Here is a 144,179-nt window from a genome sequence, read left to right on the forward strand (position 1 = left end):
TAATCCAGTGACGGGTGGGTGCTAATCCAATGACTGGTGGCCTTATAAAAAGTGGGAAGTGTGTTGGGCTTCCCTGGTGGCGTAGTGGTTGAGAGTCCGCCTGCCAATGCAGGGGACATGGGTTCGTGCCTCGGTCTGGGAAGATCCCACATGCTGTGGAGGGGCTGGGCCCGTGAGCCATGGCCGCTGAGCCTGCACGTCTGGAGCCTGTGCTCCGCAACGGGAGAGGCCACAGCAGTGAGAGGCCCGCGTACCGCAAAAAAAAAAAAAGTGGGAAGTGTGGACACAGACACGCAGAAGGAAGCCGGCCATGTGGTGACAGAGGCAGATGGAGGCTGCCACAAGCCAAGGAACGCCAAGGATTGCTGGCAACCACCAGGAGCTGGGAGAGGTGAGGAAGCACCCTGCCCTGGAGGCTTCAGAGGGGGCGTGGCCCTGCACCCTCCCCTGGAGGCTTCAGAGGGGCGTGGCCCTGCTGACAGCGATTTCAAATGTCTGGCCGCCCGAACTGCGAGGGAATACATGTCAGTTGCTTGAAGCCATCCAGGTAATTTGTTACAGCAATCACACGAAACTAATACAGGTTCGGCCTGAGAAGGAAAATTTTCCAAGTGGTGCTGATGCTGCCTGTCCCGGGAACCCCGGCCCTTCAAGCACCATTGCTTTATGCAACCGCAGAGGGCCATCTGCCAGCTCAGGGAGAGCACGAGGGTTGCCCAAATCTCTCTAGAGTCACCTGGAGTCACCTAGAGTCCAGGACTAGGAATGTGTAGAGTTAGAGAACCACAGACTGGGGCTCAGGACGGGCCCAGCGCCTGCACAGCAGTGGGAGGGAAGGCAGGCGGGGGTGGCTTTTTCGACCCCCAACCTATGACCTTTCACCCTACAGAGGGCATCAGGCACTTCAACCAAGGGAGGCCCATTCCAATGGAGTTTGGTCAGGAAGGACATGGAGTCTGCACCTTTCAATGATCACTCAGGTTAGAAGGTAAAAGCTGGTCCCCCAACCCCCAGGGGCAGGGCGTGAAGGGGCCATGGGATGGCTAAGGGACTCCTCTGCCGGGGAGCGGGGACATTCTGTAACCCTTCTCACTGTAGGGTGACAGCTTCCCCATCACAACCCATGTGCCCGAACCCTCTCGTCTCTGACGGCCCAGAGAGGGGTCTTCCTGGTCCAGCTTCTCCACTCAGCTCTTGGCCCTGATAAAGCTTCTAAGAGCTCATGAGAAATTGGTGTCATGTCCTTGCAGCTACCTGACTTCTTGATTTTGTGTCACGCTTTTGAAATAGCAAGGTGGATCTGAGTGTCATTTATATACTTATCCAGGAAAATGTATTAACATCTTGTTAGGTTTGGGGGTTGAGTGAGAGCAGTAATGAGCTTGGGCGGGGTGACCAGGCAGATGATGTCGAGTGGGCAGGGTGGCTGCCCCATGCTTGTGATTGGCTGCCCCTGCTGCAGGGGCAGTGGCCCCCTGGCACTGGGAGCTGCGGTTGAGCTAACAATTTACCTGAGCAATCTGCACATCAAAGTTGGTTTTGTCGGCAGACTGCGGGTTTTCGGACCACTTTTCACGTCCTTGGCTGGAAACCAGCTAGGTTATCATCAAGGGAGACAGCCGGAGTGACCTGTTGGGAGCCAGTGACCACGTGAAGGGCTGCTTGCAGAAGCCCTCGAGGTCCTCAAGGGGCAACGCTCTTGACTGCACGACTGCGCAGCACAGACACACTGCTCTTGGGGCCGGGCCGCCGGACGGGAAGAGCATCCGTCCATCTGTGCTCCTCAGAGCCTCAGGGTGCTCGACGCAGGTCCAGTCGGTCCTCACTTTTCATGTCAGTTCTCAGATGTTCTTTCTTTTTTTGGCCATGCCCCTTGGACTACAGGATCATAGCTCCCCGACCAGGGATCGAACCTGGGCCCCCTGCTGTGGAAGCACGGAGTCCTAACCACTGGACCGACAGGGACGTCCCTAGTTCTCAGATTTTCTAATAAGGACAGTTCCTTGTATATTACCTTCACATTATTTGTCTTTCACAACAATAAATACAAATAATCTCCAATAATAATCTTGGCCTAGAACAAAAGCTTATTTAAAATTTGACATCCTATGTAGGTCCTTAATAATTATGATTCTGGATGAGTAGAATTTAATGACTAAAATTATGGTTTTTAACGTGTCAGACTGCAGATTTTTCAAATGCTGAATAGAACTTCCCAAATAAATAGCTGTTTGTCTTCAGTCCCATCAAAAATTACTGAAAAGATGACTTGTGTATGAATGTCTTTTTAAAAAGTAGCTACAAATCATTAGATAAAACTATAGAAGAAAAATGTTGATTTGGTTTAGGAAAGGCCTTCTTAAATAAGAAATGCAAATATAAACTAAAAAGTTTGGCAAGTTTGACTAAATCAAAATTTAAGACTTACACACGATACCTTAAAGATAAGTGATAAAATGGGAGAAAAAAAATGCAGGATGTGTCAAAGAACTGACTCAAAATTTATAGCAAACTTCTATAAATCAGCAAAAATGACACCAAAGGGTAATTTTTTTTTAAATGAGAAACAGATATAGATAACAAATTTTTAAAACAAGAAATAAAAAGACACATGAAAAGATGCTCTACTTCACCAGTAACTCAGGCAATTAAAATGAGATACAATTTCTTAACCATCAGACTGGCAAGCAGCAAGTGCGCTGCAGGGGGAAAGGGGCCTCTTTTGTCCATTGTCGACAGGTGAATATTCAGCAGGCTTTGAAAAGGGCAACACAGCAGTGACTACTGAAATAAAATTCGTCTTCCCTTCTACCGGCAAGTCCCACTTCTACACGCTTGTCTTAGAGAAACATTCACTTGTGTATACAAATAAGTAAGTCAGATGAAGGCTCTTCATTACTTCCAAGTGGTAAGAACTGAAAAGACTGTAACAGTCCATCATGAGGTCATGGTTAAATGTACCACAGTGCAGCTCTCCAGAGGAACACTACACAGCAATCAACAAGAACACTGGGTGAAGCTGTATATACCACACTGTACATCACACGAAGGGGAGAAAACATTAAAAATATATTTCATCACACGAAGGGGAGAAAACATTAAAAATATATTTCTATGTCAAACAGAGAAAAGACAAATATCATGATATCACTTATATGCGGAACCTAAAAAAAATGATACAAATGAACTTATTTACAGAACAGAAATGGACCCACAGACATGGAAGACAAACTTATGGTTACTAAAGGGGAAGGGGCAGAGGGAGAAATTAGGAGCTTGGGATTAACGGATACACACTACTACATATAAAACAGATGAACAACAAGGACCTACTGTTTAGCACAGGGAACTGTACTCAGTTATCTTGTAATAACCTATAATGGAAAAGAATCTGAAAAAGTATATATATATATATATATACTTTATACTGAAAAAGTATATCTATATCTGAATCACTTTGCTGTACACCTGAAACTAATACAACATTGTAAACCAACTAATAAAAAATAAACTAAATGAACAAAAAAATTATATTATAAATGTATATATTATATAGTATATAACTATATTATATAACATATTATATAATATATATAATAATAATAAATAACAAAACTAAACTTGTTTCTATATACACAGGTAAATAAATCCACAGAAACACAGCTGAAGGATGCCTCCCTACCAGTGGGTACTTCTGAGAAGAGGCAGAATGTAAAGAGATTATTTTAACACATGCAGAAGTATTCACAGATAGCTCATGAATTTAAAAGTCTTACTTTTGAAATGTGAAAAATAAAAGTGTGTCAGATGAAGGAAGTACACATCTATTTCGATCAAAATAAGTAACATTAAAAACACTGGTATCATTGTATCATTTTCTAATTTACACACACTTAGGTTTATCCAAGTATCACACCGTTGTACCATAAGACTTTATTTCACAAGTGATTTTAAATTCCGTAGCCAAAACTTCCCCACATTTTTACATGACCCATATCCTTTTTGCTAAAACTTCCCCACATTTTTACATGACCCATATCCTTTTTGCTATGTTTTATACTTTAGATACAGAGTTTGTTAAAAGAGAAGCTGAAAGGGAAAGACACATTCCTTCTGCTGAATAATATATCCTATTCAACTTAAAGATGATCATTAACCTTTTGGGTATCAAGAATTGAAACTGCTGGGGTCACATTTATTTGTAGATCCCCAAATAGCCCTGAGGTCTAAATAGAAAAATATCTTTTATAAACTGTAACAAAACTCTCACCTCAAAATAAAACACTATGAAATTTACACAACTATATCCTTATTCAACATTTTTACAATATCCGGAAATCTACGGGATTTTTAGAAATGACAATGAAAATAGTTTTACATTCAGAAAACAAAGCTTATACCAACATGACATAACCTGAAACCAGGCACCTGTGCAGAGTCCATACAGTTCTTAAGTCACCCTTGTTAAAAACACACATTCTCAGACACCCAATACATGTGAGTCAGAACAAGGATTTGAATGAAGAGAATTCCAAGGAGATTAGCTTTGCCTGTTTGTTTGAATGGGGTCTATTATTCAAATTCCTTAGGATGGCCGAGAGGCTCACAGGGCTGCTGGTAACACAGCCAGGTTTACAGCATCCTTTTCTGGTTTTCATCCTGTTTGACAGAGCTGTGAGGTTCCAAGCCAGCTTCTAGAACTTCTGCTCAAAAACTGGTGTTAAAGTGCTTCAATGCGACCTCCCAAAATTTCATAAAGCATCAAACCAACACAGGCCACTGCTGTGCCTGCAACCGCTGGCTTCATTTTATTTCTCGTCTTCATTTTCTTCAAAAACAATATAAAGGTGTCCCATTATGATGAAATGATTCTCTCAAAAACCAGACTGTGTTAGTGTTGATTAATTAGAGCACTGATACTCGGGCAGACTTGGGAACATCTCAGTGCCTCCGCAGGGTAAGATGCTGATTCTGTGGCTAGCCTGGTGCCATGGGGTGAATGCCTAGTGGAGCTCCCCAAGCACCCCTTCTGGATTCTGCCCCTCCACGCCAAGGACGCAGCCAAAAGCAGAGCGATGGAGGCCCGGCTACACAACCTCGCCCAGGAGCTCCCACATGAGCCGCCCAGGCCAACACCACCTTTCGACAAGAAGACCTGCGTTATGACACACTGGCTGCGTTCTGTGCCACAGGGGACACACTGGAGGGCTCCCAGTGGGGGTCTTGGGCTGTCCCATCCTCCACTACATGCCGTCAAATCAGGTCACACCAGACATTACCTGGGAGCCACAACGGCAGTCCCCTCTGTGAGCACAAAACCCGGACTCCTCCCTGTGTGTGTGTGTGTGTGTGTGTGTGTGTGTGTGTGTGCACACTCACATCACATCACATCACACACCTCCACTTGCAGCTGAGGCCATCAGAGCACTGCAGGGCCGTGCCTTTCACATGAGCCTTATTTCAGGCTGGGTCGGGGTAAGGAGAGATTTTGCACACAGCCCTGGCATTCAACTGAGTCCCTCAAGATGACCTAATCAAACCAGGCAGTGGTGGTTTTCTGTTTTTTTCCATTTCTTTAAAATAAAACGAAAAACCTCCAGAGGAATTGTTTTAGCCTCTTATTTTAAATGTTAACGAAGAAACATGTGAATTCAAGGGCACAGCCGTGAGTAGCTGATTCAAGAGTTACACGGACGTTTGAAACAAAGTCTAAATGCATGGAGAGGAGAGCAACCAGCGTCTTCAGGAAGAGCTGTTTTGTTGTAAGTTCTTCATGGCAACAGCCCTCCCTCCCGCTGCCATGATTATGTACCCAATGCCAGCTGTTTTCGCAAAGGGGACTTTGTTTTATAAAGGATCCGTCGTGATGGGTCTTCTGCCATCCCTTCCCTAGAAGACCACTGTCCAGCAGGCCCAGCTGAAAGGGGCCCAGCGCGAGCCTGGGGAAACCGAGGAAACCGAGGACCAGACGCAGACCAGGGCCCTGAGGGATCCTGTGAGCCGGCACCCACAGCCAAATGCAGAATGCAAACAGCCACCCACGTGGGACGAAAAGGCTCGCAAGGGAATACTTGGGTGGCACGTTAGGATTTCCCCAAATACTGTGAAAAAGAAAAAGTGTGTCAGCACTTCATCCTATAAAAGATAGATTGCGACTAGCAGCTTACAATAGTTCCTGATAAATCTTAGCACTGCAGGGAACACCTGCATTGTATCAGGATGGGAACTGAGCGAGCACAGGTCTCCAAGTGAACCTGGGGGTAAGCGCTGCACCTGACATCCGTCAGGGCTAGAACTCCTTTAGCGGAGCTCAAGTGAATGATGAAAAGACAGTCTTCCATCTTAATGCAGCGTGGATAAGGGGGGAATCCTGTGATCCTGCCAGAGGCCGCAAGAGTCAAATCGTCCCTACTTCTTAGTCTTAGCTCATTTATTGGCCCCTCAGGGGTGCTTTACTTCATAATAACTCGGTACCCATGATTCTTCCCTGGAGACAGCAGGCTTTGCATCCACTTCAGGATTGGGGTGTGGCCCCCCTCACGGGATGGTTTCACAGCCTCATCTCCACTCAGCGGACTTCCAGAGACCCGGTCGTCCACAGCACGGAAGGAAGCAGACAGAGGCAGCCTGGACCGGCCACGCTGCATCCACAAATCCCACTTTCCAACTGACATCACGAACTCTATCCTCCACTGCAGAATGAGTGAGTAGCAGGGGTGCCTGAAGTTGAGATGACGAACTGCTGCAATTTCCGATCCTATTTCTGAGGCATCTAGTGCGGCCAGGAGCTCGTGGGGAGGTGCTGCAGAAAAAGTCACGAAGGTCCGCAATGTCACGTGTTGCATTTCTCAAAGGTAGCCAAAGACATGCAAGGTCTCTGAACGACGCGGTCATTCCAGCTTTTCCCTCCCCACTCCCAGCGGTGAGCTTGGCGCTCGACTGACTGTAGAACACGATTCACATAAGCAGATAGAAAACACTGTCACTGTCACACCACACACCCCTGGATCAGATGGGGAGGAAACAGTTGTAGAGGTAAAAGCGATGAATGGTCCATCTGTGTTGTCACAGCCATCTCTACGTACATAAAGGCTGCAATTTTTTTTTTTAATACAAGGGTTCACACCCACAAGAGGCAACTGAGAGGCACTGAAGTGACTTCACATCCACTCCAAAGCCGTTTCAGCTGCCAGAGTCCCGAGTTTCTAATAATCAAGAAATCCCAACACGAGGGGTGATTCCCAGGCATCTCCCCAGAAAACAGCAAAACTGACATTGTCTTAGAAATATTTCTTCTATCTAGTTTAATCATAACTCACTCAGATATTAAAAAGTATTAAAATATACTCAACTCTTCCCCTAACTGTATTTATATATAAATCCCTGAGAGGGTACCTGTCAAGTTGAAATTCACTATTTACAGTTAACAGACATCAGGAGTGCAAGCAGACACCGGATCTACAGCAGGGCAGTGCTGTCACCCGCCAGGAGGGCAAACCAAGTCTCCCTCCCTAAAGAAAAAAAAGGGGGAAAGTGCGCGGTGGAGGTGGGGGAATTGTGCCAACGTTCTGCACAGAAGCAGCTGGCGGAATCTGCCGTTCATTCACTCTTGGGGGTTTGGAGGGCACGACATGATAATTCCACAGGGCACTGTTGATCCCTCAGCATTGCCTTGCTTTTCCGCCCTTTTTAGATCTCAGAGTAGTGGTGCCAGGGATGATCAAGGCATTTAGCTAAATCTGGAGCAGAAAGCAGGCAAAACAAAGAAAAAACAAATAAGGAAAAAAGGAGGCAAAGGGGTCAGCAGGGAATGTATGTGGTGACGGAGCTGGGGGGCACACTGCTCATCAGTGCCGCATCCCTGACCGATACTGGAGGGGAGGGAGGAGGGCTGACCCCTTGGTGAGAAAAATGCGGCTAACCATTCAAAGCAACGAAAATACATAAACACGAAAATGATCTCAAAGGATATGGATTGGACTGTCAGGGAAACGGGTGTTTCTCTCCACGTCGGGGACCAGCTTTCATCTCATCCAAGGGGACTTGGCCAACCTCAACTCTTAGACACGAAAGTGACCCAACAGCCAACTACATCAGTGATGCTCAAAGTGGGTCCAGACCTCTGTGCCTTTCTTCTTGTGCCCTTCTGGGATGAGGGAGGAACTCACTAAAATCTGACTTTAAGAGCTGTATTATCGTCACACCTGTCTCCCACCAGTCTGGGTGCAGCCTGATGGTCTGTTTATTGAGATTTGGGGGAAGGTGACTGTGAGATGCTCAACTCTGAAGGATGGGGCAGAAGGGGGAGAGTGGCGCTACTCCGCCCACATAAAGAGACAGACACGTGCTCATTACCGCATAGCCAGGGAGCACGATTTCCCCTGCGAATCTAGAGTTATAATAAAGAGCTTCCAAACTGGTCTGTAATATTTTAAATCTATGGCTTCTGAGCAGAATAATATTTAAATAAAGTGCTGTTGGTAGTGCATATGTGAGAGAGACTCTGCAACCCAGATGGCCAGAGATTCATTAGAATTTCTCAGTGCTTTGGAGATAACTCCCTCGGAGAGCTCAGGGCCCGGGGCAAATCACATACATGCTCTGCCGAAGTCCCAACATCTTGGAAATTCTACAAAGTCGGCATAAGGGTAAACTGAAGATCAGGGGCAGTCATCAAAGGAAAAATGAAAGTAATTCCACACCAGGGATTCCTTGGAATTGAGTCAGGAGGAGGAAGCAACCCAGCTCACTCCAGGCAAATTTGCCTAAAACATGTTTGCTTAAGTATTCAATTGTAATCCCTGTTTCTCTAAAAAATTTACGCCTGCCCCCATTTCAGCAGTCTGCAGAACACTGGGTTCCTTATGCGTTTTGCATCTTTTTGACATTTTAAGTATATCTGAATTCAATTTATCTAAGAGCACATACCTTACTTTTGTATTTCTAGTACTAATTTATTAGATTTGCTCCTATTTTCTTAAATACTTTTTTCTTATGTCAATATCTATTTTTCAATATGTTCAAGACTTTGTATACAGTTTATCTAAAATCCCTTGCTTAAAATGAGTTTAGTCCTAGCAATAAATACGTGCTTCTCTACGCAGTCTCATACTTTGACAACTGGGCTTTCATCATTTTTTAGCACTGGATGGACAAGAGACCTTAAAAAGTAAGATACAAGGAAATCTGATTCCTCTATCTTACTTGATCATTTTGCTGTAAATGTCTCCATCAAATGGAAAGAAATATTCTGCATCACTTAATCCAATTAAGAACATGCAGTGCTCATGGGCACCCACATGAGATGGAAAGGCAAAGACCCAAACAAACAGCAAAAGGGGGGAGAATGCCACAAATTCTGTGTGAAATCATAGAGATATCACAAGTAGTCATTGCTAGAAACGGTACTTTAAACAAAGGGTCTTCAGACAAATGCATTAAAACCATCCTAAGTACAAAGAGCCCCGTCTTTGTATGGGGCTGGTAAAGTGCTGCACATTTGACTGTGATTAAAAATACAGAATTATACAGAAAACGCCCTTCTGACAAACTGGTCTTAAAAATTTCTTAACTGAGGTTCTAAAGATAAACTTTTAGGTAAAACGCCCACTAAGTGTACTGACTGCTAGGGGAACTGGTTTTAGGCAAATCGATTCGTGCTATGCCCAATTCACTCTTGGGTGCAGCCTGAACAAACACAAACGCTTTCTCGGGCCGAAGGAGCCTGCGGGCACGGGGACGTGTGGTGCGTAAAAGGCAAGGGCCGGGCGGAGGTTCTGCGTCCTTCTCCCCGCCGCCCCCCGCCCCCAGACACCCGCACCCACCCACCCCGTCACGTCCTTTTCCTCCAGGACGGTGCCCGCTTCTCCTTGTGCGCCGTGGCCAGCCGCTGCTTCTCTGCCTCTTCCGCCTTCCTTCTTTCCTCCTTGGCCTCCTTGTACCGCCACTTGGGGAGCTGCAGGTGGGTGCTGTCCTTGGTGCTGCCCTTCGCGGCCCGCTCGGGCTGGAAGGCGGGCGCGGGCGCCTTGCTGATGCGCACCTTGGGGATGACCACGCCCGGCCGCACGCTGCTCCGCCGCAGCAGCTGCAGGGACAGGAGGCTGGCCTTCCGCGGGGCAGCTGGCAGCTGGGAAGAAGGCGTGGAGCTGGCTCTGGGGGCCCCCTCCCTGGAGACCCCCGCGGTCTGGGAGGTCCGGAATCGCTGCTCGGCGCCCTCCGCTTTGTCCCTCTCTTGGGCTTGCGTGTCCGGTCGCCCCCGTGCCGCCAGGATTTCCTGCACCGCCAGCCGCCTTTTCCCCACACAGGGGGGGTTCTCGGGGCACATGGTCTGGCAGACGACGGCCACGGCGGGGCTGTAGAGGCTCGTGGTCATCCTGACCATGTGGTCCAGGACGCCCCCATCCTCCAGGCCTTGGCGCAAGCGGGAGGTAAGCATGGACCGCACAAACGCGGTGAGCCTCTGCAAGCAGTTCTTGGAGCCCGCAGGCTTCGGACCCGCCTCGGGGGCCAGCGGCAGCTCTGGCTTGTACTTTTCCCCAAACTGCTCTGGGCAGGGTCGCTCCAGCAGCCTCTGGATGACGTGGACCGCTTCAAACCGTCCCGTGTAAGTAGCCCACTCCTGGGACGACATTCCGCGGTGAGGATCCCTGGCGTGGACATCTGCCCCTGAAAACCGCAAAGTAGAAACAGGAATGGGTGGATGCAATAAGACCTCCCTTCCACAGGCAGAAAACGAAAAGACAGTGAAATGGATCAAAGGCGAAACTTCCAAAACCTTCTAACAGACCCTACCCTGGAGCTGGGCCACCTGGATGAACCCACACCTGACCGTCAGCTCTTGCGTTTACTATTGTAACACAACCGACCTTTTGTTTTTGCGGTACGCGGGCCTCTCACTGTTGTGGCCTCTCCCGTTGCGGAGCACAGGCTCCGGACGCGCAGGCTCAGCGGCCATGGCTCACGGGCCCAGCCGCTCCGCGGCATGTGGGATCTTCCCGGACCGGGGCACGAACCCGTGTCCCCTGCAGCAGCAGGTGGACTCCCAACCACTGCGCCACCAGGGAAGCCCCACAACCGACCTTTAAGTGTTCCACTTAATGGTTTATCTTTCCTAAATAAAACCCCCTAAACTCAGCACCTAAATCGTGGAATTTTTTTATAGAAATAAGATTTCACGGCTTCCCAGCAATGGAGACACAATCAGACCACAAAGGTGCTTTGTAACACTTGGCAGATGATACTAGAATGTTCTAAAAATACTAACAGTAACTCACGGGCAAAGCATTCAGTGTCCTATTTATTTATCATCTCCCTTTTTCCTCCAAGATCTCTTGTGGGGACGATTATGGTTCTTATCTTACAGGAAACGTGTGGTCCTTCACTTTTCGTGCTGGTGGTTAGTTGGTCGTGGGTCGTGGGCTTCTCCAGGACAGAGGCAGTTTAAGCAAAAACTTAGTCATTTTTGCTTCTTTAACACATATAGTTCTGGCTGGTAGGAGGCATGCATTTAATAAACGTTTGTTACAGAATGGATGGTGGTCCCAGTGGCTGAGGGCACTGCTGGAGACCTCGAAGCTGGTAAGAGAGAAGTGCTCGGACCTGGGTCCTGACCCTCAGCTGCCTGCACTTCCCACCACCCTGCTGGGGGGCTCTTCCTCTGTGACACTTTTCTGTGTCAACAGGGCCAGGGTCTAGTACTCAGGGACTTAATCCAACACTAATCTAGGTGCGCTGTGAAGCTGTTTTGTAGGCGCGGTTAGCATCCACAACTGGTTGACTTTTAAGTCCAGATTACCACCCAAAATGTGGGTGAGCCTCGTCCAAGGTCTTAGGAGCAAAAGTTGAAGTTTCCTGGAGAAGAAAGAATTCAGCCTGAAGACTGCAACATCCACTCCTGCCCAGGTCTCCAGCCCACTGGCCTGTCCTACAGATTCCAGGCTTACCAACCCCCCAAATCACGTGAGCCAATTCCCTAAAATAAATCTCTTAATATATATCTGCCATCGGTTCTGTCTTTCTGCAGGACAGAGGCTGCATCTCCTACATCCTCACGGTCTCCCTTACACTGGTCACTTCCTTAATCTCCTCCATACCAGCCACTGCCCCCTCTTAATATTGCAGAGTTAAACTTCAGCTCAACTTGATGAAATGTTCGTAAGTTTCGGCTTGGTAGTAAAATAGAAATTAACCAGGGATTGCTGTTCAATTAATCTTGGTCCAACCTCAGCTGAATATACAGTTAAAAATCATTCAGGATTTCAAGTCCCATTAGTCGTATTTCCACTGGCAAAGCAATGTGGGAAGTAGGGCAATTATCTAGTCTACCCAGGGACCAGGCCCAGCAGAAGTTTCTGCATTCACATCCCACACAGACCGGGGTGTCCGACACGCGATGGCTGGTGAATACGAACGAGAGCAGCAGGGGGTCTCAGCGACTTCCCCACCCCATAGCCCTCAGTGGCCCCATGGCTGAGGCAGACGCAGCTCACCTGAGCTCGCCCGGTAATGCTCTTAATTCTGTGACACGTTAAAGAACATATCAGAAGAGTGGTAATTATTGGGAACTGGAAATCACGGTGGAACTCATTAGCTACAGTACAATTTATAAACGGACTCAAACGAAAAGGGGGCAGTAAAAATGTCATTGCAAAAAATAGATGACACATTAAACCTTAATTCGTTGCACGTCACTTAAAAAAGGAGCAAACTGAAAAATTAAAATCTTAATGAACGCTGCTTGAAAGAGACATTTTTCAAATGCTAATGGAAAACTAAAGGAACAGCTGTCAAAGGTTGAGTGCACCTCTTCATTTTCAAAATCACCTTGGAAAATACAAACACTGTAAAGAACGGAGGCCATTCTGACTGTAATGCAGCTCAAGAATCTGAGTCATGCTATAAACGAGGGATTCACTTCCTTAAGAAAGTACTATTAAGGGTAATATTAAAGGCCTGGGCACAGTCATTAAATCACGAAAGGCAAGTACTGACGATTAGCACGCTATACTTGTATCTTTTTAGAAAATACGGAGCACCTCTGAAAGGCCAAAGTACCCATCGCCTGCCCCAGAGATGCCGGCATCCTCATCCCCCCACCCCATGTTGTTTCGCCCAGGGCTCCAGCCGTGCAAAGGCTGGGCTCCTGCCAATGAGTCCATTTGCTGCCACGTTAAGTGCTGTGAGCTGTCTGTACAGAATCCTCTATTTATTCAAGGCAGCAACTACTCAGTTCTAGGCGATGCATCATGACTGGTCTATCCCTGAGGTTCAAAACTTGGCCATACTGACATTTGGGGCCAGATGACTGTTTGTTTGGGGGACTGTAGGGCTTTTAACAGCATCTCTGTTCTCTGTGCACTAGATGCCAGTAGCATTCCACCAGTTGTGACAACCGAAAATGTCCCCTGGGGGATCACACACATCCCCACCCCATTGAGGATTATGGTTCTGACCTCAATGACCTGCCTTGTTGTTCCCCATTCTCCCAGTCTCCCTTACAGCTGGTCAGTGAGCCCCAAAGAGAAGGCTGTTGCACCCTGATCGAAGGGACCGATGAATCTGAGGCCTGGAGCTCTGGTGACCATCGTGCAGTCATGAGGTGACCAGTCAGCACACTGGCAGGTGGTTGGGGGGCCGTGTGGAGCTGAGTGGACAAGAGGAAGAAACCTGGGTCTGTGATGTCCTCACGGAGTCCAGGGCCAAGCTCTGCATGGTGACTTCCAGTGAGGTGAGACAGACAGACACTTGCTTTCTTTAAGCCACCGTCAAGTCAGGATTTCTGTTACTGGAAGCAGAAAGCATTCTAAAAGGGACTAAAGGAAAACAATCTACCTTCCGTTGCTCATTCTTAGGACGCTTTCCCCCAACAGTCAAGGCCAGGTACGTGGGACCAGCAGGAGGCAGGCAGAGCCCAGGGTGTGTCACTTCCTTTCCTATTTATCTATAAGCCCCCATCGCCATGTTATCTTATCTATAAGCTCCCATCGCCATGTTATCTACCCTTCAGAGCCCCAATCTGGTCCCCCTCCTGCCGAGAGACCCTTCTGGTCATGTCAGATAGTTAGACATGAGCAGGTCCCTGCCCCATCCTGGACGGGGTCATCTTTCCCTCCCCCATCTGGACACTGGTGATTAGAACATGCCCAGAGAGCCACCCTTTTGTGGTCAAGGACCGTTAAGTCTCCAGCCTTATCAAGACCAAACAAGATAAAACCACCAGCACAGCTTGGTGCAGGCATCCCAAGACCTAAAAGGTGACTCAGAGTAACCCGGGGTCCATTATGCCTGTTTGTAATAAATTAGCATTGCGGTTTCTGCATCCATCACCCTTCTGTGGGTTTTGCCCGGGTGCCTGTGGGTAAGCGCCTGCGCAGAGGGAAGAAGTTATATAACCTAAAGCTGTCGATCAGCTTGGCAGTCAAATGATGCAGGACCTCAGGGGATTTCCACCACTCTGAAACACAACCCCAGCCCTACCGCGGGGCTGCTTCCAGTTTCCAAACAACCCCGCGCCCCTTCTCTCTCTCCGGAGTGTACTTTTGCTTTGCTTAATAAAAAACGCTTGCTACTTAAAACTGCTCTATGTCTCTGGACTGAATTCTTTCTCTTCGAGAGGACGAGAACCGAGGGAATCGCCTTTTTCCGCCGGTGACAGTCACCACAAGACCACTGTGGACCGGTCCTTACAGGCCTCCTCCTGTGCTGTCTGTGGCCTGTATCTTGGGCACTTGGGGTATACTCAGGATGCAGGGTCACAGGGAAGAGCCCTTGAAGGGGGTGGGGCGGGTGATCCCACCCTACCCTCAGGCATTTCAGTCTTTCAGAGGGTCTCAGCAGGGCTCAAGCCCACAGCCTGCAGGGTAGCCAGCTAATGAGCTCACACTGGTTCGTTTTCCAGTCTTCCCGATCTGGCTTCCTTATCCCTGACCAGCTTCCAAGGGTGACTTCCCAGAACAACCACTTGCCCCACGGTTGGCTCTCGTGGGTGCCCAGGCTAAGACGGTGCCCTTGGTGATATGAAATGCCTGACTTTTAGCCCTTTCTCTGCCTAATAACTTGACACTATTCCAACTTAGTCACAGAAAATTCATGTTTTCCTCTATAAACAGAAAGAAACCTCTCTGGTGATATCATATCCTTCGGCTTTCCAGAAACACATAGTCAGGGCTTGCCTAAGACAAGGATGAGCACACGATGTACAGCGGGAGTGCCTCTGCTCTGTTCATTAAACGAGCCTCCTACACCTTCCTTTCCGTCTGCTTTGTTGCCCAGAATCCCAGGGAGATTCAAGGCTTCTGTTTGCTTGTTTTTGCTCCCCAAGTGCCGCAGCAATGACACCAACACCTCAGGTATGAAAGCCAGCTCTCTTAAGCCAGTCTGGAACCTGCCAACCTCCACCAGGTTCTGCTTCTCTTCAGAGATAATCACGGCTTCCCTCATACGGCTTCTAAGAGCATTTATTAAATACACCTGTCACTTGGGGGCATTAATATTCCACTGAATTAACAAGGCTCTGCAGCCCTATCCCCAACCCCTGGGATCTCATCAGCAGAGCTGACGTTACTCCTCGGGATGCCAAAAACCAAAGAGCCAATATATCAGCTGTTCAGAACTTGGTTATATATATATATATATATATATATATATATATATATATATATATATATATATATATATATATTTAATTTATTTATTTAATTTATTTATTCTTGGCTGCGCTGGGTCTTCGTTGCTGCGCACGGGCTTTCTTTAGTTGCAGCGAGCGGGGGCTACTCTTCGTTGCAGTGCGCGGGCTGCTCCTTGCGATGGCTTCTCTTGTTGGGGAGCACGGGCTCTAGGCGCACGGGCTTCAGTAGCTGTGGTGCGTGGGCTCAGTAGTTGTGGCTCGTGGGCTCTAGAGCACAGGCTCAGTAGTTGTGGCCCACGGGCTTAGTTGCTCCGCGGCATGTGGGATCCTCCAGGTCCAGGGCTCGAACCCGTGTCCCCTGCATTGGCAGGTGAATTCTTAACCACTGCACCACCAGGGAAGCCCAAGAACTTGGTTATATTTCTATTAAAAGCCTGAGTTCTGGTAATTCTGACACTATTTCGTTCTGCCCAACAAGGTAAGATAAGAGCTGATATGCACCTACAGGTTATGAACTATTGGAAAATCTAAACAGTCTAGGGGGGCATTCAATTCAATGATTCATTATTTCCAAAAGGAAATAGTTCTTATTGAGTATTATGAAACTGCAACTTGGAAATTCAACCCAGGTGCAGAAAGACACTCAGGTTCAGAAGAACACGGCACTTGAAAAAATGAGAATGAGATACACAGTTTTATCCTAACTATTAATATGTAGTAATGCTCGTGCCTTTTGCTTTTAAAATGATCACAGGATGACCTGATTCTGTAAACATCAATCCAAAAGAAATACCCAGGTTTTAGGATCTTTACAGGCTTAGTTCTTCTTAATATTGATAAATTCAAACGGAAATAAGAAGACTTTAAAATACTGTTGCAAATTGTTTAACCATTTCAACAAGTACCCTATTGCTATGTACCAAACCCAGGAAAGGCATTCAATCACGTATTGTTTTTTCTTTTAAAACATACACACTCATCTGTAAGGAGAAAATGTGACCCACTTTCCTGGGAAAAAGTATAAGGTAACTTAGTGGCAATAGTAAAAAATGAAAATAGTCTGTAAGTTAAACAATAAAAGCCTTAGAGCGCAGCTCAAAAGCTCCCTGAAAAAGGCGTCAGATTTTCTTTTCACTTCATTTCCCATTTACATTAGTTATATCAGTGGTTTTCAACAAGAGGCCACTTTCCCACTAGGGGACGTTTGGCAATGTCTGGAGATATTTTTGATCATCACAACTGGGGGGTGCTAGTGTGCAGAGGCCAGGCATGCTGCTAAACATCCTACGACCCACAGGACAGCCCGACCACGAAGAATTATCTGGCCCCAAACATCAGCAGTGCCAAGATTAAGAAACCTGAGTTACCCTCCATAGAAAGTTTAAGTATCTGATCACAAGGATATTTTCAAAGGGAAAAATATACCATAGTTTTTCATTCATTTAACACGTAACAGTGAACACATAAAGTCACCAATAACAATGACAACCAACAATGACTGATGGCTTCCTCCATGCCAGGCGAGCCCCTGAGAGCTGTGAAGTGTGAACTCACTCAATACACATCATGACCTCCTGCAGTAACTACTGACATTCACCGAATTTTACAGAAGAAACAGGCCCATAGCAGGAGGCGACTGGCCCTGGGTATAGAGAGGCTGAGTGGTGGGGCTGGAATTTGAAACCAGGGGTCCTGATTTCCAAGTTGGTTCTATTGGCCATTCTGCTCTGACCAGGTACAGTTCAGGATCAGAGGCACGAGAGGTCTGCACTCATGTGGATTATTCTAGACTTTGATGGGGTTGTGCTCACGTTGACAGGAACAGGAAAGGTAGGGTATATAAAACCTAATGCCAAATTTGTTTTCCAAATAACTAAGGGAAAAGAAAAAAAAACACATTAGCATTGAACACACTGCCCTCAAGCAGGCCCATCTCTCGCGAGATCTGAAAGGTTCTATGATCTGTAAATGCCTGAAACCTCTACCAGACTCAGGGAAAAAATGACAGCAAATCCCATGCACGGTCCAGACTGATTAGAAGGCAATTCATCTGAAAACAAGAGGGTTTGTAATTCAAATTAATTCACTGGGGAAAATGCCTCGACATCGAAAGTTTTTGGTTGTAAAAGTGAATTGCTAATTTACACTCAATTATAACTAGATCCAGAAGCAGTAAAAGCAGACGAAGCTCCCCCCAAAACACAAAAGCATCCTAATCACCATTAAATTAGGAGGAACCGCCCCTCCCTGATGTCATTGATAAACCCTGTGGAAACGGCTACCTCACTTTAAAAAAATGAAACTGTCACTGAGTCAAAAGAACAACCAATGAGATTAATTTTAATTAGAATCTTTTTTAATTCCAAGAAGGTTTTCATCTTCGAAGCCTCTGTCTTCGCTTACTGAATTTATTTTTCTTACAGCATCCCCTAAAACACTTCAGCTAAAGCAGGAGAAAAAAACAATCCAAAGTAGGTTTGTAACAAATCCTGTAACCCCAATCTAATCACAAGGAAAAAGACAGATGGGCTCAGGCTGGGGGACCAGTGTTCATTGGCCGGTGTCAAGACCAAGTCATGGACAAGGCATGAAGACTGAGCAACTTCTGGGGACCAGAACAGACTGGGGACATGTGACAACTCAGTGTGGGAGCCTGGCTGGGATGCTGGAACAGAAAGGGGCCATCTGTGGAAGAACTGGTGACATCTGGATAAAGTCTGGACTTTAGTGACTTGTATTGTGCAGTTTCTGCCTCTCGGTAAGATGCTAACATGGTCGGGGGAGGGAGGGCGGTGCTGAGTCGGGGCTTTGTGGGTGCTCTCTCTACTATCTCTGTCGCTGTTCCATACACCTAAAATTATCCCCAAATGAAGGTTTATTTACAAAAAGAAGCAAGTTGTCTAAACAGAGCTACTAGCCCAGGCTGATGCCTGGAAGAATTTTAACGTGGTCCTCAAGATACTGAGACTGGAGGGGATGCCGCCTCTCTGGGGGCTCGTAGGGCCAAGCAAGACCGGCTGAACCCAGTGCCAAGAACAAAAACAAAATAAACTGAGATAATGAAATCAAATAATGGCGACAACAGCATCTCCCCCTGCTTGAGATGCTCCCTCTGCGCCTGACCCTGGGTGTGTGCTTCACACACATTTTCTCATTTTATTGCCAGAATAACCCAATGAGGTTGCGCCCTAACAATGATCATAATTCCGTTTTAGAGTGAGGGGGAAAACAACTAGAGATTAGTCGCAAGGAATTCAGCTCAGTAATTCCTTAAATATGTATAGCCCCAGAGAGTTTACAAAGTGATGTATTTCATCCTCAGGGAGGTGGGGAAGAAGTCATTACTCCCATTTCACAGATGAGGACAGAGAGGCTCAGAGGAGGGGCTTCCCTCAAGATGATGAGGCCAAAAGGGCAAAGGGGGGCCTGCCGTGCTGGCCCCGCCTGAGAACATTCCACTGTGATGCCAGGCAGAAAGAAACTGCCCCACACAGAAACCAAGACCCCTAAAACCGAGTCCCACTCCTGCAATTTATGAACCTCTCTACCCAAAACTTCAATCCCTTTCTTGTCCCACTCCTGTTCTCCTCAGGATTGATGCAAATCAAAGAAAAGGGGGGATTGAAACCGAGCAGGACCCTGTGAGGCCTTCCCGGGTGCAAAAGCCCATCTGTGTCCCCTGTTTCTTGTTTGTAGAAAAAAGGCTTTAGTCTCCTAGGCCTTCCTCGGGTTCCAAAGAGCAGACTTAAGCAGTTAATGACCAAGACAACAGAGTCACAGGACTCCGAGTTCCTCCTGAAGGGATATAGGTGACAGTCTGGTGCATATCTTTGAGTTGTTCTGCAGAAACTAAGACCCCCTCCCAGTGGAGGATGGTGACTCTCTGACCACAAGCACTAGATTCCAGACCGGCTGGAACCCAAAGGTTGATGGTTGAGACTCCTGAAGCAACACCCTGTTACCTCACCACCAGCTGATCAGAAGGTCAACAAGCTGGTCAGGCAACCTATGACCCTCTCTCCTAACACCATCTTTAAAAACCGTTGCCTAAAAGCCATCGGGAGGTTCGGGTCTTTTGAGCCTAAGCTGCCGGTACTCCTTGCTTGGTGCCCTGCAAATAAACCCTTACTTTGCTGTGAACAACCACCGTCAGAGTATGGCTTTCTGCACTGCAGGCACACGAGCCCTTGCTCAGTTACAACATCATATGACCACGTGACTCCACCCACCAGCAAGCAGACACCTGGGATGGCTCCTGGGTAGACCCTGCCATCCCTCTGCCCACCTTCAATAGGACCATCTTGCCGGCGTCAAGACCAGAGCACACGTTTGTGAAGAAAAATGCAGGCAGGATGAGGCTAGGGGGTGAGGAAACAGGAGGGCTGGCCTACGGGGTGACCAGTGCTGTGACCTCCAAACCCACCCTGAAAGCAGGAGCTTTTTTTTTTTTTCTTTTTCTTTTTTCTTTTAAAAATTAAGACTGGGGTGATTTATTAATCTTGTTAGGAACTCTGACACAAAGCACAGTAAAAGGCCACAGACCAGTAAATAAACAATGTGGCTTTTGGCTACTTTACAACTGCTGCTACGACACTAAGAGGAAAACACGCTTTTTCATCACTTAGAATGAAGGAGTAGAAATGGCAAATAAAAGTTTTAATCACGTCTCTGATTAAAAAGTTTAATAAAGCTTTAAGTGTCTGCTGGTTTAAATATTACCAACCTAAAAAAATACTTTAAAAATTTTTAGTTAACGCAAGATTTATAGAGAAAGTTACTTGGTTTTGAAGGCAATGCAGTTGGTTCCTATGCCATAAGAAACTTATCCTCTAGCTTTATGAATTAGTAAAGTAGCAGACCGTATTATAGGCCTTGAGTCACATAAATTTATATAGGTTATTAGCATTATCTTTAAATGTACAATATAAACAAAACTGTACATGTATGGCATATTAACTTTGTTTTCCAAAACAACAGGCAACTCGTTAGCTAAAGACACCATAGTCTGCAAAAAGGCACATCTGTATAAGATATATGCCCTTTTCTCCTCTATGATTGGGTTAGGTAGTCTGTTTACATTTCGACAAAACAATAAACACAGTGCATTCTATTATTTTTGTTCTATTTTCCACTTTTGTCTTCAGCAGAAAATTCTGGCTTTTAAGACATGGCATTAAAGAGTTTAAGAGCAGTGGGTGTTATTCACGATCTTCCGAAATGTAAAAACTAGACGTAAAAACTAGAAGATGGTCAAAGAGGCTTAAAAATCAGTATCACCACACACCCCCTATATGTGTATAAATTCACTGCCTTAAAAAGTCATCTGTCACTCAAATTTGAAAAATTCCACAAATGCACTATCCGCTTTCAGTGCCATCAATGTCACTTTAAACCATATTTTAGCAGAGTCTACAGTGCAAATATAAATTCTTTATACTGGCCTTTGGGCAGCACTGAGGATCCAAGACAAGGCAATGCTACTGATCACCTGAGGATAATGGTAAAGGACTTCTGTATTTTTATTTTTCCAATCTTTAAAAGCTTATTTGATCAGTAGCATTTTTGTAAGAACATTATTTTTTTAAAAGTACTAAAATACTAGGCCTTTTTTGAATTAATTAAAAAAAAACTGTACAGATACCATTCCAGTGTCAATGACTACATATAGCGAGGGTCATTGAGGAGTTTCTGCATTTTCTAGCAAAGGCAGTCTACACAATGGGGGGGGGTGCGAAAGCTCCCGTTTGTAAGTCTTTGGTGGCAGTTTTGGCAGGTGAGGGCTTGAATTCTGCCTTGGTGGAACGGGGGGCGCTTGAGGATGAGCAAGATTATTTTGACTAGAACTGAGCACATAGCATCGATGTGGTACCCTTGGAGAGGGTGTGCTAGGAGGAGTGTTTGGAGAATTGGGACATGTACTAACGTCTCTGAACCAGTCTGGGTCTCTATGAAGATGTCCCAGTGCAGGTGGCTGAAGAGTAAACGCACAGTTTATAAAGCGTTCTGGAGGCCGAATGGGAACTGGTGGAGGGGTATCGGGAAGAGGATCTCGCGGCGGCGGCGGTGGTGGACTATGCAGAGGCCCGTCAAATGCACCAGAAGGAGCAGGAACTCTGGGTTTTACCTTTGGAGGAGGAGGCTGTCTTGGCAGAATAGCAGGAGGGTCATCATCAGATTTCATAGTCCCCTTGGCATTTGAAGCATCATGATCAAATTTTTTTCGAGGAGGAAGTGGAGGAGGAATCAGTGGCCCTTCACTTCATTTATGTAAACTACCACACGAACTAAAGAAAGACTTTGAATGAGGCAAGAGGACTGGAGCAAAGATGCTATTGCTTCCACAGGAACTGTTGAGATCCACATCTAAAAACACACTAAGGTCTGAAGAAGCAGATACTGGCGGAGTAGATGGTGTATTCGGAGAGGTTGGTGCTGACACTGTTGATTCAAGCTCTGTTTCAGCAATCCGACTAAAGCTTATTTTACGTGGTTCTCCTTCTAATGGTGTTGGATGACCTCGTAAAGTACCAGAGGTAGAGCCATGTCGGCCTGTATTAGGCCTTATTCCAGGAGATTTTAAAGAGAAAGTTGATTTCCTAGGAAATCGAGGTGGCTGTTTGCAGTTTCAGGGTTCAATTTCTAGTGACTTGTTGAACAAATAACCTGTAAACTCGTTTTCAGAAGCATTTCCCATGGGGTTAAGGTTTTCAAAGAACCTCCTCATTTCTGGTTCTATCCGTAAACAGTAAGGCTGATTCTGATATTGCTGAATTTCTCCAGTAATTTCAGCTACATTTTTCCTCTTACTGAAATTGATTAAATCTTTCCCTTTCTTTTTAAAAAAATCATTATTCCCTTCTTCAGTCTTCAGAATATTTGTTAAATATATTCCAAAAAAAGACACACAAGGTGGACTGATTGACTTAAGTTTCACTAGATATTTTTAAAAATGATCTTGACTTAATTCCACAGCTTCATCCAAAATTTTCCTTTTTCTTTCCTCAAAGGTATGATCTAGTCTACAGACTGATACTGAATTTATTGCACTGATGATCTCTAATACACCACTGAAATTTTCAAATCTTGAAAAACTTGCAGAATTTCTATAATTCTACTTAGTACTGCCACCCGTTCCTCAAAATTTTCTGCTTCCACAATGCACTTTTCAAACCAGAGAGTGAGATTTGTGGTGTGGTGAATCATTTTTAATAAATTTGGAGAATTTATTTCTTTATCTTCTTTGGTCCATACACTCCCTACAAGTTCAGAAGGTTGAACTTTCCTGTAGAGATCAGATTCCAAAAGTATCAGCTGATGTGCAATTTCTATTGGATGAAGTGTCATGAGATCAAATGTTTCAAACTGTCCTGGTCTGCTGATATGCCATTCAATTGGTGGAGGTGGACTTCCAAAGGTAATATTATGGCTTATTCTATTTGCCTGAGCTTGTTTCTTCCTCTTGATGATCTTAGCAACTGACTCTACCCATTTCTTCATTGCTTTCCCTCTTACACTTGAAATGAAGGATTCTAGTCTTTCAAGCAACTCCAAGTCTCTTTCAAAGTCATAAAAATGGTGTTCAATCCTGTGCCGAAACACATTTAAGATCCTAAGTTGTACTGGCTGGACGTATTCCTTGTGAAACCTTTTAAGGTCTGCACTGATTGGCTGCTCGCCTTTCTCTACTGCCAATTTATCTGCTTCACTAGGTTCTGGCTCTGGAATTTCAAATCGTTCAATCAGTAAGCTTAGCAATTCCTGTGGTTTACAAAATGAACGATACGTAGTAAGAAAAGTGCGAACAAAATTGGGATCTGCATACATGTGATGTGTTAACCTTTCAATTAATTTCACCACAGTTCCTCCTTTAATAATGGGGATTCCACTTCTACTTTGCAAGTTGTCTTCAAAAACAATGTTTTCCTCAGAGTCTTTTACCACAAAACGATACACTTCAGGACTCGGTAATCTAAGTGGTTGCTCATTTTCTTCCTTCAATAATACTGAATCTAGGGCTTCCCTGGTGGCGCAGTGGTTGAGAGTCCTCCTGCCGATGCAGGGGACACGGGTTCGTGCCCCGGTCTGGGAAGATCCCACATGCCGCGGAGCGGCTGGGCCTGTGGGCCATGGCTGCTAAGCCTGCGCGTCCGGAGCCTGTGCTCCGCAACAGGAGAGGCCACAGCAGTGAGAGGCCCGCGTACCGCAAAAAAATAATAGTAATAATACTGAATCTAGCATTCGATGTAGAGTACTATGATAATGAAGAGAAATAAGTGCTGCCATCCAGTTATTTTTCTCTTCAGCAAACTTAGCAGCAAATATTATGCTGTTTTCATCTTTGGATACTAATTCAAAAGCATGTTTGCACTCACAAGTATCTTCTTTATCACATATTTGTATTTTCCTCATGACAAATTTTTCTTTTAATCTGTATTCTGTACTACTGTATCCTGGAAGGTGTGACTGGCTGTGACTGGGTTTGTGGCTAATCATTAAGCCATCAAAGAGAAAAATATGCCGTTCATGTTTAGCACCAATTCTTGTCAATGGGCCTTCCATACTAAATTCATTACAACACTGTCCAATATCTTTGCCTTCCCATCCATCTATGTTTTTCTGAATTTCATTCATTTTTTTAATAGCCAGGTGCTTGCTTCTTAATTGACGATTATAAAAAGGGCAAACAGGATCCCCAGGTCAGCGTCTAGGTGAATACTGCTTGTAAATTCGGTCTACACTACCTTGGAGCTTCATGAGAGCAGTATCAGCTTGGTTCAAACATTCTCTGTCTTCATACTCTTCACTACATGCTTTCAATTGCTTTAATAATTCAAAATAGTGCCAACAATGATATACTGGCACCAGCATAAGGCGTGGAAGGACATAACGAACTGCCTCTTTAAAACCATCAGCAATGGACTGAAAGTGCAGAGCCACTGCAGGTCTGGCCATCAACTTACTGAAATGTTCATTAAATTTTGGTGAAAGAATATCCTGTGATAATGTTTCATAAGGATCAAATGCTTGTTCCTCTGCCAAATCTTCAAAACAGCTTCCAGCTAAGGGATGAGGGCTGCTTTCATCAGTCATTTCAACTGTGTCTTCAATTAAACCTAAAAGTTTCACAGTCAATTCATGGATAGCTAAAATGTTACTGAAAATCTTTTCAATATCAGAAAGTTTAGACAGCTTTCTGTCAGAAATAAAAGCTTCTCAAAACACTTTTATGATCATATTTAGTTCCCGTAGATACTGTCTTTCTTCTGCAATTTCAGTTCTGACAAGGTCATAGTAGTTTAATTCACCTGAAGAACTAGGTTCATCTTCACAAAGAGAAACCAAGCCTATGTCATCCTGATCAAACATGTCCATCAAAACCTTATCTGCAGGGCTTCCCTGGTGGCGCAGTGGTTGAGAGTCCGCCTGCTGATGCAGGGGACACGGGTTCGTGCCCCGGTCCGGGAAGATCCCACATGCCGCGGAGCAGCTGGGCCCGTGAGCCATGGCCGCTGGGCCTGCGCGTCCGAAGCCTGTGCTCCGCAACGGGAGAGGCCACAACAGTGAGAGGCCCGCGTACTGCAAAAAAAACCAAAACAAAAACAAACAAACAAACAAAAAAAACCTTATCTGCATACATTGACACTTTAATGTCCTGTTGGGATATTTCATAATGTCGGATATTAAATACATAATTATCAGCCAATTTCAAAATATCAGCTGAGATATACTCTAGTACAGCCACAATATACAGGGACACATGGTAGTCCACTTCGTACCCTAAAACTTCCTTCAATGAAGGATGGATTTTGTCCACAGGCAGTAAGAGGATTTCTTCGTTTTCGTTTCTCTATGGCAGACTATGCATCAGCAATAGCCCATTTATCCACTGGATGAGGAAAGGTCTTTTGAACTCGTTCCTCCACATCTTCAACAGTCCTTGGTTGGGCCATGCATAACTTATTAAGCAGCTGAAAAATCAGCTCTTCAATATAATAGAGAGACTCTTCAGTAGCTGAGAGACTGGGATGTACTTGCTCCTGAACCTTCCGCAGGGCCGAGACCAACAGTCCCCGCCATTCCGGACTGTTCTCTTCGCTGGCGAACTCGTACGGCTGCGGCGCCTCCGTAGCGGGGGCGGCCCGCGGGCCGAAACGGGCCGGGCCGGTGGCCTGACAGGCAGGGCGTGGGCCGCCTCGCCTCGCCGGCCGCCGCCGCCTCCTGCCCGGGCCGCGGCTACGGCCGAGGTGGCTCGGAGGCGGAGACGGCGCCGGCGGGCGGGCGGGCGGGGGCTCCGGGGGCGGCTTCCTCGGCTCCGCGGCGTCGCCTAGTGCAGCGTCCGCAGAGGAGGCGCTGCGGCCCGTGAACCCGGGCGGCCTCCTTTCCCCGCGGCGCTGGCCTGCTTCTCGGGCGGCTCCTCCTCCTCTGTCTGGGTTCGCAACCCGGCAGGGGTACAGCTGGCCTCTCCCCTGCTCGAACTTCCGCTACGGCGGCGGCGGCTTGTCTCCTCATCGCCTCATCTCCGCCCTCCCAACCGGCAACGCCGCCCTGCCCGGCCCACCCGAGTCACCTCCAGAGGGCCCTGGGGACAGACCGGGCGCGCGCGTCGGGCGAGAGAGCCACACTGGCGCGCACAGTGCTGGCCACCACCACCTTCGCCGCCGCCTCTTCAGCAGCCGCGCTCAGCGCCCCAGGGCCGCCGCCAAGCCCCGGGCCCCAGCAAGCGCGGCTCGGCCAGCCCCCTCCGCCCCGCGCTCATTACCCCGTGTAGCTGGAGCAGCCCCGCACGGAGCATGCGCGCCGCGGAGCGGGCCGGAGCTTCTGTTTTTGTTTCAGCTCGGATGACAGCCATACATCTCAACAAAGAAACGTTTCTTTGCTGCATCCACTAGGCTTGGTTTCTATGGGGGGGGGGGGTTCATTCCTTCAACACATATCTTTAAAAGAGCCAACTCAGCATTTCCCGGGATCCTGGGACTGCATGGGACAGGTGGGGACGTACCTGCTAGCATCAGGGCTCGGATGCACTCCGTTCGGCCCTGCATGGCGGCTTTCATCAGGGCCGTGAACCCAAACACGTTCCTCCTTTCAAGGTCAAGACCGGGGAAATAGTTCAACAAGTAGTTGGTGATGGTGACGTGCCCTGCAAAGAGAAATGCACACATGTATGGACCACACTCCACAAAGAGCGGGCATTCCTGCGGCCTTCCTACACAGACAGAGGGAAACGTGGCATGGTCCACCACTCTGGTGTGTGTGTGTGTGTGTGTGTGTGTGTGTGTCTGTGTGTGTGTCTGTGTGTGTGTGTGTGTGTGTTTGCCTCTCAGGCCACAAAAAATAATTCTCAGGAGTCCAGGAAACGAGAAGACAGAGGGCCCTGCCCCGGCCATGCCGTTGCTGCCTCTGGTTCATTATTCCCTCCTGCCAAGCCACTTGCAAGTCCAGCTGTCCCATCAACCTGTTGAGGAGGGAATGTGGGGAGCAGGGACACTGAGGGGGTGGCGTGGGCAAACCCGAGCTGGCCTGACGCAGACGCTGGCTGGTCAGTGGGGAGGCCCTGCATGCTGTCGGCGCCCAGCAGGAGACGCCGATGCAAAACAGAAGATGAACCTCAGAGCCATTTCCCAGAACTCCAGAGCCTCAGGGAGGAGAAAGTCTTTACCTCATCATCATAACAACAGGATATGCCAGTGCACACTGCCACCCTATCACCGCTCAGAGGCTCTCTCTCTCTCTCTCTCTCTCTCTCTCTCTCTCTCCCTCTCTCTCTCTCTCTCTCACACACACACACACACACACACACACACACACACACACAGAGGCAGGGAACCCAGGGAGTATTGCTACCCAGACCCTTATCCATAAACCCAAGCTGGTAAGAATATTCATTTCAGAATATAGATTTCTCCCCTTTATCGTCTAGCACTTCCAAAAAAGGGCCTGATTTTCTGCTCACTCCCAGAGGGTTTTCAAAAAGCCCACGCACTCTTGGATAGCGGTGAATAAGGAGAACATCACGTAACAAGCAGTGTTCCCAGGATGCTCCTGGCTCACCCAGAGAAAGATCCTCAAACGACTCTTGTGCCACATAAAGAGCTCTGGGGTCAAATGCCCATGCTGCCCGAAGCCCACTGGCCACATCTATTAAGTCCTCGAGTGAAATGATACGCCCCCCCCCCCCCCCCCCGCCGACTCTTTGGTCCCTTAGAGCAGGGTGTCCACGTTGGCACTACTGACACCTGGGGCCGGATTATTCTTTGTTGTAGGGCTGTTCTGTGCAGCGTGGGGTGATTAGCACTGGGCTCTACCCACTAGATGCCAGTAGCTACCATACCCCTCCTCCCTCCCAGGTATGACAACCAAAAATGTGTCCAGGACGTTGCCAAATATCCCCTATGGGGGCAAAATCACCCCTGTTGAGAGCCACTTCCTAGAGGCTCAGATTTCAGGACCAAGGTGGGAGATGGCTTCCTCTCCTGCTTACCTTCTCCCTGACCCCTGACCCGCCAGCCTGCCTCTTGGTTGCCATTTCCATCCTGGCCCTAATCGTGACGGCTAACACACCCCGGGAGGGTGGGCAGTCTGCAGAAGCTCTCACCTGAGCCTGGATGGAGGGCCTGGGGACCCAGCCTCCATCTTTACACGCCGAGGACTGGCTCGGAAATCCCGCCGTCATCCCCACCCCATACATGTCCCCCGGAAGCCCCGCTGTCAGGGCTGCAGGTGTGACGCCTGGTGGACACTGCACTGCGACTTCTGCTGCTAACTGGGCACCACTAGCTCCTCGCAGGGAGGCCTCTGCACCACGGAGAAGCCAGGACCCCTGAGGCTCCGTCCCCGGCTGCTATCAGGAAGCACAACGGGTGAGACTAGACACATGGCAGAGGAGGTGAGGCCTCCTCCGGTGGGCGGGCAGCCATGGGACACAAGGTGCTCCCGAGATGCAGCCCCCCCCCTTGCCCTGCAGACTGGAAGGCCGAGGGAGCGGAGGGCCCCAGCACAGCAGCGTGGAGACCCCACCCCTCCCCTGCCGCAGCGACGTCTCCTGGGCCTCCATCCGGGTCCTGCCAGTGCTGTGCACGCCCACCAGTAACTCCTCCCACGGCGGGAGCTCCGTACCCCCCATCGCACGCCTACCGAGACAGACAGAGTGCAGGCGGGGACCCAGTTACCCTCCTTGAATGGCACCCAGACACTGCAGGCTGCTGGCCAAGCAACAGTGCATCCTTCTCCTCAACTTCCAACTTAAAAATGAAACAAGCAACAGAAACTAGAGTGTGGGCTCCTCCAGAAGCAGTGTTGTCCCCTCACCATGGACCTCAGCCCACCTCCTGAACTCATCGCAAAAATCATGTAGCTTTCTGACTTTCTGATTTAAGCACTGACTAATATGATCATGTCCGGGGGTTAACAAGCCAGAAGCAAATGGGTAGGACCTTCCCGCTCTGTGACTCACACGTTCCAACCAGCAGCTGACACTTTTTGAGTCATTCACACCACTTTGCTTTCTGCTCTCCTTTACAGAGGACACCCCCGCCAGGGGACGATGCTGGCTGTCAGGTGCCCAAAGCAGCTTAACTGCTCTAAACTGTTGGAGCAGGGGCGGGGAAGGGGAGTCCTTTGATCTCAGTTGGGTTTGTCGTCCAGCTAAACACTTTGCAGCACCTGTCAGTTAGATTTAGCCAGGGTCATGGTGAAACGAATTGCAATTGGAGCTGTTTCTTTAAAAACGCGAAAGAGCGTGGCCGTCGTATTTTCAGCACGATGCCCTTTGCACCGACATATCCTAAACACTCTGAACAGGCGGGGAGAGAAAAAACTGACAATCCACGAAACAAACGGCCCATTATACAGACCTGTTCTGCATGTTATGTAGAGATCAGAAAAACCAACGTGCAGTCCACTCGTTCTGACTACTGACTACAGGCTCGAGCTGCCAGTGACCCGTGAAATCACTCTCAGCTCCCCACTGGCTTTCCCAGAATGACAGCACAATACCTGTTATCACGAAACAACCTCGCTCAACTGAAATCAAGGATGGACCCAGTGCTGCTAAGAATGAATAGATATTAACCTGAATAGATATTAACCTTTCTTCTTTATTTATTTATTTTTATTTTATTATTATTATTTTTTTGGCGGTATGCAGGCCTCTCACTGTTGTGGCCTCTCCCGTTGTGGAGCACAGGCTCCGGATGCGCAGGCTCAGCGGCCGTGGCTCACGGGCCCAGCCGCTCCACGGCATGTGGGATCCTCCCGGACTGGGGCACGAACCCGTGTCCCCTGCATCGGCAGGCGGACTCTCAACCACTGCGCCACCAGGGAAGCCCAACCTTTCTTCTTTAAATCATGCCAATTAACCAAAAAGGAGTTTTTTTTCTTCAGTAAGATAGATAGATAGATGATAGGAAGAACACAGCCTTCCTTGCATAACAGAATGTGCCCCATATGGAAATCTAGTTTGAGCCTAGTCCAACTTTGACCGTATGATATAGGATTTGCTTCCTGAAGTCCTCAGAGTGGACTTAATGAGCGGGCTGACCACACAGAGCTAAAGAACGTCCTCCACCGACCCCATGAGCCTTACCCTGCCTAAGAGAAGGGCTTAAGCGGCCCAGGGAATAAGTTAATTCTTGATGACATAGCTTCAGTGGAGTAACTAAACGGCCATGCAGACAGAGAACTGAGTACTTAAGAGAGCTGGCTCTGAGAACACTCAAATTCAAGCTCCCAGACTGCCACTTAAAATCTGGGTGAGCCTGGGGAGGTAGGTCAACTTCACTGAGTCTCTGTTTCCACATCTGGAAAATGGGAGATAATATCAACCTCACAACTGTGACAATGACAGGAGATAAGGTGGTGTATGAAAAGGGCCTAACAGACAAATTTCTGGGCAGAAAAACTCCAAAAACACTTATGCACCTGCTCCACTCCCAAGGAGGTGACACATGAGCACCCACTCGTCCTCTTGTGGGCTGTGCACAGAGACTCCCCTCCAAAGAGCAGGCTGTGCTGGGGAGGGCAGTGGAGCGGTAATCTCACGAGAGAGAAGTGTGGCCAGCATGACCTCAGCCGGTGATCAGGGTCAACGGTCATGTCCAGAGCCTGTGCCGACAAAGATTCTCCGCCTGATCAAACTTCACTCAGGCTCCTGAATCTTCTCCCCAGGCCCATCTGTGCCCTTCCTTGTAAAATCTCATTTTAGCAATAACCCTGCTAATAAGTCAGTTTAACGAGAACCACCCTCATCCCCACCGTGCTATCGGGTCATTCCTCATCCTCCACCAGCCCCCAGGTGACATCCGATCACCCTGGCCTGTCTTCAGCAAGAATCTTGTGAGGTCGGTTTGGCCGCAATCTCCCTGATGTTTCCTCTTAGTCATTTCCCACCCCAGACCCCCACCCTGCTCCTTGTCTATAAACACCCACATATCCATGCTGCAGTCGGAGTTGAGCCTACCCTCTCCCCTGGTGCAAAATCCCATTGTGATGGCCCTCATACCTATGGAGATGATTTTTGAATAAAGTCTGCCTGACCATCTCTAACAGGTGTCATTGAATTTTTCTTTAACAAACCCCTTCATATGATGTCATGCAAACGGCACTTTCCTCTGTAGTCCTCCTTTGAAAAACCCGCAACTCCACTCTAATCATGCAAAAAACACCAGACCCACACAAACTGAGGGACACTCTACCTGACGAGTACCTGAGAAGCACTCCCCAGACTGAGAAAGTCACAAAGTCTGAGAAACTGTCACAACCAAGAGGAGCATGAGGGGACATGACAACAAAATGTCACATGGGATCCTAGCTGGGATCTTGGAACAGAAAAAGGACATTAGGGAAAAACTGAGGAAGTCTGAATAAAATAATGGACTTTAGTTAATAAAAAAAAATGCATTGAGGAGATTGGTTCAAGATAGCAGAGTACAAGGACGTGCGCTCACTCCCTCTGCGAGGGCACCGGAATCACAATGGCTCAACAATCATTGACAGGAAGACACTGGAACTCACCAAAAAAGATACCCCACATCCAAAGACAAAGGAGAAGCCACAATGAAACGGTAGGAGAGGCGCAATCACAATAAAATCAAATCCCGTAACCGCTGGGTGGGTGACTCACAGATTGGAGAACAATTATACCACAGAAGTCCTCCCACTGGAGTGAAGGTTCTGAGCCCCACGTCAGGCTTCCCAACCTGGGGGTCTGGAAACGGGAGGAGGAATTTCCAGAGCATCAGACTTTGAAGGCTGGTGGGATTTGATTGCAGGACTTCGACAGGACTGGGGGAAACAGAGACTCCACTCTTAGAGGGCCCACATAAAGTAATGTGTGCATCGGGACCCAGAGGAAGGAGCAGTGACCCCAGGGGAGACTGAACCAGACCTACCTGCTAGTGTTGGAGGGTCTCCTGCAGAGGCGGGGGGTGGCTGTGGCTCACCATGGGGACAAGGACACTGGCAGCAGAAGTTCTGGGGAGTACTCCTTGGCGTGAGCCCTCCCAGAGTCCACCATTAGCCCCACCAAAGAGCCGGGTAGGCTCCAGTGCTGAGTCACCTCAGGCCAAACAACCAACAGGGAGGGAACTCAGCCCCACAAATCAGCAGACAAGCAGATTAAAGTTTTACTGAGCTCTGCCCACCAGAGCAACACCCAGCTCTACCCACCACCAGTCCCTCCCATCAGGAAGCTTGCACAAGCCTCTTAGACAGCCTCATCCACCACAGGGCAAATAGCAGAAGCAAGAAGAACTACAATCCTGCAGCCTGTGGAACAAAAACCACATTCACAGAAAGAGAGACAAAATGAAAAGGCAGAGGGCTATGTACCAGATGAAGGAACAAGATATAACCCCAGAAAAACAACTAAATGAAGTGGAGATAGGCAACCTTCCAGAAAAAGAAGTCAGAATAATGATAGTGAAAATGATCCAGGACCTCAGAAAAGAAGTGGAGGCAAAGATTGAGAAGATGCAAGAAATGTTTAACAAAGACCTACAAGAATTAAAGAACAAACACCTAGAAGAATTAAAGGACAAACAAACACAGATGAATAATACAGTGACTGAAATCAAAAATACACTAGAAGGAATCAATAGCAGAATAACTGAGGCAGAAGAACGGATAACTGACCTGGAAGACAGAATGGTGGAATTCACTGTCACAGAACAGAATAAAGAAAAAAGAAAGAAAAGAAATGAAGACAGCCTAAGGGACCTCTAGGATAACATTAAACACAGCGACATTCGCATTATAGGGGTCCCAGAGGAGAAGACAGAGAGAAACGACCCGAGAAAACATTTAGAGATTATAGTAGAAAATTTCCCTAACATGGGAAAAGAAATAGCCACTCAAGTACAGGAAGTGCAGAGTCCCAGGCAGGATAAACCCAAGGAGAAACATGCTGAGACACATAGTAATCAAATTGACAAAAATTAAAGACAAAGAAAAATTATTAAAAGCAACAAGGGAAAAACAACAAATAACATGCAAGGGAACTCCCATAAGGTTAACAGCTGATTGATTTCTCAACAGAAACTCTACAAGCCAGAAGGGACTGGCACAATATATTTAAAGTGATGAAAGGGAAGAAACTACAACCAAGATCACTCTACCCAGCAAGGATCTCATTCAGATTTGACAGAGAAATCAAAAGCTTTACAGACAAGCAAAAGCTAAGAGAATTCAGCACCACCAAACTAGCTCTACAACAAATGCTAAAGGAACTTCTCTAGGCAGGAAACACAAGAAAAGAAAAAGACCTACAAAAACAAACCCAAAACAATTAAGAAAATGGTAATAGGAACATACATATCGATAATTTCCTTAAACGTAAACAGATTAAATGCTTCAACCAAAAGACACAGGCTTGCTGAATGGATATAAAAACAAAACCCATATATATGCTGTCTACAAGACACCTACTTCAAACCTAAGGACACATACAGACTGAAAGTGAGGGGATGGAAAAACATATTCCATGCAAACGGAAATCAAAAGAAAGCTGGAGTAGCAATTCGCATATCAGATAAAATAGACATTAAAATAAAGAATGTTACAAGAGACAAGGAAGGACACTATGTAATGATCAAGGGATCAATCCAAGAAGAAGATATAACAATTATAAATACATACGCACCCAACATAGGAGCACCTCAGTACATAAGGCAAATGCTAACAGCTATGAAGGAGGAAATGGACAGTAACACAATAGTGGGGAACTTTAACACCTCACTTGCACCAATGGACAGGTCATCCAGACAGAAAATTAATAAGGAAACACAAGCTTTAAATGACACAGTAGACCAGATAGATTTAATTGATATTTATAGGACATTCCATCTGAAAACAACAGATTACATTTTCTTCTCAAGTGCACATGGAACATTCTCCAGAATAGATCACATCTTGGGTCACAAATCAAGCCTCAGTAAATTTAAGAAAATTGAAATCATATCAAGCGTCTTTTCCCACCACAACGCTATGAGATTAGAAATCAATTACAGGGGGAAAAGAGTAAAAAAACCAAAAACGCATGGAGGCTAAACAATACGTTACTAAATAGCCAAGAGATCACTGAAGAAATCAAAGAGGAAATCAAAAAATACCTAGAGACAAATGACAATGAAAACACGACAATCCAAAACCTCTGGGATGCAGCAAAAGCCGTTCTAAGAAGGAAGTTTATAGCAATACAATCCTATCTCAAGAAACAAGAAAAATTTCAAATAAACAATCTAACCTTACACCTAATGGAACTAGAGAAGGTAGAACAAACAAAACCCAAAGTTAGTAGAAGGAAAGAAACCATAAAGATCAGAGCAGAAATAAATGAAATAGAAACAAAGAAAATAGCAAAGATCATAAAACTAAAACCTGGTTCCTTAAGAAGATAAACAAAATTGATAAACCATTAGCCAGACTCATCAAGAAAAAGAGGGAAAGGACTCAAATCAAAAAAATTAGAAATGAAACAGGAGAAGTTACAACAGATACCGCACAAATACAAAGCATCCTAAGAGACTACTACAAGCAACTCTATGCCAATAAAACAGACAACCTGGAAGAAATGGACAAATTCTTAGAAAGCTATAACCTGCCAAGACTGAACCAGGATGAAATAGAAAACATGAACTGACCAATCACAAGTAATGAAATTGAACCTGTGGTTAAAAACCTTCCTGCAAACAGAAGTCCAGGACCAGATGGCTTCACAGGTGAATTCTATGAAACATTTAGAGAAGAGCTAACACCCATCCTTCTCAAACTCTTCCAAAAACTTGCAGAGGAAGGAACACTCCCAAACTCATTCTACAAGGCCACCATCACCCTGATACCTAAACCAGACAAAGATGCTACAAAAGAAGAAAATTACAGACTAATATCACTGATGAATATAGACTCAAAAATCCTCAACAAAATATTAGCAAGCAGAATCCAACAACACACTAAAAGGATCATACACCATGATCAAGTGGGATTTATCCCAGGGATGCAGGGATTCTTCAATATATGCAAATCAATCAATGTGATATACCATATTAACAAATTGAAGAAGAAAAACCATATTATCATCTCAGTAGATGGAGAAAAAGCTTTTGACAAAATTCAACACTGATTTATGATAAAAACTCTCCAGAAAGTGGGCATAGAGGGAACCTAACTCAGCATAATAAAGGCTATATATGACAAACCCACAGCAAACATCATTCTCAAGGGTGAAAAACTGAAAGCATTTCCTCTAAGATCAGGAACAAGACAAGGATGTCCACCCTCACCACTATTATTTAACATAGTTTTGGAAGTCCTAGCCACGGCAATCAGAGAAGAAAAAGAAATAAAAGGAATACAAATTGGAAAAGAAGAATTAAAGCTGTCACTGTTTGACATGGTACTATACATAGAGAATCCTAAAGATGCCACCAGAAAACTACTAGAGCTAATCAATGAATTTGGTAAAGTTGCAGGATACAAAATAATGCACAGAAATCTCTTGCATTCCTATACACTAACAACAAAAGATCAGAAAGAGAAATTAGGGAAAGAATCCCATTCATTATTGCAACAAAAAGAATAAAATACCTAGGAATAAACCTACCTAAGGAGGTAAAAGACCTGTTCTCAGAAAACTTTAAGACACTGATGAAAGGAACCAGAGATGACACAAACAGATGGAGAGACAGACCATGTTCTTGGATTGGAAGAATCAATATTGTGAAAATGACTATACTACCCAAAGCAATCTACAGATTCAATACAATCCCTATCAAATTACCAATGGCATTTTTCACAGGACTAGAACAAAGAATTTTACAATTTGTGTAGAAACACAAAAGACCCCGAATAGTCAAAGCAATCTTGAGAAAGAGAAATGGAGCTTGAGAAACCAGGCTCCCAGACTTCAGACTATACTACAAAGCTACAGTCATCAAAACAGTATGGTACTGGCACAAAAACAGAAATATAGATCAATGGAACAGGATAGAAAGCCCAGAGATAAACCCACGCACCTATGGTCAACTAATCTGACAAAGGAGGCAAGAATATACAATGGAGAAAAGACAGCCTCTTCAATAAGTGGTGCTGGGAAAACTGGACAGCTACATGTAAAAGAATGAAATTATAACACTCCCTAACACTATACAAAAAAAAAAAACCTCAAAATGGATTAGAGACCTAAATTTAAGACCAGACACTATAAAACTCTTAGAGGAAAACGTAGGAAGAACACACTTTGACATAAATCACAGCAAGATCTTTTTTGACCCACCTCCTAGAATAATGGAAATAAAAACAAAAATAAACAAATGGGACCTAATGAAACTTAAAAGCTTTTGCACAGCAAAGGAAACTATAAACAAGATGAAAAGACAACCCTCAGAATGGGAGAAAATATTTGCAAACCAAGCAATGGACAAAGGATTAACCTCCAAAAAATATAAACAGCTCATGCAGCTCAATATTAAAAAAACAAACAACCCAATCCAAAAATGGGCAGAAGATCTAAATAGACATTTCTCCAAAGAAGATCTACAGATGGCCACGAGGCACATGAAAAGCTGCTCAACATCACTAATTATTAGAAAAATGCAAATCAAAACTACAATGAGGTATCACCTCACACCAGTTAGAATGGGCATCATCAGAAGATCTACAAACAACAGATGCTGGAGAAGGTGTGGAGAAAAGGGAACCGTCTTGCACTGTTGGCAGGAATGTAAATTGATACAGCCACTATGGAGAACAGTATGGAGGTTCCTCAAAACACTAAAAACAGAACTACCATATGACCCAGCAATCCCATTACTAGGCATATACCCAGAGAAAACCATAATTCCAAACAACACATGCACCCCAATGTTTGCTGCAGCACTATTTACAATAGCCAGGTCATGGAAGCCACCTAAATGCCCATTGACAGATGAATGGGTAAAGGAGATGTGGTACATATATACAATGGAATATTACTCAGCCATAAAAAGGAACGAAATTGGGTCATTTGTAGAGACGTGGATGGACCTAGAGACTGTCATACAGAATGAAGTCAGTCAGAAAGAGAAAAACAAATATCGTATATTAACACATATATGTGGAATCTAGAAAAAAGGTACAGATGAACCGGTTTGCAAGGCAGAAATAGAGACACAGATGTACAGAACAAATGTATGGATACCAAGGGGGGAAGCAGGGGTGGTGGTGGTGGTGGTGTGATGAATTGGGAGATTGGGAATAACATGTATATGCTAATATGTATAAAATAGTTAACTAATTAGAACCTGCTGTATAAAAAAAGTAAAATAAAATTCAAAAAAAATGCATCGATATGGGTTTATTTGTTTTGTGCAAGGTATCATCCTAGTGTAAGAGCCTAACGAAAGGGGAAACCAGGTGTGGGGTATATGGGAATTCTCTGCACAATCTTTGCAGTTTTTCTGTAATCAAAAGTTCATCTTCTGAAAGGGAGATCTAGGCTAGGGCCATTCGATAAGACTGCAAGGTAGGGACGATGGTTCTTGACCGGCTGCCGGGTGTGGATCCCATCCACACCGTCCACAAGCCTCACCAGCGGTGGGGGAGGCGGGGTGCTCACCAAGTGGGTGTGCAATGGACAGAGGAGATGGTGGCCAGCCCCCGGGGAGGGCCGGAGGGTAGAGAGGAGTTGTTGACTCAGAGCGAAGTGAATGGACAGGTCTTGGTGATTATTGGGCTGAGCCAAGTAACAGAAAGAGAAAAGTCAAAGATGACTCCTGGTACCACCCCAGCCCCAGGGTTCTGGCTTCGCTTTGGATGGCCAATGGCATTTTCTCTGAAAGTGTACGGGGGATAGAAGTCCATGGTAGCCAAGCTGGACTATCTTTCGAGCTATCTATGTTACCAAAGAAAAGGAAAGCTCCCTTCAGTTCATGGTCATGCTTTTAAAGAAAAAAGGTTAATATCTGTATGTTCTTAGAAGCATCATATCCACTCTTGATTTCCACTGAGCAACAAACCCCAAGGGGGGAATCTTAAACTTTCCAACTCTTAAGTCACCTACCTCACAGCAAACCCCTCTCCCAGGAGATGACACACCTCCTACTTCATAGAGGGAACTGAAACCACAAGGGAACCCCCTCAACTTTCCCCCATCACTCCCAAAACTTCCCCACATCCCTCTTAGTGAAAAGGAGGGTGTTTCTTCTCCTATTTAAAGATGCCAATCTCTCTTCCCCTTGCAGTGCTTTAAAGCCATTCCCCATCTACTTCTGGGGAATATATTTGTGCTGCAAACTACTTCCTCTTTCTCTTCAACCTCTCCCGCCTTGCGAATTCATTCCCACCAGATTGTATTAACGGCCTAAATTCCTCACCTTGCCTTCTGCCACGTGGCTTCTAAGTTCTTCTGTCAAGAAGAACATTGGCTCACAGGACATCTACAGGCATGATGCCAACAGAAGCTTGAAACACACTCACTGATGGGACTCCTTCTACACTTGTGCCTCAGCTATCTCCCTAAGAAGAACGTGCCAGGCTGATACAATGGTCCCAGGTAGAGGATGAGAAATGCACGGAGCAGAGCAGACCCAGCTGAATGGTCCAGCTCACCCACAGACACACGAGCAAAAGCAGTCTAGATCAGCCGATCCCCAGCCCATCCGCAGATGCATCAACTATAAACATATTTTAAACTAGAGTTTGGGGGTGGTCATGCAGCAGTAAGCTGGTATATATGCTCAAGGGTCTCCCATCTTAAAATATATATGACTGTCTTAGTCCATTCAAGCTGCTCTAAGAAACTGCCATTGACTGAGTGGCTTAAACAACAAACATTTATTTCTCACAGTTCTGGAGGCTGGGAAGTTCAAGATCAAGATGCCAGCAGATTCAGTGTCTGGTGAGAGCCCACTTCCTGGTTCATAGGGTATCTTCTTGCTGTGTCCTCACATGGAAAAAAGGGTGAGGGAGCTCTCTGGAGTCTCTTGTATTAAAGCACTAACTCTATTCATGAGGGCTACACCCTCATGACCTAATTACCTCCCCAAAGCCCCACCTCCTATTACTATCACTTGGGGATTAGGATTCAACATATTAATTTGGAGGGAAGACATAAACATCCAGTTCATTGCAGTGACCAACAATAATCCCCAGGACCTGTCTTTGTATTCCCGCCACCCACCACCAATCATCTGACTCCTTTTCAGGCTAACTTCCAGAGTCTTCTACTCTCACTCTTGCTACTTATACCCCCCACCAATTCTCCTGAAACCATCTTCCATCATTCCCCAATGACTGTCTTGTAGCAATATCCAACGGTTACTAGTCAGTTCCCATCTTACTAGACATCTCTGTAGCATTTACCACTTGCTTGTTCCATCCTTTTGAAACACTTTCTGCAAATGTCCTGATAGCTCACCCTTCTGCTTTTCTTCCTCTCTCTCCAGCCACTCAATTTTCTTTGTGAATTCTTCTGTTCTCTGCTTTCTGAAATGCCACTGTTCCTCAGATGTATGACTAAGCCCTCTTCTCATCCCCTACACTCTCCCTTGGTGATCCTATCCCCTCTCATGGATCAAGTTATCATCCTAAAACTTCCAGATCACTTATTGCTAGCTAATCTCTCTTTCTGAGTTTCTTACCTAAATATCTCTACTGGATATTTCATCTTGGGCATCCCACCAACAAAGCAAACTCAACACATCAAACCCAAAACATGTTTCTTCCAAACCTGCTCCTCTCACCCACATTCCTTACTCAATGAAGAATACCACCAATAACTGACAGAGGTGCCCAAGACAGAAATCTGGGCTTTCTCTTCAGCCCTCCCCTAATCCCTTCCCCATCCAAGTATCATGGAATTCTGCCAATGCCACCTCTGAAACATCTTCCAAACCTGTCCATGTTTCTCCATCCCCACTTCTAACCTAGATGAGGGCCACCACATCCTTCCTGGGGTCCACCCCTCTCCTACCTGGACTTCCTGGTCCAATTTCTGCGCCATTCTCCACACTACCAGCAAGAAACTCTTCTGACCAGCACAACAACTACTTAAAACCCGTCATGGTTTCTACTCTTTAGATGAAGTCTCAACTCTTTAACCAGCTAGCTCCTTCTTTGTCTGACCCTGCTCTCTGAAGGGCAGCAGAATATGCCACCTCAAAACATGCAACTTTGACATTTATTTTGAGCTGAAGGCAACTGAGAAGAAGCAATTACAAGAAAAGTTCCCTGTCCTCCCCCATTTGCCTAAAAGCAGGACATACATTTTCTTATTTTATTGCTTTATGTTTCCCCAGTTTTACTGAGATATAATTAACATATATCACTGTGTTAAATTAAGGTGTACAGCATAATGATTTGACTTACATATATTGTGAAACATTACCATAGTAAGTTTAGTTAACATCCATCATCTCATATAGGTACCAAAAAGGGGGGGGGGATGGTTTTTCTTCTTTGTGATGAGAACTCTTCAAAAACTGCTTTCCCTTGTCCTGTCATTTCTCCACAAATGTATTGCTCTTTATGGAAGATGACGTATAAGCCAGAGTTCTAAGCCACTTCCTTGAGTTATTCATTTTTCCCTGGGTGTCCCCCATTTACACACACGTGTTTATAGATGTCTGGTCCTCTCTTGTTAGTCTTTTATTACAGGGGTCTCAGTTGGGAACCCAGAAGGGTAGAGAGAAGGTTATTTTTCCTCCCCTATATCCCCTCTTCATCCTCAGCTCTTGCGCCAATGCCCTTCTCCTCGACTCTTTAATCATAACTCTCTTTTTAATTCAGCCGTGTACCACACTTTCTCTAATCCGGTGGCCTTCGCACCAGGCTAGTTCCCCGCCTGGTATACTCTTTCTTTGCTTTCTACCCAATTACCTGATGAGCCTTCCCTTCCACTGGAAGCTCTGCCCTGGTCCCCCAAGCCTGGATTAGGCACCTGAACCATCATGCCTCATGGTCCACATTTCCATGTGGCCGTGGATTCCCACAGCCACCACTGTTGCTCATAAGTTCAAAACTTCCAACTGACTGCAAGCTCAATAAATATTTAGTAAGTAAAAGGGCGGAAGGATTCCTACTTCTCCCTTGAAAAAATTCACTTATCAAAAAGGTTGCTAATTTTCAAGCCATAACCCACATTAACTAAGATTACATGGCCATCACAATTATTAATTCAACATGTAACTGGGTACCAATGATGGGCTAAATGTCTTGTTTATTCCTTTATTCAACGAAAGGAAACAGACAATAAACGTGTGCAGACCTAAAAATGGAATTAGAGCTGTCTAAAGACTTGATGGGTCTGACACCAGGTACTCAAAATATACTTTTCCAAACAAGGCCAGTAGAGGGAACTGTTGATTGGAAATATCAGGTCCCAGCAGCACTGAGGAAGAGAACAGATTCTTCGTCCTCATCCAGAGGAGGGGAAAATGCACAACGGGAGCAGGGGACGGGCAGCACAGACAGGCTTTCCTCTTGTCTGACCGAGGAGCAGGGCCAGCTGCTGCGAAGGAGGTGGCATTGCTGTGCTCAGTCAGAAAGGCTCCAAAAAATGGAGTTTATGGGAAAAGGCGAGGCGATGCTAGGAAACCTCAGGGACGTGCCAAGTTCTAATGTACTTAAAACAGTAGAAACCGAGTACAAGGAAAACACTTCAAAAATCCATAAAAATCACAATGAAGTCAGACTAGAAATCGTGATGGCTGTAGTGATAATAAGATAAATACAATGAAGAGGCGTTGGCCTGCCTCAGGCCAAGTCCTACATTCTCCTCTGAAGCGGGACACTCCCCAAACCCAGTTCACAATTCAGAACACACACAGGCAGCCTGAGCCTGCCAGCCACTCCTGGGAGCCTCACTGCCACCCTGTCCCCAGCAAACAAGTGACATGAATAATGCCAGGCTGGCTCTCAGTGCATTTCCTCCAAAATCTTAAAGATAATTTGAAGGAATAACAAGTTTTTAGGACGCACCAGAGGTTACTTGTACTGAACCAGCTTGATAGTATCACCAGTTCAGAAGGACCCCTGCAGTTTTCTCACTTCATCTTACTCCTGCTCTTCTGTTCAAGGGGAAGAAGAAACGGAGAAAGTAACACCTGATGCCATCCCCGGGGCGTGTAATTCATTTCTTTGGTTATATCCTACTTTATACTTTTGTTAGGGGAAGTAAGGTAGAAATTGAAATTACTGGCTGAATGAGATTTAGGGATTATTTGAGGCTTTATTTTCATATATCCTCTCCATGGTAAAGGCCTAACTTAGATTCAGCTGTATCTTTATTCTGCATAAGGACCTGAGAAGGTGAGACTTCGCAGAGAACACGGCCAGGCAGACCCAGGCATTTGCATCCTCATTTACACTCCCGACTCTCGGACGAGCTACACAGCTGCGATATCAAATAATAGAAACATGTGGTCACTTTACAGTTTTCCTTAACCACACAGATTCTGCGGGGGCCAAAGGTGACTGAGATCACTCCACGGCCCCGGCCAGCGATTCGTTTTGCCTGGGGCAGGGTGTGTGATGCAACCCTGGCAGATGTAACTGAAGCTGTGCTGGAGGCTTCTGGGGATGTTTTCCCATCTTAGAGAACAGAACACGGACAGGGATTTGTTCCTCCTTCCTGAAGCCTCCTGTGCTGTAACGTGAAGCCACGCTGCTTGGAGCTGCCAGGCCATCTTGGGACCATGAGGCAAAAGGTCAGGAGCATTTCTGAGAAGCCGGCTCCAGGTCCTGACATCAGGAAGTCATGCGGTGAAGCAACCCCCCAACTGTTGCCTTCAGACACATCATGTTGCAAGAGAAGACTGTTTCCTCATCGTTGAAGCTCGTTTTGTTGGGTATTAAGTAGACTGCGCCCAAAAGCACTGCAGCAGATCCTAGGCTCCAATAAGAATCAGGGAAACACAAAGAGCAAGCGAAGTCCATTTTGAGTTGACAAACTCTCAACCCTTGGGAACGTGGTGGGAAATATGAATTGGTACAGCTTTTCCTAAAGGCCACTCGGCAGGGGCTACGTAAATGTGCACATTTAAAAGGTGGGCGTCCTTTGATGAAGCGGTTGAGTTCTAAGAATCTATCCGTGCATTTCTTCTCTTTCCTTCTTTGCCCTGCTCTGACCACCACAGACCACACCTGCCGGGTTCCTTAGCCCTGAAGTCTCAGGTGTGACTGAGCAGGGGCCCGGTGCAAGGAGGGCGGGTATGAGCCCCTGTCCCCTACCCACCTCCCTCCTTGAGTGGCTCAGGTGTCCCAGGTCCCAGCTCCTGGGGGCAGCCTTCCCGGGCTCTCTCCCTCTCCAGGGCCTGCCCCTGAGCTCTGCTGCCACCTCTACTCACAGCCCCCTTACCCATTCCTCAGCTTAGACTCTGAGCGCACCTGCCGCTCCACCTGTTTCCGGCCGGGATGCTCACAGGTACGCCCTCCTCAGAGATGCGCCCCTCGTCCCCAGCCCATCAACACAAAGGGCTTCACTCCAGCGTGGTCTGAAACAGCCTCATTCAGAAACCCGTGCACACTAGACTTTAAATTTGGGAGATGGGGTTACGTGTGCCCTTGCCCGTCCTGTAGACCCAGCACTTAGCACAGCCCTTGGACATGAAGTGACTGCTGAATAAATATTTGTTTTAAAAGAGGATCTTGTGGGGCATCCCTGGTGGCGCAGTGGTTGGGAGTCCACCTGCTGATGCAGGGGACACGAGTTCGTGCCCCGGTCCGGAGGATCCCACATGCCGTGGAGCGGCTGGGCCCGTGAGCCATGGCCGCTGAGCCTGCACGTCCGGAGCCTGTGCTCCGCAACGGGAGAGGCCACAACAGTGAGAGGCCCGCGTACCGCAAAAAAAAAAAAAAGAGGATCTTGTATAGAATGGATGACCCATGGCTTACCGAACTGTCTCAGTTACTGGACTCGGGGCACACGGCCCCGAACACACCATCACTCGGGTGTGCCGCTGTAAGAGGCAGGGAAATCTCGTGTGCACAAGTCTACACGGAAAGATCTCCTAGATAGACTGAGTGAAAAAAGTTAAAATCACAGTCTCTACAGAATTACCCCATTCACGGAAATAAAAGGTGCGTGCACACCCTTTGTGTTTAAAAGGAGAGTGAGTTCTGGAAACGTAACCAGCTGGAACGTGGTCAGTCAATGAGAGAATTGGGGAGAGTGAAAAGGGACTTCTTTTTTTTATATAATAATACTTCTGTGGTGATTTTTCACTGTAAGCATGTATTACTAGACATCTTTTGGAATTAAGACATCATCAAATAAATAAAGCTGGTTATGGAATTGGATTAAAACGGGACATCATTTGATGCTATCAGCTGAAAGCCCAAACAGCCTCTCTTTGGTCAAACAGTACATGTAAGTCATGAGCAGATGCTCAGTTGCTTTCCTTTATTCTCCCTTTGATTTAGTGACAGCTCTGTGTCCCTCCGACATCTCACCCAGGTCCATGAACTACCCCTACCCCACCCCACCCCTGGCTCTTATACCCACTGACAGGCACCCTGGGTCATCATTCGGTATAGGAACATGGAAAGCCCCAGTTCTCAGAGTGAGGTCCCCAGACCAGTGGCATCAGCATCACCAGGGAGCTCACTGAAAGGCACAGTCTCGAGCCCCACCCCAGACCTACACAATCCAGAACTCCTGGGGTGGGGCCCAGAAATCCGTGTTTTAACCAAATCTGGGTTAAAACATAGATTACCCACCTGTGGGTGACAGCGATCCCGCTTGTAACCGAGCAGGACCCTATGAGGCCTTCACGGGACAGACCACCACCCCGTGTCCTCTGCCTTCCTCTTGTTGGTAGAAAAACTTCAGCCTCGTGGGCCTCCCCCGAGTTCCAAAGAAAAAGTTTAATCAGAGAAGTGAGAAAATGCAGAAACAAAGGAAAACAGGCAAGCCAGACAAATTAATAATGGTTTCGCCATCACACAAAGTCAAGGCCCTTGAGTTCCTCCTCAAGGGCTATAGACGATAGAATCTGAGCCATGTCCTTTAAGCTATTTTGCAGATCCCAAAGTCCCCACCAGGTGGGAGAAGTTAACCGTATGCTACCCACAGGCATGTAGACCCCCAGATGGGTCGGAACCAGAAGGTTGATGATGTTGACTCCCAGTTACTTCCCACCAGCCAATCAGAAGGGCGTCCACGAGCTGATCACACACCCTACAGCCCCTTCCCTCACCCTGTCTTTAAAAACCTCTCCCTGAAGGCCTCTGGGGAGTTCGGGCCTTTTAAACCCTAGCTGCCTGGACTCCTTGCTTGGTGCCTGCAATAAACGCTGCCCTCTCCTCCACCACACCTGGTGTCAGGACACTGGCTTTACTGCCTGCGGGCGAGTAGACCCAAGTTTGGTTCAGTAACAAGCTCAAGGCTGTGCTCTCAGAGAGGGAAGCAGCCCCGTGAGGTCATGACCTCCACCTGCGGCAATAAATTAGGGAAAAATCGCTTCCTTATATGGAGGCAATTAAGAGAAAGAAGGACATGCTTTCTAATTGGACTTCTTTTAAAGTAGCACAAGAACCATACTCCCCCTCCTTCCCCTCCCCCTAAACAATTCAATCCTAAAGCTCCGGTGGGCAGAGCCAGGAGGCCTCCCCCACCCCCGAAGCCCTGGGTGGGTGTCCCAGGGCTCAGAGCCCCCGTGGAGGGAGCAGGGACCACGCAGAGGTGAGAGTGGTTAAGAAACAGACACTACAGACAGAACCTGGACGAATCAGTCAATAGGCCGAGGATCGTGGAAGCCAGGAAAAAGAGAAAATACGTTACAATATTTTGTTTCTATAAAAGAAGATGGAAAGGAACTTATCTACGCATCCAGTCGTTAACAATGGTTATTACCTCTAGAAAGTAAAATGGGAAAGAACTAAGAGTGAGGAGCTAAGAGATCTTCACCCTTAAGTTTAATTGCTTTATGTGTTTAATTGCTTATGTGTTGTTTTTTTCCAAACATTGTGTATCGTTTTCTACGATCAGCTTATAAGAACATCAGCAAGGCTGAGTGGAGAAAGCACCCAGGATGGCCACCACGTTGCCAGCCTCCTGCACGACCCAGTCTGGGTCACATCCCCGCCCCCCTGCCACGCCCTCACCTCTGCTACCCATATACTTAAACACACCCCAGCCATGTGAGTCCTGCCAACTGCCCTCCAGTCTAACTCTGTCTGGAGGGGAGGCTCCACCGGGGACCACCAGCGCTCTTGAGGTCACAGCAGGAGGGCCATGAACACAGGAGTCTTGTCCCCTGTCCCAGTTTCCCGCCCATGACCAAAGCAATAGGGAGAAGCCTTGTCGGTACTAGAAACCACAGAAGGACACCATCCACTGGCCAGAATTCCAGAAAGGAATTTCTGTCAGAGGCAGTGGAGACAGGAGCCAGCTGTAGGGAAGGATGGGGCATTACAGGATTTTGTTTTTGTTTCTGTTTTTAACTTTTAATTTTATATTAGGGTATAGCCGATTAACTATGTTGTGATAGTTTCAGGTGACTCAGCCATTACATATACATGTATCCATTCTCTCCCAAACTCCCCTCCCACCCAAGCTACCAGATAACATTGAGCAGAGTTCCCTGTGCTGTACAGCAGGTCCTTGTTGGTTATCCATCTTAAATATAGCAGTGTGTACGTGTCAATCCCAAACTCCCTAACTATCCCTTCTCCCCACCCTTCCCCCCTGGTAGCTATAAGTTCGTTCTCAAAGCCCATGAGTCTGTGCATTACATGTGTTTGAGTAGACCTGGGGCAACTCCAGCAGTGCCCCAGGGGAAAAGGGGGGCTGCGGGGATGCACGGAGACCCACTGATGCCGTTTCCAACGCCCAGGCACACGAGCCAAGCAGGAGACCCGAGGTGCTCCTACGCCCAGCTCCTGCGGCCAGAAGAAACGACACCAGGTAGGGGTGTGTGGTGCTCAACCTTGGCCGGCCCAGACCGCTGCCCCACTGCACGCCTGCAGCCCAGGGACGGGAGCCGCCGCTGTGACTGCCCTCAGCCCCGCCTGGATTTCTCCCTCTGCACGCCAGGCCTCAGACCCAGAGCCTGGAAAGCACATGGATCCCTTTCCTTCTCCCTTTGCTGGGCCTCTCTCTAACCTTGAAAGGACCTGTGTCATCTTTGACTTAAATAAACCAGTTCAGGGAAGCACAGGCTCTGCTTAAAGATGAGCGTTATGGACTAAACGTTGTCTTCCTCCAAATTCCTATGTTGAAGCCCCGAACCCCCAACGTGACTGTACTTGGACATGGAGCCTTTGTGCGGGTAACTTAAGGTTAAATGAGGTCAGAAGAGTGGTGCCTGATCCAATAGGACTGGTGTCCTCATAAAAGGAGACACCAGAGACCTGGATCTTGCTCTCTCCACCGTACAGGGACACAGCAGGAAGATGCCACATGCATGCCAGGAACCAAATGGCCCAGCACCTTGACCTTGGACTTCCAGCCTCCAGAACTGTAAGAAATAAACTTCTGTTGTTTAAGCTCCCAATTTATGGTATTTTGGTAATAGCAGCCCAAACGGGCTAAGACGTAAGTATTCTCATGAAGAAAAAAATAAATTTAACCCAATGAATAGCGTAAAAACAAACTGATGAAGAAATATGAAGCATTTCCACAGATCCTGGAGTAAAAGATAGAAAAGAAAAAAACTGATGAGAGAAAGCTGTGACGTGAGGACCTAACCTACACCTAAGAGGGAACCCCCAGAAAGCAAAAACAAAGCAAGGCAGATGCAGTGTTCAAAGAGATAACAGAAAAGTGTTCCCTGAAGTAAAAACATGCCTAATATAAGTCAAACACAGAGAGCAGGAATGGAAATATACGATAGTGACAGTTGGGTTTTTTTTTGGTGGTGGTGGTTGGTTGGGTTCTTCTCAAGGATAGGGGGCAGGAGATCTTTATAGGCTGAGAAACAGGGTATCAACAAAGACAAAAATTAGGCTGGACTCTTAGACTATTCCTCTGCAACACGAAATTTTTTTTTAAAAAAAGCAAAAGACAAGTTGTTATTTTCTGAATGAAAACAAAATAAAAACATTTTCAAATAGGCAAGAATTCAGAAAGGGCCTCATGGGTATTAAACAACCACTAATATCCCTACACACATAAAGAGCTCTCGCGAATCAATAAGTAACCTCGCCTTCCTGTACTTTCTCATACTCCAGGATGAGACTCGTGCTCTCGTCCATGCCTTGGCCCTGCTGCTCAGGAACGCCTGGCATCCCTTCTGTATTCCGGCAGGGACTGGAGTCTGACGCTCCACACTTTCCTCCTGCCGTGAAGACCTCTTACTTAGATGGCTCAGCATTTCAAAGGCCTGGGGACCGAGTGGAGGCAACGTTTCTCCGACCATCACTCCTTTCATGTACACCCCTCTGAGCTGGCGTTCCAAAGGCTGAAAGCCAGCCCAGACCCACCTCTCCCCTACAGCCCACCATCACGACCACCAGGACCTGAGCCTTCTGCCACTCGGCTTCTGCTCCCTCTCTGCTCTCTGAAACAGCCTCTGTGCCCACCAGGATCATCTCGCCCGTCACCACACACTCAGCCTCACGCCACTCAAATGCATTCCCTCGCATTGTATCTAGATCCTTGATGACCTGGTCCCCTGCCTCCTCGTGGGGCCACCCCTCCCCCATCCTAGACACACATGGCCCTTGGCTCTTCCTAAGACATGCCTGGCTCCCTATTGGTCCTGAAGCTCTGTGGTGCATCGGCTGGCATGGCCTCCCTCTGACCTCTGCAATGCCCAGCTCCATGCCCACCCCCTCCACGACCCCTGTCCCAAACCATCAGGCTAGACGGGGTGTTCTCACGCCAAGGCTCTCAGCGCACCCGTTCATCAGAGCCCCCTCAGATGGCCATTTAGCTGGACAATTACTCAAGGGCAGAAGTGCCCTTCACTTCGCCACCCCTGGTCCCTGCCCAGGTTCTTGGCCAGTGGGGGTAATGAGTGATAAGGTCACGGTCACTGAACGCCTCTCACAATATGCTTTTACTCTTTTGCTGTTCAGGACGTTGTGCACCTGGGCTTTCAAAGTCTGGAGTGCCTCCATGCAGGGAAAGCTTCACGCCCTGACACCTGACGAGGTGGACGTGTGTGAGCACAGCCCTGACACCTGGCTAAGTTTGGGGGGTTTTCTGCCTTAGGCTTCTCGATTGAAAAGCAGGTGAGCACAGACTACTTCCCGTTATGGGGACAAAACTGCAAGATGCTGAGTCTCTGCTTCCACTGGGCTCCACAATCAGTCACCCACGCTGGATTAGACACAGGGGCCTGTGATGCAAGACAGGACAGGGAAGTCCCCCTTGGGTGGCAGCGGCAGAAATTCCCTTTCCACAATCAACACGCTGTGTGGTTTGGGGCATTTTCTGCAGCGTCCCGGCCCTGAGTCTGGTTCTCAACAACTCTCAGCAACGGTGACCCACATTCTTTCATAAACAAACGCCTTTTCTTCCTAACTCAGCCAGAAGTAGCTTCTCTGCTGGAAACTGAGAACCTGAGTGATGCAACAGACGTAATTTTGACGGCCAAGAATTTTGAAAGTGGTCTATTACAAACCCGGTTAGTACCACGGTTACAAAGGAAGCGCAGTTCTGAAGGGACAAGCACAGTTTCATGTTTGTCCCCAAAATGTCCGAGTACAATTCCAGAAGAGGAGAGCAGTGCACAAGGCACTTGGCAATGCTGGCGTAAGGACCACCTCTGGAGATGAACATCCCAGGACGAAGTTCACTTACCCTTTACAAGGCGCTGTCACTACCAGCCTCACCTTGTTACGCTGATACACTCTCCGCAAGAAGCCCCTGGTTTCCTTTACATCCCCAAGCCAAGTGCAAGGTTACCTCATAAACATGTCCACTTGTATACATTCACTGTCACTAGTGCCTCTTCCACTCATGAGTTCACCAGTACCTGCCAGATCCCGGGAGCACAGGGTGGGGTGCAGTGCTCTGGGGTAGGGGACGTGGAGCTGGCTTTCTGGGGCAGCTTCATGTTGAAAGGCTTCGGGCAGTTTCAGAGCTAGCTCTGCCCCACGCTGAGTCCTGCACTAGTGCGTAAACTGCACTCGGAACAGACAGCAGACCTGACTCCCTACTAGGTCTATTCCTTTTGCTCTCACCTTTGTACTCTGTCGCCTGTGCTTAGTCATGCTGGCTCTGCACCTTTTGTAAAAGATGTTGCCTAGAGCCTGAAATATACAGGATAGCTCGTTCTCCAGGCCCTGACCTCTAAAGGTGTAACACTTTTCCATCCACATAGAGATAAAAAGTTGCAAAACGGAAAACAACTGTCTTGTTGGAGGTTTATAGGAACATTGTGACCAGACCTGCTCAGACAGCTGCAAGAACAAAGGATTCCGGCAGGAAGAAGTTTCCAACAACCAGCCACACCCCCTCCCCTTTTAGTATAAAAGAAGCCTGAATTCTAACTCACGGAAGACAGTTCTTTGGGACACCAGTCCACCTGCACCATCCTCTTGGTCTGCTGGCTTTCTGAATAAAGTCACTGTTCCTCACCCTAACACCTCACCTCTGGGTTGACCGGCCTGTCATGCAGAGAGCAGTATGAGCTTGGACTCAGCAACACACTGTCCCAAACACACAAAGAGAATGTCACCCACCTTCAGCCCTTTCCTTGTCCCTCTTAGCAGTAAAGCACGACCTCTGATCAACTACATCCTTCTGCCGTCAATCTCAGGAGCGAGGTCAAGTGCAGCCCCCAGCACCACTGCCTGGGAGGGAAGAGAAGCTGGGTCTTACCTGCCTGTGCGGCCGTGATTAGGGCCGTGTTGCCCTCGCTGTCCTGCCAGTTGACGTCAACGTGGGGGCAGTCTGCTAAGACCACCACAGTATCCACAAAGCCGTGGTAGCAGGCAACAATGAGGCCGGTCTAGAAATGAAGAGGGAAGCAGGTCAGAGGGGAAGAGCAAGCATCACCACCCGACAGCAGCGTGCATCCCCTGCCCTGCGGGGCACGACGGGCAGGAGTGAGGTGAGAACCCACTCCGGGTTCTCAGCACCAGGTTAGAGCAGCTGGCCATGGTCCATTCGCAGGTGCGTGCTGAGCGCTGCGAAGAGCGAGGTGCTGCGCTTGGAAATTCAGGGACAAAGACCCCGCCCTCGGAGTGTTCCGTTCTAACGGGAGGAAGAGGCATCAACTACAGACCTAAGATGTGAGTGTGCTATAAAGTAGACTGGATCAGGGCAGTTGTGAGCCCCGGGGCCATGCGGCTCGGTCTGGAACAGGTGCTGGGGCGGGCTCACGGAGATGGGGCGCTGGGCACAGACCGAGGAGGTGGGGGAAGACGCCAAGGGGACCTGGAGGGGGAGGGGCAGGCAGAAGGCCACGCCTGGCTGCCCAGGGACCAGCCTGGAGGCTGGTGACCACAGGTGGCCTCAGTGGCCAGGGCAGGACTGGAGTTTGCTCTGAGCGAGATGGGGAACGTTTCGGGCAGTCCGCTGTCAATAGTTTGCATCAATTCTGGCTGCTGGGTGGAAAACAGACTCTAAGAGTGGGAGCACGGAGACCAGGTGGGGCTGTGGTGACCCCCTTGCCTGGCACACAGCCCCTAAAACCCTCAGAGTTTGCTTTTTGGATGCTAACGAGATGACTCTTGGTGGCTTCAGGATGGGGGCTGGTCTCTAGGAGAGCTTATTAGAAGGTTAGATCTTTAAGCTCCACTGCCCCTCTCACCCCTACTCCTACCTCTGGGGTGGGGAGGAGAGGGTGGAAAACTGAGTCCAAGGACTAATGGCCAATGGTTTAATAGCTAAGCAAATCATGCCTACTTAATGAAACCCCCATAACATCCTAAACAACGGGGTTCAGAAAGCTGCTGGGTTGGTGAACACACAGAGGTGCCGGGAGAGAGCATGGAAGCCCCGCACCCCTCCCCCATGCCTGGTCCCGTGCTTCTCTTCCATCTGGCTGTCCTGAGTTACAGACTTTATAATAAAGCAGCAGCAGGATGTAAAGCACTTTCCCAAGTTCTGTGAGTCGTTCTAGCAAATTACTGAACCCGAGGAGGGGCTGCAGGAAACCCCAGATTTATAGCCAGTCAGGCAGAAGGTGGCCCATGGGTCCTGCGACTAGCATCTGAGCTGGGGGCAGTCTTGGGGGACTGAGCCCTTAACCCATGGGGTCCTTGCTGACTCTAGATAGTGTCAGAATTGAATTGAATTGTTAGACGCCCTGCTGGTGTCGGAGAACTGGAGAACTGGTGTGGAAAAACGACATGGATTTGGTGTCAGAGAAAACCCCAATGTTTGACATCAGGAAAAAGAAAACACCACAGGGTGTTTTTTTCTGCAGATGCTGGACAGGTGATGACAGTGGTCATCATGCACCAGGAAGCAGGACGAGAACCCCACGTGCTGGCACCCTGACCACAGATTTCTAGCCTCCAGAACTGTGAGAAATAAATTTCTGTTTTTAAGCTACCCATTTTACGGTATTTTGTTATAGCATCCCAAGCTGATTAAGTCACCTTGTAACAAAGGATTCAGTGAGATCCTAAAATTCAACCCAGGGTAAGAATTCAAGATCCAGAGTTAATGATCACGTGACCCTGAGCCCTGCCAGCTGCACCCACCAGCGCTCGGGGACGCAAACCTTAAGTTTAGGGCAATCCCACAGTGGCCCAGCTCTATTTTTACCAGATTTTTCATAAGAATGTAATTGTTCATGGAATGAGGAGAAACCCCTCACGCTTATTCCAATAAGGCTCCTAGTTGCCCGCCCAAATATATTAAATGTCAAATATTAGAATTTTTAAAGTTTTAGAGAACACCATTCATTTTTTTAACACTGACATGCATACTACAGCAAAGTGAACTGTATAATTCTGTGACTATAGTAAAGGCTATCTAATACCTTCCTGCTTGTGCATTCTTTGAAATAGGTCATTCTATCTACAGAATGAAATGTTTCACAATAATTTAATTTTAAGGAGAAACAAGCATGGAGTCAGCCCAGGCAGGCTCTACGTCTAAGCTTTCAGTGTCTCTGATAACCAGAGGTCACTGCCACCAACACCTGCATCCTCCCAGCTAACTTGTCAACTCACTGCTGCATAAATGGTCCAGAAAACTTGGGATTCCCCGCATCGTAAATGCTGCAGTCTCACTCTGAGTTTCTTTGGATGACAGTGTTTCTCGAATATTCTACAATCATCTCCTGACTTATAAATGAGGCATGCTGCACAAAATGGAGCCACTTCCTTTTTATATAATTCCACAAGGAGCTCATAGTTGCTACAGAAAAAAAATCCAGGAACATAGATTAGAAAAAAAATTTTCAGTCCAGACACAATCTCACACAGACACACACAGAGAGAGAGAGACACACACACACACATTTTTTTTTAAAAATTTTAAACCAAAACACAGAATTATTTCCTATATGTCTGTCAGGAATATACAGCAACATCTACCAATAAAAGTAATTCTGCGTCAACATTTCCAGCGGCTGTGGGGTATCATACATATGGCAGAATCTTAGTTATTTAATGGATCCCTATTCTTGGACTCTGAGATTTTCTTCCTGTTTTTCTCTATTATGAGTCAAACCTGCAATGAAAATTCCTAGAGCTGAGGCTGTGTGCATATCATTTCTTATTTTCTCAGAGGACATTCTTAGAAGCCGTATTTCTGGATTAAAGGAAAGAGTTATTCTGAGAGTTTTTTAACACATATTTCAAAGCCACCCTACAGAAACATCTCAAAGGACATCTACTTTCACCAATCCTGCCAACCCAACCATTAGTTACGGATTCCAGGCAATTCCCTAGTGGTCCAGTGCACTTTCACTGCTGAGGGCCCAGGTTCAATGCCTGGTCAGGGAACTGAGGTCCTGCAAGCCACGTGGTATAGCCAAAAAAAAAAAAAAAGGATTCCGGTTAAAAGGAAGACTTCCCTTTGGCAGGTAATAAATAAAGGGATGCTCTCCAGGGCTCCTGAAGTTCCTGGTTCTTTTGGAATCAGCCTCACCTCCACTTCTTCCTACCCCAATCAAAAGGGGGTCTGTTCTAGAACCACAGCCCCTTCCAGCCCCTAAGGTAAGCCTTCCCTAACTGTGAAGTAAGCCCCTTCTGATGGCGGCCTTGGAAATCTTAGCATAACCTTAGGTCAGAAATGAAGATTATCAGGAAAAAAAAATAGATAATGCAATTTAAGGGCTCAGGATAAAATGGTATTGAACACAGAAGTAGTAGCTCTAGTCTCCACAGAGACTTCCATTACTACTAAAAATCATTACCTTTACCACCTATTTTCTGGGAATCTGTTCCAAACGACTGACATTTCTATTTTTAAAACTAGTGTTTAGCTACAACTTAAGCTCTGTTCTGGCTGGGTCATCTTAGTGCCCCCGACAGGAAGCTGGGAGGGGAGCTACAATCTCTAGCAACCCCTGACCACGGCCTCCCAAGACCACTCAACAAAGGACCTGTCACAAAGGAGAGTACTGTCCACCCGCCGAATTGTCAGAAGCCCACTGGCACGCGGTTCCCTGAAGCTACAGACAGCTTATCTTTTAAATTACAAACAAAGCATTCATGAGAATAAAATATTGTTATTAAGGGGAAAAAAAGTAAGCTACCTACAAGCGGAAGCCCCCATTTAGCGGTCAGCTAGAAACTCTAGGCCCTCGAAATACAGCCCTAATTTTCAAAGCCTACGTACAGTGGAAAAGTCAGAGCAATGATAACGGAATAAAGTTGAGATGTTTCTGCTTAAAAATTGTAAGCATTTGTACATGAAAAACCAAAGATAAACAAACCAAAGCCCTATTCCTTGTATGAAGAAAGGATGATATAACACTAGGATTCTAACAACATCATTTATTACATTAACAGATGAAAGGGGAGGGTGAAGAAAGAAGATCATCCTCTAAGTGTGTTAAACCTCTCAATACACACACACACAGACACACACACTAGCAAATGCACAGAAACATCTGGAAGGATTGCACCAAAATACTGAATTAGCATCCTCTGTAGAAGAAAGGGGAATAGAGGTCTGTTAGTTTTATGTGTACCCAGATATTTGGTCAAACGTTACTCCAGGTGTTTCTGTGACAGTATTTTTGGGATGATATTAACATTTAAATCAGTAATGCTGACTAAAGCAGATTACCCTCCATGGCGTGTGTGGGCCTCATCCACTCAGTTGAAGGCCTGAACTGAAAAAGAATGACACCCCCCCCCCCCGCCCCCGCAAGCAGGAAGGAATTCTCCTGGCAGACTGCCCTTGGACTCAAACTACACCTCTCCCCTGGGTCTCCAGCCTGCCAGCCACCCTACCGATTTTGGACTCGCCCAAGCTTCCACGATTGTGTGAACCAATTCCTTAAAATAAATGTCTCTATCCCCCTATATACAGAGATACAGATATAAATGGACAGCTATGGATAAATCTCACTAACTATATAGCTGTATCTCTCTAAAAATCAATACATGTATCTATCTAACCATGTATCTCTCTACATGTCTATAGATACACACACACCACACACACACTCTCTACTGGTTCTAGCTCTCTGGAGACCCCTGATTAATACAGGGTAGTTGGGGAAGGAACACTTCAGAGAACTAATTTCACTTTTCACTCCATTTTGGTACCATTAGAATTCTTTAAAACAAAGCCATGTGCGTGAGGAACTTACACGATTTTACTTCACGATGAAAAACAAGAAAGCAAACACAGTGTTTAACAACAGTCTCATGAGGAAATACAGTTTTATAACAACAACTGAAAAAAAGAACCATCTGTGAAGAGGGGAGGGGGGCAGTGGGCAAAAGAAACAGATTGTGACAAACAAGGGGGAGACTGCAGCACCAAGACGCACGTACAAACCCCACAGCCATATGGCACAGTAATAGAGTAATTCCCCTGACCATACAGAAGAAACAGCACAGTGCCCATTTCCGACTGTAAGGAAAAACTCCACCATTCATTGTATAACTTTTAGGTCCAGAACCGAGAGTACACTCAGCTACTTGAAAATTGATGTCTATGCCTTTCTCCATAATAATACCACCGACGGGGGCAGGGAAAAGTTTATGTGACTTTATGAAAGAACTTGAGAATTCTGGTCTTCTTAAGCTACACTATGTTTCTAAAAGGTGACCATGCGTCACCGCTACTGTGGGCATGATTTGTTGGGTAAAATGTGTTAGCCATTGTTTCAATAATCTCATTTATGATTAACCACCATGACAAGAAAGTAAATTCCAGGATGAAAATTTGATCTATGTTGGTTACTGCCAGGTCCCCAGCTCTGAGAACAGAGCTGAGCTGATATATACTTGTTGAATAAATGAACGAGGACTAGGGCTTCAGTAAAGTTTCTTCCTAGATGGTAAGTGGATCTGAACTTTGCACCATCGCATTCAATGGCAAGGGCATGGCCGGGACCCTCTGGGCAGCAGGCACTGCCCAACCCTGGCCTGGCACGTACACTTACGGGCATCACTCCTGCACATCTGCTGGAAGGCAAAAGAGCCCAGCAACTCTCACAGTAACAATGCCTGAACTTGTGGACTTTAAATAATTCTCATCGAAACTATCACTCTGTAAATGTGGCTCTGGTGTTATGTATCTCATAAAACATTTTGCAGGGAGTTCCCTGGTGGTCCAGTGGTTATGGACTCCGCGCTTCCACTGCAGGGGACCCGGGTTCCATCCCTGGTCAGGGAACTAAGATCCCATAGTGCCGCACAGTGCGGCCAAAAAAAAACCCAACAAACAAAACAAACAAACCAACAAAAACACTTTTGCAGATGTGTGTGACAGGACGTTTTACTCTGAGGATTGTTTCCGGGTTCCTTGAGACATGTTTACAACTGGGATAGCTGATGAGGTCAAGGGGCTGATGGGAGGTAGTCAGCAAAGCCCATAATCTCAGGAGGACTGTTGGTGAGCCTGAAAATCTGTCAGACAGACATAATAAAACAGCTACTAGGCTGGCCTTCTAGTACTAAGACTGCAGCAAAGTTTCCCTCTGTTAACTTTAAAGACGATGCAAATTAATACCGGGACTTAAGAAAAGGATATTCCACTGGGGGATGAAGATGCGAATCCAGCATGAAAATAAATTATACCATTTGATCACAGCAAATACAATGGTACAATTATACCATTTGGTCACAGTAAGAGGGATGAGGTCCCCATGAGGGACTGGATTCCTGGTTGAGCCTTGCTCTGTGATGCAGACACACAGACCAGCGCAAGACTGACTTGGATTTTCCATTCTGAAAGTCTTTTGAAAACACCTTCCGACCATCTAATTAAGCTGTTCTCCCACTGAGATTCTAAAGGGAAGGGGTATCTTATAAAAGCCTTAATAATTCTATTTTCCCATGACATCAGTTCATTATTTCAATGTATTACAGAAAAAATGGTGGGTAATGAGGCTACAAGCCCAGCTCCACAGGCGGAAATCCTTTCCATGGGCCTAACCTCGAATGATCATGAGAGAGGGCGCCCCCTGTAAGGTGGAGAATCCTAAACATGCGGCTTGTGAGGAAGCCTACCATTGCTGGTCTTCAACATTTCACTGAACTATGAAATGGTGTTGTGAAACCCTTCCCGGCTGAGTCAGGGTTGTCGAATGAACCCAACAGCAAAGCCCAAACAGCAGACTTCCCCTCTGCAGTGTCTCCCCAGGCATTCAAATTTGCATGCAATTTACATGCTATGACATCTATTTCCCTTTGAACACACACAAGACTCTTGGAGGTGTGATTTTTAGTATCTTCAGCTGGATTACTCTCTGCAATATGCCATTAGAAGTTCAGAGGGTGAAGGGCATGTCCAGGTCTGGTGAGGAGCGGTTGGGCCTGGGGGTGACCACTTGGCCAGCAGGCAGGTCCCGAGGGGTCATCACACTGCAGGGTGTGGCCAAGCACCTCTCAGCAGACAGCTCACAGTAAGGAACCCCACGGAGCATCCCATGTACACCTTGTGCAGCAAACACTTACCATGGGCGGAGCTGTGCCAGGGCCCATGTCGACACTGGGGAACCAAACAGAACCAGGCACAACGCCTAATCACGGGCTGGCACCGGATACTACCGACCCCGTGGCGCACTTCAGTAAGTGCGCAGGCGTGTTCATCGTGGGAAAAAAAAATCCAATATTGAAAAAAACTAAAACAGAAAGTAATATAACAAACACCCATGTCTCATCGGCTACAATAACAAAAGCTAATATTTTGTCATAATTTCTTCAAACTTCTGTCCGAAGTCAACATTCCAGAAGTAATTCCCTTATGTACCTTTCTCCCCAGAAGCAACCACTATTTGGTGCTGATGGCTTAACCTTCCTGATTTTGCTTTTGATTTTTTACTCTGCATGCATGCATCTATACACAATACATAAAACATAAAGTACTATTTTGTAGTTTAAGTATTTATGGAAAATAGTATTTCCACGTACATGTGAGCCTGCAACTTGATTTACTCAGTGCTGGACGGGTGATCTTTCCACATCGTGACTAGTATAGTACCTCCGCAGGTGGGTCCCTCATTAGTCATTTATCCCTTAAACTTAAGGACATTTAAGTTGTTTCCAAATTCCCCCAATTGTAAATATGGAGCCCTGGAATGAAAACTTTGATCTGTATCTCCCGATGCACCTAGGCTAGGGCAACCTTGGAATCCGTGCCTAGGTAGAGTTTCTGGACCACAGAACTATTTTCCTTTGGGGGTCTTTGATAGCTCTTGAGTTTGAGTGGCGGTCCCCTGTATTGTGAGACGTTTAGCTGCATCCCTGGCCTCTACTCACTAAAGGCCAGTAGTATCCCTCACTCTCATTTATGACAACCAAAAATGTCTCCAGACATTGCCAAATGTCCCCGGGGAGCAAAATCGCCTCTCCGGTGAGAACCCCTGTGATAAGTGGACTAGCTGTGGGTAGAACATGTACCAAAATGCTCTCCAAAGTGACTGCAACTACCTAGATGCCCCCTTCAGTGTGTGAAAGTTACAATTCTCTTCATTCTCATCAATACCCAGTACTGTGAGTAAACAGCGACTTTTCAACCTTCACCAACTGCATGCGCATACATTGTTATTGTGTTTTTGACTTGCATTCTCCTGACTAGCAGTCAGATTGCAGATCTAATCAATATGTGTATTGGCCAACCTCACTTCCTCTTCAGTGAATAATTTATGTCCTCTGCCCAATTCCTATTGGCTTCTTTTCCTTATTGATCAGCCTGAGTTCTTTATATATTCGCGGTCAGCACTAACCAACAGAAATATAACGGGAGCCACAAATGTAAGCCACATATTTACAATTTTCTGGTGGCCACGTTAAGAAAAGCAAAAAGAAATGGGTGGAATTTATTTTAATAATGTAATATTTTATTTAACCCAACATGGCCAAAATATTAGGATTTTAACATGTAATCGACATTAAAATTTTTCATGAGACATTAATGAAACAATAGGTCCTAAGAAGATGCCCTAAGACGTGCTTAAATTGCCAGGAATAGGCTTTTGTCGCCTAGAAAGGGGCAAAGGGAACTGCTGTGGAGAGCTGTTGCCTCAATAATGTCAAGCTATAAATAATAAATGAACTCAGAGTCTAGCAGCAAAATAAATAGTTGGAAGCTCACCACCTAGTGTGTTTTGCTGTCCTGAGTAAGCCTTAGGATTCTTCCAAAATGTCGTTATGGACATTCTCCATCCTCTTTCACTTATGCTATCGTTGGCATGTAGAGGGTGCATACTCACCCAAGTATGTGATGGGCCAGGAAGGAGCTGGTGAAGGCACACAACAAAAACTAGATACACAACAAAAACACAAGGACAATTGGTTGTGGTCGTTGCTAACTGTTCCCACATTATCTACTCCTCCTGCCACATGGTAGAATTGCGTTTATCACTCCTTTTTGACCTCCGACTGGACTCGGACTTGGACTTGGTGAAATGCAAGCAAAATGGCATGTGTCAGTTCCAGGCAGAAGTTTTAAGGGACAGTGCAGGACATGCCACATTCCCTTTTCTTTTTCTGCCTTGACTCTCCCTGAAGCTGAGAGCCGGAATGTCTCTCTCTGAGCCTGGGTGTGTGCAGGCATGGAGTCCAGAGCCCCACCATCACCTCCAGCCAACCCACAAGAGCGTGAATGAACAAGAAGCAGGACTTGGTCATTTTAAACGCCAGAGATTTGGGGCTGTATGTTATCACAGTTAACATACCCTATCCAAACATAACTTATTATATAATATGCATAGTAGTGTATATTTATAAATGTGTCAATAGTTACTCTTTATTTTTTCCTTGGAAAGAACTGTTCTTTAAGATTATGTCTTTGCTACTTGACTGGGCATAAAACTTACTTTCCTTTATAAAAATGACAGGGATAGGAACTTTAGGGTTATCTTTTTAATTTCTTTCTTAGCTTGAAAACTAAAAATTTGGTAACCATGTCATGCCACATATTCCAAAAACATCTTACACGAGGCCAGTCCACCCACCGGGGAACCACTGTTCCATGGGTACCATTTAGTGCCTGAGCGTGGTTGCCACCCAGGGCTTCTGAACTAAGTCCCTATGGTTGGGTTCTCCCCAGAGCCATCCCTTGTCCCTACCCCTACCTCAGTTTCCTTGCCTCCGAGCCTCTGCAGGTCGTGCAGGCACCTCTGCCTGGGGTGCCCTTCCTCCCACCCTCCAGCCCCCATCACCCAGCCTGCCTGTCGCACGTCCGATTCTCCTCCACATCTTGGTTCAGCCCTTTTCTACCCATCTTCTGATGCTCTCATTGGGCTTTCCTGCACACTCCATTCCTCACTGGGAAGTAAGCTCCAAGTGGAGAAAGACCACATCTTTTTAACTTTTCCCCAGTGCCCCATGTCTGCAAGACACTCAATAAGCATTTACTGAATGAATGAAACGCCCCTGAGATGTGTCAGAACCTCCCACCTCGAGCAAGTACTCAACTTACTCTGAACCGAGGTGCTGACACACGATGACATGAGCTCCGGGCTTTTTATCTTACTTCCACCTTCAAGTAAGGAAATGACCTGAGGTCCCAAGAAAACCTCAAAGAAGACAGTTGCCTTTAGTGTGGTAAGTATCACTCTAAGCTGGTGCTTTTGATTTGGGACTGAATAATAATAGGCATGAAAACAACAGCTACATTCAAAGAAAACGAAAGCCATCGGAAGGATTCATTTTAGGGACATCAAAAGTACGTCAAGGGATCTGTACCTGCAAAAGCCTGAAAACAACCCAAATATACTATACATGGAGATGACGGGCTAATGAAACACACACTCTATGTGGCACTATGTCACCCCCAATAGGAATGAGGCCAAAATGCGTGAGCTGATGTGGAAAGATCTTCACAGGGTAGCATTAAGTAAAAATAATAATAGCCACAGGTCAGAACAGTGTACATTCAGCCCTTCGTATCCACGGGTTCCACATCCTTGGATTCAACCAACTGCGGATGGAAAATATTTGGGAAAAAAATTCCAGAAAGTTCCAAAAGGAAAACTTGAATTGCTGTGTTCTGGTAACTATTTACATAGCATTTACGTTGAATTAGATATTATACATAATCTAGAGACGACTTACAGTATACAGGAGGGGGACTTCCCTGGTGGGGCAGTGGTTAAGAATCTGCCTGCCAATGCAGGGGACAGGGGTTCAAGCCCTGGTCCAGGAAGATCCCACATGCCGCGGAGCAACTAAGCCCATGCGCCACAATTACTGAGCCTGTGCTCTAGAGCCCGCGAGCCACAACTACTGAGCCCGTGTGCCACAACTATTGAAGCCCACGTGCCTAGAGCCCGTGCTCCACAACAAGAGAAGCCACCACAATGAGAAGCCCACGTGCCGCAATGAAGAGTAGCCCCTGCTCGCTGCAACTAGAGAAAGCCCACACTCAGCAACGATGACCCGACGCAGCCATAAGTAAATTAATTAATTAATTAATTAAAAAATAATAAAGTACATAGGAGGATTGTGTAGGTTCTATGCAAATACTACATGATTTCATATAAGGGACTTGAGCACCCATGGATTTTGGTATGGGGGGGCAGTCCTGGAACCAATGCCCCTCGGATACCAAGGGACAACTGTGTATGATATGACCTCTTTTTGTGTGAACTTCTAAAATGTGTGCATGGCTCCTGCAATGGCACTGTTCATAAAAGATCTTTTATTTTTCTGAAAGAGGATATAAGAAATTTAACTGGCCACCTTCAATCCAAACACTGTGAGAGAGGAGCCTTCAAAGTTGTATTATGTATTTGGGATCTGTTTCAATGTCCTTTCAAGGCACTCACTTTTTTTTCATTATACAAATAAAGTAATATTGGCAGTGGGGTTACAGAGGATATTTAATTGTTATTCATGCTTTCCTGCTTTAAATAAAGAGATGCCTAATAAACTGTTTTAAATAAAGAAATAACAAACATTACTAAAGATAAAACATATACAATTATATCAGCAGAATTCTTTCAGCAGCAGGGCTTATCTTTAGATTAGAAGTAGAATAAATTCAAGGTTGTCATAATTCAAAATAATTTCCCTATGGATTAAATTTTGCATAAAATGTGAATTTTACTATCACTGGATTTATAATCTTAGATTATTAGTGATTTTAGGAAACTACTTTGTTCAACTATAGTCTCTTTTCAAATCCAGTTTTTTATACACACACACACACACACACACACACACACCTCCAAATACTTCTAATTCTAATTCATTTATATACTCCTAATGCAAAGGGTATATATCTCAGAAGATTGTCTAATTTTCCCAATAATGACTGTGAGTTTCAGATAGTCCCCTTACAAGTATTCAGTGTTGGAAAACCACACCTGTTAACTAACAGCTGACCTGAAGGCAGGTCAATTGTCATCAATAATAACACGTTCCTCTCACCATTTATTTACTTAATCTTTTTGAAGTCAGCCTTGGAATTTTTACAGTGGATACACAAAGCTCAACAGAGACCTTTAAAGAGAGAGAACAGTTGGAAGAGCAAAATATAGAAAACCAAATGGAGCAGAAACCACCCTCCCCGATGAGAACGAGCTCCCACGGGGTGTGCTGCCCTAGCCCCTATCCACACACCAGGGGCCTGGTCTTCCAACCCTAGTCAAGCCTTCAGTTCATACAGCCCCAGCCAACATCTGACGGCAACCTCACGTAGAGATCTTGGGTCAAAACTGCCCAGCCAAGCTGCCCCTGAATTCCTGAGCCTCGGGAACTGTGAGTGAAAATAAATGCTAATTGTTCTTTTAAGCCACTATATTTGGGGGTGATGCCATGCCGCATTAGATAAGTTAATACAAACACCAGCAAGTCCTAAGGATAGACTATCCAAAATCCAGTCACAGTCTTCTGAAGCCCACAGGTACCGAGACAAGTTATTTATTTATTTATTTATTTATTTATTTATTTATTTATTTAACATCTTTATTGGAGTATAAATGCTTTACAATGGTGTGTTCGTTTCTGCTGTATAACAAAGTGAATCACTTATACATATACGTATGTCCCCACATCTCTTCCCTCCTGTGTCTCCCTCCCTCCCACCCCTCCAGGTGGTCACAAAGCACCGAGCTGATCTCCCTGTGCTATGCGGCTGCTTCCCACTAGCTATTTATTTTACATTTGGTAGTGTATATATGTCCATGCCACTGTCTCACTTTGTCCCAGCTTACCCTTCCCCCTCTCCGTATCCTCAAGTCCATTCTCTAGCTGGTCTGCAACAATTTATGTTAATAAATTCATCCTGAGAACTGGATCCTTGGATTCAGGTTGAATCTATGCTTATATAAAGAAATACATAATTAAATAAAATATACTAGTATTTCATTAATACTCAGCCATTGAAGAGCTACTACTAGATATTATGCTAGTTAGAAGAGAGATATAATTAATGCTACAAAGCAACTAAGGAAACTTTCCTTTTGGGCTTAAATCAAGACTCATTACATTCTCAGAAGACGTGAGAACAATGCTATTTTTTCCTTCTTTCAAAAATGTTCTCCTTTTGAAATTTAAAGAAGTTAAAGAACATGTTCTTATTATATAATCTTATATGTTATCAAACATTAGTAAAAATGAGGTATATAAAGAATTTCAGTCATGAGGAAAGGCTTAACTTAAAAAATGAAAAATATATATACTTAAACTAGCCTGCAAAATTCTGCATCAACAATGCATGAAAAAAAAAAAAAACTAGTAAGAAATGCACCAAGGTTTCAGTAGAGATTGATTCTGACTGATGACATATAGGTGACATCTTTTTCTTTATACTTTTCTGTAGTAAAAAGTCCCATTTTTCCTATCATGAACTTACTTCGATTTAATAATCAGAAAATTTTAAATTTTTAAGGAAGCAAAGTTCTGATAAAGCTTCCCAATCTCCTGCTTGCAGTAAATGGCAAGTTCACAGGCTGGGAGGAAACAGTACAAACAAGAGGAAGCTGCCGCTTATCCCCTTCCGGAAAGAAATGGGGAGGGTTGAAGTAAGTTGACCGTCCAGCAAGCAATCGATAAATGAAAAACAAACTGGACCTTTCAGGATCTGTAGATTATGATCAGTTTCATGAATTTCTTACAAAAACCCTCCATAAAGTTTCAAGAAAGAAATCCAAGTTGTCTATTCTGTTGGCCTCAAAGAATTGAAACCCTTGCTGATGTTTAACTTACTCCAAGTGCTTCTCACCCCAAAGCTCCCATCCAGCTGCTCTGCCGTAGGCTCTCAGACAACGGGACGTTCTACTCATGATAATAAAACTCTACAACTGTTTTTCAAGGCCATTTCTTCCTCAGATATTAGGTCTGTAATGCACAGGTACTGGGTTGGGTCACACAGAAGGTGGCATCCCTTAGTACAATCCAATCCAATCGATGGAGGATAAACAACCTGGGTAATTATTCCCCCAAACCCTCTACCTACTGTGTTCTGATTGGTTCGGGGTCGACCCTGGCCACTCAAAGTGGGGGTCGCTGGACCAGCAGTAAGCAGTATCGCCTGGGAGCTTGTTAGGAATGCAGACCCTTGGGCCCCAGCCCAGACCTAGTGAATCAGAGCCTACATTTTCACAAGCCCACAGCTGGTCTGTAGGACATAAAGTATGAGGGCCCCTGGGGCACAGGCTGGGGCTCTCCGGTGGACGGTGATGGTTGCTATCACTACACCTGGGATCCTAGGGTACAGACTTCTCGGTCACATCTTCCGGGATCTCAGAAACAGAGCTCAGCTTGCTTTTCCTGTTAATTTTAGTTTTGATTGGTTTTTCTTTTCATGGGGAGGTGTGTCCACTTTCTTGTCATGCCCAGTTCCTGTCATACATGTATCAGATTCTCACCTGGTCCTGGCCCAGGTGCCAACAGTACCCTCTCAAATGCCCCCTGAGTGCTCTTGTCTGCCACCTGCTCCCTGATCCCTCACCCTGAGTCACCCCTGGTCTCACCAGGGCAAATCGCATCCTCTTGTCTGGGCTGGGATGGAGAAGTCACAGAGAGAATGTGAGATAGCAAGATTTTGTGGTTTGTAATTTGCCTTATAGATTGACTCTTAGCCCTACAATGTATGTAATAGAACAAACGCAATGGAAAGCAGGGTCCCAGGGGAGGGGGGTGGCACTGCTTCCAGAACTCCCTCTCCCCCAACCGAGCATTCGGTCTCCATCCAACAAGCTGGTACAGATGGTCCACAGGTACCTGGGCTGGGTGTTGAGAAGACAAAGATGAACTTTGGAATCAGACAGTCCTACCCCTTAGGACATTCAGCCTGAGGAAAGAGACAGGAAAGTCAACAGTGGTGACAAGTCTTCCCACAGGGTACAGAGGACTGGAAACAGGTCCAGGCTGGGGGAAGGCACCCACCCAGCTAGGCCTGGTCAGCCAAACAAAGGCAGGAATCCCAGGGTGCCAGGGAGGACGGGGATGGTGGTCCAAGTGTCAGACAAGCAAAGGCTGGGAGCTGACGGCTCCTGGGGAATTGGGGAAGTTACAAGTAGATTCACCTGGCTGCCCACACAGGCGGGGAAGATAGCTCATGAAGTCCTAAGGATTGACATGGGCTAAGGAGTCTGAATTGCACCTGAAGCTAATGGAGAACCGCTCAAGGTCTTAAGCGAGATGTGTCATGAGCAGACTTTCCTTCTAAATGCTGCTTCTCAGGTGAGAGGAGAGGTGGAAGGGGGGAGCCTCCCCATTTTCTTCTTTCTATTTCCAAAATAGTCATTAAATATGTGCCCTCCCCACTCGCCTTTTTAAACTGATTTGGCAACTCCTTTGTGATTTAAGATGTAATTGAAACTGACATCTGTCTGTCTGACTCATGGCTGTCAGGGCGGACAGCTTCAACAGAACATTCTGGGCTTAGGGCTGTCTGTGCTTCAGGTGTTCCTTAATGTCTTGCAACTTGATTTTCTCTTTAATGTAAAAATTTTAATTATAACCTTTCCAAATGTGAAGGTTCTTGATATCCTTAGTCATCAGGGAGATGCAAGTTAAACCCACACTGAGATACACCCACCAAAATGACTAAAATTAAAAAGACTGACAATACCCAATGCTGGTGATGGTTCGGGGCTCCCCACAGGTGGGAGTGTACAATGGAACAACCATATTGGAAAACTGGCAGTTTCTAATAAAACATACCACACGCCTACCTTACGATCCAGCAATTCCACTCACAGGTATATTCCCAAGACAGATAAAGTCTATATCCACATAAAGGTGTGTACAAGGATGTTTAGGGAAGCTTTAAATTGCAAACAACCCAAATATTCGACATCAAGAGACCGGATAAGCAAACTCTGCTATATTCAAACTTAGAAATACCACTCAGCAACAAAAAAGAACAAAATCCTGATACAGGCAACAATACAAACAGATCTCAAACTCATTACATGGAACAAAATAAGCCAGACACAAAAAAGTACATGCTATTTGATTCCATTTAATGAAATCCAATGACGGACAAAATTGATCTATGGTGATTAAAAAAAAAAAAAACAGTGAAGGGGATTACTATAGGTGAGAAATTTCTAGGGTAATGAAAACATCATATATATTGATCTGGGTGATATTTATATGTTTATATTCACCTGTCAAAATTCATTGAGCCGTACCCTTAAGAGTCATGCATTTCTCCGTGTGTAAACTGTATCTCATAAAACACAACTTCACCAAAGATATACAAATGGCCAAAACCACCATGAGATACCACTTTACATCCTAGAAGCCTACTAGGATGGCTACAATTAAAAATAAAACAACAACAAACAGAAAATAACAAGTGTTATTTCTCCACAGGGAAACCCGTGGAGAAATTGGAACCCTTGGGCACTGCTGATAGGAATGTAAAATAGTGCAGCCACTGTGGAAAACAGTTTGGTCATTACTCAGAGAGCTAAACATAGAATTATCATATGATCCAGCAATTCCACTCCTAGGTGTACACCCAAAGGAATTTAAAGCAGGGGCTCAAACAGATATTTGTACACCTGTGTTTGCGGCAACATTATTCACAATAGCCAAAAGTCAGAAACAACCCAAGTGTCCACTAACAGATGAATGGATAAACAACATGTGGCACACCCAGATAATGGACTATTATTCCTTTAAATTAAGTAATGAAATTCTGAAACATGCTACAACACGGATGAACCTTGAAGACATTATGCTAAGCGAAAGAAGCCAGACATGAAAGGACGAATAACGTATGAGTCCATTTGTGTGAAATATCTAGATTAGGCAAATTCATAAAGACAAAAAGTAGATTAGAGGCTACCGAAACTAGGGGGAGGAGGGCATCGGGAGTTCCTGCTTAATGGTTATAGAGTTTCTGCTTGGGGTGATAACCAAGTTTCGGAAATAGATAGCAGTGACGATTGCACAAGATCATGAACGTAATTCAGGCCACTGAATTGTAAGCGGGTTACAACGGTTAAAACAGGGATTTTACGTTGTATATTTTACACATTAAACTAGTTCACGGTGATAGAAATCTGAAGGGTGGGGCCTGGGGAGAAAGACTAAGAAGAAATTTAACCATGGTGATAAAAATGCTTTTTATCTTGAGCTGGGGGATGATCGCACAAGTGCATGAATTTGTCAAAAAATCATCCAGGTGTCCATTTAGAATCTATTATGCGCTTTACTGTATGCAAATTGTACCTCACTAAACAGCTATGACCACAAAATATGGTTAAAAAGCAACAAGGCTTCGATAGCGCTGGGAAGGGTGTGGCGAAGGAAAAGCAGTGCCAGAGGTGGGAAACCAATTACAAGCGTCCTCTCAGTCCCCCAGGTAGACATGGCTCCACTGAGTAAGGTGAGGGCCTCGGGAGGCTGAGAGGGAAGCCAACCCCGAACTCATGAGGCAGAAGAGACGCATGGATGTGGGAGGGGAAGAAAGGACAGGGGAACGGCTTCTGACCTGGGGGCCTAAGAAAACGTCAGTCATCTGCCAAGCAAAGAAACACAGCAAGAAAATCCAGGACTCTTGGTAAACAAATGAAGGCCCAGAAATCTGCAGCCAACTAAAGGAAACACCCCAGGGACACACAAGAAACATTCAACTTGAATCAGAGGTTCACAGTAGAAAGTATAATTTCCAAGGGTACTGGTGCATATGAAGTCGTTTTGTTGGCGTGTTTCAATTTGTTTCTTTCTGCCCAGGAACAAGTGGCCTGACTTATGCCAAAAACAATGTGTTCCCCAGGTACATGCGAAACAGGATCACCGCAAACTCTCCCATGAGTCAGTGAACACAGTTCCTTTTGTGCCAAGGAACAGATCTCGGGACCCCCCCTCCCCTGCCCTGGCAGCCTCCACCGCCTCCGTCCTCGTTTCATACCTCATACCTGCCCGTCCGGTAAGAAGGGGGAAAAATGAACAATGGGCAGATTTCCAGCGTCATAATCATCCGGATGGTGGCAGCTAGAAAAAACGGGACAAAATATCTCCTGGGGGTACAGGGATGAGCCCAGAAAGGCGGCATCGCAGGCAGTGATGAACCTCTGAGGATCCCTTTCACCTGTGGAGGGGCCCATCAGGACAACCCCGCCCGTGGTGCATCCTGCCTCCCAGAGCCTTCTTCTGAGACATCCTTCCCCTCAGGCGTCCGAGCCATGACCTCTCTCCCTCACCTACTCACTAACCGCCTGCCCTGGGTTGAATTGTGTCCCCCCGAAAAGATATACCCAAGTATACCCAAGAGATACCCAGGATATCACAGGTCCCAAGTATATCCCCTGGGACCTGCAAATGTGACCTCATTTGGAAATAGAGTCTTTGCAGATGGAATTAGATTAAGAATCTTGAGATGAGATCATTCTGGAGATTTGAGACACAGACACACAGAAGAGAGAGGCCATGTGAAGATGGCCAGAGATAGGAGTGATGCAGCTAAAGGCCAGGAATGCCTGGGGCCATCAGAGGCTGGAAGATGTGAGGAAGGATCCTCCCCTAGAGTCTTCGGAGGGAGCACGGACCTGCTGGCACCTTGATTCTGGATTTTTAGCCTTCGGATCTGGGAGAGGATGAATTTCTGTTGTTTAAAGCACCCAATTTGTGGTAAGTTGTTACGACAGCCCTAGGAAACTGACACATCGATGCTCCAGCACCACAATCACCCTGCATCCTCAGAGCATCTCTTCCACCTGACCTTCCCCTCCTCTCCCGCTCAGGATGACACCCGTGGGTCCAGCCGCATCCACCTGCAATGGCAGCAAGAAGCCCCCATCAGATCACCTGCCTCACTCTCCTCCACCCTCTACACTCCTGTGTTCTCCCAGCTCAAAAAAGTCAATTCCTGGGCTTCCCTGGTGGCGCAGTGGTTGAGAGTCCGCCTGCCGATGCAGGGTACATGGGTTCATGTCCTGGTCCGGGAAGATCCCACATGACGCGGAGCGGCTGGGCCCGTGAGCCATGGCTGCTGAGCCTGCGCGTCCAGAGCCTGTGCTCCGCAACGGGAGAGGCCATAACAGTGAGAGGCCCGCGTACCACAAGAAAAAAAAAAAAAAAAAGTCAATTCCTGCAAATCCCTGGTTACCCTCAGGAAGAAAAGCCCAGGTTGGCCCCTGCCCCCGTCCCCAGCCTGAAAGGGCACCATGAATGTCGGAGACACCTTTGTGGTAGAAGCAAGTATTGTTTGGTGCATTTGCAAAAAATAAGATCCAACCCTGCTGCGCAGTAAAATACTCAAAATGCCTGGTAATTTGCTCAGTTTTTTTATTCCTCCGGCCACTGGTAACCTCAACTTTTAATAAAAGGGAAAATACGGCTGATTAGGGAAATGAACAGAACGAATACTCTGTAAATAGAGCCCTGTGATATGAATGCCGTCCCTTCAAAGTGGCTGAATGCAAACAAAACAAACCACCTGGGCCACTGGCACCATCAAAGCGCATCATCCGACGTCGACAGCAGGGAGACCCCAGGCCTGCCTGAGCTTACGGTTCTCTGGAACACGAGTTCTGAGCAGAGCCCGTCAGCTTTCAGCCCACTCACTACACCAAGTTCCTAATTCCCAACTAAGCAGAATTTTACATTCACAAGAATTATTTACCCACGGGAAGATGGTGCCCTGGCACGGAACACACCTGTAAGTCACAGACCAATGAACAGCGAACACTGATGCTCCCCTGACGCCTCTAATTCATTCTGGTTTCCGGTCTCTTGGTTTCCGGTCTCTTACTTAGAGTGACATGTGCCTTGGGTCCTTCCCAAATCAGCATGTGAGTTGATCAAACGCTCCAAACACACACCCTCAACATTTTGTCGCTGTTGTTGCAACAGATTTTATTTTTTAGAACAGTTTTAGGGAATTCCCTGGCGGCCCAATGGTTAGGACTCCATGCTCTCACCGCCAAGGGCCCGGGTTCCATCTCTGGTCAGGGAACTAAAATCCCACAGGCCATGCTGCACGGCCAAAAAAATAAAAATAGAGCAGTTTTAGGTTCACAGCAAAACCGGATGGAAGGTGCAAAGATTTCCCTGTCTGTAATGTTTGTTTTTTGTTTGGTTGTTTTTTTTAATAAATTTATTTATTTTATTCATTTTTAAATGTATTGGGTCTTCGCTGCTGCACGTGGGCTCCCTCCAGTTGCAGAGAGCAGGGGCTACTCTTCATTGTGGTGTGCGGGCCTCCCGTTGCGGTACCTTCTCCTGCTGCAGAGCACGGGCTCTAGGTGCGCGGGCTCAGTAGTTGTGGCTCACAGGGCCCAGCTGCTCCGAGGCATGTGGGATCCTCCCAGACCAGGGCTCGAACCGGTGTCCCCTGCATTGGCAGGCAGACTCTCAACCACTGTGCCACCAGGGAAGCGCTCCCTGGCTATAAAGCTTTGATACCTGAAATGATGTTCAGAGCAAAGGAAGTCCCATGCTACATTCAAATTGCAACAGTGCAGCTATAAAAGCTAAGACTAGCCTTTTATTTATATTATTATTATTTTTTTAAGAGCGTAACAGGTTAACACTAAAGCTTTACAAAAAAGAAATGAAAAAGAAATATAGAGTAAATACATGTCGTAGTTTAAAATGGGGGATTGCATAGAAAAGGAAAGGTGGTCTGAGCACACTCAATTCTTCAATTAACAAGAGTTTCATTGTTATAATAGTAATACAAATGTCACTTGTTTCCAACTGTTAGAATCAATCAACAGATAAAATCGAGGTGTACATAAGCTTAATTACAGATTAAAGGGAAAAAATGTTATTAATCTTGTCAGTAGAAAGATAAGGAGGGCACAACAAGAGGTGATGGGAGCAGAGGAGGTAGGGAAAGGCCAGGAATGTCCTTCCCTAAAGGAGAAATCCAGAAATACTGACTAGAGCGGATGGAAAGGAAATCAAGGGTGAAATAAAATACATGTGTAGGTGCCTGATGATTAGCTTTTGTGATCTGTAACGTAAGTGCCTGACATTAAGCTTTTGATTGCTGAGGCATCCACTTCAAAGACACCCATCTCGAATAAACACATCACCAGCTATTCGACTACAAAAAGAGGCAGCCCCCCCCCCCCACCGGCACATAATGTTCCTCTTTTTAGAAACCTCCAGGTGATCTAGATAGCTGTGGACAGCTTCCCTTCCTGCACTTTAACTCCCACTCTTTTGTTTTAAATTCACCCATAAAGAGTGAACCCTAGGCCCTCACCCTGCCAATAAAGGCAGAACCCCAGGTGTTCGTTTTCCCTCTCTCTCTCTCCCCCCCCAACCCCGACGACCCTCACCCCCTCTGCTGTGTGGCCCCAAGCATGCCGTGTGCCCTACAGGTCCTGAAAGTAATAAAACTTGTTCTTTCAAAGTTTGCTGCTGATTGTGGCTGACGTGTGTCTTGCAGTCCTACTAAGAACCACAAGGGCTGGTCCAGGCATGACCCTGGCTCTGGTGGGGAAATGTCTGTGGAGGCTGCCACAGGTAGAGTGGGCCCAGGTGAGTGCCCCAGGCGGGCCTAGCCTACAGCATCACTGTCAATAGACTGAGAACACACAAAGCAACAAGGCATTAGAACCATAAATATGAAGAATTCTGGGTGGGTGTGTCTGATTAGAGAGAGGGGGAGATAGGAGTGCAGTTCAGCAAAATCTCCATCTGTCACTGCAGGGAGTCAATGGTATTCTCCCAAATGGATAAATCAATATGCCCATTATGAGCAAGTTGTACATCAGCAGGGAGTGGCTGCCAGAAGAAATGGAAGTGGGGATGGTTATCAGTTCCGGGAAGCAGACAGGAGAGGGAACGGTCTGGGGTGAGTAGCTGCGGCTGTTCATACGAGCCCATCTGTAAGAGCCTCTTTTCTACCATGTACGTGCGTGACTTTAACTGAAAAGGAGGAAGATGTTCAAATGTACAAACGTCCGGTTATGAAATAAATGAGCTGTGAGGATGTAATGTACAGCACGGTTACTATAGTTAACAATATTGTATTTTATATTTGAAAGTTGCTAAGAGAGACGATCTTAAACATTATCATCAGAAGGAAAAAAAAATGTGCTAATGGGTGGTGATGGATGTTAACTGGACTTGTGGTGGTCATTTCACAAGACAGTCGGCCCTTGGTATCCCCAGGGAATCGGTTCCAAGACACCCACGGATACTAAAATCAGCAGACTCTCAAGTCCCTTATATAAAAATGGCATGGTATTTGCACATCACCCACACACATTGTCCTATATATTTTAAATCATCTCTAGATTCCTTATAATACCTAATACAACGTAAATGCTATGTTAACAGCTATAAATACAACGTAAATGCTATGTTAACAGCTATAAAAACAATGGAAATGTTATGGAAATAGCTATAAATACAATGGAAATGCTATGTTAATAGCTATAAATACAATGGAAATGCTATGGAAATAGTTGCCAGCTGGCAACAAGTTCAAGTTTTGCTTTTGGGAACTTTCCGGAATTTTTTTTCCAAATATTTTTGATCTATGGAGGCAGATCTGCAGGTGCTGAACCCGTGGATACAGAAGGGCGACTGTATATACAAATATTTAATCATTATCTTGTACACCTGAAATTAATATAACGTTATATGTCAATTGTACCTCAGTTTTTTAAAAATGGGACGAGGAGAGCAAAATACTAAGAAGGATAAAAAAGTATATTAAATGGGAAAAAATTAAGCAAATAAGACCCTTGTCATTAAAGGTCAAGGTGTGTTTAAAGAAGAATCTAGAAAACGGATGGGTTATTTAACCAACATTGTTGAAAAGTTGACAATTATGCAGGAAAAATACACACATACACATTCCATATATCAAAATACAGATCAAAGAAAATTAAGAGCAAAAATAAATATATACATACACATTTACATCCTAAAATAGTTAACTGATCGTGAGACAAGGAAGGGTTTCAACAGCGTAATAACAATGAATAAAAGAACAAATAAAAACTTTACTGTACATGAAAACATAATTTCCATTTATATAAAAAGTCATAAGCAAAATTAAAAGGAAATTTAAAAGCAGTAACCAAAATTAATGACATATACAGGACTAGTTAAGTAATCACAGAAATATATTAAATATCAGCGTAAATATACTAAGAGTACAATATTTTAAATGGATAAATAACAGAAAAATCACTAGTAAACAAATTAAAATAGTAATGAGACACCACATACCTAACAAAAAAGATGGTACTTCAGATATTCACAGAAGATGGATTACTCAGTTAACGGTGTTGGACAAATGCCCTAGCCATTTGGGAAACAATAAGGGTGGATCTTTACCTTACGTCTTATGCCAAAATGAATCATTAAATAACATACAACCATAAAAATGCTGCAAGAAAATTTAGATAACTATTAAATTTGCTTTAAAAAAGCATTTCAAAGCATGGTAGCAAAGCCAGAAACCATACAGAAAAGGACAGATACATCTGACTAAACAAAAATCTATTCCTTCTCAGCAAAATAGTATAAAGAAAGTAAAATGGCAAATGATAGGAACTTCCCCGTTCAGCCATGAAAAACCAGCTTTGATTGATCCATTCTCCCACTGAGAACAGTAAGACTGAGCCATTTGTTTTTAAATCTATTTGGAGGCGTCAGACTTCCCAGACAACCAGGACTTGAGGGCCCAATGTCCAAGAAAGAAGGTGAACGCCCTGAGATAAGCTTCTACTCTCATCCCTTTTCCCATCATGGTATTTGCTGATTCATAAAGGCTAAGAGACTGAGAAACCAAGCAGAGAGCAGCAGCAATGATCAGAGGCCTCAGGCAGAGTCATCACAGTCTCAAGGGTTAAGGAGACAGCCTGGGAGTTCACGCCTTGCCCAGGGTGACAGGCCTGTTGAACACCCCACGTTTTCTGTGGGAAGCCCAAAGGGCTAGGCTCACAAGTCAGGCAAGCCAGAGACAGGACAGACCTTACAAAGACCTATGTAGCCTACTATCATCTGCCCCACTCTGGCTGCCAGAAGCAAATTAAATCTTCTCTGGTGAAACACAACACTATCTAGAACTACTTCAATTTTTCATATACAGTGTCTATCATTAAAAACAACAAATTACCAGAGATATCAGGAGAAAGGACCAAGAGAAAAACAGACAGACAATAGAAAACATCTCCAAGAGACACAGATACTGAAGGTATGAGACCATAATTCACATGTAATGACAAAAGGGGACTTTTAGCAGAGAACTGAAATCTAAAGAAGAATCAAAAGTTTTAGAAATAAAGTATATAATAACTAAAACTAAGAATTTTAAAAGGAATTAAGAAGCAGATTAAGCTAAAAAGAGAATTAGTAAACTGGAAGATGAGTTGACCAAAAATGCCCAGACAGGGAAAAAAAGGATGGAAAAGATAGGGGGAAAAAAACCCCGTAAGAGATACATGGAGCATGGTAGAAAGGTCTAATATATGGGAATGTGGTGTCATAGAATGGGGGGGGGGCAGGAAAGAATGAGACAAAACAATATTTGACAAGACTGTGGCAAAGAATCTTCCCAAACTGACAAAAGATATCAAGCCAAAAATTCAAGAAATTCTACAAACCCCAAATAAGATTTAAAAAATACATGCCGGGGCTTCCCTGGTGGCGCAGTGGTTGAGAGTCCGCCTGCCGATGCAGGGGACGCGGGTTCATGCCCCGGTCCGGGAGGATCCCACATGCCGCGGAGCGGCTGGGCCCGTGAGCCATGGCCGCTGAGCCTGCATGTCCGGAGCCTGTGCTCTGCAACGGGAGAGGCCACAACAGTGAGAGGCCCGCGTACCGCAAAAAAAATAAATAAATACATGCCAACTTGAAAAACAATGTGGAACATGTGCTAGACAAAGAATAATAGCTTAAGCATATTTTTTAAGTTCTTAGAACTCAGGAAGAAAAGACAGATTAACCCAAAAAAAAAAAGAGAGAGAGCAAGGGATATGAAGAAGTAAATCAAAGAAAGAAGAAAGCTAAACGGCTAGGAAACATGTTATAGGAAACATGTTTTAACCTCACTAGTCATCAAAGACACACATGTTAAAGTGAGTTATCATTTTTTGACCATGAGTTAGAAAAGATTAAAAGAGTTAAAATAACCAGCTTTGGCAAAGTGGGAGGAAAGGCGCTCTCTTATCGTGCTGGTGAACACAAGCAGGTTCACTCTTCCTAAAGGGCAATTTGTTACCAGGTATTATAGCCAGTCAGGATAAGCAGGTCATGTGGCAGTAACAAGCAACCCCCAAATTTCAATGGCTGTGACAAAAGCCTACTTTCCCACATGACATGTCCACTGTAAGTGGGCTGCAGCTCTTTCCCATGTTGTTTTCTCTCTACCTGGAATGTCACGAGTTTCATCACTGAGGGAAAAGAGGGTATGGCAGAGCGTACGCTGGGTCTTAAAAATCATGAGCAAAGCTACTCAAGTCACTTCTCACACTGAATCTGCCAGAGCAAGAGGGCCAGCCAAACATGACGCTACAGAGAGAGAAGTCTACTGCTCCAGGGAGAGGCAGAAGTCTTTGTGAAAATAACAGGACCCACCACGTGGATCCACACTCAAGACCCAACAAGTCCTTAAAAGTAATCAGATCAGTGTGCAAAGATATATGCAAATGGCTGTCGTGCTCATAAATGACAAACTCGAAATAACCTCAATGTCCGTCAGGAAGTCAAAAGTTTAAAAAATGAAAATATCCAAAATACAGAATATATTGCAGTAATTAGAAATAATGATGTGTACGTGCAGAAATGGAAACATTGCCTCAATAAGTTGCTAAGGAAAAAAGTAGATTACATGTAGCATAAGAAACGACTCAACTGATATCGAAAAAATTTAATTATCTCTAGATCAGCGATTTTCATATTTGGCATTTTACCTATCTATGTTATCTGAATATTTACAATAAGCATGTATGATTGTTGCAAAGACCAATAAGCCATTTCAACATTTTTAATAATTAATGTGCTGCATGATGAGGATACAGCGAAACAGGCAGTTTTATTGCCTGCTGGTGGAAGGAGAAATTAGTACAATCTTCCTAGAAAGTAAAATGGCCTTTAAAAGGCTCATACTCGTAAAGCTAATATACGTTCTAAGAACTGATCTGAAAAGGAATGCTCCGAGTGCCAATAAAAGATATACTAAGACATCCATTCATCAGAGCATTATCCACAGAGCAGAATCTCAGGAACAACCAGAACGCCCAAAAATGATTAACTAAACTAGCATGTGTACAGAAATGGGTTTTGAAAAACTCAAGATTCTAAAGCACTTTTAATATAGAAATGAGCTCAGAGTATGCTTAGAAGTGAAAAAAGCAGGATCCAAAATTGTATTTATAAGATAAACTTTAGAGATAGATAAACAGATGAACAGATCATATCAAACGTTAACTTCTTTATCTCCAGGTACTGGACACTTGTTTTTATTTTCTCCTTTGTACTTTTTTTTTTTCCATTTTCCACACCTAAATATTTCTATTGGAAGCAGAAAGAAACATCTAATAAATATTACTGTTAAATGTCAGAGTAAAGCAGCAAGGATCAGAGGGTGGTGTGATCATTCATTCACAGCAAAAAATCAAGCTCTATCCAGAAGGAGTTTCACAAATCACTAACATCAGAAACGTCTGCCCAATGAAACCTTCATGTACCCCAACTTCATTGCCCCTTGAAATTCAGCAAGCAAAAGGGTCTCCCAAGCTCTTAGCCAAGCACATACTGCTGTTGAGAGCCAGAAAACACATGATAATGACCAGAGAAATGTAAATGTAGTGGAAAAGACTCACATTTGCACTGGAAAAATCTTTTCCCGTTTGAATCAGCTCTGACTACAGGAGACCAACAGTAATTTCCTCAATTAAACATTAAGAGAGCACAGACACACACACACACAAAAGAGAGCACACCAAAAAATTAAGCATGAAAAGACCAGACAAGAACCATTCTGTTGGTCTAATGTTGTAATGAACTAGATGGAAAAGAGAGATAAGAAAACATTATACACATATGTAAACACACACACACAGTGAGTTACAGGCACGCATACACATGGTGTTTTCACAGTGTATCAGATTCAGACAGTGACTTCCAACCAGGTAAAGACCTCCGGCTCTTTCTCCTTCCTGTAGAGTTGCATGATTTCCTACTATCACATAATGGAAAAGAGAAATACAGCCGACCCTCTAACACCATGGGTCTGAACTGTACAGGTCCACTTACACATGTACTTTTTTCAATAAATATAGTATGTATTTTCATTTTACAGATCTTGAAATCAACTAAGTGTGAGGGAAAGTTTCTGTCCGATTAGAGATCACAACATATGAATGCAAAACAACTAGGGTTTGAGTCCAGACTGTCCAAACTGTTTCTGCTTCCTGCCCTTGGGTGAGTCACTTATCAATTCCTTTGTTTTTCAGACAGAGATGGCAGTTGTGTGGGTTTTCCACTGCACAGGAGGGTGGAGCCGCTAACCCCCCATTGTTCAACGGTCAACTGTACTACTCAGTGTGGCACTGAGCTTATGGAGAAACTCTCAAGACCATGTTGCCGTTTGTTGGTTCCTTGAGGACGGGGCCCCAGGCCTTGTAGCTCTCTGGGCCTCCAGGCTCCTGCCCAGGGCCTGGCATGCAGAAGGCATCATCCCTGGGCACTGAGAAGGCATCAGGGAAGATCTGGAAAGGGTGGAGGATGGATGGGTGCCTCCATGCAGGTGAGGAAGGAGGTGGGAGGGGCCTAGCAGGACTCAGAGGTGCCGTCCTGAATCTCTGACCCCAGAACCTCGCATCTCTCTGTTTGATGCATGCCCCATGTGGTGTTCTCAAACCCGGGTGGAAACCCGTCAAACCCCACGGCCCAGCACCTCCTCTTCCGACCAGGCACCCAGCACACCTCTCAGACAGACAGGCCTCTGGGCAGCCAGGCCACAGGCCAACAGGGGAAGCCACAAGCCCCCAGGAAGTGTTTTTTAGTTTTAGGGGGTTTTCTCGGGGTTTCCTTTCATAAGAGGGAAGCCTCGTGCTCCACAGACTCACATAATCACATTCTTAAATCTCCTGTTCAAGAAATGATCCCCCAGACTTGAAGTCAGATCTAAAAAGCCAAAGCTTGGGACTTGGCTGGCGGGTCCAGTGGTTAAGACACTGCACTTCCATTGTAAGGAGCGCAGGTTCAATCCCTGGTCCGGGAACTAAGATCCTGCATGCTGTGTGGTGCGGCCAAAAAATATAAATAAATAAACAAACAAACAAATAATAAAAAGCAAAGCTTAAGGACACCGGATGACAAGCCCAAATACAGATCTGTCAATCTAAGGACAGTGTTTGGGGAGTTCAGCTTCAAATGCTATGTGCATCCGTGAAATAGTTGATGATCTAATTACATGAATATTGAAAAGGCATCAGTCCAGTTAGGTATGATGCAAGAGGCAAGCTCACCACACCAGTCCTAAAAAACCTCTGGCCTGGAACACTCTGTCCTCCTGAAAGAGCACCAAATCTCAGTGAGACATTACTAAAACTTTCACATCTGAGTGGAAGTGGGTCTTTTTTCTGCTGCTCTAACTGGTTGCCCAAGTCTGTCTCTTGAGTAGTATCACGAGACCACTGCTCCTGCCGGCTCCCCCACTTCATTCTGCACTAGCCCCTCTGGCCTCCTGGTTGTTCCAGAACATTCCAGGTCCTCCACCTCACAGCCTTTGTCCTTGCTGCTCCATCTGCCTGGACCAATCTTCCTCTACAACCATACAGGGAGACTCTCCCCTCCACAGTGTCTTTACTCGAAGGTTCTCTCCTCAGGGAGAATTTCAGCATCCACCCAACACTGCATAACCCATGCCCTGCCTGGTCTACCTCTCCTCCTCCCCAAAAGCATGTGAGCCCCATTTGAATGGGAATTCCCCCCTTTGCTCAGTGCTCTGTTCCCTAGAACAGTGCCTGGTGCAGGGTACACACTTTTTTGTGATATTTCTTTTTAAAGGAGGAACTGCTGCACAGCGTTTGATAGTTTTCCTGGTAGAATGCACCGCACACCACCTTGCTAGGCATGAAATGGTCATCTCTGACTCCTCATAAGCTTCATTATCAATTAAATGTCCACTGAGCATGTGATGGCCGTGCCGTCTCCAAGGTCCTCCTGGGTCTGGATGAAGATGGAGTGATCACCGTGAAAGGCAGACTCTGAAATTTGGAGTGGGTGTGTCATGCCTCCTGGGGCTAATCTCCTCGTATTACATTTTTAAAAGCACAACTTGTCCAATTACGAGTATTTTTCAAAAGGAAAATACGGTCAAATGTTAAGATTCTAACCAGAAATACTCCAAATAAGAAACTGAGGAGTGTTTACAAGTGCTGGCAATTCTAATCATAGGTTTCTCTCATTTTGTGGACTCGGAGGAGCTGGTGGATATAATTTTTCCACTAAGCCATGTAAACTCTTTCACTTTAAACAACACCTGACCAAACTTTCACTGAGAAGAGGGAGGAGAGAGCAACCAGGCTTGACAAATACTCTAGATCCTTCTACAACCTCGGGAATTTCTCCATGTAAAAGGCACTCTTGTCCGCAACTCAAACAATTTTGTTGCCTTTATTCTCTATTTCAGTAATTTTCAAGCAGGGAGTGGTTTTGCTCCCCTCACCCACTCAGAGACATTTGGCAATGTCTGGGGACATTTTTGGTTGTCACACTGGGGCAGGGCAGGTGCGCTACTGGCATGCAGTGGGTGGAGGCCAGGGCAGCTGCTCAACATCCTACAATGCGTGGGACAGCTCCCACAACAAAGAATTATTCAGCCCCAAAAGTCAGCAGTGCCAAGGTTGAGAAGTCTCAACACGATAAAGGCCAATTACAGCAAGCCCACCGCTACCATCATAATCAATGGGGTAAAACTGAAAGTCTTTCCTCTAACTTCTGATACAAGGCAAGGATGACCACTCTCGCCATATCTATTCAACACAGTACTGGAAGTACTAGCCAGGGCTATCAGACAAGAAAAAGAAATAAAAGGCATCCAAATAAGAAAGGAAGATGTAAAATTATCTTTTTGCAAATGGTATGATCCTAATAGAGAAAACCCTAAAGACTCCACCAAAAAAAAAAAACTGTTAGAATAAACAAGTCCAGTAAAGTTGCAGGATACAAAATCTACACGCAAAAATCAATTGCATTTCTTTACACCAACCAAGATCTATCCAAAAAGGACATCAAGAAAATAATCCCATTTACGATGCCATCAAAAAGAATAAAATGCCTAGGAATAAATTTAACCAAGGGGGTGAAGATCTTTACACTGAAAACTATAAAACATTGGTGAAAGAAACTGAAGAAGACACAAATAAATGGAAAGATATAGAAGAATTAATACTGTTAAAATGTCCATGCTATCCAAAGAGGTATACAGATTCAACACAATCCCTATCAAAATTCTAATGGCATTTTTCACAGAAATAGGGAAAAGAATCCTAAAATCCATATGGAACCACAAAAGACCCCAACTAGCCAAAGCAATCTTGAGAAAGAAGAACAAAGTTGAAAGCATCACACTTCCTGATTTCAAATTATATCACAAAGCTATAGTAATCAAAACAGTATAGTATTGGCACAAAAACAGACACATGGATCAATAGAACAGAAGAGAGAGCCCAGAAATAAACCCAACCATGTATGGTCAACTAATTTTAGGCAAAGACGCCAAGAATACACAATGGAAAAGGATAATCTCTTCAGTAAATGGTATTGGAAAAATTGTATCCATTTGCAAAAGAATGAAATTGGACCCTTATCTTACACCAACCACAAAAATCAACTCAAAATGATTAATGGCTTAAATGTAAGACCCAAAACTATCTGTTTAAGTATTTTCAAATCAAGGTTATATAACTGGCAGCAAGACACAGTAGCCCAATTTTATCCAATTGGGCTAAAATTTTAGCCCAATTTTATAAGCAGATACAAATCACCTACTATGTGCAGCAAACTCTGTTTGACTGCAGAGAACACAAGCTGAATGAATGATGCTGAGGACTTTCCCTCATGGAGCTCATCAAGCTCAGAGACAGCAATTATCAACAAATAGTTATAAAACAAAGCAGAAAGAAAGGAGTTTCATAAACAAATTGCAAATTGTGATGAGACTCCAAAGTCAGAAAGAAACCATCCAGCAAGGGGCACGGGAGTTCACGGGGAAGGTGACACTGCCTTGCAGTAGAGAGAAGGGAACGATGTGTGTCCCAGGGAGAATAAGGATCTACCATGGCTGTGGGGACAGAAAGTCACCCACTTCTGTGACACAAAAGGAAACCGTGGAAAATCAGGCAGGCATTTGAAACACTATTGTCAGGGCCTTCAAGGAAAGGCTTCTGAAGATGATGCTGTTGTAACACGAGCCACACAAATGAAAATAAATCCAGTAGTCACACAACAGACTGGAAAGTGGTGAGATGCAGTAGGGAGAACGGAGAGGAGGTACCACATTTGTTAAAGTGAGATGTCTCAAAGCCTCAAGCTAGAGAGGTGGTGAGACTCCAGTGAAAAGTGGGGACCATCACTGGAGACTGTGCAGTGCTTAGAACATGACTGGCAATGGGAGCTGAGCGAGGCTGGGTCACCTCCAGGGTTGCAAAGAGCAGCCAGCAGCATGGGGCAATCAGAGTCAGCTACGTAATTTGTAGCCTCAGTGCCAAGTGAAAACAAGGGACCCCAGGTTCAAAGTCATTAAGAATGTCAGGACAGCAACAGCAGAGCAGCACACCGAACACAGGCCCTCTCACACACAGAGCGCTGGAGCTGCACAGGTTACATCCCCACAAAGTCTTGGCAACAGAAATGGTGCCCAAAAGTTGGGGCTGGGGCGTTGGGATGACTTCACAGAAAAGTACAAGATGCTGGGAGGTTGGCGGGAGAAACCCTGCAGTTGATCTTGAATGCAAGTGTGACTCTTAGGAGAGCAGTCGAGGGCTGAGAGCTGGCATCAGCTGTACAAGCCCGGGGGTCTCTGCCAAGCAAGTGAGATTCCCAAGAAATACGCGAGTCAGCGTTCAGCAGAGACAGAACCAACAGGGGATACAGACACTTAAGGAACTGGCTCACACGATGGTGGGGTTGGCAGGCTGGAAACTCAGGCAGGAGCTGATGCCGCTGTCTGGAGGCAGAATTCCTTCTTCCCAAGAAACCTGCTTTTGCTCTTAAGGCCTTCAACTGATTGGATGAGGCCCACCCAGACTGTCCGTGGTCATCTTGAGTTCAAGTCAACTGATTGTGGCTGTTAACCACATACACAGAATACTTTCATGGCACTAGTCTGGTTGAATAACCAGGTGTTATAGCTTAACCAAGCTGACACTTAAAAATAGCCACCACGGGGAGTAAAGAGAGAAGCGGGTTAAGAGAGCCTCAGGGCAAAGAAGTGGCCACCAGAAGGCCCAGGGGAAACCGGAAGTGGGCAATGTGTGGGAGACCTGTGGAGTCCCAGGAAGTGGCTTCTGGAGGCGTGATCCCAGCTGCAGGGAATGGATGCTTTCACCCCCAGTCAGGCCACGGTCAAGATCATGCAGACAACAGTGCCCAAAATGTTGGGGGGGAGGGGAGGCAGGCAGCCCTGCCACGGCCATGAGCAGGTCCAAGGGGTGGGTTGGGAGGGAAGAAATCAGAGCTCAAGAGGGTGAGGCCGGGACCCAGGAAGGGACGCTTTCACAACCCCCAACAATGAAGCTGAAGACTGAGCTGCAGGGGCAGCCAGAGAAGGTGCCGGAACAGAGCGAGCTGGGGCAGGAGAGCCCCCCAGCCCCCGGGTCAAGGCTGGGCACCGGGCAGGCACCCACCAGCCCCGCACACCCTTGGCCTTGGGAAGCAGAGAACTTCAGGAGCCTGCAGGCAAGTGAATCTTGGGCTTGTTTGGAGTTTGTGCGTGTGTGTTCTTTTTTATGACAGAAGAGATCCAAAGATGTAATAAGGGAAAGAGATGGAAGAGGCCCTGAGAGGCAGCGGTGGACAGTGGCCGGGTCAGGGGCAAGTGGGGACCAAGCCCACTGAGGGAGGGGTTTGCACTCAGAGGGGCAGGGACGGCGGTGACAGTCCATCCGCGGCCTTCACTGAGCACTTCCCATGTCCCCTGCCCCGAAAACCCGGACAAGGGCAAAGCCAGGCTGGCCCTCCATCCTCTCTTCAAAATATTTAGACAGCCAGGCCGTGCCCAGGTGGAGAGAGCCTCCTAGGCAGAGCTGGCAGAAACATTAAACAGAAGATGGAAATACAGTCGAGCAGTGGTACCCAAAGTGCGCATCAGAATCCCCTGGGAGGTTGTTGAACAGAGTGCTGATCTGTTCAACAGAGTTCCCGAGTCACGAGGCCCCAGGTGCCACTGACACTGCTGAACGGAGGCCACACTTTGAGGACCTCAGCGGCAGGTCAGCAAGCCCAAGTAGAGGTGAACAAAAGGACAGCTAGGCCCAAGGCTCCCTGTGAAATGGTTCAAGTTTGGGGCTTTGCATACTTTGTAAAAAACGTAATTTTTTATCGTACACCATAATTTATAGGAAACTCACAGTTAAGACCCTGAAGGCAGAACCCACACACGTCACCCTGTCTGGCAGGCACCTCTTATGGTGAAGTGCTTTGTATTCCTTTGCTGAGAAAACTGTCAAGATATGTTGGCATATAGTTCATCTTTCATAAAAACCCTTTTATAAGTAATGTAAACAAGAAAGGAACTAGCGGTTGCTTAGGGCTGGAGGGAATGGGGAATAGAGGAGTGACAGCCGAAGGGTACAAGTTTTCTTTCTGAGGTGATGAAAATGTCCTAAAATGGACTGCAGTGATGCCTGCCCGTATCTGTGAATATACTAAAAAAATCACTTAATTGTACGGTTTTAAATGGGTGAATTGTATAGTATGTGAATTATATATCAATACTGCTTTTTAAAAGACAATCCATTTTCTTCACTTTCCTTTTTAGATTATTTCCTTTTATTTGGCATTTTGGGGATTTCCCATCACTTAGAACTTCAAAGGCTCTGTTTTCTTTGAGAATCTTTTTTTTTTTTCCTATTTCTAAGCATCTTGTGACTACTTAATTTTCAATGATTTCATTTTATTTATCTGAACTTTTGTTTTAAATCACAGAATAGCAGGATTCCCTAGTTTTAGATACGGATATTCTCTTTATGTAAACCCATCCAATTTTCCACATAGGGACTCTGGAATTTTCTGAATGGAAGTCATACACATAGCAGATTTTGAAAAATTATGTACCTCTTCTGCAAGTGGAAAGACACTTTAAATGCTTTTTTTTTTTTTTTACTGATTCCTTCAGTAGTTGATGTGTTTTGCTCTCGACTGAATGTTTGTGTCCCCCCAAAATTCATATGCTGAAATCCTAACCCCCAGGTGTGATGGTCCTAGGAGATGGGGCCTTTGGGAGGTGATTAGGTCATGAGGGTGGATGACTGTCCCTACAGAGACCCCACAGACCTCCTTCCCCTGCTCCGTCCGGTGAGGACACAGAGAGAAGACGGCCGTCTACGAACCAGGAATCGGGCCCTCACCAGACACCGAATCTGCAGGGCCCTGACCTTTGACTTCGGCCTCCAGAAAGAGAGGCCGAAGAGAAATAAATGTTTGATTTTCATAAGCCCCCTGGTCTGTGGTATTCTGTCACAGCAGCCCAAATGGACTAAAACCTGTTTTAATACTCAACATTCAGGAATATCCACTTCTTTGAAAAACAAGTCTTTTTTCTTCTTACTTTGACGTTTTTCTAAAGTATGCATGCTATTGATAAGGAAAGACAGACTCTACGCATTTGCTAAAACACTTATGCTGAAATCAAGCCATCTGCAGGTTGACAGACGGAATGTGCCAGGTGCAAACAGAATGTTGAGGAGTTTTCAGTTATTTTCAAAGGCCCCTCAACCAAATTAACCTTAGGTTATTTAAAAAAACAATGTAACAGTATCTTAAGTATTCTTGGACCCAATAGTATTATTAGCAGAATCACTGTAACTCACTGCCTTTCACAAACGACATGAGTTAACTCCATACACCTGTACCTCACTCTAAACAAACCCAAAGGATTTAGATTTGCTTACACCAAACAACATTTTAAAATAATTATTTCTATTAAAAACAAATTCACCAGAGATTCCCTGGTGCATTTTAAGTTGCTGAATTTCTTAGAAAAATGTATTTATTCTACTTTTCATGTACGGCAGTGGAGACTTAACCCTGCTCCAGGCCCTCCCGCCATGGGCCCTCCCGATCAAGGGCTCTGCTGTCTCCCAAAAGCCTCCCAAGATAATGTCTCCCTTGGGAGACAGCTCTGTCCTGTGATCAAAGAACCCAGTCTAAGCGACTGCATTTAGGCAAAAGCTTCCCTCCCAGTGGGTGTGCCCCAGATACCATAACTTAATGCAGAAGCTTTCCTCCAAAGTAGGGTTTCCAGATTCCGCTAAAGGAGGAATTCTGCATTCAGTGGGCCTTTCAGCTTCTCTGAGGTGACACTGTGTGTGGCCCCAACACGGAAGTGGCTTTCCTAGGTAGGGTGACCAACCACCCCAGCTGGGCAGGGCACAGGGGTTTCCCAGGATGTGGGACTTTCTGTGCCAACATGAGAAAATCCTGGGCAGACCAGAGCAAGTTGATCCCTCTGTAGGGCCAGTGGATGCCTCCCACCATATGGGGACCCATAGCAGCTGCTTGTTCACGGCAGGACATCACAGCACATGGAGGTTGAGCCTGGGGACCTCAAAAGAGGAGGAACGTGTAGGTGACGAGACACACCTGAGTCACTCTTTCCCCTGCTCCGCAGTGTCTCCTGTGTCCCTTTTCACTGCGGATGAACTGGCTCCCCAAAGCACTGGATCATCTGAAGCACGACGGTCAGCAGGGAGAAGCGTCGTCAGGTGACACGAGGACTGCGCACCCCCAGCTGGCCATCGGGCCATCCCGGCGCCGCTGTACATGGAATTCATTTCCTAGAAACCCACCCATTTCCTATGACCAAGGAAAGAAGGCCTGACTCACAGCTCCGCAAAACCTTCCCAGCAACTGTGTCACCACTGCTATTTTTAGCGCACGACTACTGTGTTTTCCAAATACAAGAGCTGGAAGGGCTAGAAGGCAGCGATGCAGCCTGGCCCTCCTGATCGGAGTGGGCAGGGCCAGCCCCTTGGGGATGCCTGTCTTGACAAAGTGGAGGAGAAGCAGAAATGGAAGGAAACTTTGGGGACCCATAGCAGCTGCTTGTTCACGGCAGGACATCACGACGGAATCAGGCCCTGAAAGTCCCGGGATGCACGAGGGCTCCCATCCGGAGCTCTGCCCTAACTTGAACTCACGGGAAATGCTGAAGAAAGGACAAGGGCTCGTGACTGTCCCTGGCACAACGGTTATCTCTGCCCTGCTTGGGGCGCGCTGCTTCCTCGTTGGTCATCAGTCTGGAGCCCGCTCATTCGCCTCCAAGCCTCTGCCTCCCCCCACTCGCAATCACAGGTGCTCCCCAGATGTGCCCAGATGTGGCCCCAGCCCCTGCCCTGCCCCTCCGCCCGCTCCCGCCCTGCTTCACCTGTGCCCATGGCTCCAATTGCCACTTTCCTTGCGGTATGAACACGTAACAGGAGATCGACCCTCTTAGCTAATGTTTACATTCACAAAAGGGTCCTTACCAAGCGGACACACCATTTTCTCGACCACTCCTCTTTGGTTAGAGGTTTCATGTGCTCCCATCTCTTCCCTTGGCTGAAATTGAAACAGCAGGACTGGACACCCATCTTGAGGTTAACTCACCCATGGAAACAACAGCCGCACTCACTAGGCGCCTGTGACGTGGTACCCGCTGTACGTGTAAGTCACTCTTTTAGGCCCTAGAACCTCTGTGAGGTGTTGTTAGCCTCATAAAAAGCATCCCCGTTTTCTAGACGGGGATCTAGGGGAAACTGAGGATGGAAAGATCATGTGACTTGTCCAGGATCATGTGACCAACCTAAGCCTGCTATCTTTGGCCACCACACTTGTTTTCTACTCTCAGAATAAAGTTCTAGAGCTCCTCCAACAGGCGTACATACCAATCACCAAGACCAGCTTAAAGTGAGTGCCGGTTCTGGTTCTGCATGTCTAGGGAGGGCCTGGGATCCTGCATTTGGGAAAAACGCCCGGAGGAAGCCATGCTGCTAACTCGTTTTACCACACTCGAGCAGCAGGAGTTCAAACACCCAATACTCCAGTCGGTCCCACTTCCCCCGTACTAACCAGCTCTGATCCTGCTTTAGTTTCCAAAATCCAGTCTACTCACGCGATAGGGCTGCAGATTAAAGGTAATGCATGCCTTCCTTCATTTTTACTAAACGTTTGATTTTAAAATAGTGATAGACTGGCAGGAAGTTGCCCCCTTGGGCGTTCTTCCCCAATACCAACATCTTGCATAACTACAGTACAAGAACATCATGAAATGGCCATGGCTGAAATCCACAGAGCTTGTCCAGGTGTCCCCAGTCACGTGTGTGTGTGTGTGGGCGGGGGAGTTCTCTGCCATTTTAACCCTCATGCAGCTCCCCATAACCACCACCAACACAATCTAGAAGCAGGCCTGTCCCAGTTAGAGTACCACCCACTCCCCTCCCCAAAGCTCTAACCTCAGCAACCTCTAATCTGTTCTCCATCCCTCCAACTGCATCACTTTGCGAAGGTTACATAAGCGGAACCGTACAGCATATAATCCTTAGAGATGGACTCTTTTTCACTCAGCCTAATTTCTCCATCTTCCTTTATTTTTAAACTGACTTCACGTGTCTTCCTTTATTCCGGAAAATGTGCTACTGTGAATTTAACACCCTTTACTGGGCAGGCACTGCCCCTGAGCAGGGCTCGTGCCTCTTCGGCAGCCTCGTCTCCACACCCCCCTCCGCTGGATGTCCCTCACCAGGGGTGGCCTCTAACCTAAGAGTCAGTTAAGTTTCAGAAACAGAAGCCAGAGGGAAATGCTTGGTTCTCCGCCGTATCACATGCCTACCTTGGACGTGAACTTCCTCGGAGCTGACGTAGATGTGCCTTTGTAAGCATACATTGCTTTTCCGTTACTTTGAAATGGCTCTCAAATCCCACCACTCTAATCCAATTTTGCCACCAAGCCAACTGTCGCTCGGGATTTCACGTCTACCCGAATTTCTGTGTCTCTGACTTAGAAGAAATAAATAAGTAAATGCCACCTTCAACTGTCTTTCAAATTCAGGAACACCATTAAAAACAGTCTCTATTCTTTTTGTACACACACACTGAGTGACATCCAGGATTCTTAACATCCTACTTCATCATAAAATCCGACCTCATAAGAACACACACACACACACACACACACACACACACACACACACACGCACAGAGCCATATATACACCTTCATTCGACCAGCTGTCTAAAAGAATTACTTCCCAACCATCTGGAGTGAAGCCTATTTCCTTTGTTCACATATTTTAACAACTTCTCTACATCCTTCTTATTTCCTTTAATTAAAGGAAATTACATATTGTTTTACATATGGAACTGTTTTGAGTTAATTTGGAGAAGGCATAAAATGTCACATGGTTATGATTTAGAATTACTGGCCCAATAGGCTGTAAAGGCAGTCTCAAGAAATTTCAAAATATCATGCAGACCATAGTCTCTGAATCAGGTTTTAAAAATTATTTTAGGGACTTCCCTGGTGGCACAGTGGTTAAGAATCTGCAGGCCATTGCAGGCGACACGGGTTCGATCCCTGGTCCAGGAAGATCCCACATGCCACGGAGCAACTAAGCCCATGCGCCACAACTACTGAAGCCGGCGCGCCTAGAGCCCATGCTCCGCAACAAGAGATGCCACCACGATGAGAAGCCCGCGCACCACAACAAAGAGTGGCCCCCGCTCGCCGCAAGTAGAGAAAGCCCACGTGCAGCAACGAAGACCCAACGCAGCCAAAATAAATAAATAAATATTTTAATAAAGCTTAACAATATGTATTTTAAAAATTTAAACACCATTCTAAATAACTTCTAGGTCAGAAAAAGAGGAAATCATAACATAAATGAGAACACAACAATAATAAAATATTACATATCAAAATTTGTGGGGAAAAAAAATGAAAGTGATACTTTGAAAGTTACATGTAGAACAAACCTGAAGGAAGGAATAAAAAGAAAAGCAGAAATTGATGAAATAGTGAGGAAGGAAACAGATCAAGAACAAAAGTTGATTCTCTGAAAAGACTAATAAAATATTTTTGACAATATGTCACAAAAGATAAACAGCATAAATTCAAAAATGTAGAAAAACAGGATATAATAATGTTATAGCAGAGATTAAAAAGAGAACTCTGTAAAAACTTCATACTATTAACCTTTAAAACTCAGGGGGAAAAAAATGGAACAGTTTCCTAGAAAAATAGAGGTTACTATAGTGGATTCAGGAAGAAAGAGAAAATTTGAACAATCCTATAACCATTAGTTACTGACCTAAAGGTCTGATTGGAGGAATTGAACTTACAATTAGCTAAATAACATTTAAAGCTTTTCCTAAACTGTAGCCATATCTACTAGAAGTTGTCATTCAAAATAGCTTTGAATAATAGCTCACATATTATATTGATATGAATGTTAGATGAATAAATGAGGTTCCAAAAGGGTCCCTAAGCTCTCTTATTGTTTTAGATTTTTATAACACCTGCCTTAGTCTCCTTTACAAGCATAGGGTGGAAAAGAAATCAAATGTTCAAAATCACCCAAACCACCTCACAGAATTTCTATGTACCCCATTCCTCATGGGCAGCCAGGAGGTAAAGGGGGGAAGCTCAGAAGCCCCTTGGAGAGGCCCATGGGGGGTCAAAAGAAGGATCATGAATAGCTTCCAGGTCATTCTAGAACCCAGCTCCCCTGATACATCTAGCTGTCCTCTTCTCTGAGCCCCACTTTCTTCTACTACAAAATGATGGGGACCACTAGCCTCTAAAATCCATTCCAGCTTCAAAACCCCCTGACAATTGTCCTCCTGGGTTTCTGAAACCTTCATACACACACACACCCCAAAAGCGGCATTAAATCCTATAATCCTTTCCATCAAAATTAAAACCGGCCTTCAGGGGCTGACGCTTGTTGATGCTGAATGATTAGGACATGGGAGGGTCTTGATATCCTCTTCTTGGGCACCTATCTGAAATGTTTTTCAATAAAAATAAATTTTAGGTAAACAGAAATGCTTAGGGTTAGTGAACAGCATTCATTACAAACAAAAGCAAATTCACACGTAGAGGGTAAATCTGGGCTTGGCTTTGTAACTTCCTTCAGCAGAATTGACGCTGAACCTTATTTGCTCTGCTTGCTTCCTGGGAGCCCTGCCCCTGCCATGGAGAACAAACCTGGGCCAGCCTGCTGGAGGACAAGAAATCACATGGAGCAGAGACCAGCCACCCCAGCCAAGACCTTCCCAGTCCTGCCATCTGCAGCCAACCCCAGCTAAAAGCAAATCCAGCTGAGACTGGCTGAGCTGGGCCACCCTTAGCAAAATGTGACTGGTGTATACACCCATGAGGTTTCACAGTTATTTGTTACGCAGCATTGCTGTGGCCATAGATAACTGATACACTTACATGAAGAACACATGGGACAATATACGATACTACAGTGATGGATAAGCATCATCACGCATTTGTCCAAACCCACAGAATGTCCAACACTAAAGGTGAACCCTAATGTAAACTGTGGACTTGGGCTGATTAGGATGTGTCAGTGAAGGTTCATCAGTTATAACAAATGTACCACTCTGATGGGGGATGTTGACAATGGGGGCATGGGGCAGAATGTGCCTGGGGGACTGGGTAGGGGGTATATGGGAAATCTCTGTGCCCTCCCCTCAATTTTGCTGTGAACTTAAAACTGCTCTTTAAAAAACTGTGTCCTTTTTTTAAAAAAAATGAAAAAAACAAAACAAATGAGCCTCTCAACTGCTTCTGGGCCCAGAGCGGCCATCTTGGTCAGTGGAGAAAGGAAGAGGCCAACACCTGTCAGCCTGCCCGTCCCAAGCCCAGGCTTTCCCAGACTCACTCCAGCTTCCCTGGTCTGGCCCCCTGGGCTCCCAGTCTAATCTGCTTATTCTCCCTTCTCACCCCCCTTCCCACACTTCAGAATGTGCAGCTAACACACTAACATACCGATACATCCCTAAACAGCAAAGCCAGGCTCCTTCTCTGCTGGATGACCCTCGACAGACGTATGGAGGCCTGAGGCCAGAATTCACTGTCAGTACCAACTAGCCAGTTCTAAGCGCATGCAAGCCCATGAATACTGAGGCCTGGTAAATGCAGAAGGGGGTGTGAGTTCAAACTTGATTCTCATTTTAGGGAAAGGTGATTCCAAGGTTTATAAATCTTACTATGGCATTCAAAAAACCAACAAAAACAGAAATAAAACATTTCTCACGTATATGTCAAGTTAAAGGTCCCAGTCACTGCTACAAATCTATGAAACATTTAAGCCCCCCAGGAGCAAAGGGAGACACCCCCATACTGGGTCTGCAGTGTGGGCCTTCCTGAGCCATAGAGCAAATGGCTGGAGAGGCCTTCGAAAAACTTCAGCAAGAGGCCCTGGAATTTAAACACGCATGAGAAGAATTATATCAAGAAAGGAGTGGGAATTCCCTGGCGGTCCAATGGTTAGGACTCCACGCTTCCACTGCTGGGGGCCAGGGTTCAATCCCTGGTCGGGAAACTAAAATCCTGCAAGCCGCGGGGCATGGCCAAAAATCAATAAATAAAAATAAATAAAAAATTAAAAAGAAAAGAAAGGAGTACAATATTTTAAATTTAACATAATTGGGCCTAATTTGGTACAAGAGCAGCTGTCTGACATTCAAACTGCCGTTCTGTAACAGTGAACACAGCACAGACACTTCCTTTGGTTTCAGTACTGTCTGCAGAGCTGTCAGGGCTGTAAGGCTGAACCTTGAGAGAGAAGTGAAGAATTAAGAAGAAGTGTGGTAGCTTCCATTGCCCCAGTGTCAGTGGGAACAAAACACGCATAAATGTACGAGACAGCAGAGCACACTTTGAATATTGCTGAAGAATTGTTTGACAGGTATTTACAGGTTGCATATTCAATTACGCCATCTTTTTAGAGCAATAAATATTTTAGAAGACTGTGTTGAGCCACACCCGAAATTCTACAAACCTCAGGAGCCAGGAAAGAACACACCTTAAAACAAACATGATCCTTAGTTACTCCAACCAAATGAAACCTCTGTCAGCTCAGGAAAACTCTCTTCTTAACTGACCAGAGATAACAGCTCAATAAAAACACCCCCCCCCAAAAAAAAACATTTAGAGACATTTTTCTTCTGCGAAGCTGCTGCCGGCAGCACCTGTAATTCTATAGTTAATGCAATTACTTCTCTCCTCCAGCAAAAGCTCTTGGGCTCTCTGTAAGCTTTTTTACTGCTACTAATCATAGACCAGTCCCAAAGGGCACCTGCCTCAGGGCCTTTGCACATGCTGTGCCCTCTGTCTGGAGTGCTCTTCCCGAGTTATCTTCTCTACATCTTTACTTGAATGTCACATGTCCTCTCAGATGACCACCCTACCTATATACAATTTCAGCCCTTAGTTTCTGAACACCTGGATTGTCCTCCCCAGCTCCCAGTGCCACTGGCTTGGCTAGGCATGGGAGGAAAGGTCTCCCTGAGGAGATGCCCTTCAGACCAGAACCTGAAGGCAGTGAGTGAATGGCCATCTGGGGAGGCACACCACAGCCCCAAGGTCGGACCCTGGCACGCTGAAACCACATTGTGTCCCGATTTCCTGTTTCTTAGCCGGCTGTTGCAGGCCAGCCTCTCGTCAGCTAGCCCCGGGAAGCCTCTCGGGCTTTAGCACCCACATCATCCCGCACTGTAACCAACCACACGGCACTTGCCACCACCCCCTTCGTTCCATCTGTCTGGCTAGAATGTCTTCCCACCACCATCTCCAAAAGGCTCCCCTTGCTGGGCTTCCAGAATTGTCCTCAGCTCCCTGCTTCCAAGACATTTGCTCTGCATTATTATAGGGCCCCTCTCACATCCCGCCTTTGGCAATAAGCACTGAGTACTATTACTATCTAAGCACTGAGTACTATTACTCTGAGTTCTTCCTCAACTAAAAGGCAGAGACTGTTTGATTCACCTTGGAGTCTCCTGCAGCGCCAAACGGTGCTTTGTACACAGTAGGTCTGCAATAACCACTCATTTTCCCATTCACTACAGGGTCATGTTTTGGACCTTGAGACACTTTATTCTTTCAAAGTGTTTCAGAATAGACAGAGGCTGTTTGATAATAGCATCAAGAAGCCACTGGGAAGAACAGAAGCTCTCGCCTCACGCCTTCAAAGCCAAGAACCCAGGACGCTCTCCTTCTGATCAGAAGATAAAAGAACCGGGGGTCTTGCTGTTGGTGGGCCGAGTGCCATTTCTCCATCCAGATTTGGTGGGGAGCAGAAAGGAGACTCAAAGCAGAAAAACAAAGGGAGGCTCTTTCATCAAGGGCAAAAGCGGAGAGAAAAAGAGCTTTGCCTGGCCGAAGGAAAAAAGGTAAAAAGCTGGAGGATGGCTCTTCCGAGCAAGAAGGTAGGTGAGTGAAAAACAGGACAAGACAGTAAACACGGCCATGTCAGAGCGCCATGTGTTAGGGCATCTCATGCTCACAACCCCGGGAGGTTGGAGCTGCTGTCAGCCCTACATCACAACGGGTAAACTGAGGCAGGGGGGCGCTCGGAAGATGGAGCCAGCCTCCTCTGACTCTGCACTGAGGGAGGGGTTTTCAAAGTGGCCCAGAAACTCAGTCCGTCAGACCCAAGCCCCTTGGGGATGGTTTACGCTGTTCTCAGTGGTCTCCAATGCAGCTGTTTTCCAACTTTTATTTTTTGGCCCCAAAGGAAAAAACAAAGCCAAGCCCAGTGGCGCCTCAGAGTGGGGGCTGGGTGAGCCAGACCCACCCCTGCCCACTGGAGACCCCAGGCTGCCCGAAACCCGGGAGAGACCTACCCCACCCGTGTTCTTCCTGATGCTTATCGGGCCTCCTTTAAAGCAGCCCTGGGTACCTGCTTCAGCAAAGTGAGGTCTCACATAAGCATCTGTTTGTGAAAAGCCACCTTAGTAAAAGTGAAAGCAGAGCCTGCAGAAACAGCACCCACTCACTGCCTGGCCACCAGAGGGAGGGCTGAGGTGCAGTCATTGCCGGGTGTTCCAGCGCCACCAGGGTGATCTGCCCACGGAGACCCAGGGTGATCTGCCCACGGTTAGCTCCCCCAGCCCTAGGGGCCTCAGGGCCGGCACCATCTGACACATCACACCAAGTGCAGAACCTTCCCCAAGTTCAAATGCTGTGTCAAGTTAGACCATACGTGTAGCAGCAGAAAATGACCCTCCCCGGGGCTCCTGTCTGCCTAAACCGGGCCCAGACCACAGTCGGGGGCGAACCAGCCGGCCCCCTGAGATAAACCAAAGGCACAGGGTCCCACCAGTTCCCAAGGAAATGCACATCTTTCTTATCAGGCATGGGCTCCCGAGCAAAAGCACTTTCCCTCCCGATCTGTGCCAGGCTGAGGCTGCGGATCCCCCGGGGACCGGGGAATGTGACAATCAGGTGAGATCTCTGCCACTAGGCACACAGCACAGACCACGGGCACTTGGCCACCGTGGGCACCCTTTGGTTTTTCCCTCCAGCTGCTTTGGTGGGTTGTGTTGTGAGAGCCAGTTCCTCTCAAGCCAACTTTTTCTAAGTGTTTCTCATCGTCTCTGAGTCTCGCCCTGACTGATGCGTACCCCGTGCCTCTCCCCGCCTCCACGCCCGCCTGCCTTACCTGCTGGGCGCGCGCCCCTCCGCGGCCCTCCCCGGGGCCTGGCTCTCCGCGGTGACCGTGCAGACAGCCAAGTCAGACATCACGCTGGCAGGTCACCGCGTGGGTCACCAGGAGCGGCCGGACGTGGGAGGGGGGAGGGGTACGGGTAAGCAGGGGGTCCCAGAGGAAACTCCGAACCCGGGGGGCAGGAACAAGCCGATCCGCGCTCGGGCGTGGAAGGGAAAGCGCGAGGGGCGGCGCAAGGGCCGAGGACTGGGGACAACTGGGGCTCTGGGCAGAAGGGCTCTCCCCGGCAGGCGAGCAAGGATGACGGTCAGAGGGGACCGAGGGTTAAGGGAACCGGCGAGAGGCTTCCAACCCGGATCCCGGCGCGGGCCCCAGGCAGGAGTAAGAGGACTCCGGGTGCGGGAAACGAGAGGGGGCTGAGGTGAGCACGCCGGGACTAGCGTTGGCCCCCGCGGCGCTGTGACCCCAGGCAGATCAATCGTGCCGCCCCACCCCAGCCCGGGATGGGCAGGCCACCCAGGGCTCCACACGTGCCCCACGCCCAGAGAGCGAGGAAAAGGGTTCACCGCGGGTGCTGGACAGAGTCAGGATCCGGGTGGCGCGGGCAATAGGAGGTACGCGGAGGGCACCCGAAACCTGCGGGGACGCTCGCTTACCCGGCCGTTGCGGTCGGTCTCCTGCACCTCCTCGGCGCTGGGCCCCCGCCGCACCAGCGCCCTCAGCAGCCCCACATCGTTGGCGCAGGCGGCGCGCAGGAGGGTCGCCGCCTCCGGGACGGCCTCCGGGACGCTCTCCGCGCTCACGGAGCTGTACTCCTCCTCGCCTCCAAAAGGGTAGAAGGAGTCGTCCGAGGCGATGCTGCGGGTGTCCGGCAGACTCGAGAAGTCCTCGTACTCCTCGAAGTCAGCTGGGTCCTCCCCGGCCTGCGCGTCCCGGGGTGGGGACGGCGACTGCGGGGACACGCGGCGCGCCCCGCCGCCCTCCGGCCCGGGCCCGGCCAGCAGCACCATGCTGGCGGCCGGGGCGCGGGCCGGGGGCCGGGGAGCTGGCCAGGAGCCGGGGACGCGGGGCGCGCACCGAGGTCACCGCCTCTTGTCTCTGGCGGCCCCAGAAAAGCAATGCTCTGCGCGCCCCAGCTCGGCGGAAACGCGCGCCCGGCGGCTGCGCTCCAGGACTCCAGTCGCTGGAGGCTGAAGAAAGCCCCTAAGGGGTGGGCGGAGCCGCGGGGGCTTTCTGAGCGCTGCGGGCTGGCGCGGGGGGGGCGGGGCGGCCGCGCAGGAGGAGGCGCGCGCCCCGGGTCCCGAGCCCGCAGGCCTGATCCTGCCAAAAGTTAAGAGCGAAGCAGCGGCTCCTCGGCCCCGCGGGGACAGAGCACCCGACTGCTTTGCCGGGGAGCGGAGAAATGCACGCGCGGGAGAACCAGAAGCAATAACTACAGAACCCGAACGCCCTTGTGGCGGGCGGCCCCGCCTCTCCCCTCCGGCGGCCCCGGGGATGAGGGCGAAGGTAGGGGTCGGAGGACGCCGCGGGCTGAGCCTGCCCTGGCGTCGGGAACGCCCAGATCCCCGAGGCCCGGAGCCGCCCAGGGCGTCAGGCCTCCGGCCTGGGGTGGAGGAAGTTTTTCAGCGTCCGAGGCTCGGAGCCCGTTTTTGCATCTTCCCAGGAGTCTGGGCTCCGGGGCCAACTTCACTCCCGGCTTCAGACCCGGGCATCCCCGGGGCGCACTGGGCACGGAGGACAAGTTGATGCGTGGGAGGTGGTGTCCACCCCGGTGCCCCTCTGAACTGGGAGTCCGTGCTGCCACGGGGTTGTCCCAACCCGGGGCGGGGCGTGGGGTGCGGGGGGAGGATTCGCGGAGTCCCCAGGTCACTCAGAACCCGGACCAGCTGTCGCTTTCAGGTTACTCCTAGAAGAGCGTCCCTGGGCAGATGTCCAGGAGCCTCTGGGGGTAACATTTGGGTGGGAAAGGGCGGCTCCAGGCCAGAAGGGTTCCCTCCTCCTTCACCCCTGGCCAATGTCACCGTGCCCTGGATCTGCAGAGTCGAGACAGATTCACTGCGTGAAGCCGAGACGGGGCGCTGACCTCGCGGCTGGCCGCCAAACCCAGAGAGCAGGCCCGCAGGCGACGGCCGTGGTCCCATCGCCGGACTCTCCCTGGCCGGCGCTTGGCCTCTCCCCGTCGGTCCCGTGCAGGGGTTGAGGATTAGCTGCGGGGAGCCCCTGACCTCCTGGAGGAGGATGCACCGTGGGCCAAATCCTCGTTGGAAAGTCTTTGCGTGGAGGCGCGGTGTGAGGGCGCGCCGAGCCTGGGTAGGCGGTGTTGCATCTTTGACAGAAAGCATCGCAGATCCAGGGGCGGATGCGGAGACCACAAGGCAAACACCACCTCTTTCTCTCTGTCCCCTCTCCCTCCTTTCCTTCTTTTCTTTCCACCGCTCTTAACAGCGTGCCTGCCAGGTGCCAGCGCGTGAGAGGCCCTCGGGGTGCAAAGGTGAACCAAACCGGGCCGCCGCAGGCACTGGGGACAAACTAGTAGACCCCAGGCCCCGGGCGGGCAAGCTGAGGGCCACAGTGGGGAACGCGGTCAGAAATACCCGGGGTGGGCGGTGGAGGCCAGAGTGAAGTTTGAACTGCCTGCCGAAGGCCGCTCGATCTTGAGCCCCTGGCGTTACCCTGCGCTGGGCCGCAACTGCGGTGGTGATCGCGCCGGCCTCCAGTGTCCTCGGGACCGGCTAACGTGGTTTCCTGAGGCAGGGAGGGCCGCGGCCGGAGGACAGCAACTTCTCGTGAAGACAGTTGGACGCCTGAGCGAGCCCTGAGCCAGAAGCGAACTTGCATGCACTGGCCTCCTTCTGTAGTCCGGGGCTTTCTCTGCAAAGCCCAAAATACCCCAGATCGTTGTTTGCTTTTTACCTTTTCCTGTAACTAGCCGTATTTACCTACATTCCCACTTGGAATTTCCCCCTTTCAAAGTTCATGGCTGTTTTGGTGTTTCCAGAGGCCTGTTAAATGAAGTCAGGGGATTTACAAGTTGAAGTGACCAACACCCCCTCACCCCCAAGGTGGGTTGGGTTTGCTGGCCCTCTTTTTCCCCCAGCCAGTGCAGGGTACCGTGTGGCATTAAAGAAAGAACCCCAGTGGCCTGTGACAGGGTCCCGGCGGAGTTGGGGCAGTGGCCTTCCTGGCTGCAGTCCTGGAGTGGAGCACAGGGCACCCTCTTCTGGAGTGGGCAGCCCCTAGGTCCTCATCCCTGGTCACTTAGCAACAAAATTCAAGCTCTATCTTTAGAGTTCACCACTTCCTCCTTTCCTTCCTCAGAAATTTGGGTGCAAATAGCACTAAATGGTTTAGCCTTTAAAGGTAAACTTCTGAAACAGCCTGCTCCAAATAAGGACTCGTCATTTGTGAGTGATCGGACTCCAAATCTAAACTGATTATTTTCTCTTTCAAAAATGCACCCCTTGGGGCTTCCCTGGTGGCACAGTGGTTGAGAATCCGCCTGCCAATGCAGAGGACCCGGGTTCATCCCTGGTCCGGGAAGACCCCACATGCCGCGGAGCAACTAAGCCCTTGTGCCACAGCTACTGAGCCTGCGCTCTAGAACCTATGAGCCACAACTACTGAGCCCACATGCCACAACTACTGAAGCCCGCGTGTGCGCCACAATGAGAAGCCACTGCAATGAGAAGCCCGTGCACCACAACAAAGAGAAGCCCCCGCTCGCCGCAACTAGAGAAAGCCCGTGCGCAGCAATGAAGACACAATGCAGCCAAAAATAAATAAATAAATAATTTTTTTTTAAATGCACCCCTTTTACCACAAAGACAAGAGAGTCTCAGTGTTGTAAAAGAACATAAAATTAGGCATTTAGATTTTTTTGTAAAGTCAACGTTGCATATTATAGGTACAAAATCTACATAAGAAGGTGGAAGTAGCTTATCAAAACTGCCAACACACTCAGGATAACAACTCTTTTTTTTAGAATAACTCTTAAATGAGTAACATTGTGCAAAACTGTACTTTATCCAGAACTGTTCAATTTCAATGAACTATTTTAATTTATGATTTTTAAGTGTTGTATATGTATGGCAATTAAGCAACTTATTGATTTAGTTGAATAATTTGTCTTTGAGCCATTAAAAAAAAGATTCACTACTTTATAGTTCTCAAAGAGGCCACCTAACTGTAACACCTGTAACACCAGGAAGATCTTTCAAAATTACAAGCAGTGTATTTAAAGCTTGAAAACCAAATGCACCTGTAATGGCCTCCTCCCGCAAATATGTTTAGAAGGCAAAGTGCTGGGGGGGCAGGATGGGGGACCTAACGGTGGAGCAAACTCAAACCCTCCCCACTGCTCACCAAATAACACCCCACCCCTGGATCCAATGGCAGAGTGATTTTAAACACTTCACATTGTCTGGAATTTAGCACACAAATGACTGTTAACTTTCATTATTATTAAATTTAAAGTATCCATTCGACTTATCATATAAACTGCTCTGCAGGAGCTGCTTCTCCAAATGTGTTGCTCTATTTGCCAGAGAAGTAGCTCACGTGAGGTGAATGAGTAATGCTTTTTATTTTTTCTTTCGCAAGGCAGTGTAGCTGGGGATAAAGAGCAGATTGTGATATCAGACAGAACTGTCTTCCAATTCCGTCTCCTCCACTGCTGAGTTGCAGCCATAATAGATCTAAATTTTGACTATTACTGGGTATACCAGTGTGTATTTGACCAATTTCCTAGTCTTGATATTTAGGACGTTCCCAGCATTTTCTTACTGTATCTGTAAAGAAAAAAAAACGTTGCTTGCCATTCCAGTTCTACAAAAATCAAGTCATAAGCCACTGCAGTCACCCAGTGACAGGGAAATTCAGGATGGGGGGGGGCGGGAAGAGGAAGCATTCTGTTCTTTGGATACCTGCCCCTAGATAGTTAAAATCCACATCTAAAGAAAAATTTCAATGATCCCAGGTTCTTGCACCTTCCCATACAGAGAAAAGCACTAAAATCATTAATTTTAGGAGGCTGTTCTTTGTGATTAGCAGTGATCTTTTGATGTTTGACTCCATTTTCTTTTCCAGCAAAAAATTCGTATATATTCAGTCTCCCCCCTTACCTCTTTCAAAGCAGTACCTTGGAGCTATCTGAGAGGCTGTTTCCCAGACTGTAGTCCTCAGTAAGATCCCCGAATAAAACTTCACTTGCAACTTTTATGTTGTTTTTATTTCAGTCAACACATCCAAATGCATCCTTACTTGGTATTTTCTTGAGAGAACCTCCCACATCAGGTGGCTTGAGCATCTTAAACTTCAATATTTTCTTAACTGCTGTGTTCAAAATGGTAACCCAAAGTCTAGACTACTGGGAAAAAAATTCAAGAAATGTATAAAACTGTTCTCAAGGAAAGAGACATGAGTCAATGGAGAGCCATACCATAATCTTAGATGGGAAATCTCGAATGAAAAGAAAATTGTTACTGAACAAAGTTCATGTGCCCAGCACAGAGTGAGGCCAAGTAAACTGAAATGTCAGAGTTTGGAGCAGAGAGAGGTTTACGGCAGGGCCAAGCAAGGAGAACGGGTGGCACGTACTCCAAAAACCTGAACTGCCTGATGGTTTCGGGGGAAAAGTTTGTATAGGCAAAATTTGGGGGGAGGGCTGAAGGGTATGTGACTTTCTCTGATCAGCTGGTGGTGAGGTAACAGAGCAGTTATCCAGGAATCTTGCACTCAGCCTGAAGTTGCCATCCTGCACCTGGGTGAGGGCCTTGTTCTGCAGAAAAACTCAGACGTGTTGCTACATATATTCCTTGAGGAGTTCCTAGGACCCTGCTCCAAAGCTGCACTGTTTTTTCTTGACCGCTCCTCCTTTGTTTCTGCATCCCCTCCCTTCCCTAATTAGCAACTGTCCGAACCTGCCCTTTGGGACTCAGGGAAGGTCAAGGAGGCTGAATGAAGCCTATTTCCTACAAACAAGAAACGGGGGGCACAGAAAGGACTTGTGCCTGGGAGCCTCACAGGGTCCTGCTTGGTTTCAGAACCTGCTTGTCTCCTACTGTTCTAGAAACCACCAAATTCCAGTGGAAATTCATGGGCTGGGGGTGGTGTAGACACAACCAAATTAAAGCAGATCTCATGAGATAATACATATCTAATAATTTCCTTTGTTGTTCTTTAAGCTTCCAGAGCTGGTTTCCATAACAGCAACTAAAAGCACTTTAATTCTGCAAAAATAAATAAATAAAGCATATTTGAATCAACAACAGGGGTGAGGGATAAAAGAGGAGTTTGGGACTGACATATACACACTACTATATATAAAATAGATAACCAACAAGGACCTACTGTACAGCACAGGGAACTCTGCTCAATATTTTGTAATAATCTATGAGGGAAAAGAATCTGAAAAAGAATAGATATATATGTATGTATAACTGAATCACTTTGCTGTACACCTGAAACTAACACAATACTGTAAATCAACTGTACTTCAATTAAAAAAAAAATAAACAAAACAACAAAAAACGCCAAATGGGGGGAAAAATTAACTGTAGGAAAAACATTCATTGTGCCACCTGTTACAAGTGGTTGATGGCTGGAATATAGGGAGATTGCCTGCAAATCAAGAAGAAAGCACTGGGCATATCTATCCATTTTGTTAACCCTGGTGAGTGGCAGTATAGCTTGCCAAAATGAAAAGGCCTGTTTCTTGTTTTGGGTGGTGATGCTGAAAGCTGGGCCTCTGTGCACCGGTGCCGAATCAGATCTCAGAGACAGAATTTTGGGTGAAGTAGAAAAGAATAGCTTTGTCAGGGAAAGGAGGATACAGTGGGCTCCTGCCCCGAAAAAACTATGTGTCCCAACCCAGAAGGATTTGATGAGGAGTTTTATAGCAAAGGTTCAAGGGTGGGGTTGCTGATAAGATTAAGGTGTGTGCGGGGCCTGCACTCCTCTAATTACCTGGTCTCAGGTAATCTTCTTGATGAGCTTCTCTGGTTCTTTTCATGTAGCCTCAGTTGGTTTCTTGGCTTCTCTTCCCTTGATTAGCACCTGTTGAGTCTGCCCTTTGGAACTCACGGAAGGTCACGGAGGTTGGGGTCCATTCCCTATAAATGAGAAAATGGGGGACAGAAAGAATTCCGTACGCAGGAACCCCACAGGGTCCTGCTCGGTTTCAGTGGCTGTGGACGAGGGCACCCCAGGCAGGCTTGGGGTCTGGACTGAGTGACGGCTGCAGTTAAAAGCAAAGAAAACTAGCCCAGTGCTTGGGGTTGGTGTCAAGGAAGAAAATGGGGGCTTGGGGAGACCCTACGCTTGAAGGCTGAGACACTCTACTTTCTTGCTCTCACCTTCCTCTCATAAATCATCTTCAAGGATGGACTTCAGAGAAGCTCATCACCTCCTGAAGTTGGCAGCGGGCTCCTCCAGCTCTCCCCCTGCCCACGTGAGAAGTAGAAGTGCATGGGGGATGGGACTTTTCTTAGTCACTCTTTTTTAAAAAAACAATTTAAGCAAACCAAACTTTTTTGGTTGGGAATTTTTGCAAATTTCCTTGAGTTTTTTGTAGTAAATAGAAGTAAATTAAAAGCATCCTGAAGTCCATCTACAGAATGGCTGGGCCAGATTACCCTTCTGACCTACTTAAAAATACAAGAAAGTCTCCTGTGTATTTCTGGGTCTCCCTGTTAAAGAGATTAGCAGGTCTTTGGTGCTAACTCGATTCAGTGGACAGCTGCGAGATCCCTGCCATTGTAATCTGGATTGGCGTAAACATTTAAGAACTTCATTTTCTTTTAGGAAGGATTTCTGCCTTTGTGGTTAAATATTTGGAAGAAGTATATGCATGTGTGCACCTAACTGGCAGTTCTTCTGCCTTTTTCCTGTTCTTGATGGGAGTTAGCGATAAAAGGGTATCAGTAGGGAAGCCATGTTTACTCCAAGGACAAAAGGCCTTGGATCCTCATCTGAATAAAAGTGGTTGGATTTTTAAGGCCAATTTAGGAAGTCATATGTGATGTGAAAAGCTATTAAAGGACCTACTGAACAGAAGGCTTCTCCACGACCCACCCTGGCCTCCCACCCTGGTACAGGGCAAACACTCTTTTTCCCCATCACCGCCCCTTTGTTCATGCACCTATAATAGTTCCTATTACCCTGTTTCCCAAAAATTTTTGCAAAACTATTTTCCTTCTCATAAACTGAGAATTCACCAAATTCAAGGACCAGGTCTTATTGGTTTTGGGGGTGTTTTTTTTTAATTGAGGTATAGTTGATTTGCAGTGTTGTGTTAATTTCTACTGTACTACAAAGTGATTCAGTTATACATATATATATATACATATATATATATACATTATTTTTCATTTTCTTTTCCATTATGGTTTATCACAGGATATTGAATATAGATCCCTGTGCTCTACAGCAGGACCTTGTTGTTTATTATTAATTTACTTAATCTCCAGCATCTAAGAGGGCATCTCAGCATCTTCATTGATGCTCAGTAGATCTCTATTAAATGAAAGAGAAGATATGGCATCCTAAACCAGGGCCCAGCTGTCTGTCAGGTCCTTCTGAGTTTAGCCAAGATCAAACACAGATCAGGAAACTGAATTTTCTTTAGCCACTTGCATGTCTGAGTCTTTGGATCTTCAGGAATTAAAAACAAACAAAAGAAAAAAAAGAACATTATCAAAGGTAGGAAGACATAGGACCCTGGGGATGTCTGCATTCTGTACCAGCTTCTGACCATCAGCGGTTCCCTATAAAGCCGGATTAATATCTTGCCATGTGTAACCACCAATCAGACTGCTGGGGGCACACGCTAAGGAGACTCGGGTCTCACCCAGTGCTGGTGGTCCTGCTTCTAGAGGGGCATCTTGTGAAACAGGACAGATGGGGCGACACGCACGGCTCTGAGCCTGGGCCCACGTGTCCTTAGGGCAGGGCTTTCAGGCCCCATCACTCTCCCTAACTGAGCCTAAATTCAGTAATCAAAGCAAAGACTAAATCAGAATTTTAAAATGACTATGATGAATCATTCAGGTTGGCTTCCACCTATTCTTGGCCTAATTCTCCTGGCTGGATTTCACGCCAAAATGTTCTCAGAGGGTCAAAGCTAAGGGCAGAGAGAATTGGGGCTGAACGTGCCGTGCATGATGAGAGGATCACTGGGCAAATATTTTAAAAATGAAGTAAAAATTAATTCCCTGCCATATTAGTTTACTAGTACCGTTGTAACAAAACATCACAAAGTGGGTGGCTTAAACACTCGGAATGTGTTCCCTCACAGTTCAGGAGGCTAGAGGCCTGAGATCAAGGTGTCAGCAGGGTTAGTTTATTCTGAGGCTGCGAGGATCTGGTCCATGCTCTTTCCCCTGTCTTCTGTTGATTTGCTGGATATCTTTGGCTTTCTTTGGCTTGTAGAAGCATCACCCCATGTCTACCTCCATCTGTGTGTGTCTCTGTATCCAAATCTCCCCTTTTTTTTAGGACACCAGTCATATTGGATTAGGGCCCATCCTAATGACCTCATCTTAACTAATTACATCTGCCACAACAATATTTTTAAGTAAGGTCACATTCTGAGGTTCTGGGGGATTAGGACTTCAACATATGAATTTTAGGGGTACACATTTCAATCCATAACCCCTGCCCTTGGAAGGCTTCCATTCTATTGGGAATACAAATACATGAAATGCACTGCATGTGAAATGGTATTACGTGCCAAGAAACAAAGATAAAGTAGGGACAGAGAATGGGAAGGATCCTGGGGTTAGAGTTTTAGTGGAGGGGGCTAGAGAAGGTCCTGCTGAGGAAGGGGCTTTGGAACTAAGACTTAAAGGAAGTGGGGGAGTGAGCCATGCAGGTAGTGGGGTCCCCATGCATCCCTGTCTCCTGTCTGCATGACCCTCCCCTCGGGGAGGGTCCTGTGATCCCTGTCCTACCTGCTCCAGGAGCTTGAGCCTCGTCCTCGCCCCGCCCCAATCCCGGCTCCAGCAGTCTGGACTCCCCAGGGTGCTGGACCCGCCACCCTATCCTTCCTTCAGTCCCCACGGTGGCCTCAGATCTTCCCCGACTTCCCCCAAGCCTAAGCCACGACCCTCCTCCAAAGCTCTCACCTCCTGCTCTACAGAGAAACGGGAGCAATCTCTTCCAGACGGAGCGCCCCAGACCCCCCTCTCCCAGCTGAGATTTATCTGCGTCCCTGACCTTTGTCACTTCTCAGTTTCCGGTGGAAAAGACCTCTCCCCTACAGCTAAACCTGGAGCCTTCCTCCCTGGGGCTTCTGGATACTACCACCAACCAACCCCCGACGGTCCTCATGTCATCCTGTGGCAACTGTCTTCTGCAATCCACAACCCCGCTCAGCTCTGCATCTTAAACCAGACTCTGCTTCTTCCCCCAACCCTTCTCCACCCACCTCAGTCCCACCTGCCTCACCGTCCCAGCCAAACCTTCTGCAAGAAAGATCTCCTTCAACAAACTCCACTTTCCATCTTTTATTTACTCATTAAAATATATATATATAATGTTTCTTTGCAAATTGCAAAAGTAGTATGTGCTTTTTGGAAACACTCTGTGCCTCCACCCCCAACACTCTGAGTGTATAAAGTAAAGACGTCTCCCGTCTCTGTTCTCCCTGTTACTATTTGAATCACTGTCATGTGCTTCTGCCCCTCCTCTCCTTTCCCAAGGGTCCTGCAGGGGCTTCTTTTCTTTTAAATTCAATGGACATTCCCAGCCTCACCCAAATCTGACATCAGCACGAGCCCCATACTCTGCCTGAACAGTGACCATCTACAGCAGACACAGACGCCGTCGCTTGGACTCACGCTGGCTGCTCGCACGGTAGTCGCCCAGCTCTCCAGTCCAAAGCTGGGAAGTGAGAAGCCTCCCCCGCACCATATTCCAAAACCCCTGTCCTTCCTGAGGCTCCAGGAATGGGAAGGAGGTGGGAGTTTTGCCCATGTGGGACTGCAGAGGGGCAAGGCTCAAGGGGTGTGAACCAGATTGTGAATTTCAAGAACAGAGACCTGTCCAGCTGTATCCTAAAGCAGCACGTGGCCCAGACGATGCTCAGGAAACGTTCCTGATTGAGTAAATAAAAGAGATAGCTGAGCAATCCCAGCTTTCTTGAGATCCTAAACCTAAAGCAACTCACTCACCCTGCCCAACCTGGAGTATCCTACCCAACCCGGAAGACATTAGCTCGTCAATTCCAAAGACAAACAACCCCGGGTACAAAGATTGTGGGATCTACACCCACCTCTTACCACATTAACTGTGGTGAGCCCACAGTTATGACTTTTTTTTGACACATTTTTACAGTTGACTATGATTGCCTCTGGTCTCATGGTATAGATTGTCTCGAGAATTCACCAGAACATTTTGGCATTTTATTCTTGGACCAGAAATATCCCCAGTTTACGACAATAAAAATCCCCCAATTCTGTTCTTCCCTCTCCTAATCTGCAGTTATTCAGTCACCTGGTTTCTGGAGGAAGCAGATGCACAACCAGCATCTCAATTTGCACATTGTACCACAGATTCCTCCACAGAATCCTCCCTGCTGGTGACTCACGCCCACATTCCCCGCAGCAGCAGTTGGCTTCTGAGTCCCCCTTACCAGACTGCAAGGCTGCTCTAGGGATCAGCTCCCCTTTGAGACCTGGTCTCTGGTTTCTGGTTTCTTCTCTGTTAGCACAGACCTCTCTCTTCCCCTCCCACCCCTCACAAACATTCTCCTTGACAGAATTTCTTAAGTAAGCATTGATGGAATGGGTGGAACAGAAACCGTCTCAGCACAGTCCTGCTCTGCAGGCTTGCACTTACTCCCGACGATGAGATGCCTGTACCTGCCCGTGTGCTCATGACATAGGCAGCTAGGGTCCCCTGACAGCTACCAACCGCTGGGGCTGTCGATGACTCACACTGGAAGGGCTGAACAATGTCACAAAGAGAGAAGGACCTTAATAAAGTTCTCAAATTTATTATTTTTTTGGCAGGGAGAGGTACCAAATTACTTTATTTGAAGGAATGGTATAAGAAAGGAACTTAAGAAGATGTTTTGGTGCAACTTCTAGGAAAGGTCAAGGTAACCCCAACATGTATGCACTTCCTTGGTGACCAGGACGTCACCCCCGTGGCTCTGGAAGCCAGCCCGAGGCTTAGCTCTTGCCGTCACTGTCTCCCAGGGTGCGCTTGTCAAAGTGACAGTCTGCCGGCCAGAGCTGGGACCCCCATCTTGCACGAGTTCGTTATGTGGTCGCCCAGTTCTTTGATGGATTTCACCTGCTCATTCAGGTCTTGAGTCTCAATGAAGTCACCCAAATGGGGGTCATTTTGTCAGCGGCCAGTTTGTGCGGTTCTGGTAATAACAGATCCATGCTCTTTTCCATGTAAAATGCACACTTCAGCAGATTCAGCCTGTTCTCCCAGGTGTCACGGCCCGGCTTCTTGATCTCCTCAAGGAAGATTCGGCCACCTCGTTGGTTCTGCAACTTCATCGGTTTCTCACTCTCCTCACGAGATCAGTGAAGAAAAGACTTTGCAAAGTTCTTCAAAGCAACATCACCGGGTCAAGGTCGTCAAGGCACGGGTAGGTCGAGGCACAGAGCTCCAGGTTGATCTGGAGGTAGATGGCTGCCCGGAGTCCTGCTGGCTTTGCCGGGGGGATGCAGGTATCCTGGCGGTGGCAGCGGGGCCTGGGGGGTCTGAGGGCCCGGGGAGCAGGGGCCCGCTGGGGTTGGGGAGGAGGGCCAGGTGCTCCAAGCACTACTGAAGAAGGACACCATGGCAAATCTCTCTCAGACTGTCTTGGATTCCAATAGTGGAGCCCAGTGGATACTTGTCTCGAGGGGAGCAGCCCGACCAGAGTCTTTGTGACCCCAACCAGAGGCAGGGTAGACAGACAGAGGCTGCCTTGCCAGTTGATTGAATGTGCAGGCATTAGACCCAGAATAATGTAAAGAAGTCAATACTTCATCTCACTTCAACCTCAGTGGAGCCTTACCGTGAGTGTGTCTGGGTGCTGGGGGCGCTAAAGGGAACCTGGCTCCTTTGTGTCTTGTAGGCTGACGGGCTCCGGTTGTCCCCGCACTCCCTGCCCCAAACCCTCCAGTCTCAACCAGGAGAGCTTTGGCGCTGAACTGGCGGGAACACACGCACCGTAGAGGACAGAGATCACAGCAGTTTTGACTTAATGCTTCTCTTGCTCTCTATTGTGGATGATTTTTCACTGCTCGTCATGTCAATCTCCACTCTCTCTTTGAGTCCCAGTTCTTGGACCCAGATTGCCCTTCACTAGATTGTCAGAGGAATGAAACCAAATTGCTCTCCATCTGGAGAATCTCAGGTATTCTAGCCTTTGAAGATGTCTGAACTATATCAGTCTATTTTTTAATTTATTTTTATTTTTATTTTTGGCTCCACCGTGCAGCTTGTGGGATCTTAGTTCCCCAACCGGGGATTGAACCCATGCCCCCTGCAGTGAAAGTGCAGAGTCCTAGCCACTGGACCACCAGGGAAGTCCCCAGTCTATGTTTAAAAATGTTTTCCCTAAAATCTCCCAAATTTCTCGAACTGAACTTCGTTTCTGTTTGTGCCACACCAGTCCGCCTCGGGCTCTTTGCTCTGGGCATCCTATCAGTGCCCCTGCCCCACCTCCTGTCTTTATGTCTCTGACTCTCCAGACTTCAGGTGTGCTCACTGGGACCCTGTTGATGAAGCATCCGCTGAACCCCACCACACGACCTGGGATCCCTCTTGGCAGCAGGAAATAGGGCTGTGCCCACACAACAGAGAATCAAAACGTGTCCCTCGCCGCAGCCAATGTGTGCTCGGGTCTCAGAGTTCTCAAACGAAGCGGGATCACCCCCTTGCAAATACTTCTAGTAACATTTACTTCCACTAGTTCTGCCATGGGGTCACCTGTGAACACTCGCCCCTCCGCAGACTCAGACACTAGAGAGTAGAGTTAAAATGTTGTGTAAATGACCCTTGACACTGACATGGTAGAATTCTACACATCGAGTGGAATTCATTTTCTGCGAATCTGGGAGAGACTGCCTTTGTTCTGTTCTAGCTGCGGACCCTCTGGTGGCCTCATTTCCCACCCCGCCTCTAACCCGACTCTTCGTGCCTCACTTGACCTTGTTGCTAGGCCTTGCCACATCCCAGAACCCTCCAACCCCTTCTTCGATCACTCAGCACCACACCCTCGTTCCTGCTCTTTCTTCTTTCCCTGTTGCAGGTTAATTCTACAAGGTCTCACCTAAATTCTTCTCATATCAGACTCTGCCTCCAGAACTTACCCTTGACTTTCCACCACCCACAACAAGAGAACCCCTTCCCTGGGGTCACGCCTACCACCCCCCTGCTGGAACATCACCGAGGCTGTTGAATACCGCACCCACCAGGGGTCCTGACAATGTGGGTGTGGTCTGCACACTGAGTGGGGGCCAGTCTTCGAGCCCCTCAACAATTCTGTGTGCATTCTTGGTTCTTGCCACTCTAGACACTCCCCGCTTTCTCCCCAGCTTGGTCTTACCAGGCACCCTGACACTCCAGCGTCAGTGGTCCACAAAGCTCTTCACTCCGTGCCCATCTTCCCCGGGCAATCTCACCTTCTCCCTGGCTTTCCCCCATACACAGGGCTCCTGGGGTAAGCTTTACAAACACACAGAGCCTGATGTACTCTGGGTAGCACCTCCTGGAGTTCCCTTAGGCGTCTTAGGAGTCTTCCTGGGCCAGACTGAACTCACATTCTTCTCCCACAAATTGGCTCTCCTTCTGCCCTTCTTATGTTTAGTGACACCACCACCTGCCCAGAAACCCAAGCCAGAGCCTCAGTCCTCCTCCTGACTTCCAGACCTCCCCTAGCATTGCTTGTTTTCCCCACCCCTCTCTCTGTGTCCCCTGCCACATCAGATGTCTCCTCAGGACGCCTGTCTGGGGTTTTAGGTCCATATCCCCAGCCTGGTACTGTCCATTGCACATGGGGGCATATGGCATGGTTGTTACGTTGAGATTTGGCACATCAGTGTTCAAAACCCTACTTAGCATCAACCCTGTGACTCAGTTAATTCCACTCCTGGTTATGTACCCAGCACAAATGTGTACATATTTCCAATAAGACAGAGACTGGGCTCTTCACGGTAGCTCCCCTCATCACGGGAAAGAGGAGGAAGGAGGAGAATGAGGCGAGAAACAGAACAACAAGGACTAGAAGAAAACAAATGTTCACCAACAGGAGACTGGATACATCTGTTGTGGCGTATTCACACAGTGGAGCACTATACTGCAGTGAACATGGGTGAACTCTGCTGCTCTCAACAACATGGGTGAATGTCACCGACATGATGCTGGCCAAAAGGAGGCAAACACGAAAGAGAGCACATGCCACATGATTCCATTTATAGAAAGCTTAAAATCAGGCAAAACTAAGCTCTGCTGTATGAAAGGTGGTCTGCTGTATGAAAGGTGGATAGTGTTTACCTTTGGGGAGGAGGGGGGATAGTGGCTGGGAAGGGTACAGAGAGGGGTTTGGGGCCCTTGGAATGTCATGTCCTACTTGCGATCCTGAGAGGTGGCTGCACAGATGGGTTCACTTTGAGATGATTCATCAATCTATACACTTAGGGTTTTTCCAAATGTATGCTATACCTCAATAAATTTTCTAAAAGTTCAGCTCTTCTCGGCTTGGGCAAGTTATTTAAACGCTGTAGGGCTAAATTCCCTCTCTACAGGTAGTAACACCTCCCTTACAAGGTTGTAAGAGAAGATTGAGAAAAGCAATACGTGGGAAATGTTTAACATGGGAAGTGCCATTGAATGAGCGCTGCATTAATATTAGCTAATATCCTTATGATTAGCACTCAGTAAAGGTTTGTGAAAGGAAGGATAAACCCAGAGCCCCAGCTCTCTCCCCACCCCAGAAATTCCTTTTATCCCTGTAGCTGGAGGCTGTGCCCCTACAGAAGGCCTCCTAGGAACCCTCTGGGATAGAGCCCGCCCTCCTCTAGCCCCCCCGCTGAGAATGGAATTCCTGCTTCCACCCCACTCTGTGGTGTGAGGAGGGCGTCTCCCAGCTCCAGATCTTCTGGGGATCTGGAATTCAGGACTGTTTCTAGTACTACTCATGGTTCAGGCATTTCTCTTTGGCTTGGAAGCTTAACCATTACTCATATCATTGTTTACCCCCAACTCCCCACGGCCAGATCAGCGATGGCGGGGACGCTCACTCTGTGTGTCCCTTGGACCTACTGCGGCTCGTTTTAACCCCAAAATAACACTGAGGATGAAGAATGTGCCCAGTAGCTACCAATCCCCAACAAGCCCACTAGAAATAAACACTGTTCTTCAAGATCAGCCTTGTTAGGGGGATATTATTAACACACTACCTAAGGAAGCAATGAGCTTCCCTTGGCAAGTAGGATAGTCTTTCAGCTACTGTTCAACCTCTTTGTGCTTCAGTTTCTCTGTCTGTAAGGATGGGAATAGTAATAGCACCTTCTTCATAGTTTTATTAATGAGGCGTAAATGAGCTAATTTATGTAAAATGCTTAAAACAGTACCTGGCACATAATAAGCTTTACATATGTTAGTACTGGGATTACTGTTGTTCTTTAGAACACAAGCACATGGTTCCTCCAGTTTAACTGTCCTGAAGGGAGAGCTGTGGTCTTCCTCTGCTCCAAATACCGCCAGTTATACCAGATTCCAGAAGAAGGAATTGGAGAAGCAGAGTGGAGCTCACCAAGGGTACCAGCCACCTGAGACCCAGGTATAATTAGGGAAGATTGAAAACGGAAGCAGTGAAAGATGGTAAACAGATTAGGCAGGGATGTCATTGTCATACTCTCCAAACCTCCAGTGCCATCAGGTGCCACAAAATCGAGGTGGACCCACCTTGGGCCATCTCTTTTACTGAGTCCAAGCTATACTGCTTGCTGCACAACAGGCCAGTAAACCGGGAGACAAGTCATTGGGGCAAGGAATAGTGACTTTATTCGGAAGGCTAGGAACCAAGAAGATGGGGTGGACTTATGTCCCAAAGAACCATCTCCCCTGAGTTAGAATTCAGGCTTCTTTTATACTAAACGGGGAGGGAAGAAAGTCAAACATTTCTTGGTTCTGGTCAGCCCTCAGAGGGTATGTGTTCATTTCTTCCTTCCTGCAGTCATTCACAGGTGGGCCTGGTCATGTTGTTTCCTGTGAGCTAAACAAAGGTATTTTAGCTTAACACTCATTACCTGGGAGGCAGGGTTCCCAGAGATGGGCCATTATGTATAACTTAAGCTTACAGGTAATATCCCTTTAGTGATTAACTTGTAATAGAATACAAAGGTTCTTCCCAGGAATTCCCTGGTGGTCCAGTGGTTAGGACTCCATGCTTTCACTGCCGAAGGCGTGGGTTCAATCCTTGGTTGGGGAACTAAGATCCCACTAGCTGCGTCGAGCAGCCAATGAAACCCCCAAAATCCAAAGGTTCTTCCCTATTACATCTCCAGGGAGCCCATGGCCACCACCCAGCATCCCAGCATCTGTGGCAGCAGTGTCACCTTCTTTAAGCAGTTTCCTCTTTAACACAACCCTAGTTGCCCTTCCACAGCTGTGCAGTGGGACACAGTCACCTCCAGTCTGCCTGCCTTCTCTCCTTGTGGCCCAGGACAGGAGCACAGAAATAACATGGAAAAGCTTCCAGAACCTTACAGACTTCTGCAACCACAGACCTGATCTGGAGTTACCAGCTCCCTTCAACCGTGAAACCTGGAAGGCCCACTGAATTCCTACTCTTGGCTTTTAGTGGGGCACATTGGTCTCCTAGAACCTTCCTCCACCGCCCTGCCAATCCCTTCCTGGGGCAGACCTCATCTTTCCCTCCAGAGGCGCTGCTTCCCAACCCTGAAGATGGAAAAGCCACCCAAGGTACAACCACAGATATTCCCCAGTCTCTAGTGAGTATTTACATCTTTGAAACCTTCCAGACCCCAAATCCACCTCTCTGGCTCCAACCATAAATATATTTAGACCAAATCACCTCCCAAAGAGGTAAACAGAAAAATGTATAAATAAGAACAATTCTAAACAAACTGCCCATTTCTCCCAAAATAACAATTTGAAAATAAAAATAAAAGTATCTGAAAACTTCCTCAATTTATAACAGCTGATTTGCTAACTATCTACACATTGCCATGCCATGGGACACAATTGTAAATTTAAAAAAAGAAACAGATTTAGACGTTTTGTGAATTCGGAGGCAAAAGAAGAAGAATCTGGGAAAAGTAGGATCAGAATCTCAATTACATTCTTTAAAATCAGGCTGAATATTGGTGAAAATGGGTCAACAAGCACTGTCTTTTTAAAAGGTGGGAGTTCAGTGGGAAAAGGGGATCAGCTTCTCCCAGTTGCAATTCACAAGGGAGCCGCTGAGGACAGGGCCTTTGGATGGGGCGAAGCGAGTCGGATTCAGGATGAAGCATTGGTATCAGGTGCTCGGGCTCCAGGTGACGGCTCCACCCACTTGGGATGCAGGACAGAGAACCTGAGGAGACGTCTCTGGGAGGCTGGAGCAGATGCTGAGTGGAAGGTAGAGGGGGTTCAAGGTACCCTTGACCTACTTCAGCCTTTGGCTCAGGGCTAGAGTAGGGTCCATGGAAGGGGAAGGGAATTCCCTTGTGCTTTCTTTTTCCTCCTCTTTTCATTGTTAAAAAGTAGTTTTTTAAAAAAGGTAAAATCATGACTCTCACATACATATAAAAATAAATGCTTGTTAAAGATTTTATTCAACAAATGAAGGAACCAGGCACACATGCCAATCTGTTTAAAAGAGAGTCCAAAGAGCAGACCCACTTACAGATCAGGAATATTTAAATGAACGTGCAGATGAAGGAAACACTGGTTGTTCCAGGTGCCGGGGGAGAGAGAAGGCAATTACACCTCTCCTGAACAGGACAGACTGTGCATGTCTATAAACATGAATCCTTTGCATTGCTATTAGTTACCGTACCTGGTTGAATAATGCCCACCGAAAATTCACATCCATCCGAGAACCTGTGAATGGGACCTTATTTGGAAATACGGTCTTTGCAATGTAATCAAGTTAAGATGAGGTCATCCTGGATGAGGGTGAGCCCCAAATCCAATACGACTGATGTCCTTAGAAGAAGATGGAAGTTTGGACACAGACACACGCACGGGGAGAACATCATATGAAGACAAGAGTGGAGATCGTAGTGATGTGTCTATGAACCAAGAAGCCCAAGCATGGCTAGCGGCGGGAAGGAGAAGCTGGAAGAGGTGGGGAGGGATCCCCCAGAGGCTTCAGAGAGAGAACGGACCTGCTGACACCCTGACTTCAGACTTCTAGGCTCCAGAGCTGTGAAACAATCCATTTCTGTTCTAAACCACTTAGCTGGTGCCACTTTGTTACGATAGCCCTAAGAAACTAACACAGGTACCTACAACTTACTGAGACAGAAAACAGCTCAAAGACAATGAAAGACTAGAATCAGACAACCTGGAAGGTTGTACTGTTGGTGGACGATGTTTTCCTATGCCTCATTAAATCTCCTTGCTCTCAGCATCCAAACCTGCGGAGGGCCCGCTTTCAATCTACCCGAGTCCATACATGTCCGAAGTCCTTGATTAGTATAATTCATTTCACATGGATATAGGACACTGGTGAGGCACCCTTTATAACATTTTGTTTAATGCAGACATAATTCTCCATGCCAAAAAAAAAGCCTGACAGATAGCATTTTAATACACATCTCTGTTCCTAACCTGAGGGCTGCCTACTTTAAAATTTGGTTTTATGTCCATATAAAAAAATCAGAGTAGTTGAGATTCACAAAATAACTCTTGATTCTCTGGGATTCATTGCTGTGTCATTCCATGTTAAGCACTCGTTTTTTTGGCTTCACCACAGGGCTCGTGGGATCTTAGCTCCCTGACCAGGGATCGAACCCGGCCCCCGGCAATGGAGGCACAGAGTCCTAACCACTGGATCGCCAGGGCATTCCCAAGCACTCTTTCTTTGGAAGTATTTAGTAGGAGTGGGGTCCGGCAGAATATGGCCGGCAGGTATGGGAAATTGGGGGAAACATATTAAGCATTTTAATGTTATACTTGGAAAATTAAAAACAGATATTTATTGTATAATACAAACTACAGAGAACAAATAAGTCCCCTGAATGGTGCATATAGGCAGAAAATAAAGCAAGAAAGTCTTTAGAGGAAGCTCACGTGTTAACACAATGTGTCCTATTCACCTGGATTATAAAATCTGAGTTTTTTCTGCTGCTTCCTACTGCACAGTATGTGAGCTTGTTGTTTAAATATAAGTATGCATATATTTTAAAAATAACATTGGATTTTATAGATACTGTAATAAAGTATAAAAGTAGATTCTGGGACTGTCTTTTGTTTGTATAAGTTAGCACTTATCCTTGAACTTGAGTTGGCAACATTAGACTACTGTCCAGAAAGATTATTTACATCTTGCCATGGAGCCATTAAATGTGGTGGGCTTAGACCAAGGACACAGTCTTGGAACCTGAAAGAGGTCTCAGCATTCCAAATTTCAGACATGCCTGGGTGTCTGGACCCACCACCACTGGACACCCCTCATCACTCTACAAGTATGGGACCAGGTATTTCCATCAAACCTTTCATTTTTGCTTACTCTTCTTTTCTCTTTGGGTGGCTGAAGACGGCATCAACAATTTGTGGCAATGTTTATTGTTATATATGGATTCACGCAGGATGGAGTACTTTTTTTCCAGTATGTTGGAGTTCCAGAATTGTTGTGTAACTATGACAGAAATTCTTTTTTTCTTTAAGAGATGCCAACACATTTAATATTTTTAAATTTTATTTATTTAATTTATTTATTTTTGGCTGTGTTAGGTCTTCGTTGCTGCGCGTGGGCTTTCTCTAGCTGTGGCGAGAGGAGGCTACTCTTCGTTGCGGTGCGCGGGCTTGTTGCTGTGGCTTCTCTTGTTGCAGAGCACGGGCTCTAGGCGCGTGGGCTTCAGTAGTTGTGGCACGCAGGCTCAGTAGTTGTGGCTTGCGGGCTCTAGAGCGCAGGCTCAGTAGCTGTGGCTCATGGGCTTAGGTGCTCCGTGGCATGTGGGATCTCCCCAGACCAGGGCTCGAACCTGTGTCCCCTGCATTGGCAGGCAGATTCTTAACCACTGTGCCACCAGGAAAAGTCCCTGACAGAAATTATTGATTTAAGTGATATTTCAGCCAAAATATTTTAAGAGGACATTTATGTTTATACCTTTGCTTTTCCTGCAAAGGAGAATTTTCGGCTGCACGTAAGATTGGACAGAACTAGAACATAATATCAGGAATCAACAAAGTGCGGAAGGTTTTGCATGATTCAGCTTTTTCCATTACTAAGATTAAAACAACAATAACAACAAAAGCCAGCCTTTCATAGTGGAGAAACTCATGTGAAAATTTGCATTCTGACAGCTGCTCAAGTTTCCTTTGGAGAAGAATCTAAGAGAAAAATTTAGATTGCTGTTCAAGCCAGTCCAACTTCTCAATCAAATAATCATTAACTGAATTAGCTTAGGACATCAAACTTCAAGTTTTGCAAAAGACTGAGTTAATGCCCCTCTTTTCCCTATGTGTGCTGAATAAACCAATAGAGGAAATTGAGCTTAATAATTTCATTAGGCACAATGGCTCAAGATACTGTTGGAAAAGAAATGTGGTTTTCTCAGGTCTTACAGATCGTCGTGAAAGCTGATGACAGTTTTGAAGCCACGTGAAAATTCTTCAAAGTAAATTAGTCAAATAGAAAAAAAAAAAAAACATTAATGGTGTTCTGCCCTGGTGATGCTCCTGAAATGCTGGGATTTGCAGATACCGAGCAAAAAATCAAAGGAAAACACTCATTTCTGGAATGTGCTGTATCATGCATCAGCAGTATCACCTTTCAAAATTCTGCCCAGGAATTGATAAGAAAACCTCAACCAACGGTAATCAACTACGTGAAAAGCTATGCATCTGAGGGTTGCCTCAGATGATTCACTTTGCTCTGTATGAAGATCGGAATGTCAGTCAGAAAGTTCTCCACTGGGGTTTGATGATTGGCAAAGGGAAATAAACACTTTTACATGCTGGAGGGGTAGGTGTCGTATTTGTGGAATACTAGGGTAAAAACATACAGCTGTAAACGTCTTAAACTGATTATCTTTCAGCAAATCTTGTCCTATTTGACAATTATACTTGAAAGTTTGAATATGAACTTCCCCTTAGGAAAACACTTAGTGCCCAAACCAAGTCACGGATGTTGAGAATCATTGCTAAAACTGTCTTTTTATACTTTTTCAACCTAAAACTTTCAAAGACAAGGTTATTGAAAAGTATTCCATGAAAAAAATAAATGTGTATCTAGTGCGTATATATGCTGAACTCAGGATCTACTTTCTAGATGCCGTGGCTGAAAAATCTCATTTCAGAGCTTATCAAGAAACTCCCTTTTCCCCTAATATACCATCTGTGCTGGAAAACATCTCCAAGAAGAAATTTTGAAGTTCCTGCTTTTGCCAAAGGTAATTTCCAGAAAATCACAACAGAGGTCCTTGCAGGGGGCCTGCTGAGAGCAGCTGTTGACCTTTCCTCCTTTCTAAGGGCAACAGATTTCATTCAGGTGCATGCCCTCTGCCCTGGGGAAGCCCAGTGTTGGGGAGTGGGGTGTGGGTACCATTTCTCGTTCCAGGGGTTGGGCTGTGGCGGACTTCTGCCCATCAGCACTGCACAGCACAGCACAGCATCCTGGTCACATCATGGGTCCATCAATGATCATATAATGGAAACTGTCCAATCACACGACCCTCTGACTTCTTGGGGGTTTGCAGACAGACCCACTTTGTCTCCTACTGGACATGAAGGAGAAAGTAGCTGGCTTTGACTTCTACAGGTCCACAAGGGGGACAGGCCTCAGGATAAAACTGTCTCTACGAGAGGAAGACAGCTGGGGTTCCCACATCACGTACCTGAGTCACCACATCAGCCTTCAGGGAAATCTGTCCACCTCCGGACTTCCATTATGGGAGCCACAGCACCTCCTTTGTCGTCTGAGTTGGATTTCTAATTACTTGTCACATAAGGAATCTTTGCTAAATCTGAATCTCGTGCCAGGAGGCAGGTATGGCAAATCAAGAAACCCTAAGACACCAAAACTGCCTGGAGAAGGGTACAGCAGTCTTTTGCACAGTTTTGAAACTAGTGACTCTTGCTACATGTTTGCAAAATGGTTAAACTGTTTCATTTACATCTTGGGAAACAGGCCATGTGTCCACCAAGATAGTATCAGGGAACTTGGTAGGGAATGTTCTGGAACGTGTTGGCCAATCTTCATAGCCTCTTGTAAGGTTTCAAAAGGAAAAACAAGAAACACAACTTGGGTTGAAGGTGGCCGAGGAGGAATGAGAGCCAATAATCCCTGTTAATCATGACAGTCCACTGACATGATGACTTTGAACATTTGGAGGTAAAATACCTCTCCTTAAAGAAAGGGAGAGGGCTTCCCTGGTGGCGCAGTGGTTGAGAGTCCGCCTGCCGATGCAGGGGACACGGGTTCGTGCCGCGGTCTGGGGAGATCCCACATGCCACGGAGCGGCTGGGCCCGTGAGCTATGGCCGCTGAGCCTGCGCGTCCGGAGCCTGTGCTCCGCAACGGGAGAGGCCACAACAGTGAGAGGCCCATGTACCAAAAAGGGAGAAAACATTCCTATTGAGATCTCATTTTTTACCCACAGGTATCTGATTTTTTTCCTTACTATGGACTTTAAAAACTAAACAACACAACAGACCTGATGTCGAAAGGGCCATGCTGAGCCCCGGGCTCCTCTTCTGTAGGAGGCACAAAAACTGCAATGTTTATAAGAGCCGACAATTTTTAAAATGTATCTTTAGAGACAAAAATATCATTTTCGGCTTCCCTGGGGACGCAGTAGTTAAGAATCCTCCTGCCAATGCAGGGGACACGGGTTCGAGCCCTGGTCTGGGAAGGTTCCACATGCCATGGAGCAACTAAGCCCATGCACCACAACTACTGAGCCTGTGCTCTAGAGCCCACGAGCCACAACTAATGAGCCTGTGTGCCACAATTACTGAAGCCCATGCACCTATAGCCCGTGCTCTGCAACAAGAGAAGCCACCACTCGCCACAACTAGAGAAAGCCTACGTGCAGCAACAAAGACCCAATGCAGCCAAAAATAAATAAATAAAAATAAATTTAAAAAATATATATCATTTTCTTCTACTATTACCATTGGTATTGGTTGGTTTTTTTTAGCATGTTATTTGTCTTGAAATTTCCAGTAACATTAAAGGAAAGCATATGATTTTTTCCCCCCTCAAAACGGAGCTTGGTTTTGAAGTTTGAGGATATTCTGCTGGAGAATCTAGAAGCAGAGAAACTCAAGCTGCCTGCATATATTGTCAGAGGGAGCCCAAAACCAAAAATAATTGAAAGATCATAGAACAGGCAGCAATGTTTGACTGAAGAAGTCAGGAGGAATTTGATTTACCAAAAAAAAAAAAAAAAAAAAAAAAATCACTTATCTTTAACTTTTATAGAACTTGTCTGTTTTAAAAGGAGAGAGTAATTGAACTGATTTCCACTTATAGCCGCCTCCCTGCCAAAGTTCTCAAAGCTTGTTTTTTTCTCATGATGATAATACCTGTACCTTGCCTTTCAGTAGCTCCAGGGAGCTCAAAGCATCTTGCAAATATGATCTCATTAGTCCCGATTCTATCCCCAGACACTTTATGCACATTAACCTGCCTTTGTAAAATGACTGTCAAACTCAAAATGGAAAATGACACCAAATCTCCCGCAGCTCTTTTCTTAAATGCCGTAAGTAGGTAAACGTGTGTATTATTCTAGGTTGTTGGTTGCAAACAACCAAACTCCCACTGCAGCTAGTTTAAGCAGAAAAGGGCTTTATTAAAAGATACTGAATAGCTCACCAAAATGCCTGGACAGCAGAGGTCCTGGTTCACAGACTGGCCATCCCAAGCCTCATTCCTGCAGGGTTCTTTTTAATAGACTTTATTTCTTTCTTTTTTTGTTTTTTTTTTTTTGCGGTACGTGGGCCTCTCACTGTTGTGGCCTCTCCCATTGCGGAGCACAGGCTCCGGACGCGCAGGCTCAGCGGCCATGGCTCACAGGCCCAGCCGCTCTGCGGCATGTGGGATCTTCCCAGACTGGGGCACGAACCCGTGTCCTCTGCATCGGCAGGCGGACTCTCAACCACTGCGCCACCAGGGAAGCCCTAGACTTTATTTTTTAAAACAGTTTTAGATCTATAGAAATGCTGAGCAGAAAGTATAGAGCTCCGATAAGCCCTGCACCATTTCCCCTATTAATAAAATCTAACATTAATATGGTACATTTGTTACAAATAATGAACCGATATTGACACCTTATTATTAACTGATGACTGTAGATTATTCAGATTTCTGAAGTTTTTACCTAATATTCACTTTCTGTTGGCACAGTGATTAAGAATCCGCCTGCCAATGTAGGGGACACGGGTTTGATCCCTGGTCCAGGAAGCTCCCACATGCCGTGGAGCAACTAAGCCCATGCGCCACAACTACTGAGCCCACGTGCTGCAACTGCTGAAGCCCGTGAGACTAGAGCCCGTGCTCCGCAACAAGAGAAGCCATCACGATGAGAAGCCCGCGCACCGCAACAAAGAGTAGCTCCGGCTTGCTGCAAGTAGAGAAAGCCCGCGCACAGCAAGGAAGACTCAATGCAGCCAAAAAATAAATAAAATTTAAAAATAAAAACTACCTTAAAAAAAATGAAAAATCCCATCCAGGATCCCACACTGCATTGAGTTGTCGCGTCTCCTCAGGCTCCTCTTGGGTCTGACAGTTTCTCAGGCTTTCCTTGTTGTTGATGACCTTGAGAGTTTTGAGGGATTCATCAGGCATTCTGTAGGATGCTCTCCTATCAGAATCTGCCTGATGTTTTCCTCATGATTAGATAGGGAGGATGGGTTTGGGGAAGAAGGCCGTAGAGGTAAATTCCATTTTCATTACATCCAAAGGTCCACACTCTCAACATGATTTATCCCTGTTGACGTGGACCTTGGTTGTTTGGCCAAGGAAGGCTCTGTCAAGTTTTTCTACTGTAATGTTGCTCTTCCCCTGTCCCCCTTTCCACTCTGCACCACAGGGCTGTTATTCAGTCTGCTTCCAGAGATAGAGAACTGTCAGCGATAACGATCGCGAACACAGCCTTCAGGAACCCCCGGCTGCCTGCGTCCCCTGCAGCCTCCTTCCTGCGCTTCTCCCCATGGAAGGTTAGCACCGTAGCTCCATCACCCGTGCAGCCCTCATAGGCCCCGCCCAGTGCCCTGCACACAGTAGGTGAATCTTTCAAGGTTTGGAATAGAATTGGATTTCACCTGAGAGTTAAGAAAAACCACTCAGGGGGTGCTGGTAGGTGTGTGAGGGTAAGAGCTGCAGGAGCTGAGATCGGCTTGGCCGGTGAATACGCTCGCACAGGAGTGGCCAGGTGCTGGGGCTCTGATCTTGACTGACCCCGTTCCATTCTGCATTTAAGCAACCTACTTGGAAGAGGCTGATTTAGGTACATGGGTTTTACTTATTTTCTTTCCCCAGGGGGTGGAGGCTCTCTCAGGCCCCTCAAGTCAGCGGTTGGAGTCTATTGTCATAGAGGTTCTATGTCAGTAGGATCTTCTGAAAGTCCAAGGCCAGGACCTGTGCTGGGCTGGGCTTTGGCTTCACTGGAACTGGACTTGGGGGGTGTCTGCCTCAGGTCAGGCCACCTCTGCCCCGTCTCCCTATCGCTGTCCGCAGTGCTGGCTTCCTTACCGTGCACCCCACATCCTTCTCTGCCTGTCCCATGGCCCCACTCACAGCACTCTGATGGGCCTGGGACCACCATGGCCCCCGCTCCACCAGCCCATGATGCCTTTAGCTCCTGCCCGATGGATTCCAGAAACCAGGAAGCTGATGGGCCCAGGGCTCCCCTCACTGTCAAGGCTCTCTGTGCCAGGCCTTTTGCAGGCTACCGTGGGGATTCCTCTTGGGTCAGCAGCCCCCTCATCCTTGGCCAACTCAGCTGAGGCCCAGAAGGTGGCCAGCAGGGCTTGGGAGGTGGGCAAGTTCCCCAAGACAGGGCTGGGGGCTGCCCAGCAGCCGGGCTTACACGTCCAAAGACCTGGAAACAGCTTGGCCTAATTTGCAGCTGAAACCAGGAAGGTTTCAGACTCATCCAGAGAAGTTGGAAGGGTCGGGGGCAACCAGCACGGCAGTCCAGGAGGAGGCCCTGCCCACGAACGCCTCCAATCTGGACACCATCCCCACTCATCCTCCCCGTGCAGAGTTAGCCTGGGTTCAACCTATTTCACCAGAATCTGCTTTTATACAATCCACCTAAGCTGTCAGCCGCGTGCTCCTCCAGACCGGATTTTCTCAGTCTGTTTTTAAAGGAGCCTCTTGGCATGTTTGTGTGTGTTAAGGGGGGGGGGGGGCGGGGCACACAAGCAATGCTTAAGCTAATGTTTACAGAGACTCCGTGGAACCAGCACGACGTAAACAGTAATAAGCAGCCACATTGATGAAGAGCGTGCAGGGCCGTGCGGGACCGCCTTCCCCAGCCGGGCTCGGCCTCGGCGCGGCGTCAGCCCCTTTCGCTGCCAGCAGCCCCCGGGGCGCGGGCGGCGGCGTGGGAGCGTCGGTTTGCTCCTTTCCACTCGCACAGCGCGTTCTTCGAGAAAGTACTTTATGCCTGTCTTAGAACCAGCGCTTCCTCGCGGGCGGGGCTGCGAGTCCGTACTCCCTCCCCCCTCCCCTTTCCCGTCCCCCATCCTGAAATCTTCATCTAGTCCTCCGGCGGCCAGGATGCAAGGAAGGGAGGGGAGGTGGGGACACACGTGGTCACCCCCCAGCGCCTCAGCTGGGCCACAGACCTCCTCCAACCTGGCCCAGCTACCAGGCCTGCCGCCCCTCCTCTCCCCACTTCAGCCCTTCCCTCCCCTCCCTCCCACCTCTCCCCTCTCTCCCTCCCTCCCCATTCATCCCTCCCGTCCCCCTCCCTCCCTCCTCTCCCCACCTCTCCCCTCTCTCCCTCTCCCCCACTTCCTTCTCCTCACGATGCTGAGGCTGCCGCAGCCAAGCTTCCTGAGTCACAAGCATCTGAACACCTCGTGTGTCTCTCTTCTTCCCGCCCCGGTGTGTGCCCTTCCTCTCACCTTGAATTTTCTCCTTCTAGGCTCGGCTGCCCCAAATCCCACACGCCTCTGAGCCCAGACCACACCGCCCAGGGCGGGCGCCCAGGGGGCAGAGGGGGCTGAGCCCGGCTTTGCACGTGTTTCATTGCGAAGGACAGTAGGACCTCTAGGAGGGATGGGGGTGGCGCTGTGGGAGGGGCTTAGGGACAGTCCCCAGGATGCGGCTGTCCTCACCTAGAGCAGCAGCACAGAGCCGGAGACCGGGGTCCCCCAGGACCCCCTCTGCACCCTGCTGGCTCCAGGACCCCTGCAAATATAGCCCGGGCTGGGCCCTCCTTAAGGGGAGGGACTTGGCTTCACCCTAAAACTGTTAACTCCCCCAGGCCTGGGGGCAGCGGGAAGGGGGGTGCCCAGGAGGAGATTTCCACTGGACTAAAAAGAGAACTTCCTGCTGGGACCGTTGTAGGGGACCGCAGTAGCTGGTGGCCAGGCGTCCTTCCAGAGACGTTTGCCTTCCTCTGTCACTCGTGGAGCCCCAGGGAGCCGTCACCCGGCTCCTCTGATGGGGGCTGTGTGTGAGCAGAGCCGGCACAGAGCCAGCGCTGCGTTATGTAAGCATTTGCTTAAAAAAGTCAAGGAGAGAGGCACCAGCAGGGATGGATGTGCCAGGCTTTCCGGCTACAGTTCGGTGGAACATGTGAAATCTTTAATTAGCAGTAATGAGAGCCTCATTCCTTTCAGACGCAGAGCATCGGCCACGTGGTTGAGGGGCCCGCGGGCCCTTCTCCGGGGAGGGGAGCCGTTCAGTCATAATACTGGTTCTAGGTCAGCTGTAGGATGAAACGACAATAGACACTGCAGGAATTTTGCTTAGGGTGATCGGGTCTAAATTTGGAAGTGGACGTCGATCTTTTTGGGTTTTTTTGTTTTATGCTGTATTTATTCATTTATTTTGTGTTTGTTTTGTTTTTAATCATGCCAGCCACAGCGAAGTCCTGCAAAGCGCATTTCAGAAAGCTGAAGTGAACTAAAAACAGTTCAAGATCATCACTAGGTCTTGACTGGGTTTCAAACATGGCAATTCTCCCAGCCGAAAACGAGATAAGCTAAGAAGTATATTTTCAAATATTATGGCTGCATTTGCTTCCCTTAAAGTCTGGAAAGCAAAATTAAAACAAAGTCTGGTTTGGGTATAAATAATATATTTAAGCTTCAAAAACCAACAGTGGAGGGGGGTGATAGGATCCCTGAGAAACCTGCACACGGAGTTCCAGTGACTCAGTGCCTGCAACAATGGCTCTGAGGGAAGCAAGGCTTGGGAGGACGTTGGGATGGGGCAGAAGACAGATGGGGGTGGTGGGGTCCTGAGGGTCAGGGAAGGCCACCCTCCAAAGGGGCATCATTATGCAGGGAGTGATGAGTCTGTGCTGTATCTTAACTGTGATGGTCGTTACATAATTTTCCACATTTGTCAAAAAGCATTGACCAGTATGTGGTATAAATGACCTAATATTATAAATTACATTTTACTCTGTAAAATACTATATATAAATATGTATTATGTATTTATAAATTATACTAGATAAATTATGACAGCATAGACAAAACAATTATAATATTATATAATTCTATAAATTATATTCTGTAAAGTAGAAATGGTTTTACACTTCAACGAACTGCCTTAGAAAAAGAAAACATCAGAAGCGGAGGGAGGGTCGCTCAAGGTGGAGCTGCCACCCGTCTACCCACCCACACGATCTGCGTTAGCCCTGGACTTACCTCTGGACAACTTGACCGCCCCCGCCACAGTTGGAATAAAAGGATGTTGGAATACAACCATACCCTCAAGTGTCTCCCTGGCCAAGGTATCCATCTGGTTCTGTCCCCTCCTGTTCTCCCCTGGCTGGGGACCCTCCCAGGCCTGTGTCTGAGAGGACAGAGGGGCCTCAAGTCTCTGCTGACCAGGGGCAGGACTGTCCCGAGGCTGTGTTTCCTCCACAAGGAGGTCTTCAGGCAAAGAGGCTCCCCCAGCCCAGGAGTCCCAGCTCCTAATCATGATGTGGACGGCTAATCATTGCCAGACCTGTGGGCACTTCTGTACCTCTGCTCCCCTCGCTCTGTCACTGTTTCCTCCTGCCCTAAGGACTTTTCATAACATCATACTTTTACTCAGTAGCTACACAGAGGATGTTATGCCCCCAAACGAATGTTCTGGAATTTACCACGGAGAAAGTGGAGGCCTCCTGGCAGTGAGTGAGCTTTCCAGGGAGGACCGGCTTGGCTGATACATGAAAAGGCTTATGATGGGGCAGAAAAACTAGTTAAGGGTGAATCTCAAAAATAAAAAGCCGGTCTTCCCTGGTAGTCCAGTGGTTAAGACTCTGAGCTTCCACTGCAGGGGGCCCGGGGTCGATCCTTCTCCGGGGAACTGAGTTCCACTAAGATCCTGTATATCACACAGCGCAGACAAAAAAAGAAAACAACAAAAAAAACTACATATTTTCTGCCCCCAGAGTGGAGCTGAAATTGGTTCACTCAAGGCTCCCAGATTCTACATAACTTGCTCACTGTGGAGCTGAGAAAACCAGAAATTTTCTGTTCAGGGTGTGTGTGTGTGTGTGTGTGTGTGTGTGTGTGTGTGTGTTCACACAGCTGCTTTGCAGTTACTTTGCTTGCCCAGTTGCCCTCTAATGCATAGAGATAAAAAAGTAAGTCAAGTTCCTTTTTCTAGCCAGCTTCAACATTCTTCATTTTTGCAACACGGAGCCGCCTCGTCTTTAGATTCGGGTGGCAGGCAGAGAGACACCTGATGGTTCCCTGTCCCCGCTCACCCCGGCATCAGCATGGAGAAAGATATGACTCGTGCCAGCCCTGAGCACTTTGTACTCAGGGCGATTTCCCAGGACCTACCGCTAATCCAAGGGGTCAGGGAAGGCCTCCCCTTCCCCGCACGGTTCATCTGGGCTCACCAGGAGCAACTCATTGCCGAGTGTTCCTCTCCCTGCAGCGCTTTTCTGAAAGGCAGCCACTCCTGGCAGGGCCTTCGTGAGTCACACCGCCCTTGGGACAGTCACCCCCTCTGTCAACTGTCCCCCTGCCCCAGCACGGTCGGGGGTCCCCTCCTCCCATCTCTTCCTCTCTGACCCTAGGCTCCTGGAAGGATGTGGCGCATCTCTTTAAAGGCGCTGACCTGTCTGGAGGGGCCTGGGTGTGTGCGGAGGGCAGGGCTTGGGGCAGGGGCCTAAGCGGGGATGTAAAGGGGTTGGAGAAGCTGGAAAAGAGGCGGGTGCACAGAAGAAGAAGCGGGTGTGGAAAGGGACAAATCCCAGTGCCTCATTTTTGTGTAGGAAGAGTTTCTAAAATGGCTTACTTTTAAAAAAACTAAACCCATCCCAAAGCCTCTGCTTTTTATAGAACATCAGCCCCTGGTTCCAACTTAGCAACCCTTAATCTTCCACCGATCTAGTTCTGAAGTGACTATTAAGCTGCTGTGTTAGGACGATCAGCCCTGATGAGCAGGGGGAGGAAAGGAAAGGGTGGGGTACGGGCCGGAGCTTAGGGAGGTGCCACTCAGCCTCTGAGGAGCCCGTGGGAGCCGGAAAGGCGCAGCCGAAGGGGGTGACCTGTGCCAGGCACTGCCGGCCACCAGCCTGGGCTCCGGCACACGCTGCGCCCCATCCCCTCACTGTCCCGGGGAAAGACCTGCCGAGTCAGCATCGTGGTCCTCACGCTGAGGCATCTCTCCTTCCTCTTTCGCTTTTGTGCGTCGTTGGCGGATCACCTAGGATCAAGCAGGCAGGGCATCGCGTTGGTCAGGAAGGATTCGTTTTCCATGCAAATCAGAAGGTTTCTGAAGAAAGTGGTAATGTTCTCAGAAAGCTGTGGTCCACCCCTGCCCGGGCCTCGGGTGCACTCACAGGGCTGCTTCAGAGCAGCCTTGAGCTGGGGCCGCTGCTCTCCAGCGCCGCCGCTCTCCAGCGCCGCCCTGGGGGCCAGGCCAGGACCAGCGCCCACATGGGAGCTTCCTCGGCCTTGGCCCAGTGTGTTGTCTCCTGAGCGCTGTAACAAAGTGCCACACACTGGGTGGCTTAAAAGAACAGAAGTGAATTCTCATAGTTCTGGAGGCCAGAAGCCCAAGATGAAGATGTCGGCAGGGTTGATCCCCTTCGGAGGCTCTGAGGGAGAACCTGTTCCCTGACTCTTTCCTGGCCTCTGGTGGCTGCCGGCAATCCTTGGGGTTCCCGGGCTTGCAGCTGCATCACCCCAATCTCGGCCTCCATTATCACATGGCCTTCTCTTCTGTGTCGCTCTGTCTTCACATGGCCATCTTCTTACAAAGACACTGGTCATATTGGGTGAGGGGCCCTCCCTAATTCAGCATGACCTCCTACGATCTCAACTTAATTACATCTGCAAAGACTCTATTTCCAAATAAGGTAACATTCTGAGGTTCCAAGTGGACATGAATTCGGGTAGGGAGGACATTATTCAACTCCATACACCCAACAGGACACCCACAGCCCCAGACAGAAGGCTGGCTGGTTTCCTTTGGCAGGATGTGTCCCAGAGGCAGGATGTGCCCAGAGAAAGTCTCCCCTTGAGATCCAAGGAGATGGAGGTGTCATGAAAGCTGAGCCGCCTAAAGGCCAGTGTCAGGGGCCGGATGCTCCAGCCGCCAAGGTCCCTCACCCTGGGCAGCCCTCCCTCCTCTGACCGGGCCTCCCCAGCACCCTCGGGTCTCAATTCCCTGTCCCCCCTCCCAAGAGATGGCATCCACATCTTCAGAACTCCTCCCACCTTTAAATTAAGTGAAATGATTGCATCATTCTATGTACTCAGTGGGCAAAGCTTGGAGAAATTCTCAAACCTCCACACATAGCCTGCAAACCCACCACTCGGCATTTTGGTGAGCTCCATTTTAGACACATACGTATTTTGAAATTATTTTTTGGTACAATGCAAATGAACCTATCTACAAAACAGAAAGACTCACAGACATAGAAGACAGACTTGTGGCTGCCAAGGGGGGTAGGGAAGGAAAGGAGTGGGAGTTTGGGATTAGCAGATGCCAACTCATATACATAGAATGGATAAATGACGAGGTCCTACTGTATAGCCCCAGAAACTATATTCAGTATCCTGGGATAAGCCATAATGGAAAAGAACATGAAAATATATATATATATATATATATATATGGGGGCTTCCCTGGCAGTGCAGTGGTTGGGAATCTGCCTGCCAATGCAGGGCACATGGGTTCGAGCCCTGGTCTGGGAAGATCCCACATGCTGTGGAGCAACTAAGCCCGTGCACCACAACTACGGACAGAGCCTGCGCTCTAGAGCCTGCGCTCCATAGCTACTGAGCCCATGCGCCGCAACTACTGAGCCCGTGTGCCACAACTACTGAAGCCCGTGCACCTAGAGCCCACACTCCACAACAAGAGAAGCCACTGCAATGAGAAGCCCACGCACCGCAAGAAAGAGTAACCCCCGCTCACCACAGCTAGAGAACGCCTGCGCACATCAACGAAGACCCAGTGCAGCCAAAAATAAATAAATAAATTTAAATATATATATATATATATGTATAACTGAATCACTTTGCTGTACAGCAGAAATTAACAAGACATTATAAATCAACTATACTTCAATAAAATATAAAAATAAAAAAATTATTTTTTGGACCTTGAATGTACAGAGTTGAGTTAATCATCACCCTTGGTTCATCACACATCATCATCCCGTGTGGCTTTTGCTACTTTATCTTTGCCATGTGTCTCAAAATATAACAGCACGGCAATGATTGCTAATGTTTGTCTTTTGTGTTGGGCATTGCTCCAAGTGTTTCGCGCACATGTTCATGTCATCCCCATGGTAACCCCGGCCGTGGTATGTTCGACCAGCACCCCGTCACACCGACTGGCTTGTGAGGGTGATCGTCAAGTTCTCAGGAATTTTGTGTCAGTTATTAAACCATTGGGAGCTTGAAATTAGTCATCACAGAAGTATTTACCTCCATGGGAATCAGCAAATGCCACAGATCAGGGCTTCTTGTATCAAGAGCCCCTTAACCTCACGCCACTGCCGATGGGGTTGGTGATCTGCTGTTCCTGTGTTACGAAGGAAGAAACCGAGGTGCCTGCCAAGGTCACACAGCCAGCAAATGGCGAGCCTGAATTTAACCCCAAGAAGGCGGCCAAGCCTCACGACAGCACAGCCACTGTTTGCACCCTGGTGTCTCCCACCCAGCACAGGCAGCTTCCCCAGGCGTTAAAAATTCCTCAGAATGGGCATCCCTGGTGGCGCAGTGGTTGAGAGTCCACCTGCCAATGCAGGGGATACGTGTTCGTGCCCCAGTCTGGGAAGATCCCACATGCCGCGGAGCGGCTGGGCCCGTGAGCCATGGCCGCTGAGCCTGTGCGTCCGGAGCCTGTGCTCCGCAACAGGAGAGGCCACAACAGTGAGAGGCCCGCGTACAACAACAACAACAAAACAAAACAAAAAATTCCTCAGAATGGAGCTTCCAGTGGCTGCATAATATTCTGTTATATGGACATACAGCAGTTGATTAAATTATCCCCAGTTGTGGAACAATGAGGTCATTTTCGATGTTTTTCTTACAGAAATGCATTAACCAGCCTCTCTCCTTCCTTCACAGTGCATGTCCTGGGGGGTCCGTCCCCCAAGGACCACCCTCGTCAGCAGGCCCCTGGGGTCAGGCTGCGGAGGCCTCAGAAACACTCCACCCCTCTGCAGACCCAGACCTTCTCCAGAGAGAACAAGACCCCAGCCCCAGCTGAGCGTAGCCCAGAGACCCTTCTGCAAGTTTCTTTTTCTTCAATGGTGAATTCAGCCTCTATTTCTAGAGTGACAGGGACAAAACCTGAGACAGATTCAGTGTGAGAGCCGCCACTCGACTCACTGGCACACATTCCCCCCCACACACATACACATTCCCACGGGCATAAAATTCGCACACATGACACTCTTATGCTCTCGCACATACACATGCTAACACACATATTCACACACACTCACAAACACAGGCACACTCACACACCATTCTCACTGCTCACACACACAGTCACACATATGTGCACACACAAACACATACAAATGGACACACACTTATACACCTGCATATACTCATCTGCTTCCCCATACACACTTGCACATGTATACGCACACACCACACACACACACACACACACACACACACACACACACACACACACTTCTCCAATCACCCAACAGTCAGCATGGAGGCAGCCCTAATGGCACATCGGGTTTGGGGGCTCTTTCTCTCCCCAGGAATAAGGACTTCTGGGGGCAGGGAAGCCGTGATCAGTTTCCTAAAGGTCTCAGCAAGGTGCCCGACTTGCACAAAGGGCCCAATGACTGTTCTTTGTTGAAGGTGAAGAAATGAGCAAACGTATCTCAGACTTAGAAAACTCCTCGTGACATCTTAGTTATCAAGACCTGTTTCCTCGTGGGGTGTGTTAGTTAACTCGTGCTGTTGTAACAGAACACCAGAGACCTGATGACTTGAACAACAGACACGTATCATCTTCCAGGTCTGGAGGCAGAAGTCCGAGATCCAGCAGTGGGCAGGGCTGGTTCCTTCTGAGGCTGTGAGGGAGAATCTGGTCCATGTCTCTCTCCTGGCTTCTGGGGGTTTGCTGGCCATTTTGGTGTTCCTTGGCTTGTAGACACTTCGCCCCAATATCTGTCTTCACGTTCACATGACATTCTCCCCATGTGTGTGTCTGTGTCCAGATTTCCCCTTTTCGTAAGGGCACCAGTCTTATTGGATTAGGGACCCACCCTACTCCAGTATCACCTCATCTTAACTAATCACATCTGCAACAGCCCTATCTCTGAATAAAGTCACATTCTCAGGTACTGGACGTTAGGACTTCAACGTATGAATTTGGGACGGGGGACACAATTCAGCCCAGAGCATGCAGCATCCCACCTTTCTCCTCTGCTGTTCCCTCCTGGCTGGGCCACTTGAGACAATGACACAGAAGACGCCCTGTAGACTTGCTCACCTCTTATCTGTTCACCAACTTTCCTACAAATACCCTAAATCCATTCACCGGGCCACAATACAGCCTTCATGATTCTTTTTTTTTTTTTTTTTTCCTTTTGGCTGCATTGGGTCTTCGTTGCTGCATGTCAGCTCTCTCTAGTTGCAGCGAGGGGGGGCCACTCCCCGCTGCAGTGCGTGGGCCTCTCATTGTGGCTTCTCTCAGTTGCAGAGCACAGGCTCTAGGCTTGCAGGCCTCAGTAGTTGTAATACGCAGGCTCAGCAGTTGTGGCTCTTGGGCTCCAGAGCACAGGCTCAGTAGTTGTGGCGCACGGGCTTAGTTGCTCCACAGCATGTGGGATCCTCCCAGACCAGGGCTCAAACCCGTGTCCCCTGCATTGGCAGGTGGATTCCCAACCACTGTGCCACCAGGGAAGCCCTTTCATGATTCTTTTGGTAGAAATGAAGCTAATTTAAAAAACTTTAAGGTAATGGATATTTCTATACCATACTTGAGACTCCAACCTTGAGCTCTCTTTCCACACATCTGACCTGAGAAAGACTATGCTGTAACTGTCTTTGGGGTTACTTAATCCTAATTCTGCTAAATCCTCTCAAGAAGAGAGGAGGATTAGACAGATGGCCCCTTCAGTCTGTTCCTTATGAACATAGCATTAATTTAATCATGATAAAAATCTCACATCTATTAATGTCTCTTTCAACAGTTCCTAATTCACATTCTCCATAAATATTCCAGAGAGCAACACAGTAATTTTCTTAAGCTAGTACACCAAAGGAGAAATTCAGGAGCCTCTAAAGTTATCAGTTTTGCCCCTGTTCCCCACCCGCGCCCCCCCAGAGAAATCGTATGCTTCTGAGGTTGGGACTGGGCTCTTCTCTGATAGATTTCCATCAAAAACTTGTGACTTAAATCTAGTTGGGCACGAGGCATGAGGTTGGGGCTGTGGGAGAGATCTGTTCCACCAGCTGTGTGACTTTGGGCAAATTGCTCAACCTCTCTGAGACTTGTGTTCAACATGTAGAAAAAAGAGGGAATAAGACCTCCTTGTCATGGTGGGTGTGGGAATTAAATGAAGTGGTATAGGTGGAGTCTCTTGCACGGCAATGTGGGCAGAAAACAGGCACGCTCTAAACACCAGATCCCTTTTGTTTGCCCCTCCCCTGAGCAGGGGTCTTAACCATCATCCGATCCCCTCCCTGTTACACACAAGAAAAGTACGGCCTCCCAAGCACATGAGTCACTTGCAAATATAAAATGTTCATGTACAACTGCTATAATGCATTTTAAATGAGGACCTCATAATTATGTTAGAACTATTGATTCCGGAATTCTGTCAAGACAAGAATTATCAGCCTTGAAGGTCTGTGGTTCTTCTCACCCTTCCTATAAACAAACAGACTCAGCTCAGGTTCGGCAATGCTTCTGATGCCCATGCCTTCCTACCTCCCTGCCGGCCACACAGCTGTGCTTGCCATGTGTTCCTTAAGTAAAGGAGTGGCCGGTGTGGAGATCGGGCTGTGTCTGCTGCTGGGAGCAGAGAGCCTGACCACCGAAGCAGACGGCCTTGTTGTTGCCGTGTGCTGAGAAGCCCAGATGTCTAAGACTGCTGGCCTTGCTCCTGCTATCGGCTGAGGCCATCAGGGACCCAGGCTTATCCTTGTCTTGTCCGGTTCACTTTTCATCCTCAGTCTTGTTGCCTCTTGGTTTCCAAAGGGCTGCTGCAGCTCTAGACATCATGTCTTCCTTCAAGACAGCAAGAAGCAGGAGAAGCGGAGGCTCTGGCCATGTCTGTGTCTTTTATCAGGAAAGCCAAAGATTTTGCAAAAGCCAGGTGACTTCTGCTTTTGTCGAGTGGCCCTCCCCCTGCAAGGGCATGTATTTAGCTGGGTCAAGCGGTGGTTCTCTGCTAACAAGGCAGAGGGGAGGGTTGGATTTTGGATGGATTGCTAACGGGTCTGCCATAGAAACTCAGAACGTTCTGAGTGCAGCCATTTAGGAGAGAGGCTGGTAAACAACCTAACTGGGTGCCTTTCTGGGATGACAGGAACTAAGGCTAGTCCCGTACTAGAAGCCTTGTTACTCAGGGGCCTCTGTTATTTTTGTGAAGACGGAAGGAAAAGAAAGTGGGAAATGATCAGCATATACACACACACTAAAATCGATTACTTTTAAAGCAAGGACATTTTTACAATATGGTCTAATGCCTTGCGGGGAGGCATTGCCTTGATCATTCTGGTATATTCATATCTGTTTTGTAAACACTGCTTGTCCCAATAAATGAATAGGACTAGCTTTTGAAAAACATGCCTAGATTTGCCCATCGAAATGGCGGTTGTCATGGGCTCCATGACACTTTTTTTTTTTTTTGTCTTGCGGTACGCGGGCCTCTCACTGCTGTGGCCTCTCCCGTTGCGGAGCACAGGCTCCGGATGCGCAGGCTCAGCGGCCATGGCTCACGGGCCCAGCCGCTCCGCGGCATGTGGGATCCTCCCAGACTGGGGCACAAACCCATGTCCCCTGCATCGGCAGGCGGACTCTCAACCACTGCGCCACCAGGGAAGCCCTCCATGATACTTTTAAATAATACAGCTGCCTTTGACAAGACATCTACCTGATGCTTACAAAATCCAGGTTAAGAGTCACATATGAAAAACCAGTTTGATTGCTTTAAAAGCAGTCCTCATTTTTCACCTAAAAATGCCTTATTTATCCAGATTTGATCAATCCCCTTGCTCCTAGGCTCTGCTCTGGATGACTCGCCTTTTTCTAGAATTCAGATCAACCCTCAGCATTTGAAATTGTGTGGTTGTTTTTAATAAGAATGTATTTTAGACAATTTGCCACAAGATTTGAAAGCAGTTCAAGTGTTAGAGACACTGAAATATGCCTGTCACTTCTCAAGGTGACTCCTCATGAGGTCCCTGCTTCTGCAGGGGGGGAGGCATCTGCTGCGTGACCATGATGCAACCTCCCGGGCTGCGGAGGAGACTAGACGCACCTGCCCCGGGGCTGGCCGTCCTGTGGAGTCTGCACTCCCATGGAGACGCACTCAGAGGACGAACCGGTGTCTTGAGGCTCAAAAGAATTCCCAAATGCAAATCGAAAGAAGTGAGGGGCAGGCTGGGTCCCGGAACGTGCTGAGGTGCAGAAAATGATGTACTAACTCGCTAAACTGGACAAGCCATCCCTGGCTGGGCGCCGGGGCACATCTGGTGTCGGGAGCTGCCAGGGTAAGGTCAAGCTCAGAATCGTCCCCAACAGGCCAACTCAGCCACTTTTGTGCTGTTTCCAGGGGAACGAGTTGTTCCACTATCACATCCCGAGACGTGGGAGCCCCTGGCCCACCCGTGGGGACCTGGCAGTAAGGACGCCGAGCGGGGCCCAGGTGGCAGGTGCTGCCAGGACAGGCCGGTCCCGTTGCTGAGGGGGCAGGAGGCCGTCCTCTGTCCCCTGTTCTGGTTTTCTCCATCCTGTTTGTAAACTCCAGGCACTAAGCAAGCATGCCCCTCGCGTGGGTGGTGTTAGCAACCACAGCTGCTCCGGGCTGGGACTTTTAAATGAGCAAGATCTTAATTCAGTCATCATCACTGCCAGTGTCTTTTATTCAGTTACGCATTCACGCTCATCCCCCAAACGCTTATTAAGTACCCACTCTGTGCCAACTGCTGGCGCAATGACGCTCAACCGTTCGGGAACCCACAGTGATTATACCATAAATCTCCTTCTCTGGCTGAGCCCAAGAGCAGTGGCTGGGATCCTTTACGGGAAAACTGTCAAAGCATCGTCTTTAATAAAGGCAGATGGCACACACAGATTTGCGGGCGTGATAGGAGTTTAAGTATCACTTTCACCAAAGTAATTTCAAGGTCTTTAAAACTATTGGAACAGGTCCCCTGGGGACAGCGTTTCACACACCTGAATAACGTTTGCTTTCTGACCAATGCAGTCAGCCCTCAGCAGGTGTTAAAGGGGGACCTGGCTACGAGGAAACTGTTATCATTTGGCAGCCAGGAAAAGTGAAGCTGGCTCGCTCACCGAGGAGGAGAGAGGCCAAGCGAAAAATTAACCCGGGAACTGCGACCCGTGCCTGTGTATGTTCAAATGCCGAGAATTGGATTCTGTTGCTCCATCTTCGAGGACATGGGAGAGGGTTCTCCTGGTGAGGGCAGATGATGTGGGACCAGCTGGGGTGTCCTGCCTCTGCTGGGCTCTAGGCCCTTCCCGGGTCTCCCCGACCCTGCTGCCAGGGACCCTTCCTAGCGGGCCTTCCATCATGATTCCAGCCATAGCCTCACTTAAAATCCCTTTACTCCTCAAGTCCAGAGTGCACCCCTAACATGCAGCATGCCCTACATGGCCCTTCGCTGTCTCAACTTGGGTCACATCCCCGGGGTGACCCCCCTACACACACACACACACACGCATGCACACACGCACACACCACTAAAACGCCACCACCCACTGGCCCAGGCCCAGCTCTTCCTCTCCAGTCTCTTCATCTGCCCCTCTCCTGCCTGACTTTATTCTCAATTCTAGCGTGCTTTCCCCTAGGATCCCGCCAGGCCCTCCCCCTCAGAACACAGCATCTTTCTTTATGCCTCGAGTTCCCAGAACACAGACAATGAGAGCAGCTAGCCTGTCTTTCTTCCCCCATCAGCCTCTGAGACGGAGTTAGAATTGCTTTCCAAGCATAAGTGCCTTCTAGACCAGAACTAAATCCTCCCGTGATCACTTTTGGACCGAGGCCTGTGCAAATTGGAAATGATTGCCAACACTTAACAGGGCGTTCCCGTGAGCCAGGCACTGTTCATACAGTAACACGTCTCATCCACATAGCAACCTGCTCACCTGGGGACTATTACTATCTCCGCTCCCCAGAGAGGTTAAGTAAATTTCTCGAGGTCACAGAGCTGGTGAGTGGCAGAAACTGGATTCAAACCCAGACAGCCCTAGAGCCCACTCTCTTAACAAGAGCCTGGAGGGCCTTGCCTCACCGAGGGTCCCCATCCTCAGGCCTCCATCACGCAGTCATCCCCTGACACCCGATATGCCCTGCTGTTCCAGTGATCCCTGCTGTGTAACAAGCATCCCAAATATAATGGCATCGGACAAGAACCATTTTTATCATGCTCAGGGATTCTGTGGGTCAGGAATTCAGACAGGTGGAGGCGGGAGGGTTTGAAGCCTCAGCAGGGAAGACATGAATGGTTTGGGGCTGGGGTCCCCTGGAGGCTTCTTTACACTTAGTACCTGAGGTGGGATGACTTGAGAGCGGGTTCAGCTGAGACAGCGGATGGGCGCCTGCAAGCAGCTTCTGCGCGTGGCTTCTGTATGAGGCCTGGGCTTCTTGTAGCGTGGCGGCTGGGACCTGAGCAGGAACCTCCCCAGGAGAAACTTTCCAAGAGAACTGGGCAGAAGCTTCGGACCTGTTCTGACCTAGCCTTGGAGTCACACAGCATCAATTCTGCCACAGGCAGCCCAGGTCCCAGGGGATGGAGAAGGAGACTCCGCTTCTTGATGGGAGAGTGCCAAGGTCACATTGCAGAAGAACATGAGAGATGGGAGAGAACGTTGGGACCATCTTTGGAAAACACAGCCTGCCACACACCTGCCTAGCCCAGGCCTCCCTCCTCCAAAAACATTTTTGTCCCAATTATAGTTCACCCTCTGGTCCCAAGCTACTAACTTCCCACTTCTGTGTTCTTGTTGTCCCTGTGAATGGGAAACCAGCAGTGATGGGCAGCATACGAGCATCTCTTGGTGGACTAGGTTATCCAGGGGAAATACTGGGAACAAAAGTGAGACCCGGGCTTCCCTGGTGGCGCAGTGGTTGAGAGTCCACCTGCCAATGCAGGGGATGCGGGTTCGTGCCCCGGTCCGGGAAGATTCCACATGCTGTGGAGCGTCTGGGCCCGTGAGCCGTGGCCGCTGAGCCTGCGCGTCCGGAGCCTGTGCTCCGCAACGGGAGAGGCCACAACAGTGAGAGGCCCGCATACCACACACACACAAAAAATAGTGAGCCCCGATCAGGGAGACCCAGCTGGTCCTGACAGCAGCCTCTTGTTCGTGGTGTCCTGGAGCTTTTCCTGAGAGTTGGGTGATAGAAGACAACAGTACTGCTGGTTCATCAACTCTGGGCATTTCTGACCCAAATCCATCCTCCAATTTCTGTTGCTTGAGGAGCTTGTTGAGAACACAGTTCCCACCCAGGAGCCCACCCACAGGATCTGGTTGAAATAGTCTGGGATCAGGTAGCATTGGTGGTTTTTTTACAGGGTCCCCGGGTAATGCCATTGTGCACCCGAGTCTGAAAACACCTGCATTAGATGAAGACCATTGTGACCTTTGGGCTAGACCACCTTCCACCTCCAGAAGCCAAGTGGGTACGTGATACCTTCACTGGCTGCTAGACACACGTACTCTTTTTAAAGAATTTGGGTGTCACCCGCCCATTGACCAAGGACACGTTACTATCTGTGCTGAAAAAAAAAATGGTGCGGATTCAAGTTGTTTAGCTACTGTGTTCCTTTGTGGTGACAAAGAATTGAGATGCAGGCTCACTGTGTGGCTATAATTCTTTATCATAACTCAAGAACAGGGGCCCAGAGCATTTCCCAAAGGACTACTTGTCTTTAAAAATGACCCTCCAGAGGGAGACGGAAGGATGCTCCCTATAAACTTGCCTTTCCCTGGCCTGAGGCAGTGCGGGCAGGGTAACTTCACAAATGACGCTCAAAATATGTTTGGCAGGAAACTTTTTTTTTTTAATGGGAATGCACAAAACCTTGAGCTAGTACATTGAAATATTTTGCATACTCCTAAAATGCCAACTGGCTGAACCACTCTTTTTTGGTGCCAACTGGCTGAACCACTCTTTTTTTTTTTCCAATTTTTTTTTTTCCAATTTTCCAATTTGGTGGAAAATTTTCCAATTTTCCAAACTCACAAAGGTCAATTTAAGCAATTTATTCATAACTGAGCAATAAAACCATGCCAAGAGAAGCCCATTGCCCAAGTAGGGTTGGGGCAATAACTCCTTCTGTGTACAAACGCGCCATATTGCAAAACTGTGGACTTGTCTCCTGGAGCGAGAAGAATGTCCTTGTGTTCCCTTAGAGCTGCTTCCTATAGGCACTTCAACTTATGTCCCAGGACGGGATCAAAAAAGAGTGAGGGGCTTCCCTGGTGGTGCAGTGGTTGAGAGTCCGCCTGCCGATGCAGGGGACACGGGTTTGTGCCTCGGTCCGGGAAGATCCCACATGCCACGGAGCGGCTGGGCCTGTGAGCCATGGCCGCTGAGCCTGCGCGTCCGGAGCCTGTGCTCCGCAATGGGAGAGGCCACAACAGTGAGAGGCCCGCGTAACGCAAGAAAAAAAAAAAAAAAAAAAGAGTGAGATGTGTGTTCCCGTGCTAGGGAGGCCACCTCAGTTTTTTGTGTTTTTTTTTAAATTTTATTTATTTGTGTAGCTGCGCCAGGTCTTAGTTGTGGCATGTAGGATCTTCGTTGCGGCACGAGGGATCCTTAGTTGCTGCATGCTAGATCTAGTTCTCCAACCAGGGATCGAACCCAGGCCCCCTGCATTGGGAGCTTGGAGTCTTAGCCACTGGACCACCTGGGAAGTCCCAAGTCCACCTCAGTTTTGATTAAGAACCTCAGGTCTTGGTAGCAGCTGTCCCTGGTGGAGTGGCCTTGGGCAAGTTACTTGACCTCTCATCTGTAAAATAAGAGACAATAGTGACCCTTGCCCCCTGGGGTTGCTGCGAGGGTTAGGAGTTAACGCAGGTGAAATATTCAAACATTCCCTGGCACAGGGTAAGCGCTGTGAAGTGTTCAGCATCATCCCGCTGTGGTGAAATGGTCATGGCTGGGACATGGGTTCCTGAGCGGAATGAGTTTGCGAGCACAGCACCCAGATTAGGGATAACACATACACAGCACTGCTGCAAAGCTCTGCCGGTTTCCACACACACACACACGCACACAGGCACACGCACGCACGCACACGCACAGACACAGGCACACACACACACACAGAAACACACACGTGCGCACGCACACACACAGACACAGGCACACACACACACATGCACACACACACAGAGACACACACGCGCACACGCACGCACACACACACACACGCCGCCCCTGGTGGCCTCCTCACTCCCACAGGCTTCCACACACAGTAGGTGCTCAACCCGTGCATCTGGGCTTGAGGTAATGTGACTGATCACCTGGGGCAGGAAGGGGCAGCCTTGGAAAGTCACACCTGGCCTCTAACACTAAGGACAATGTGGAGCCTCTGGACTCTCGGATTCTTCTAGAAGCTCCTGTAGCCTCAGAAGTGATTTTCTCCTCCTCCTCACCATCTGCCAGGAAATGATGCTCTTCTCTCGAGGGCAAACTCCAGGCCTCCAGGACTCTCCGCTGGTGTCCGTGCCAAGTTGGAAGTTTGCTCCGTTCACAGCCCGCCCGCCCGGGCTGAGTGACAACGGGGGCTGCACTGCCTCCTAGGGGCTGGAGGTGATTTCACCCAGAGTTTTTACGGCAGAGACGCTTGTTTTTCCAACTTTGTATTATAAATATATATATATTTTTAAATAAATTTCTTCATTTATTATTGGCTGCGTTGGGTCTTTGTTGCTGCGTGCAAGCTTTCTCTAGTTGCAGCGAGCGGGGGCTACTCTTCATTGCGGTGCACAGGCTTCTCACTGCGGTGGCTTCTCTTGTTGCAGAGCATGGGCTCTAGGTGCGCGGGCTTCAGTAGTTGTGGTACGTGGGCTCAGTAGTTGTGGCTCGAGGGCTCTAGAGCGCAGGCTCAGTAGTTGTGGCGCACGGGCTTCGTTGCTCCGCGGCATGTGGGATCTTCCCGGACCAGGGCTCGAACCCGCATCCCCTGCATTGGCAGGTGGATTCTTAACCACTGCGCCGCCAGGGAAGTCCCTATAAATATTTTTCGGATAAGATTTTTACTTATTTTTATTCTAATATAGTAACTTATTTTAACTTTTTGTCTTTAAAGAACTGCCGGCTTACAGAGGAGTTGCAAGAGCAGCACAAAAAATGCCCACACACCTTTCATCCGGATGCACAACCATTATTAGCATTTTGTCCAGTTTTCCCACATCATCCCTCTTTTTGTAGATAAATACATATATAATTTTTCCCTGATCCATTTAAGAGTAGGTTGCAGACATCATGCCCCTTCACCCCTAAATATTCCCACATATATCTCCTAGGAACGATGGCATTCTCTCATGTACCTTTTGTTAGCCTTCTTTTTGTCTTGAATAACAATGATATTTTTGAAGGACATAAAAGTTGTTCCTGGAGAGTTATAAGAGATTAGTATAAAAACTCTCATATACCCTTCACCGAGATGCCTTGAAATTTGGGTTTATCTGAGGTTTCAGATGTATTTTTGGTTTGAATATATAGTTAAGGGACCTTCGCAGTGCCTCCCAACTGGAGGCACATGATGTAAGTTTGGTCCCTTTACTGATTATGTTGACTTAAGTTTAAGCCTCGCTTTTTAATGTGCTTGTTGGCTACTTATATATAGGTGTTCGAGAAAATGTGTATGCAAGTCCTTTGCTCATTTTTAAAATGGGTTGTTTGTCTTGTTGTTGAGTTGTGAGAGTTCTTCATATATTCTGGATACTGGACTCTTCTCTGATATATGGTTTGTAAATATTTTCTCTGATTCTGTGGGTTGTGTTTTCACTTTTTTTTCGATGATTTTTTCATCATGATCAAGTGCAGCTTATCTATGTTTTTCCTTTGTTGCTTGTACTTTTGGTGTCATAGCTAAGAAACTATTATCAAATCCAGTATCATAAAGATTTTCTTATATGTTTTCTTCTAAGTTTTATAGTTTTAGCTCTTACATATAAATCTTTGGTCCATTTTAAGTTAACTTTTATATAGGTCTGAGGTAAAGGTGAAAATTCATTCTTTTGCGTGTGGCTGTTCCAGTTGCTGAAAAGACATTCTTTCTCCCATTGAATGCTCTTGGCACCCTTGTTGAAAATTATTTGACACATGGGTCTATTTCTGAACTCTATGATTCTATTTTATTGGTCTCTACGTTTTTCCTATGCAAGTACCACTGTCTTGATTACCATTGCTTTGAAGCATGTTTTGTCATCAGGAAGTATAAGTCCTCCCACTTTGTTCTTCTTTTACAAGGCTATTTTGGCTATTCTAAATTAGCGTTCATTTTGGATGCAAAATAAATGCTGGGAATTTTTGACTGGCAGGTGTATTTTGTAATTGTTCAGTTATTTACTCTTTAAATGCTTCATTGATATTTGCCTCTGTGATTGTGCTCATTAGTTTACATATATAAACATATTATAGGTAAACAAGCAGACAAAGAGATATAGGTAGATAAATAGATAAAAAGAGAGGGAATGGATTTGAAATGTGCTTCTTCAGTTTATACATATAAAAATACTAAAGATAGATAGATATAGGTACAGATATAGATAGATAGATAAAAAGAGAGAGAGAATGGATTTGCTATGTGCTTCTGGACTGTGAAACAGAGATATGCACACATGGAGGGGGACTTGCAGGGCTGGAGGTTACTTTGACCCGAAGTGCTTGCCTGGCTGAACCGTAATAAGTAACAGAGGTCCATGGCAGCCCTTGTGGCTGTGACTCCAGTTATGCAAATTAACTGGAGTCCCAAAGTCCCGGAGATTCCGAAAGGCAATGAACCTTGACATCTGCCTCCCAGGGACCTCCACCCTCCGTAGCCCTTCTGCCCGGGCCTTACGTTTCCTCCTGCACTTCCCAGGTGGGTGCACGCTGGGGCTCTGAGCCAAACAGGACCCCTCCAGGGGGATTACGGTTGGAGCTCCTGCTCTGCCTGTAACTTTTCTGCCCCTTGTTTCTCACCACCCGCATTCAAAGCTGGAAGGGGTAGGGCTGGGCGAGAGGTGCCTGGCCTGGATCTCAGGGCTGGGCAGCATCCAGCAGGATAAAGAGGAACGGGGCTCCACCGTTTCCTGTTCTGCGCTGGGGGGTCTACCTCTCCTTATGGCTGACGACTTGCTAGAGAGGCTGACAGGACTCCAGAGAGTCCTGAGAATTATTACAGCAGAGGACGCAGAGCGGAAGTAGCAGGAAAAGCTAGGTGTCGGTGGAATCCCCAGAAGTCCAGCACAGGCTCCCCGGCCATGCCTCCTCCTCTGAGCCCACTCAGGATGTGCTTTTTCTCCAGCAGAGAACTACGGGGTCACGCGTGGAAGCCCTCTGCCCAGGGAAACCCATGCACGTCTCAGGGTCCAGGTGTTAATGGGGGGGTCGGTCCCATAGACACATCCTGCTATCAATCAGCCACAGCAACCAGAACTCAGGACTCCGACCGTGAAACCGGGTGCGCATCAGCAGTCTTGGCATTTGTGCAAAGCCATCCTGACATGCTGGCAGGACATGGTCCGCTGCTCCAAGTGTACACAACACCATCAATCACTGACATCACAGACCTCCCAAGAGCCTTGTTCTCAAGGATGGGCCAAGGATTGGTCATGGCTCCAGGTTTCCTTGGAGACACGCAAGGAACAAGCAACCAGCCCTGGTTGTGCTGGGTCTTTCCAACATTTTAACATTGTTACATGGTCATCAGCCTATAGTTACAGATGCGTCTAGAGGCTTGGGGCTTGGACAGCCTCAGGAAACCATGGGGCCATTGGCTCCACCACGTGTCCCCGGTCAAGGTGAAGTGGGAGAATGTGCTCTAAAACCAGACAGCCTGATTTCAAACCACGTCACCTCTCCAGGCCCACAGTCCTATGCGTCCCGTCCAAGGCAAGTTTGTGAAACTGCTATGTGAGGTGACCTTGCGCGTAATAAGTTCTTATTGTTCATAATTGTCACGTTTGTCCAGCATCTATCTTTCCTGCTTTGGGCCCTCATATCTGAGAGGATCTGGAACTCCATAATCTCCACTTAAGACTGATTCAAGAAATCAAGCCTCTAGAGGTCAT

At 47.1% G+C, this 144,179-nt stretch overlaps 1 protein-coding gene and 1 pseudogene across 3 annotated transcripts; both read right to left on the reverse strand.

Annotated features, from left to right (window-relative positions):
• Nucleotides 1-9,832: 9,832 nt before the first annotated feature.
• On the reverse strand, nt 9,833-96,907 carry ANKRD33B (ankyrin repeat domain 33B; the record flags this gene model as incomplete). Of its 2 annotated transcripts, none has more annotated exons than XM_082836350.1 (4): nt 9,833-10,665; nt 26,625-26,765; nt 50,865-50,994; nt 96,581-96,907. In XM_082836350.1, the coding sequence occupies 4 exons, from the start codon at nt 96,905-96,907 to the stop codon at nt 9,833-9,835; spliced, it is 1,431 nt and encodes a 476-aa protein (XP_082692476.1). The 2 variants fall into 2 exon arrangements, with proteins under 2 accessions (XP_082692476.1, XP_082692475.1); XM_082836349.1 differs by having other exon boundaries at nt 96,554-96,907.
• On the reverse strand, nt 24,207-26,474 carry LOC309959938 (son of sevenless homolog 2-like; annotated as a pseudogene). The gene is made up of 3 exons: nt 26,385-26,474; nt 25,261-26,106; nt 24,207-25,016 (listed from the first exon to the last, which is right to left on the reverse strand). The product of its transcript is annotated as a son of sevenless homolog 2-like (transcript).
• Nucleotides 96,908-144,179: the final 47,272 nt, after the last annotated feature.

The sequence above is a fragment of the Leucopleurus acutus genome, assembly GCF_964270905.1.
Source record: "Leucopleurus acutus genome assembly, chromosome: 3".
Taxonomy (NCBI): Eukaryota; Metazoa; Chordata; class Mammalia; order Artiodactyla; family Delphinidae; genus Leucopleurus; species Leucopleurus acutus.